The sequence below is a fragment of the Mirounga angustirostris genome, unplaced genomic scaffold (assembly GCF_029215605.1).
Source record: "Mirounga angustirostris isolate CCGP_5_RB_7025 unplaced genomic scaffold, mMirAng1.0.hap1 SCAF_4, whole genome shotgun sequence".
NCBI lineage: Eukaryota > Metazoa > Chordata > Mammalia > Carnivora > Phocidae > Mirounga > Mirounga angustirostris.
This window is the reverse complement of record NW_026991712.1, coordinates 160,326,679-160,470,149: the sequence shown is the minus strand read 5'-3', so window position 1 is coordinate 160,470,149 and position 143,471 is coordinate 160,326,679. Positions and strand designations below refer to the sequence as shown.

At 44.2% G+C, this 143,471-nt stretch overlaps 4 protein-coding genes and 1 long non-coding RNA gene across 18 annotated transcripts; 1 reads left to right on the top strand and 4 right to left on the bottom strand.

The window, feature by feature from the left end:
• Positions 1–60,524: 60,524 nt before the first annotated feature.
• RRAGC (Ras related GTP binding C) lies at positions 60,525–76,450 on the bottom strand. The gene is made up of 7 exons (XM_045898035.3): positions 76,116–76,450; positions 73,794–73,997; positions 72,624–72,823; positions 69,978–70,092; positions 68,835–68,977; positions 66,547–66,695; positions 60,525–62,054 (listed from the first exon to the last, which is right to left on the bottom strand). The coding sequence occupies exons 1-7, from the start codon at positions 76,350–76,352 to the stop codon at positions 61,903–61,905; spliced, it is 1,200 nt and encodes a 399-aa protein (XP_045753991.1). The 5' UTR covers positions 76,353–76,450; the 3' UTR covers positions 60,525–61,902.
• A 136-nt stretch (positions 76,451–76,586) lies between these two features.
• Positions 76,587–135,546, top strand: LOC123859766 (uncharacterized). Of its 12 annotated transcripts, XR_010411000.1 has the most exons (8): positions 86,318–86,722; positions 103,584–103,742; positions 115,657–115,841; positions 126,860–126,944; positions 129,521–129,764; positions 130,340–130,652; positions 131,459–131,699; positions 132,877–135,546. It is a non-coding gene; the product is annotated as an uncharacterized LOC123859766 (long non-coding RNA). The 12 variants fall into 12 exon arrangements; XR_010411001.1 differs by lacking the exon at positions 131,459–131,699 and having other exon boundaries at positions 86,321–86,722; XR_010410998.1 differs by lacking the exons at positions 86,318–86,722; positions 126,860–126,944; positions 129,521–129,764; ... (1 more) ...; positions 131,459–131,699; positions 132,877–135,546 and adding exons at positions 76,587–76,933; positions 96,872–96,989 and having other exon boundaries at positions 115,657–118,114.
• Positions 79,603–86,331, bottom strand: MYCBP (MYC binding protein). Its single transcript, XM_045898032.3, has 5 exons — positions 86,234–86,331; positions 85,966–86,038; positions 82,597–82,645; positions 82,223–82,352; positions 79,603–80,831 (listed from the first exon to the last, which is right to left on the bottom strand). Exons 1-5 carry the CDS (start codon positions 86,315–86,317, stop codon positions 80,787–80,789), a joined length of 381 nt encoding a protein of 126 aa, XP_045753988.2. The 5' UTR covers positions 86,318–86,331; the 3' UTR covers positions 79,603–80,786.
• On the bottom strand, positions 87,022–89,156 carry GJA9 (gap junction protein alpha 9). The gene is given in 1 exon segment (XM_045898031.2): positions 87,022–89,156. A coding segment is annotated over 1 exon segment (1,542 nt). The 5' UTR covers positions 89,093–89,156; the 3' UTR covers positions 87,022–87,550.
• RHBDL2 (rhomboid like 2) lies at positions 91,813–143,073 on the bottom strand. Of its 3 annotated transcripts, none has more exons than XM_064589435.1 (8): positions 142,725–143,070; positions 120,320–120,586; positions 117,173–117,321; positions 113,506–113,618; positions 102,324–102,424; positions 99,640–99,700; positions 95,863–95,924; positions 91,817–94,887 (listed from the first exon to the last, which is right to left on the bottom strand). In XM_064589435.1, exons 2-8 carry the CDS (start codon positions 120,563–120,565, stop codon positions 94,864–94,866), a joined length of 756 nt encoding a protein of 251 aa, XP_064445505.1. In that variant the 5' UTR covers positions 120,566–120,586; positions 142,725–143,070; the 3' UTR covers positions 91,817–94,863. The 3 variants fall into 3 exon arrangements, with proteins under 3 accessions (XP_064445506.1, XP_064445505.1, XP_064445504.1); XM_064589434.1 differs by having other exon boundaries at positions 91,822–95,059; positions 142,725–143,071; XM_064589436.1 differs by lacking the exons at positions 99,640–99,700; positions 102,324–102,424 and having other exon boundaries at positions 91,813–95,059; positions 142,725–143,073.
• Between the last annotated feature and the right edge of the window lie 398 nt (positions 143,074–143,471).

Below are 143,471 nucleotides of genomic sequence, written 5' to 3'. Positions count from 1 at the left end.
TGCTTGATTCTCTGTGCTTGTTTCTATGTATTCGGTGAAACAGCTATCTTTCCCAGTCTTGAAGGAGTGATCACAGGAAGACTGGGAATGTGTTTCAGTCTGCCATCTGTTCAGTGCCCTGGGGTGCTAGCTTGCCAAAAACTGTCTCTCTAATTGTTTCAGTCCCATGGGGCCCTGAAATGCAAGCCCCCCCTGGCCACCAGAGCCAAACATTCAAGGGGCATCCCCTGTGTGGACTGCATGCACCTGCCAGCATTGGTGGGACCACAAGACAGTGTCAGGCTGGGGCACGCCTGCCCACCAGGTTGGTGGAACAACGTCATGGGGGTGTACTGGGCCAGGGTGAGCTAGCCCAGCAGGTTTGGCAGGGTGGAGCCACAGGAGAGAATGGGGCCAAGGCAAGTGGCACTAGCAAGATAAAGGTAGAGTGCAAGAATGGCAAGTGCCCACCAGTGCCAGCGCTAGCAAGGGAGGAGAGTGCAAAAATGACACCCACAAGTGTCTCCTTCCCTGGAGAGTTCTAACAGACCCCTGGCCCCCTGGCAGACACTTTAAGCTTAGCCAACAAATCTCCTTCACATATGGTCTAGGTGCTTTTCAATCTACTACTTTTGTGGGTCCCGGGATAAATGGGTCTGTGCATGAGCCCTTTAAGAGCAGAGTCTCAGTTTCCTACAGCCTTCTGGGTCTCCTGGAAGTAAGCGTCATTGGTTTTCAAAGCCAGTTGTTTGGGGGGCTTGTCTCTCTAGGGTAGGTCCAAAGGGTTGGGGTGTCTAACGTGGGACATGGTCATTCACTCCTCAGGGATATGCTCCATATTTGTGAGATCCCTCATGCTTATGGGTCCCTGCACCAGGCGTGGGGTTTTTAGCAGGACTACATCTCTGCCTGTTCTACCCATCTCAATGTGGCCTTTTTATCCTTTGCTGTGGAGGAGCTGCTCAGCTAGTTTTCAGGTCTTTTTCAGAGAGAACTGTTCTATATGTGGCTGTAGACTTGGTGTGTCCATGGCAGGAGGTGAGTTCAGGGTCTTCCTATGCCTGCATCCTCAGGATGTGTTGATTTTCAATGGACAAAAGTAGAGGAAGAACACTCAAACCAAACAGGTCCCCAAAGAAACTAGGTCCTTCTTCAACAGGCTGGAAGGGAAGGAGCACTTTTGGATTAGATGCTTCTTATGCCTTTTGGGATATTTTGTCTCCTCCAGATGTTCCCTAGGCAGCCAGAAAGAGCCGCTCCCAGCTGCACCATATTCCCTGTGCATTTTGATTTTTGATGGATGCTGCTAAGTGGCTCTCCAAAGAGGTTCAACCAACTCATATTATCCCCTACAGTGCATGAGAGCACTCATTTCTCAACCCTTCCCAACACTAGATATTTTACCTATTTTTATAAATTTCTATCTATCTTAAGGGGGTAAGAGAAAGTTCATTTTACTGAGCCCTTTTTCATGAGGTTGAGCATCTTTTCATATGTTTATGGCCATTTGTATTTCTCTTCTGTGATCTGACTGTTTACAGCTTTTTTTTTTATTAAAATATTTTATTTATTTATTTGACAGAGAGAGAGACAGCGAGAGGGAACACAAGCAGAGGGAGTGGGAGAGGGAGAAGCAGGCTTCCCGCTGAGCAGAGAGCCCGATGTGGGGCTCGATCCCAGGACCCTGGGATCATGACCCGAGCTGAAGGCAGACGCTTAACGACTGAGCCACCCAGGCGCCCATACAGCTTTAATCTGATTTCCTGTTGGGTTATTTGTCTTTTTCTTATTGATTTTTAGGGCTTGATGATTGATTAGACATGGGGAATGGGGAATTAAAAGTCACACCTGGTCTTCAGCTTTGGACAAACGTGGAGACCACAGGGCCATTCTCTGGCATGGAAGCACTGAGGGAAGAGTGCCCAGGTGGGGCTATTGGTACATGGTTGGACAGAGGCTGGGGCTCCACCCTCTGGGATGCTGCCATATCCCCCTCCCCTCATACACATGGGGCTTGGAGGGCTCCAGACCAATAGTGTTAGCAACCATCACTCACAAATAATCAATAGCTACTGAGTGTCCATCATGTGCCAGGTACTGTCTTAAGCAGTGGGAACATAGCAGTGAGCAGACAGATAAGAACCCTGGTCTTCGTGAGTTTATATTTTAATTAGAGGCAGACAATCAAAGTAAACCATAAATAAACAAGATGATTTCAGATATTGATAAGTGCTGTAAGGCAACAAAACAGTAATATGATAGAGTATGGATGGGGAGCACCTGTGGTTGGGTGGTCAGAGGAAGACTTTCTGAGTTAACCTTTGAGTCTAGACCTGCATGATGAAAAGGAGCCCTGCCAAGATTTGGAAGAAGGGCATTCCAAAAGAGACAGCAGCAGGAGTCGAGGATGGAGCCAGGCAGAGGCCGGATGTTACAGAAATGGAAAGAAGACCAGCACAGATAGGGAGCAACAAATGTAAGGGTGGCTGGGGAGAGGTAGTATGAGAAGAAGTTGTGGAAATGGAGAACGGCCAGATCAGGCAAAGGCCCTTGAAGCCATGGAAAAGAGTTCGGACTTTATTCCCTACAAAAAGGAAAACTCTTCAAAGGCCCTAAGTTTCTAATGAGGGACAGTCCTGATATGATCCATGCCTTAGAAAGCCACTTGGTAGAGAATGGATTATAGAGGAGCAAGAAGAGACCAAGAAGTCCAAGGCAAATAGTCTATAGGATGTATTTTGGGTAGAGCCTATAGAACCTGCAGATGGAACAAGAGAAAGAAAGGAGTCAGAGTTGACTCCTCATTTTCTGGCCTGAGAAATTAAGTAAATGGTGGAATTAGATGGGAAAGATGGTGGGAGTGGATACGGCTGATTTGGGCAGGAGTAAGAGAATCAAATGTTTTATTTCGGATATGCTAAGTTCAAGGTGGTTATCAAACATCCTGGAAGCACTGGGGCTTGGGGAAGAGTCAGACCTAAAAGTATAAATCTGGAACTTTCTGCAAACATATGGTATGCCGCATATTTATCGCTTTGTGGCTTGAAATCCAACTCTCCACCTTCTTCCCCAAAGTACCCAGATCTCCCTTTTAATAGAATTCTCTTATCATCTTGGCAGGAGGCTAATTCCCAGTCCACTTCAGCTCTGACAGGACAGCTGAGCTGGGGAAGGAAGGGTCAGGTCATTGAAAACCTTCTCATTTTCTCCACCCACTTCCTGAAGCAGGCATGTGATTTAAGTTGGGCCTATCAGACCCTCATTCCTGATGCTTTGAAGCTCAAGCAAGTGCCTCAAAGACGGAAGACACATTCAAAGATCAGAGTCATGGTGGTGGCCAGTGTGTGTGAGGATGGGGAGAGTCTCATCCTCAGACTGCAGGAACTGACCTTCACTGCAGTTCCTGCTCCAAAGTCCCACCTCCTTTTCCCGGCCTGGTCTCCCAGCTCCCATGTAGTCTGGGAGGGCCCCAATAGCCTTTCGGTAGATTTAATCTTTGCTCACAGCAGCCAGAGTTCCTTTCTGGTGCTCGCAATCAGGAACCCTGACTGATATATAATATTTAAAGTCCTGTGGTTAGATGAGGCCACCCAGGATAACATTACAGAGAAAGAAGGACGGAGGAGAGGATGAGTTCTCTTATAGACGAGCCATATTTGGAACAAAGACTTGGAGACTACGACAGACTGAATTGTATTCCCACAAAATTCATGTTGAAACCATACCCTCCCACCCAATATCATAGTATTTGGAGATGAGGCCTTTGGGAAGTAATTGGGTTTGGATGAAATCATGAGGGTGGGGCCCTCATGATGAGATTAGTGCCCATATAAGAAGAGACACACCAAGGAGCCTGCTCCCTCTCTCTCTCTCTCTCTCCATGTACACATAGTGAAGAAAGGCCATGTGAAGATACAGCAAGAAGGTGGCCATCTACAACCCAGGGAGAGAGCCTCCACCAGACATCAACCCTGCTGTCCCCTTGATCTTGGGCTTCCCAGCCTCCCAAACAGTGAGAAACAACTTCCTGTTGTTTAAGCCACCCAGTCTCTGGTATTTTGTTGTGAGAGCCCCAGCTGACTAAAACAGAGACCAAAACCTCCGGGGCACCAATACCTGCCAGTGGGGAAGGTATTACCGATCTCTTTAGTAGTTAACCCAGCCTGGAGCTGGAATGGCTCTCTGGGGTAAGGAGCAAGATAAGGCCTCCTAAGCGGAGATCCTGGTATGGTAGGAGATGGGATATGTCCTGTAAGAGCAGAACCGGGGTGGGGGATGAGAACGGTCAGAAGGATTTGTTGTCACCAATATTGCCACCAGTGACTTAGCCCCGGGAGGTGATCTGTCACAGTGCAGAGAACAAAGGCAATGTTGCAGTGATGAAGAGGTTTATTTTTAGATTTTATTTACTTATTTGAGAGAGAGAGACAGAGATAATGAGAGAGAGCACAAGTGGGGAGGAGAGGGAGAAGCAGGCTCCCCACAGAGCGAGGAGCCTGACGCAGGGCTCGATCCCAGGACCCCCGGGATCATGACCTGAGCTGAAGGCAGACGCTTAACCGACTGAGCCACCCAGGCACAGGGGGATGGAGAGGTTTAAAGGAAAAAAAAGGAAGGGGAAAGGATACAGTCAGAAGGGAGGAGGAGCTCCTGAGATCCCAACCAGAGAAAATGTCCCTATGGCCATTCCTATAGCAGGAGCCATCCAGGAGGAGTCAGATACCCATAAAGTGGAACCACTCCCAGCACCCTGGGGCCAGCACTAGTGACATTAATCCCTGAGCATGCACATCACCAACCACCTCCATCATCCCCAAGTCCTTGCTCCTGCACCTGAGCCTCATTCCTCACCACCCCAGGAGCAAGGACATTGGCTACAGCACGGGGGTGAGAGCCAAAAAGGGAGCAGAGATCCAGGGGGTAAAAGGGAGCAGAGATCCAGGAGGTGGGGCCAGAGTCTGTGTAGCCTGGGCTAGGGCCTGCCCCCAATCCTAGGGGGAGCACTCAGGGGCTGAGGACTGGACAGATGGGCCACACCGAAGGGATATGGATAAGGAAGAGGTGTTCCCACCCTGAGAGCATCAGTAGGTCAGATGTGTAAAATCTGAAGGTTCCCAGGCCTCTTATTTTCTCACTTTACTGTGTATCCAAATCACCCAAGAAGCAGATTCCCTGGAATGTGTAGTTGTCAGAAGCCCCACCTTCCACTGCCAGGTAATTGAGAAATCCCAACCTCTGCCAAAACCTTCCAAAGGGGCATGCTCATCCTCTGTTCTGCCTTCAGCAGGATCTGCCAAGTTGGAAAGCATCATTTCCCCCTGGTCCTTATGTTAAGAAGGAGGAGGAGGACGAGGAAGAGGAGGAGGGGGGGAAAAGAAAAGAAAGAAAGAGAAAGAAATGAAAATTAAAAACTTCAAAAATTTTTTTCAAGTCTCACTGCAGCTCCAGTGACTCTAACCTTTAACCCCCCAAAAAGCATCCCTGCAGCTTTCAAGTGTCAATCCAAGTGCTGGGCCTGAATTAGCTAACCTTCAGCTTGAAAGAGCCAGAGCAAAAAGGTCAGAAGGAAAACCACAGTACGTGGCAGGAAGTTTTTCTGCTTTAGATACTTGAAAGGTAGAAGACTTTCAGAGAAGGACACAGCCAAGAGAAGTCACCCATGTAAAATAAAAGATCTCAGCTGAGCAAGCCAATCCTTTGAAACAGCTTACTTATGACTTAATTTATTCCCTTATTGTTCAAATAATTAGAAGGAATCTTTGGAAAACACAAAATTGACCCCTCACTCCCATGCTTCAAACCTTTGGACAGCTCCCCAACGCCTGGTACCTCGTCCCCCAAAGTGTGACCTGCAGTAATGGATGTTGGGCGAACGAAGGGCTCCTTGTTGCTGAATAAGTTTGTAAAACACTGGGTTAAACCATGTTAGACAGGTTTTTCTACAGGACTTGTCAGAGCCCTTATTATGCTAATGTGCATCAGCCATTGCCAGGATGGCAAAGCATGCAGCATTTCCATACCTGATGTGACCACCATGAATCCTTGTTTCAGGGAGCATCCCTCAGGACTATGGTTCCATGGATCACTTCGGGACTTACACCCAACCCCTTAGTCTGGCACTCCAAGGGTCTTCCACACCCAGCCTCAAACCCCGCTTCCGGCCTCCTTGCCTTCCGGCAGCTACACCTGAAGTTCTAATCACACCAGTGACTTGCCCTTTACAAAGCATTTGAAACACTTTCGTCCTTTGCTCAGGCTGCACTCCCTGCCAGGGATGCCTTTCCTCCTCCTCTTTACCATCAAACTTCTACTCATGTTTCAGGCCCTTGCTCAAACACACGGCCTCAGTGGACCTTCACCTGCTCCCTCCTGCAAAAGTTAACTGCTCCCTGTTCTGGGCTCTATCACAGAGCCGATCAACCTGCACTGTGATTAGCCCGAGTCTCTCTGTTATTAATTGAGAGCTTCAAAAAGGCTGGGAGTGTGAGCCGACTACGGAAATATGTGTTGGCAATATTAATAGCTTCCATCTGTTGGCACTTCCTAAGGCCAGGCATTATTGTAAGCTCGTGACATGCATTAACACATGTAATCCTCACAGCCTCACTCGCTGGGTAAGTACAACTATTATCAATTATGATTATCCTGGTTTTATAGATGAGGAAGCTGAGACTCAGAAGAGGTACCTTGCCCAAAGTCACACGACCAGTGAGTGGCAGAGCAGGGACGCCGCCCTCTGCTCTCGAAAGCTGTATTATGTCCCTGGAGGGCAGCAGAGGTGAGCCAGAGCCCAGGGCCGGCTGATTCAGAAACCGCATGATGGCATCAAGGACGCGGGTTCTTGATATCTCTCTACGGTGCACCCTCGGAGAATCAGCTCTGCCCTCGGGCTGGCTGCCCTCATGGTGCCAAGCCAGCAGCAACAATTCCAGGCATCACACCCAGACACAACAATGTCCAGAGGAAGAAAGGGAACATGGAGTGGAGACTAAAAGCATTGTCTCCGGAACCAAACGGTTTTACTTCCCAGGAGTCCGACCACCGGCAAGTGAAGAGTATGCAAAGATATAGCAAAAGTGGGGGGCGCCTGGGTGCCTCAGTCAGTTAAGCGTGTGCCTTTGGCTCAGGTCATGGTCCTGGGGTCCTGGGATGGAGTCCCACATTGGGCTCCCTGCTCAGCAGGGAGCCTGCTTCTCCCTCTCCCTCTGCTCCTCCCCCTGCTTCTTCTCTCTCTGTCTCTCTCTCAAACAAATAAAATCTTTAAAAAAAGAAAAAGATATTACAAAGATGGAATGGGCTGTCTTAAAAGGAGCTCCCCATCTTCTATCACCCCAGGTTTCCGCCTATAACATTCTTCCAGCCCTTCTTGGCCTAACACACATATTCTTTTTTTAGGAATCAGCTTCAACCTCGCCTCTTCCAGGAAGCCTTCCCTGATGGCACCACCCCCACCAGCTGGGTTTAATTTCCTTGCTGTGTGCCTCTGGGTAGTCTGCCCTTGCCTCATGGTTGTACTCACCCCACAAGACTGTAATTACTTGTTTCGTTTTCTGCCTTCCACCCCAGACTAGGAGCTGAGCAAAGGTAGGAAGCATGAATCTTGTTACCATCCCCAGTAACTGCTACAGTCCCCACCCTATGCAAGGGGCTTAAGAAACAGCCGCTGGACGTTCAAGCAGAAGACAGAAGGTCACTAAACTGAGGTTTTGGCGCATGGGCTTGGCAGTGCACTTCAATCACGTTCAGGCATTGAGGTGGACAATTCTCAGGCACATCAGCTTGTCCTTGCTCAGGGGCACGGAGGAGCCTCGGCCTCATGTCCAAAGAACAAGGTGAGCCTTGTGCAAGAAAAATGTCTCCTTAGGTTTTCCCCCACAATCTGGGATAAGCTTCCAAAAAGTATAGTCAAGAGTCAAGGGGCAAAGCACAGACTCTTGAGTCACACAAACCCTAGAGGTTCAAGATCTAACTCTGCCACTTCCTGGCCATGTTTAGGGGCAAGTGTCATCTTCTCTCGGGGCCTTATTTTCTTCATCTGTAAAATGGGGTTAAAAGCGATACTTCCTCCAAAGGGCAGTTACAAAGATTAAATCAGAAGTGTTCTACAGAGCCCGGCACATAGTCCCCAATAACCACTGGCTGCTCTCCAGGGTGCCTGGGCGGCTCAGTCGGTTAAGCAGCTGACTCTTGGTTTCAGCTCAGGTCATGATCTCAGGGTCCTGGGATCGAGCCCTGCCTCAAGCCCCACATCGGGGTCCACGCTCAGTGGGGAGCCTGCTTCCCCTCTCTGTTTGCCCCTCCCCCCACTTGCACACTCTCTCTCTCTCAAATAAGTCTTTAAAAAAAAAACAAACGCTGGCTGACAAAGCAGTGTGGAAGGAGTGGCCTGTTTTATTTTTTTAAAGATTCATTTATTTATTTGAGAGACAGTGCGCGTGAGCAGGGGGAGGGGCAGAGAGAGAAAATCCTCAAGCCGACACAGGGCTTGATCCCATGACCCTGAGATCATGACCTGAGCCGAAACCAAGAGTCAGACGCTCAACCAACTGAGCCACCCAGGCGCCCCAGTGGCGGCCTGTTTTATAACCAGATCTCTGGGCTTAGTCTCTGGAGCCCCAAAGAGATTTGCTGCTGGGAACAGCACGACGGACAAAGGGTGGAAGTTTCGCTGGCCAAGCACACCACTGCCCCTCAACAAAGATGAATTCATGATGATGGAGCCGAGGTCACCGACGAGCTGAAAAATGCAGGACAGTGGGCAGGGTCAAAGCCAAGCTCTCTGAGTAATACTGGCTAATTGCGTATTGAGCTGGGGAAGTGTTTTAGGAATAGAACTCTCATCAATTTTTCCTCTAGGTCAGTTTTAGGAATCCCTGCCACATAAATTGTTGAGAAGCTCCACAGTATGTTGAAAAGGTATAGACAAGGAGTCAGGACACTTCGATTCTCACCCCAGTTCTGCCCACCACTCGCTTCCTGACCTTGAACAGGCCCCTGCCCCGCTCTGGCTTCAGTGAGCCCCAGCAACCTCACCAGTGTGCTCGGGTTCTGGGGCAGGTCTCACAGCATGGCGGCAAAGACAGCAGCCTTGCCTGGGTTCAAATCCCAGCTGCACCACTTAGAAACTGTCACCCTTAGCAAGTCATCCAATGTCCCTGAGCAAGTTTTGAGCTTGTTTTATGTCAATTGGGGATTATAGTTGTACCTACTTCACAGGATCTACCTACCTCTGTTCTCCTACCAGCTCTTATGAGGATTAAAGGAGGTAATTACATAAAGCTCTTAGCCAGTCCCAGCACAGGAACACTCAATAAGTGGTAGCCGTTATGATTATTTTGAGTAGGTAATTCTCTCGGCACTTTTGATAACAGGGAAGCCTGGGAAAACCTTTGCACAGACTGTGCATTTGACAGAGATGCATAAATCCCCTCCAAATAGGGACAAAACAGCCCAGAGGGGTAGTGAGGGGCTCTATCCCAGGCTTTGTAGCTTTCGGCTTCATGCAGCCTCAAAGTGCCTTTGAACCAGTCAAACACCTTATCAAGGTCTTTGGCTCTGAGCCTCAGTCACGTTAGGCGTTAGGTGCACTTTGCTACTTAAACTGATGGCTTCTATTCCCAACAGGGACTAACTCCACCTTAAAAAGAAAAAAAAAAAAATTGCTTGTAGGGTTTGGGCAAGTGGCACACTGTACTTTGTATCCATTATTAGTTTTTAATGTTCTTCTTTAAAAGGAAGAAGAAAAACTTTCGCTCTGCCAGTGGTTAAAAACCTAAAACCTGGGTGGGAGAACCAGACAGGCTGGGACTTAAATCCGGGCTCTCTACCACTCACCACCCATGACCAAGAGCAAGTTACCTCATTCCTGTAAGGCTCAGCTGGATCATTTGTAAAAGAGGATTAGAAATAGTACCTATCTCTTGGGGTTGCAGGTGGGATTAAATGTGATGATGCAGGTAAAGCTCTTAGCATAATATCGAGCATACAGTAAGGACTCAGTAAGAGGGGGACATTATTGGGGTGCCTGGGTGGCTCAGTCAGTTGAGCGTGCGACTCTTGGTTTCAGCTCAGGTCATGATCTCAGGATCCTGGGATCGGGCCCTGTGTTGGGCTCCACGTTCAGCGGAGAGTCTGCTTGAGATTCTCTCTCCCTCTCCCTCGGCCCCTCCCCCCACTCACATGCGCTCTTGCTCTCTCTCAATTAAACAAATAAATAAAATCTTATAAAAAAAAAGAGGGGGACATTATTATTATCACCAAGAAAACCTAGTGGGGAGATGAATGCACACACGATAAGGTGGTTGAGAGACTGAGAATTCTCATTATGTAACCCACCCGTGGCGGTGTTCAGCCAGTCGGTAAACACTACCAAGCATGGACTACCCACGTGGCTACTGACAGGCTCAGACACACTACAGAGAGGTTCAACCCAGTCAGTCACTTACCCGGTTCCAGATGGACAGAATGCTGGTGACCAGCAAGTTCCTTCCTATCCCTAGATGTCAGCTTCCTTGCCTATCCGAGGGGAGGGCCAGAATGGAGGGTCTTTCAATTTCTAAATCTCTGTGATTTAAGGATTATGCTGACTCGCTAAGCAGTTGTGGTCAGCACATTCACCTGGTTGCCTGATCATGGCCCTATTACGTCTTTCATAATTATTTAAATGTGTCAACTTGAAGCCTTACAGTGGATTTGGCTCCATGCTGAGTGTGGAGCCTGCTTAAGATTCTCTCTCTCCCTCTCTAAAAAAAAAAAGAAAAAGAAAAACTGAGACTTAACTTTTTCTCCAAAGCAGTTACCACCCAATATGTTATACAGTTAACCCGTATATCATGTTGATTGTTTACCGTATGGTTCTCCTGACTAGAAGGTAAGCTCTGTGGGGGTGGCATCTTTGTCTCTTGTTTGCTGATACATCACTAGCCCCCAGCACGTGCCTGGCACATAGTAGGTGCTCAACAAATATCTGCCAAGTGAATGAGTGCAAGTGCTTTGAAATCTGAAGAAAGTTGCAAATGTCTATAATAATAACTTACAGATAGTTGCTCGTAAGTTTTTTTTTTTCATTTGCTGACTGAGTTTGCCATTTAGCTGATAACCTGAGACAGAGCCAGACACTCCTCAGACCTAAGACAGCGGCTAACCTGCGGTGCTTCATCTCGAAGGCAAAACATAGCAATAGGTAGCAGGGTCTTTGCATTTGGAGGTTCTTCCCCCTTCGAACCTGTCCCTTCGAAAATGCTGTGTACCTCAGGGTCCTATCCTTGATTCTCTTCTCAGGCTCCTGGTTCTCCCTCATGAGCCAGGGTGTTGAACACCTCTCTCTGTGCTGGAGCCTCCCAGACCTCTTTCTGCCACCCTGCCTTCTAGAGCCAGAGAGCAATCTGCTTCCTTGACTTCTCTGCCTGGATGAGCTGTACACAGGGCCTGTGTAAAATGGAAACATGGGGCCCCTTGCTCAAACTTGATTAGGAATTTCAAGACAGTGACAGCAGAGCCTTGAACCAAGGGCAGACCCCTTCTGAGCGCAGGGCGACTGCCCAGGTCTCAAACTCACGAAGCCACAGCCTTGACTGCAGACATTTCAAACCCAACGAGTCCAAGATGTCACTCAGCCCGACACGCTCCTTCTCATAAGTTCCTCATCCAAAGAACAGCCCTGTCATCCACCCAGTCCCCCAAGTTACAGCCTGCAGCACTTCTCCTCACCCCCATCACCCAAGCCTACCGAGCCCACTTTCCAGAGGCCTCTGCAGTCTGTCAACACTTCTTCCTCTCCCCTGGGCCAATAGCCTCCTAACCACACCCTTCCTCCCTTCTCACACCCCTTCCAAGCCGTGCTGCCGACCACCGCAGAGAGATCTTCCAGAACGGCAAACCCTTAGCATGAAGTCCACACTCTTCAACATGACCGAGAAGGCCCGAGGGAAGTAACTTCCACTTCCTGCTCCAGCGGAAGTGGCAACCCCCCCCCCCCGGGGTTTGGTCTAGAGCCTTCCCACATGCCAGTCTTGTTGCTTGAAACCCCCTGGCTCTTACCCCTTGCCCCTTCAATAGGTTTCTTCCTGGAGAGCCTCCCTGACCACCACAGACCCAGAGGACCACCTCCCCGTCAGCGCCTGTTCTTCCCCATCGCAGCACTATTCCCATTGGCTGGTCCACTCCCTCAATAGGTGGTAAGCTACTGAGGGTGTCTCTGTGCCCCCACCCCCAGCATTTCTAGACCTGGCACCGAGCCTGGCTATGGAAGGCCATTGTAGCTCTAACTGGGGCAGATTCTAAGAAAGAAAATGCAGCGTGCTGACCTTCCGACTGATGGGCCAAAAATAAACAGATAAACAGTCAAGCTCCAACAACACACCTTCTTCAAAGTCTCTCTTTTAGGAAAGGTATGAGAGGGGCACCTGGCTGGCTCCGTCGGTGATACAGGCGACTCTTGATCTCGGGGTTGTGAGCTGGAGCCCCACGTTGGGTGTCGAGATCACTTAAAAATAAAATCTAAAAAAAAAAAAAAAATAGAAGAGATGGGAGAGACACCAACCACACAAACTTGCACGTGTATTTTATGTGCTCCTGTTCATTACAGGACAAGCAGGTACACATTTAACTCAGGGATGGGGAGAGGGGAGTTGGAGGGACAACCATCCTTAGATATTTCCTCTCTGATATTCAGCCCCTACCCATCCCACTCCCACTTGAAGTCTTTGGGGCGGGGCGGGGTGCAGCTAGGACCATCTGGAGCAAGACAAGCATCCGAAGACCAGCTCAGTCACCCCTGGGGTTAGGCTAAGGTGCTGCTACCACCTCGGTACAGGAACAAGGAGGAAAACAGATCCCGGGATGAGAGGCAAACATCTGTGCTCCCTATGACTTCATTTTCTGGTATCCCGATCATTTAAAAACTTGAAAAAGAACAGGATGTCTTTTCTTTACCCGCATACCTAATTATCAAGAATACTGAAACTGTTTATATCATTTTAGAGGAATAAGATAAGAAAACATCTTAAGAGGAAACATGACCCATACTTTAAAAGATGGACATCATATGCGGGAAAACATTCCAAATGAGATCAATATAAACAGGGTTCATTGTATTTTAAATAGCAGGACTTAAGTAGGCTTTTATTCATAACGGCAATGGACAACCCTTTAAATTATGCTGAAGCATCAGGGGGACAAAAGGAGCGAGAGAACTAAGTGATGGTCCAGAAAGCCTATCTGCCCAATCCTAAATGAAGCAAAATTAAAATGCATTTTTCCAGAAAGCTAAACAAATTGTAAGTAGGAACAATTAGGTAATGACAATTCCTCTAGTAAAAATGTTTATATGGTTCTGTGTTCCTATTTATAATAGGGCTAGAAGGTGTCAGAGTCCTCTAGTTACACGTTGGCTGGTTTGAGGCTGAGCTTTAATTTAGGATAAAAATACTCAAGGAAAAAATGGGAGCAGGAACCTCGGTCTAGATAGAACTGTAACCCACAGTTAAGACTCTACCCAGCTAGTTGGTCCCAGCTTTTGACCATGAAAGCATCCGGCAATAAACAGTTCACCCTCAAAAAGCTGGGGTTCTGAACCCCGCTGGAATCGGCCTCATAGTCTAAGAATGCAAATAACGTTTTAGGAGCAACCCTTACAAGTTATGTCATCCACCAGCACCTCAGAGGCATGTTTATTTCTTAAGGAAAAAAAGCCAAACCAAACCAAAACAAAACCCGGCAACTTCCGTGCTTTCGTTTGGACTTTTGAGACCGAGTTTACCAAAGTAATGCTCAGCACCATTTTACAGGGTGCTGGTTAAAGATGCCATTTTGATTTTAATGGGCAGCCCCGCGAAGCCTACCAGCCAGGCGCGCTCCCACCTCGGCTCCCCCGTCTACCCGGAGAACAAAGTGAAGACGGACCCGCGTCCCGGGGAGCAGTCGGCGACATCCCGGGGTATTTCTAATTTCCTGATAGAAAACTCTCCAGTTAAAAAACAGGCTAGCTCGTAATCTATTTAAAACCACGGCTGACATGATAAATGAAACAGAATAAATGTATACAGAGCGTGAGCCTCTTCGGGAACGTGCGGCTGCTGACAGCGACTTTCCCGTCAGGGGCCTGTCTCTCTTGGAGGCAGCTGTCAATCACGGGCCAGCCCGCGCTCCCGGGGGAGTTCACTGTGCCCGCAGACAGTTGTGGAATAACTGCTCCTGGGCGTCGGAGCAGCAGATGGAGTGTACCTGTCAATCATTGTCACTAATTATTAACTTCTGTCACTCAGAGCAAGGCAACATCTCGGCGCCTGATCCGCTGTGATTTGATCTGCCACGCCACCTCGGAGACAGACGGAGCAACCCTTCATTCCGGTCACACTCCCAGCACTTTGCTGGGTCAGCCGGCGTGACTCAGTGTTCTCGCCCCCACCCCCCGCCCCGCCCCGCTCCCCGCCTGCCTGGTGCACGTGGGGCTGCACGTGGGTGTGCACGGGGCACGCACGCTTCCGGAGGGCAGCCGCCGCGAGGGGCCTCCTCCAGGGCCCCAGGCCTGGGGGGGCGGGGGGGGTCGCTCCCGCTCATTAATTATTGAAAGGAGGACGGTTTTATCTTGCCCGCTGGCAGAACCAGGGCCAAAGTGTAAAAGAAGACCAATTTGGAGGGTTTTCTTCCCTTCACACCACCCTGGGACCAGCGATTATCAGCCAAGTTCACATTGATTATATTCCTCTGATCTTTTCTCAACCCTCTGATTTTGGAGCTGGAGATGTCAGCCTGAATAATTAATTAAGGCATCTGTAGCAGGCTTTGCAAACAGGAGTTGCAACCAAAGGGGATATTTGCTACCCTGGGTTCAGAGAGCCTCTCTTCTGTGACAAGACTGGGAAGGGGGCTTGGAGATGTTCAAAGGCCAGCCTCCGCCAGAGGGGGACACGACTTGCCCAAGGTCACACAGCTCACTGAACCCGCACCCCCAAGGAAACCTCTCACCGCTCAGGGAGCTCAGGAGCTCCTGGGTACTGTGCCGGCTGCCCTCCACCAGACCTTCTGGGAAGATGGACAAAAACCCCTTGGAGAGGCTGAACCACCTCCGGTGGTCTCCCATTCATGCTCTGGAGCCAGACTGCTGTGTGACGCTGGATAAGTCACCTAACCTCTCTGAGCCATGATTTCCTCATCAGCAAAACAAGGATAATTCTAGAACCTTCTTCAAAGGCGTGCTGCAAGAGTTAAGTGAGAATATTCCAAGTTAAAGTACCCACCACAGTGCCTGCCCTGCACATTTGAAGCTCTCAATAAATAATAGCAACGATTGTTCACACCAGATCAGTGCAGGGGCTGGTCTAATCTCAAAAAGTAAAAATTGGATTTTAAGATCCATTGGGAAATGCTCATCAATTATTATTTTTTTAAGTGCAAGTGACTATATTGATGTTGGCCAAACTCGAAGTCTAACAAACCTAGTTGTAGCTCCCATAACTAGGTCCTTAGGGGTCTGTTTTGGTGGATTGACAAGGATTTGTGGTAAGCATATCATCGTTTATGTGTAAACAATAATGCATTCTTGGATGGGTCTCTTCAAAATCAGTTGTCCTCTTAGGTAACTAAAGCACTCCCCCTCACTCGGTTGCCATTCCTATTTGCTTTTCTTGATGGAAGGGGCTCTGGGGAGTTCTAGCCCAGCCCTGACTAGAAAATAAACCAAATTCCAAATCCTAAAATCACAAAATCTGATGGCATTTGCAAAAAGCACCCTACTGTTTCCAGCACCTGCCGAGGATGCTCTAGGCCACCCGAAATGAAAAGCTGGTACTTTTCCCAGCCTCCAAGGATCCCACCAGAGCCCCTGCTCTAGTTATGATGCTGGTGTAACAAATTATCCCAAAACTAGGTGACATAAAACATTCATTTATTAGGCTCTTGGGTTCTGCGGGTCAGGAATTCAGACGGGGCACGGCAGGGTGGCTTGTCTCTGCTGCACGATCTTGGGCCCTCGAGACATGCTGCACCAGTGCGGCTCCCCAGGCATCTTCCTCTTTCTCCAGGTAGCCCCTTCACATGCTCTCTCCAGCACGTCAGCTCCAAGGTAGTCAGGCTGCTTACAAGGCAGCCCCAGTTCCAAGCATGGAGAGGAGAGGGAGGGGAGGAGAGGGGAAGAGGAGGCAGGGGAAGGGAGGAAGAAGAGACACCACCTATCACCTTCTTTTTTTTTTTAAGATTTTCTCTATTTATGTGAGAGAGAGAGAGAGAGTGAGAGAGAGAGCATGAGCCAAGGAGGTTGGTGGGGAGAGGCAGAGGGAGAAGCAGACTCCCACTGAGTAGGGAGCCCAACGCAGGGCTCGATCCCAAGACCCCGGGATCATGACCTGGGATGAAGACAGACACTTAACCAGCTGAGCCACCCAGGCGCCCCTCACCTATCATCTTCTATGAGCTAACCTCCAAAGTCATGCAGCCTCACTTCCTCTACACTCTCTCTTGGTCAAGGCAATTACAAAGCTCTGGCCAATTTCAAGAAGAAAATCAACCTCACGCTGTAAGAAGAGCATGAGTCAGGTGCATATTGGTGTGGCCATCTTTGGAAATTACAGTCTGCCACACCTTCTATGAGCACTGTCCCAGAGGGCTGGAAGCCAGACACACCATCATCAGGGAAGGTTCATGGCTCCAGCTCTGGAAAAGGGTGAAAAGGCTGGGGTCCCCGTTGAAGGTCCCACATAGGACAGACACTCTGAAACCCTGAGGGGGAAGAGGTCTTGAGGGCACTTCCTTGACATCATGCTCAGCCTCTGCACATGGTGGGCTTCCATCACAGCCAATGCCTTTGCCTAGCCTTTGCCCTGCCAATTCCTTGAGATGAGTGGTACCCTCTAATTCCTGCAATATGCCAGGGCCTCCTGCCTCAGGGCCTCGATATGTCCCATTCCCCCTTCTAGGAATCCTCAGGGCCAACTGGCTGGAACAAATCACAGAATCGTATCGTGGTCACCCGGCAGAGCCCCAGTTTGCCCCAGCCTGTGGCTGCCAGCAGCCTTGCTCAAGGAGAGCTCAGGTTTATCTGTTCTTTTCTCTACAGGCTCTATATGGGCTCCTTCCTGCTCTCAGCCAATAAACGGTAAGCCTTGCTGTCTGAACAACATCAAATTCTGTGGATGTCCCAGTTTTATGCCCCGAGTATGTTCAAGCCCTCCTGCTCAGGTAACCAGACCCGGGGCTTCATGCAGACACTGTCCAATAGAACTTTCTGTGATGATGGAAGTGTTCTGTATCCAGTTCAGTAGCCATTAACCACACACGGCTACTGAGCGCTTAAAATGTGGCGAGTGCAACGGAGGTACTACATTTTCATTGTAGCTGAATTTGATTAAATGGAACTTAAATAGCCACGTGTCGCTAGTTGCTACTGTATCGGTCAGCACAGATCGCCATTCTCGGGCCTTAGAGCAAGTCTAAATCCTAAGGCAGAAAGGAGATTCAAGGCTCAAGGACAACCCTACCAAAGACAGGCTCATCTCTGTGCCTCCAGCCCCCGTGGGTCCTGACTAGCTCGGACATCATTTAAAGAAGGGGGAAAGAAATGACAAAAGAAGCCTTCTCTACTGATTGCTCCATTCAATCCAGTCTTCTCTGAAAATTATACTCAGACCGCTTCTCTCACTAAATATTAGAAGGTCAAGGAGCTGGAATTCAGCATCAGAAAACCAACAGGCTTCTGCCCTGAGCATCTTCTCCATCATCCCAGCACCTGCATGGAAAGCAGAAAACATCCCAGGCCAATTTTCTGCCCTTTAATTCTGAGAGACCAGACTGCCAGAGCCGCCCCCCAGGTGGTGAAAGAGGGCGCAGAGCATGCTACCAAAGGAATCTGAGAACACCAGGATGGGCATTCGGCTTCATCTGGGACTGACAGGGGCTTTGAGCACAACTAATGCTCAGTGATGGATCTCATTAACGAGGTGGGATTTTTACCCTTTTCCTTACTGTGATTGTGGGGTGGTTCTTTTCCCCCTCTGCTATTGAGTGGAAGGAATTTTGTAACAATGTTAGCTTATTTGCCATTTCCGAGAGGGGGAAAAATCAATTAAAAAAAAGTCAGGGAGAGGTTAAAAAATGAATTTCTTTATCTTTTGTGCTGATCACTTAGGACAGGATTTTCCCCTATGGGGATACCACAAAGAGTAACAGTACTTCTGGGGCATGTGATAAAGAAAAAGTTCTCTCTCCATGCTGATTAACATTGCCATCTCCCACTCTTTCCTGCAGAAGGGGCTTGGAATTCTTCGGTTCAGTCTCCAGCTTGATGTAGCCCTCCTGGACTTCCCGACCCACTCACCTTCGGGGTGCTCAGCAGAGGAGGTCCTATAAGGAAGAACCAGCCGTGGCGGGCTCCCTGTGGACAAGTGCACACCCTTTACAAAACACAAATGCATTTTGTCCCTCCGGCAGACCTTTCTGGGGAAAACCTGGCTGTCATTCCTTCTGATGAATCTCTTCCTAGAAAACGGAATGAACTCCCCGACACTGAGCCTCCTCACCCCTCCCCCCATACTTAGCCAGAAGCTTCTAGCACTGCAAGCAAGTCTCTGTGTGCTCTCATAACCTCTGACAACTCCGATCACTAACCATATTTCCGTTGGAGAAACTTTTATAAAATATTACAATCAATTCAATTGCATTAGCACATTTGAACCTCTAAGTTCAACACAGTGGAAAACACAATACTTCTCTATTACATCAAGTGTCTGGTCAGATATATATCACACAAAACTGAAACCAGAGGCACTGGGGGACCCTGTTTATCCCAACTTAGCAAGAGGAATTATCTGACAGTTGGAAATGAAAAACTACTAATAAACATTACGGTTTATTGAAAAGTTTAAACAATAAGATTAAGGGAACTTCTGCAATATTAAGAAATGTATATTATCCTACTTTACCTTGCTTGGGGAATTCCTCAAGGATTTATTATTCTGTTACACCACCAAAAAGCCTGTGTTATGTTAAGGGATTCTGCCTTCCTGCCTGCATTCCACATGAATCTAAAATTAAGAGGCAATCTTTCTTTAGCACATTGTACTTCCCTAAATTAGGTTTGGTTTCCAGAGCAGAATTTGGAAATCAGTGGGTTTTTTTTTTTTCCTCCAGGTACCATTGGCCCCTAATAATAAATGCTCTAGGGAAAACAGTCCCCTTTTCTCTAGTGCTTTTGTTGTTGGCACTGAAAGGCCGCTGAGGATGCTGGGATGGGAAGCTAACCTCCAGGGCCCAGGGCCCAAGGTACAAAGGATGGAGAGGAGGCTCAGGCTGCTGCAGGGAGGTGTCAGGCCTTTGGCCAGCCGGGAACAAAGAGGTCCTTGGGCGTTTCGGGCTTCCAGAAAGCAGCCTCCAAAATCCTCACAGGTCATGGGCCGAGTGGCCTTGACCCATAACAAAGTCCTGCTTCCTGGACTGCCTTGTTCCCTGCCTTCACAGCTCATCTCTCAGTGGGTCTCCACTTGGCCCCCAACAGTGGACCAATTCTCTGTCCAGGGACTTCAGGAGAGCAGGCTCCAGCTGCGAAAAGATGGCCAGGCATCTAACAGCCTCTTGAGACTCGGATTCCTCCACTGTAAATAGGGGGCGTTGGGCGCCTGGGTGGCTCAGTCGTTAAGCGTCTGCCTTCAGCTCAGGTCATGATCCCAGGGTCCTGGGATCAAGTCCCACATCAGGCTCCCTGCTCGGCGGGAAGCCTGCTTCTCCCTCTCCCACTCCCCCTGCTTGTGTTCCTGCTCTCACTATCTCTCTCTCTGTCAAATAAATAAATAAAATCTTTAAAAAAAAAAAAAATAGGGGGCGTTGATATAGTAACATAGATGCAGTCCCAGCCTGGGGCTTACATATGTATATATGTGCATAGGGACTTTTCAAGTCTTCCCAGGATGTGACTTGAGTCCCCAGACTCAGATACCTATGGTCCGGATTCTGCTCCCCTGGATGTCTCTGTTCTGCCCCACATCTCCCCAGGTGTGAAACTCAGCCCCTTGACCAGCGTCCCCTGGAAATCTAGGCACCCTGATCCCTTGATGAGTTCCAGTAGAATTTATGAAGATTTGGGAGTGGCACAGGGAGTAGGGAGAGGGCGGAGAGAGGGGCCGCATCAGACAACACAAAGAATGCTACCACTCTGTCCCTCAGGCCCAGCTTACCGCTAATAAGCATCCCAGCTGATACATCTCACAGCTGATAAGCAGCAGTGAGCATGCCACCACCCCAGCGACACCTCCAATACCAGGCACCCGCGTCTTTGAACTGTTTCTGCACCCTGAGTCATCCACACTCTCAGCCTCCTGGGGGAACAACTTCAGGGATTGGGGCTGATGATACAGCCAGATCTCCCTCACATGCAGCTCATGGGATACAGCCCGTGGCTAGGATTTGAAGGTTTCTCTCCTCCACATTGCTAATTAGCACCTGCAGAAGGTGATTCTCTAATCCTGGTGGTGTTTGTGCCAGCCCAGCCTAAACAATAGGGCGGTTAGATCCAGAGGGAGAGGATCCCCTGTGCAAGACCGGGACAAGGAGATGTGCACTATTGTCTGGAGCACAACTGACTCCTTGGCCAGCCTCTAGAAATCTTTGTGTTTCCAAGTTCGGTTTACCCCACTGCAGAATGGGCAACATTCTCTGTCCATATTGGCTCTGGTTAGATCTTCACAGGTGCTGGCATCTTTTATAATCTGAAACGCCAAACCAAAACTACTTTTGTCACTGCATTGCTTTATCTCACTAACCTGTCACTGTGGCTCTTTGATCCTCACCCCTCCCTTACGATCTAATTAACGACAGGCAGGTAGGTCTCTTAAACACCCCCCTCAGGTGGAGGTGTGAGGGCAGAGCTTGGCTTGGGCAGGTTAGCTCATTTAGGACGAGCTTTCATCCACCATGTTCATGTATGTTGGAAATATCCCCAAATGCATTTTAATCTCCATCTGCCATTATAGGGAAATTTTCCCAAATTTTTTTATTATTACATCTTGTAGTTCTAGAATATAATGTTTAACCATCAAACCACAAGACAGGCTTGTACGTCAAGCTCCAAATCTTTCCTCTCTTGGAAATTTCTGCATCATAAATCGTTAGCTGAACACCCAAACATGTAATGGTTTGCACTGGTCTTCAACTGTATTCTCTTTCTTCCCAGCGCAATGGAATTAACACCCGAACCTGACCTTCCTCGGGCCCCCAGGGAAGCCACCAGGCAGCTGCATTTCTAGTCCAAGGAAGGTTGTTTTGCCAAAGTGGACATTCCAATGATATACACATACCTGACTTACAAAATTTGGGAAAAGTAGCCAATGAAGCCAACTATAACAGAAACCTCCCCCGTGCGCAGCAGAACCCACTCATAGTGACATCTGCCCCCGCCCCTGTAGCCAGAGACCCCAGATCATCTCTAAGGTGGAAACCTCTAAACCCAACCACACCCTGTGCTTTGTGGGAAAGATGGGGGGTGAGCTGCAAGGAGGAGTAGATGCTAAAAACAACAATGTCCTTCCAGCTGAATGTTAGGAAAATCATCCCTGCTTCACAGAATCTCTGGCCACTTTAGCCCATTATCCCATTTGTTCTTCACATCCTCCTGTGAAGTAGGTATTATTGTACCCATTTCATAGATGGGAAAACTGAAGCACAGAAAAGCAGTTATTTGCCAGAGATCACACTGTTGGGAAGTTGGAGAAGTGGGAATGTGTACTCGGGTCTGTCCACCTTTGAAGATCTTCCTACTAGTTACTCATAGTCCCCCACCTCACTCCCTGTGCCACCCCCATCCTCCAGTGTCCGAATCCCTCCTGCAGCATCCACGTATAGGGGCCATCCTGCCTCTGCTCAAACACCTGCTGGGATAGAGGGCTTGTGCCCTTCCGAAGCACCCTCTGTCCCCCAGCAGCACCCCCATGCTTTCTTGAATCTCCAGTGGGGAGAGCCAGGAAGCCATCCACCCCACACTGAGGTAGGATGATAAGAGGAAAGTCTTAAAACCTAGTTTCTAGAAAACTTAACAAGAACCATTCAAAACAGGAGAAGAAAAGAAAAGAACAGAAAATACAGCAACACCCAGGAACCTAGCCTGCTCCAAAGCGCTCATCAACTTTGTTCCTTGAAGGGAAACAGGAGCAGGGCAAGGAAATGGGTGATAGAGAAGACCTCACGCCTGGTACCCAGACTCTGTGGGTCTGAGTGAATCTGGCTGGGCCCATCTGGAAGATGGTTCCTAGCACCAACCCAGCTAAACTTCTAGGGAAACTTGGGTTGGCTTTCTCATATCCTCATCCTGCGTCTAGGGGTAAAAAAGAAAAAGCTGCTCCCAAGGAAAGGACACACAGGGTACCAGGCTCTCCACTGCGATCCTCACCAGGCGCTTCATCTCCCAACTCCCCTGGGAGGTAGCTACTATTGTCCCCATTTATAGATGAGGATTTGAACGCCGTCTTTGTCTCTTTGCTCTGACCCAGGCATTTGCCTCTTGGAGCCTGGTTGTCCCACGCTGCTAGAAAGGGGCAGAGCCAGGATTTGACCCCACAAGCCTGTGCACTTAACCACTAGCTACGCTGCCTCAGTGTATTATGATGCTCCCACAACAACAGGTAGTGTGTCTGCCAGTAACTTTTACTTATTTTATTTATTTTTTAATGCCCAAATCAACCAACCCACAAACACAAAATCATACAGAAACCACAAGCCCAAAATCACTGGGTCAAAGAACAGGTTGCTAAAAAGCTTCTGAATTCACTTTCAAAGCCAGTATAACATTAAAGCCTTACACAGGAAAATCACAACTGAAGACATTTTGTCTTAGTTATGAGTAGTGAATAACAATCTAAATAGATTATTAGTGACCAGAATGCTGCCACATATTGGACTGACATAACTTGGCTAAATGGAGTTCATCCCAGGAATGCAAGGCTGGTTCAGTTTTGGCAAGTCTGTTACAAGAATTCACCATAATAACAAATCAAAAAAATAAGCATCATCTTATAGAGGCTGGAAAAGAATTTATAAATTTCAACTTTCATTCCAGATTTTTTTTTAAAGATTTTATTTAGGGGCGCCTGGGTGGCTCAGTCAGTTGGGTGTCTGCCTTTGGCTCAGGTCATGATCCCAGGGTCCTGGGATCGAGTCCTGCATTGGGCTCTCTGCTCAGCAGGAAGCCGGCTTCTCCCTCTCACTCTGCTGCTCCCCCTGCTTGTGCTCTGCCTCTGTGTGTGTGTGTCAGATAAATAAATAAAAATCTAAAAAAAAGTAATAATAATAATAAATGAAGATTTTATTTATTTGAGAGAGAGAGAGCATGCACGCATGAGTGGGGGACGGGGAGAGGGAGAAGCAGGCTCCCCACTGAGCAGGGAGCCCAATGCGAGGCTCAATCCCAAGACCCTGGGATCATGACCTGAGCTGAAGGCAGACGCTTAACCAACGGAACCACCCAGGCACCCCCCATATTTTAAAAACAGAAAAAGAACCTCTTAATTAAATAGGAATAGATGGTATTTCATTAACATAACTTATACGCCTTAGGCATCAAAACAAAATCCAGACAACACTGAGTGTTGACAAGGATGCAGAGCAACCAGAACTCTCATGCATTGTTCGTAGACATGCAAATACTTTGAGAAAAGGTCTGGGACTTTCTTATAAAACTAAATATATACCGACCCTGCAACCCAGCAATTCTACTCCTACGTATTTTCCCAAGAGAAATGAAAGCAAACGTCTCCAGAAAGACCTATACATACATGTTCATAACACCATTATTCATACTAACCCCAAACTGGAAAGGATCCAACAACAAGATAATGGTTAAACAAATGGTGTATTCATATAACATGTGTCTGAGTCTGCTCAGGCTGCCATAACAAAATCCCATAGACTGGGCAGCTTAAAGAACTGAAATTTATTTTTTCACAGTTCTGGAGGCTGAAAGTCCAAGATGAAGGTGCCAGCATGGTCGTTGGATTGCAGATGGCCGTCTTCTGGCTACATCTTCCCATGGAGGAGAGAGACAGCAAGCTCTCTGTTGTCTCTTCTCATAAGGTCCCCATCAGACCAGGGCTCCACCCTGATGACCTCACATAATCCTAATTGCCTCCCAAAGGCCTTATTTTCAAATACCATCAACATATGAATTTGGTGGGAAACACAAACATTCAGTCCATACCAATGAAACAATACTCAGCCATAAGAAGGAACTGCAGATACCTGTAGCAACATGGATGAATCTCAGAAACGTTATGCTTTGTGAAAGAAACCTTACATAAGAGTGCAATTCCTTTTATATGAAGTTCTAGAATTGGTCAAACTCATTTACAGTAGAAAAAACTCCGAACTGTGGTTGCCTGAGGTGGGGCGATAGGGACTGAACTGGAAAAGAGAAAAGAACTTTCTGGAATGATAGCAATATTCTATATCCTGATAGGAGTTTGGGTTACACAAGTGTATGAATTTGTCAAGGGGCGCCTGGGTGGCTCAGTCGTTGAGCGTCTGCCTTCGGCTCAGGTCATGATCCCAGGATCCTGGGATCGAGCCCCGCATCGGGCTCCCTGCTCAGCGGGGAGCCTGCTTCTCCCTCTCCCACTCCCCCTGCTTGTGTTCCCTCTCTTGCTGTCTCTTTCTGTCAAATAAATAAATAAAATCTTTAAAAAAAAAAAAAAGAATTTGTCAAAACTCAAAGAATGGCATACTTAAGATTTGTGCATTAAATTCTATGTGAATTTTACCTAAAAAAAGAAGAAGACGAAGAAGAAGAAGAAGCAGCAGCAGCAAACATTGAATAATGACATACATGCTGAAATTTTTGGAAGTAAAGTGTTCTGTTGTCTTCAATTTACTTTGAAATGCATCAAAAAAATAAGATGGATGATGGATGGTTGAAGGGAAGGGTAGATGGATAGATATGCAATAAAGCAAGTATAGTAAAATGTTAATTGTAACCACCTGGCACTGAGAATATGAGTGTTCCCTGTACAATTCTTTCAACTTTTCTGTGTTTGAATGTTTTCATAATAAAATGTTAGAAGAAAGAGCCAGCTTCATACTTAACAGTAAAATAGAAGCCCTGCCATTAAAATCAAAAGTAAGTCAAGGATACTTTCTATCACCAATATTATTTAATTTTTTTCTGAAAGTGCCAGCAAGGTGGCAAACTCAAATGCCTTCAGGGGTCATGCAGGTAATTTTTAAAAGTGAAGGTAATTAGTTTTTAAACAATAGGGACTGGTTAAGCTCTAGAATCATGACCTATCTGGGGGCAGAGGTTCATGTGCCCCACTGTATTTTCTGCAGCAGGAATACCAGCCCAGCATTGTCTTACCACCTAAAATTGCAAGTGAAGCTGCAATTCCATCTTTAATATATGGGCAAAAACTCTTTATTTTTTTCAAAGATGGTTCAATTGTTCTGCAAATACAAAAAATACACCTTGTCCTCAAACAGTTAGTTTGCAAGCTCCATACTAGCAAATAGATAAGAAAAGAAAGAAAAAAGGCAAGGTAAACCCAAAAGAATCAACTGAAAATCTATTCAAAAATCTAAGAGCTTCAGGGGCGCCTGGGTGGCTCAGTTGGTTAAGCAACTGCCTTCGGCTCAGGTCATGATCCTGGAGTTCCAGGATCGAGTCCCGCATCGGGCTCCCTGCTCAGCAGGGAGTCTGCTTCTCCCTCTCCCGCTCCCCCCTCTTGTGCTCTGTCTCTAAAATAAATAAATAAAATCTTAAAAAAAAAAAATCTAACAGCTTCAGTAATGTGACTGATTACAGATGTAATACATAAAAATTGATAGCTTTCCTATATATAAATCACAAGCCATTAGAAAATACATGGGAAGAGGAAAAATCCCATTTATAATAGCAAAAAAAGGAAATAAACGTAATAAGAAATGTGCAGGACCTATGAGTAAAACTTTAAAACTCCAGGAGCCTGGGTGGCTCCATCCATTAAGCGTCAGACTCTTGATTTCAGTTCAGGTTTGATCTCAGGGGGGAATCTCTTTGAGACTCCCTCTCTTCCTCTCCCTCTGCCCCTCCCCCCCACTCACATGTGCTCACTCTCTCTCTCTCTCTATCTCTCAAATAAGTAAATAAGTACTTTTAAAATAAAACTTTATAACTCTATCGAGGGTATATCAGAAAGTATAGGCTAGGGGCGCCTGGCTGGCTCAGTCAGTGGAGCGTGCAACTCTTGATCTCAGGGTTGTGAGTTTGAGTCCCACGTTGGGCACAGAGATTGAAAGGGAGGGAGGGAGAGAGAGAGAGAAAGAAAGAAAGACAGAGAGAGAGGAAGGAAGGAAGGAAGGAAGGAAGGAAGGAAGGAAGGAAGGAAGGAAGGAAGGAAGGAAGGAGAAAGAAAAGGCTAAATCCTGTTGCAGAAACAACCAGCACCAAAATTTCGGGGGCTTAACACAACACAAGCTCACCTTTCTCACCTGAAGTCAGTTGTGTATCTGGGTAAATGTTCAAGACAGCTGCCCTCTGTGTGTGGCTCATCAAGAGGCTCGCTTTCATCGCCATCACCCTTTCATACCTCATGCTTCCATGATCACCAAGCAAGGGAAGAGAACACAGAAAACTGCGCTTGGGTTTGTCATGGCCTTGGCCCCAAAGTGTCACATGTCACTTTTGCTCCCATTTCACCAGCCAGAACAAGTCTGTAGCCTTGCCATGTGCAAGAAGCTGCAAGGTGTAGGGGAATGAATCAAATACTTGGTGAGAATTTACTGCGTCTGCCCCAGAGTAAATGAACATCATAAAGTGATCTTGATTTAAAAAACTCACAAAAGATACCAGTTCTCCCTACGTTATGCTATAAATGTAATATAATCCCAATTAAAGTACCAACAGGAGGGGTGCCTGGCTGACTCAGTTGGTGGAGCGTGCAACACTTGATCTCAGGGTTGTGAGTTCGAGTATGGAAGTGACTTGAAAGAAAGAAAGAAAGAAAGAAAGAAAGAAAGAAAGAAAGAAAGAAAGAAAGAACCAACAGGATATTTCTTGGAACAAGACAAGTATATCTTAAGTTTATGTGTAAAAAGAAACATGTAAGTATAGCCAGAAAAATTCTGGCAAAAAAAAAAAAGTAATGGGTATGGGGACTAGCCCTTCCACACATGAAAACATAATACAAAGCATCAGTAATTAAAACAATTTGGTACTGAACCACAGACAAACCAATCAATGGAAAGAAAAGAGGGTCTAGAAATAGATATAAACACATTATCGGAATTCAGTGTATAATAAAGCTGGTGTTTCAAAACAATAAGGAAATTTTTTATTATTTTATAAATTATGTTGGGACAACTGGCTAGGCATTTTGAGGGCAAAAGTGAAATCCTGACCTTACTTCTTATACTAAAGCATATTCCAGATAGATAAAAGATCTAAATATTAAATAAAACTATAAAACTACAAAAGAAAACATGAAAAAATTTGAAATTTTGGGAAGTATTTTAAGATCTAAGTAAGATACATATCCCATGAAATATTTTAAAGCTAACAAATAAAACTATACAAAAATTTGACAGTGTCTGGCAGACAAAACAAAAACAAAACCAAAAGTAAATGGCAGCCTGAGAGAAGGTTAATTCCCACATTATGTAAGAACTTTCAGAAATCAAGAAGAAAAAGTCCAGCCCAATAGAAAAATGGTGGCAGACAAAAAAAAAAAAAAAGAATACAAGTCACTTTTAAACATTTAAAAAGATGTTCTGCTTCAGTCATCATTAAATAATACAACAGATTATTATTTTTCATCTATCAGATTGACAAAAAATTTTTTTTAATGTAATAAAACCTAGTGTGGGTGAAGACAGGGAGATGCCAGCGTGCTCAGGTACTGTCAACAGGACTATAAATTCGTGCAAGTTCTTTGAAGGATAAATGGGCGATAAGTTTCAAATTTTCAACCTACATGTCCTCTGACCCAGGGATTTTACCTCTAAAAATGTTTCCTACAGATAACCTCACACACATGTGCAGAAAGCACACCCAAGAATGTTTGTTGTGGCTTTATGCGATCGCCAAAAAAAGAAAAAAAAAAAAAAAAAAAACCCTAAACATTCACCAATAAGCTAGTTAAATACAGAAGTATAGTGAATATTGTAGAAAGAGACAGTAAAAAATGCAGATGCACAAGGTGGAAGAGGAACACCCACAGGGGAGATGGGGATTGGAATCGACTTCTCAATGTATTCTACTTTCTACTATTTTGATTTTTGAATTCTTTGAATTTATTATCGATTCCAAAAACAAAACTGAATTTTAAAACAACAAGAAAAAAGAATGAGATCGATCTGTATATGCCAATACAGAATGATCTGCAAATATAATGTTAATTGGGAAAAGCAAGGCACAGAAGCCTAATCTTGTATGCTACCACTTGTGTGGCAAAGCATATGCATTGAAAAGGTCTAGGAAGGGGGTGCCTGGGTGGCTCAGTTGGTTAAGCAGTTAAGCGTCTGCCTTTGGCTCAAGTCATGATCCCAGAGTCCTGGGATCGAGTCCTGCGCCTGGGTGGCTCAGTTGGTTAAGCAGTTAAGCATCTGACTTTGGCTCAGGTCATGATCCCAGTGTCCTGGGATGGAGTCTTGCATCCGGCTCCCTGCTCAGCGGGGAGCCAGCTTCTCCCTCTGCCTGCTGCTCCCCCTGCTTGTTCTCTCTCTCCCTCTGACAAATGAATAAATAAAACCTTTAAAAAAAAGAAAAAAGAAAAGGTCTAGGAAGATACATAAAAAACTGCTAAGCAGGGCTTCCTCTGAAAGGAAACTGGAAATCTGAATGGGAGAACCACTTTTCACTTGTTTTTAACCAAGTAAATACAATTTCGATTTTTAAATCCCTAGCTCAAACAATTGGGCTAGAATCACCAGGAAGAAATCAGCAGAGGGGCGCCTGGGTGGCTCAGTCAGTTAAGCGGCTGCCTTCCGCTCAGGTCATGATCCTGGGGTCCTGGGATCGAGCCCCACATCCGGTTCCCTGCTCAGCGGGGAGCCTGCTTCTCCCTCTCCATCTGCCTGCCACTCTGCTTACTTGTGTTCTCTCTCTCTGTCAAATAAATAAATAAAATATTTAAAAAAAGAAAGAAAGAAATCAGAATCCCACAGAAACACTGATGCAGATTTTGTGAGAAAAGGAAGTGCCAGAGCGGGGAAAGGGCTCCCTATCAATACTCAGTGACCTGAAGGATCCATTTGGCTGGGCACTGAGCTTTGGAACAAGGGCAAGACGTCCAAGCCCACGTGAGCTTAAACCCTGCCTTTGCTACTTCGCTAGCTGTGTGGCCTCAGGCAAGTTCCTTCACCTCTCTATGCCTGTTTCTTCATTAATTCAGAGGGAAGTATTACACTTGCCCATGTTGCGATGGAGAAATGAATGACACAATCCTAGAAAGGAAATTTAATTGGTAGCAACCGAAGCAAGGCTAACTTGACCATTGCTCCCTGCCACTCTGGAATATTCTCTGGCTTTTGGAAAGAATTAGATCGAGCTAGGCCTGATAACGTCGTAAGCTCTCTAGTCACATCCTTACATCAAAAAAGCAGGTGAGAGACCAGAATGTTTATCAGGATTGCATTTAGGGGCGAGGGAAATAAACTATTATCCCCTTTTGATGTTTTTTTCATCAAAATGTTATGAGTATTAAGAAGTCGGCCAGGCTCCCCACCAATCAGCAAAGGCCGGCTCTCTCTCGAGAGGTCTGCGAACCCTTTTCACTTTCGGCACCGCGGTGTTGTTTGAGCTCTTCTCCACTAGCATCCAGCGCCCTTTTGCTTTTCAAAGAAGCCAGTACTTCTGCTTTAGAGAACCAATGGGCATCGGGAGCCCGGCAGCCGGGCCGCGGGGCCCCGGAGCGCGCAGCCCCGGCGCCCTCGGCGGCCCCGGCGGCCCCGGCAGCCCCGGCAGCCCCGGCAGCCCGGGCGCCCGCTGCGCCCGCGGGCCGCGCCTCCGCGCCATCAGCGCCGCCATCAGCCGCGCCGCGTGCGGCCCCGCGCCCCGCTGCTCCCGGCCGCGGGCCCCCGGCGGCAATAATGAGCCACGACGCCGTGACCGCGGCCCCGGGCTGCGCCGCCGCCAGCCGCGCGGGCGCCGCATTAGCATGTGAGAGGCCTTCCTGCTTGTTCTTTTGTGTCACTTTCCAGCCCGCACGCTCGGCGCATCCCAGGCCGCGGACTGAGCACTGGGGCCACCGACGCGGAACGCAGCGGCGCGGCTGCCTCCGGGGGACCCCTGCCTCCCGCTCTGCCCGGCCAGACCCCACGCCCCCCGCCCTCCCCCGGGGATGACGTGCCAGGCAAGAAGGGGCTGGAACCCGGGGCAGGGGCAGGCCTCGCCCCACGGCCCGCCCTGCCAGGGGTCTTCTCCTGCCCACCGTCCCTGCAGCTGAGGTCGGGCGCACAGCCTCTGGAGCCAGGTGCGCTGGAGTGGAATGATACCGGGCCCTGGTCTACAGCCTCGGCTATGTGTGCCTCAGTTTCCCCACCTTTATAAATGAAGCTGAGTACATACCTCATAGGAGTAAAGGCTTGTAAAAGCACTTATCTTAGTGCTTGACACATTATCTAATTTATTCTTCAACAATCCTGAGAGGTGGGTATTAATACTGTCACAGTAAATGGGGCTCAGAGGGGTGAAGTGGCAGAGGTCTTGACAGCTAGGAAGCTACTGCACTGCTGGGGGAAGCAGCCCAGAGCAGAAGTCTTTGTCTCTAAGGTAGACGGAGGTGGGCACTTTGTACGCCACTAAAGTTCTCTGACCCAGGAAGGCTCTCAGGAACAAATGAATTCAGAAGAGGAGGCTGGAGAAGAAGCCTGTGCTTGGGGTGACACCTTTTAAGAAGGAGCTAAAAAGCCCCCCAGGTTCAGGTGTATGTGTGCATATGCTCCTGATGGCTCCACAACAAAGGGAGTGGCTGCCTCTTTCTCCCATTCATGCACCAAGTATGTGCTGAGCACCTGCAATTGCCTGGCGGGGCGGGGGGGGGGGGGGGGGGGGAGTAGCGGGAGAGAGGGAAGGAGGCAAAATCTACAAGAAGCTACAGTAATCAAGACGGTGTGACACTGGCGTAAAGATAGACATATAGGTCAAAGGAATAGAATTGAAAGTCCAGAATTAAATGTTGACATTTATGGCCAATTGATTTTTGACAAAGGTGTCAAGATAATTCAATGCGGAAAGACTAGTTGTTTCAACAAAGGTGCTGGGACAACTGGACAGTCACAGGATCATATATAAAAGTTAACTGAAAAAGGACCATAGGCCTAAATATAAGAGCTAAAACTATTGAACTCAGAGGAAAACATAGGAGTAAATCTTTGTGGCCCTGGGTTAGGCAATGGTTTCTTAGATATGATACCAAAAGCACATATGCACAAAAAAGATAAGTTGAGTTACACCGAAACTAAAAACTTCCATGCTGGAAAAAGAAAGGAAGGAAGAGAAGAGAGAGAAGAGAAGAGAAGAGAAGAGAAGAGAAGAGAAGAGAAGAGAAGAGAAGAGAAGAGAAGAGAAGAGAAGAGAAGAGACAATCCCCCAAATAGGGGGAAATATTTGCAAATCATATATCTAGTAAGGAACTTGTATCTAGAATATATAAAGAACTCTTACAACTCAATAATAAAAAGACAAATAGCTGAATTTTAAAAATGGGAAAGAATATGAACAGACACTTCTCCAAAAGGGATCTACAAATGGCCAATAAGCACATGAAAAGAAGCTCAACATCATTAGCCATCAGGAAAATGCAAATCAAAACCACAGTGAGATACCACTTCACACCCACTAGGGTGGCAATAACCAAACAGACCAACAGGACAGCGTATGCAGAAATTACAGCCCTCAACACTGCCAGCAGGAACACAAAATGGTGCAGTCATTGGCAAAGAGTTAAACAGAGTTACCACTGACCCAACATCTCCTAGGTATCTACCCAAGAGAACTGAAGACATACGTCCACACACAAACTTGTATATGAATGCTCATGGCAGCATTATTCATAATAGCCAAAATGAAAAAAAAAAAAAGTTCATCAACTGATGAATGGATAAAGGAAATATGGAACATCTGTACAATGGACTATTATTCGGCCACAATAAGGAATGAAGTACTGATGCGTGCTACAACATGGAAGAATTTTGAAAACATAAAGCTAAGTAGAAGAAGCCACTCAGAAAAGACCACATATTGTATGATTCCATTGATATGAAAAGTTCAGAATAGACAAATCCATAAAGACAGAAAGATTAGTGGTTACCAGGTGTTGGCGAGGGGGGGGTTATACTCAGATGGAGACAAGAACAGATAACAGGAAGTAACTGCTAATAGGTACAATGTTTCTTGGGGGAGGGGCGGTGATGAAAACGTTCTGGAATTAGAGGTGACAGCTCCACAACTCTGTAAATATATAAAAACCGCACTTTAAAGGAGTGAGTTTTATGGTACATGAATTATATCTAAATAAAACTGTTTTTAAGAAGAGAAGGGGTTTGAGTCTTACTTGTGTACAGTACAAGTCATTTTCAAAGTTAGGCAGGTTGGGGTCAAGGAGGACCTGAGTTCCAGGCACAGGCAACAGCACGTGTGAACCTAAGACCTGACAGCAAGAGAAGAGCCACGACGGGGGGCTTGGAGGCAGTCACAAGGGCTAGAGAAGAGCATGTGAGGGGGAGAGAAGCACGCACGTGCGCAGACCTGGCTCACTCTCTCCCATACCTTATCCCATCTATAGCTGCCCATCACCTAGTCTCCCTCAGATCCCTCAACACACTACCCTCTCTTACATCTGCACATGCTTTTCCTTCTGCCTGAACCTCCCATCATCCTTTCGTCCACCCGGCTACTACCTTCCTATCCTTCAAGATGCAGCTCAGATGCCACAGCCTCTGGAAACCAGCCCTCCAACCTCCCCCTGCTCCGCCCCCCGCCCCCCTCCGCCTGCTCCCACCCTGCTCCAGCCTAGGACATCTCCACCTCTGTTCTCCCAGAGCTCCGCAGCACGCCTCTGTCCCGGGGGTTCTCTGGCTGGACGGTGAACTGTGAGCACGGTCATGTTCAGTGCTGAGAACCCAGCAGGTTCTGTACGAAGTGCTCTGTGTCTGTGTTGGACAAGGGACTGAAGGAAAGGTAGAAGAATGACCGCTGCTGAAAGCCGACTTCTCAAGGCACGTTTCAACCATGGCTTTGACCTTCATCCTGACCTGTCGGCCCTCCCCAGCTGTGCCATCATCCACATTCCCTTGGGTCCCTGGAATCCATCTCTGGGCATAGCAAACCCCTACACTGACAGCACGGTCACCGCCGAAAGAAGCCTGGCTCCGCCTCCGGGCTGTGTGAGCATGCGCAGCCCTCTCTGCGTGTGCTTACTAACCTGTCAAGGGGTCATCGATGCCTGCCTGGCTTCCCTCCCAGGGCCGTGTGGCTAAAATGGAGTGTGGCAGATATTCAGTGCAATCTTCCAACTCAAGTGTCCAAGGAATATTTTTTTTATTTTCTTTCAATAAGTCCAAGCCCGGATCTGAAGACCCAGCCCTCTAAACCATGGGCAATTTTATCACTCATTATTGGGGTTCTTCCTTGCTCCAGGGTTGCCCCAGGATCCTGGCATCTTGGGCAGCATCAAGCCTCAGAGAGGCACCCTGGTCACCCTCAGTCACCTGCCCTACTTGTTCCCAAGGACATGCCCAGGAGGCCTAACCCCACAACCCCACCAGCCAGGCAGCTCCCCATGCTACACAGCCAGCCTTCTGAGGTCATGTTAGGTCTCCTAGAAATGGGTCCCTGCCATTCTCTTAGAGGGACCCACTGCCCTCTCCCTTTTCAGTTCCCTGATGGCTCAGTCTTCTCTTTTTCGATGCTTTCCAAGGCACTGCCCACTCTCTAAGACACAGTTTATTCAAGGAGCCTTGGCTTTCACAGAACAACTTCTGCTTTGTCCTGTGCAAGAATCCATGAGGCAGAGAAATCCGAAGGGCCAGGCTATTGGCTTGGAGCATAGGGGTTGGGGAATAGAAAAACATAAGCAAAATGCATTCATAGGTCAAAATTAGATCCTGCCACAAGCGTGCACCCAAAAGCTTTAATAGATTGTGAAGGGCTGCGTCTCGGGTAGAAGTCACACGATGCCGAGCCCAGCCTGTGTGGTGCTTCAGTTACCTCCATGTGCAGACATCATTTGGGAAATGCCTGCCGTAGCAGGCCATCAACCAATAGTAATTTGTGGAATGGATGAAAGAACAGGAAGGTCTGATTTCTTCAGTCCCAAGGAGCAAGCTTTCCTGACTTAAGCAGGGCTGTCAAAATCCAAAATTAGATGCTTAACATCTGACCTCAGTCTTTGACCCTCTTTGGTTTCTCTGTTGTTCTAGATCAAGGGCAGGATCTGAAGCCTGAAGGCCCGTGGGGACCGCCCCACCATGGGGCTTGCTACTGAAAAGAAAACATCTTGCTGAGCCATCTTGGGAACACCCACAGTACCTTATATGAGGTACCTAGAACCCACAGAGCTTCCTAATGCCGAGTACCCTCCTTGCTTCCATATGGATTTGCACTTGATCTGCACCTGAGTCCTACCGCATTCTTCTTTTTACACTGAGAAAACTATAGCACAGAGAGGTGGGTTCCAACCTACACCTGTCTGACTCCAGAGCCTGTGTTCCTAACCACTCTTGCTCCTACTGCCTCCAGTTGTTAAAAAAAAAAAAAAAAAGGTCTGGAAATTTACCCAGGATGGAAGAAGCACATTCAGTACCTTTGCAGGGAGACAATCACTGGCTTAGAGTAGTTTTGGGGAAGGGGCTGCCATGCCCACTCAGCACAGGGCCACAGCCCAAACCAGTGTGTGTGTTACTGCCCCTTGACACCATGCTCAGGTCTAAAATGCCCTATGGTTCTGGGGCTCAGAATACAAGGTCAAAAGGCCCAGACAGTCCCAACCATGTTATCCCTCCACCAAAATACCTTCAATGCTTTCCCATCACCCCCACAACCAGACCCTCCACCTTTCCCAACTGCTGTGGCTGAAGCATGGGTCTCAAGTCTGAAAACCCGGCTTTGTGTTCCTTCTGGGCCCCTGGCTTCCTGTCTGTGAAATGAGAGTCACATCTCTCAGCGCTTGCCACTCCGATGGCTTGACTCCGTCAGTATCTCTACAGCCTCATCTCCCAGTGAGTGCCTTCATACTCCACCCAAAACCCTTGCCTTGCCCTGGATCCCTCCTGCCTTCTCTGCCCTGACCCTTTGTGCATGTTGTCTCTTCCCATAAAACCTCTCCCCTCCTATCTCTGCCCACCCAAATCCTCCTCGTCCTCCCAGCTCCAGCCCAAACATCCCTTCCTTCAAGAAGCCTCCTCTGATCCCAAAAGGAGCCATCTCATCCCCTCTGAACCCTCCCAGCACAATGCCTGCTGCTCTCTCAAGAATCACATCTCCCTCACCTCCTTTCTATGGGGTTTTATGCCCGTGAAGAGGCACAATATTGTTTGGGTTAAGGGCAAGATTTTGAGTCAAACAAGGCTAGATTCAAATCCCAGGCTCTTTGACTATGATGATCTTGGGCAAGTGACTTAATGGTCCTGAACTTCATTTTCCTTATGTGTAAAATAGGAATAAAACAGCACCTCCTCAGAGGGTCATAGAGAAGATTATATAAAACGATGCACATACGAACTCAGTAAATAGTGGGTATTACTATTGTCTTTCCTTTTTATGCAAAAGCTCCTTGTGGGCAGACATATTATCTTTCTCATCTCCTTACAGAAGCTCAGCACAGGGTCCTTCCTGAACATGGCTAAACATTTTTAGAATAAATGAAACAATCAGAAGTGGTTTTAGGCGTACACCTACATCCCTAGCAGAATTACTCACAACAGCCAAAAGGTAGAAGCAACCCAACTGTCCATCAATTGATAAATGGATAAACAAAATGTGGTATGATCATAAAACAGAATATTATTGAGCCTTTAAAAGGAAGGAAATTCTGACATATGGATAGATGAACACTGAGGACATTATGCTAAGTGAAATAAGCCAATCACATACACACATACACACACACATATTATATGATTCCACTTATATGAGGTACCTAGAGTAGCCAATTCATAGATGCCAAAGGTGGAAGAGTGGTTTCCAGGGACTGGGGGAAGGCGGAATGGGGAATTGTTTAATGAGTACAAGGTTTCAGTTTTGCAAGATGAAAAGCATTCTGGCAATTGGCTGCACATTGTAAATGTACTTAACATTACTGATATGTACACTTAAAAATGAGGAAGATGGCAAATTTTATGTTATGTATATCTTACCACAATTAAAACTAAACAAAACTAAACTAAAATAAATTCAGTAACTTGTTTGGACCTTAAAAAAATAAAAGCAGATTTACACTGAATCCCTCAAAGGTCCCAGTAGGAAAAGAGCAGCTGAAAAGAGGTATTTAAAGCTTAAAATGTTTGAGTATAAATATTTTTTTAATGTCTGTGAACCACCCATATATAAATACACTCAAAACGAGCTCATTTTTCTTCTCCTTTCTGCTCTGAAGGGTGACATAGAGATCATCAGCACAGGAGGGACCTGAACGACCTGCTGATTACAGGATAATATTCATACAATGAGGTTAAAAGCACTGGCTGAAAAGTTCTTTCATAAAACCTGCTACATGAGAAGAGAAAATAATTTATGAGAACATGAACAATTAGCACTTTGTAAAAAAGAAATAATGCACTTAACTTGATCCCTATATTTAACATCAATTAAAGATTATCCTCATGAATGAAACTCGACCTGGAAATTAACAAGGGATTTAAATTGCATTATGCAAGCGACAGAGAGAAGCGCATGCACCAGTTCAGGGCTTCCAATATTCGGCTAAAATGGCATCTGCACACACTTCCTCATATTTCTGCGAGCTGGAAGATATTGTTGCAACATATAGGAACATTTGTTTCAGCTCCAAAATCCCGTGATAAAAATCCCTAGGTAGCTGCAAGCAAAAGGTTGGCATCCTTCATTTTTTTAAAATAACTTCTGGGTCATTTTTTTTTACCGATAAAACTAACCAAGAGATTCCCTTAAAAAGCGTGTCTGCACTGCCCCTAGATTTGAATCTGGATCATTTCCATAGAACTATCCAAGTGAATGAGCTATCCAAGTGAATCTATAGGGCAAGGCTAGATCAGAAATTATATTCTGGGTCACCTGGTTCCAAGTCGCAGAACATTTTATTCCCTAAAATGAGCAGCTCAAAGGGTGTGAAATGGGTCTTAGAAAACAAGCATGGACTATATTTACGTGTGGTTTTTTAAAACAGTTACCATGTATTGAGCCAGACTCTATGCTAAGCAACCCAAAACCCACGAGGCTGGTACTACTCTCTCCATTTTACAATGAGAAGACCGTGAGGCTCAGAGAGTGCGAATGGGCAGATGTGGAACTGGGACCCAGGTTCCTCTGTTTCCAGAGCTCACCGGTAGTCACTACCCTTTAGGGTGGAGGGCAGATATGTTGGCAGAAGCACAGAACCCCTCAGAGGACAAGCACAAGACCCCTTCCCTGAATGCTCCAGAGTCTGTATCAAGACTAGAGACTGACCTCTCTCAGTTTGTCTCCTGGTACAAAGCATCCTGCTGCTTCCCAGGGGATATGTCAGGACCACAGCTCTGATACTGATTGCTAAGAACTGCCCTGCTGGGAGGAAGCAGAGAGCTTTTTGCCATCTTCCAGACCCCCTGGAAGAAAGGGTCTTGTTCACAGCCCAGAACGTGCCCCTGAGAGATCTGGCTTTGTTTTTTGGCTATCACCGTCACTCTTGCCACATCCAAATGTTCTGGTTATCGTTCCGGCGTTGGATCTAGGGACAATTTACCTCTTTGCTAAGAGAGAAGGAGAGAGAGAAACTCAGCTCTCACAATCCTGGCTTGGTGTGTGTACGTGCAGAGCACAGGTTTCTCCCATTGTTATCTGGGGAAGAGAAAGCAGATGTTAACCACCACCCTTGAGAATTCACCTTGCTATGCTGTAAAATTCTGCATTATTAACATTCCGAAATCCTTCCACTCTTGTATGCATCTTAGATGGGAGTGAATTTTTGAGAATTCAAAAGTGTGGAGAGGATGGAGGTGGCAGAAGTTTATTAAATTGGCCCAGGGCAGTTTTGAAATTTGAAAGTTTCTCACTCTCCATGGCTCTGGGCCAACTCTGCTGAGCAGTCTGTGCAGAGCTTTCTCATCGGGTAGCCCTCTACATCCTCACAGAAGGTGAAAGGCAAGTACCATGGACTCTGGGGCATGCCAGGAAGAGGGTACAGTGGCAAAAGGAAGACGCTCCCAATGACTTCACAGTAAATGCACTAAATATTAGTTACGTTAATGGATCGTCTTTTAAGACAAAGAACTCTAAGGCAACTTCTCTTTTATGTAAGCCAGCAATGAAACTCACCAGTTTCTTCTTCCTCTGATCTGGCTGACCTATTGGAAAGTGACAGTTACGGTGTTTTTGTTTTTGTTTTTCAGTCTGTTTTGAAAAAAGAGAGCGAGAACCAGCAGAGCCAAATATCCACTCATTACAAAACTGTAAAAGAATTTCAAAGGGTATTTCCCAGCCTACGAATGTGCTTTGCAGCAAGATAGCTGCAAGTTTCTGTAATAATAGAGAAGAGTAATTAAGTCCAAGACTTTGAAATTAGAACTTAGGATGAGTTCTGCCTCTGTCCCTTTCTAACTGTGTCACCTTAGGCAAGTCAATTAACCTCTCTGAGCTTCAATGTCCTCCCCTGCCAAATGGGAATAATAACAGCACCTACTTTATAGGGTCTGCTCTGAAGATTAAGTAAGATAATGGAGATTAAATCCACAGTACCTGACACATACTAGGTGCCCATGAAATGTTAGCTGCCCCACATTATTATTTTCATCGTCCTTATTGTTCATATTGTTGGTGAGGTCATTTTTTAAAGCACCTTGGCCCTCAAGGGCAGTAGCATCCACACATCCTGCCCTAAAGCTACAGCTGGGGTTTGGTTTTGCATCGTGAATCAGGATCCCCTGAATGAGGCAATTGGCAAAATAAAGGCCCCTTCCAACAGGAGAGGCTTCTCCCCAATCTACCCCTCCCCAATCCTCACTCCCACCCCCGGGTTTTGATTTCAGAATTCCCAACTACGGAAGATACAGAAGAACATTTTGGGGGAAGGAGAGAAAAAAGACAAAATAGAATCTAATTCATATAATTGATTAACTCTAGCCTTCCATTAATGGAATTTTTAATGTCCTGTCTTTTAATGAAGAGATGGACAAATAGCCAGCCTCTGTGATCTGTCTTCCCGGAAGTAAGCTGTTCCCTAACCCAGGCACAAAATGCCACCCAAAGAAAACGCGGGTGAGTCCTGGCACCTCCTCTGCCCCAGAGATGTGAGTTAGGAAGAGCCCCACGGGGCGGGTCTGATGTAAAATGTTGGGCCAGTCGAGCCGGGACGGGATGGACGTTTGTGCAAGATTGCCACAGATCGGGATGACACCAGAGACGGTGGTCTCATTAACGAAACAACTGGCCAGGTTAAGGGACCCAGAGCCCACACTCCGCGAGCATTTGGGGCAGGGAGTCTGCCGCAGCCGCAGCGCCGGGGGTGGGAGGCTGAGCGCGGCTCCCTGCAGAGGGAGCTGTGTAGGCGCTCCCCCGCCTGAGTAGACAGCCATCCATCACTCCAGGAGAGGCAGCGGTGGGGACGTGAACTCGGTCACCTCCTCCCCTTCCCCTGCAGGCGCGGAGGAGCCGAGGCGGTGGCGGCAGCGCGGGGAACAGAACGCGCTGCAAACTGCTTGGTTACCGCTTTGCAAGACTCACGCCGCCACCGACAACAAGTTTTGCCATTTCCTCCAACAGCCTCTCTCGCTGCCAGTTAGGACAGCCGCTCGGGGGGCTTGCACGCGGTCAGAGGGGGCCCTGCCCAGGGGGCTCGGACAGGCCCTCTCCGCCCCAGCGCGCCCCGGGGCCTCGGGGACACTCACCTTCCCCCTCCGTGGCTGGCGGGCTCGCCGCGACCCCGCGCATCGCACGGCCGCGCGGAATAATTACCGAGTAATTCGATGGCCGGCCTGCCAGGTGCCAGATCCGAGTCCCCTTCGAAATCGAAATCCGCCGCCTTCTGCGTCCTTGGTGCGCAAGGCACGGTTAACGCCTGGGATCCCACACTCAGAGGGCTCTCGGCGGGCGAGCTCTGAGCCACTGCGGCCTGAGCCGACTTGACAGGCTCCATTAGAGAGCGTCTCTTTCATGGAAATTGTAATCTTAACAGAGGGGTATGTGGGGGATACTCGCACCTCCCTCCACCGCCAGTCAGGCCGCCTTCCCAAGGTGACGGGATCGGTGGACGTTCACGCCACCATTCCCTAACTCCGTGGCCGCCCTCATCAGACCTGACCTGCAGGGCCCGGACTGGGGAAGGCATGGCCTGGAGATCCACAGGAGGGAGAATAACGCCCCCTTCAACGCCTAACCCCACTCCTAGGACCTAATGGTCCATGTGCTGGGGAACAAAGCCTCAGATGCTTCTCAAAATCAATGCAAACTGCAGAACTTGGCAAGGACTAAATAAAAAGTCTTCTGAGCAAGCCTTGTAACAGCAAGAATCCTGAAGTAGAAGACCTGGATACCCTGGAGTGACCTTGACAAAGGTCTTCCCCCTCTGAGCCTCACTGTCCCCATCTCCAAGTGCCAAGGCAAGGCCCAGTTTCTCAGAACCCGAAGCAGTTCAAGTCTGTAACACTGACCAATGTATAAAAACAGCCACTAGGCCAAGAGAGATTCAGACTGAGCCCGCTTCCTCCTAAAAAGCACGGAAGCCACCTCCAGAGAAGGAACTTTACTGGAGCAGGGAGGTGAGAGGAGTTTGTAGCGCTCCCGGCAGAGTAATGTAGGACCCTTGAAGGCAGAGACCCTAAAAACTGGAGCCTAAAAGAAAGGGGGCAATAAAATCAATCCATACTTCATATCACACTCTCCAGAGACCTATAATAGGACTGACCCCAGCCCCAGGGTCCCACTTTCTCTCTACTCTGGGGAATGCAGTGTTTGCCCCGCCTCCCGCCCCCCCCCCCCCCCCCCCGCCAAGGCCACTTCCTCTACACAAACAGCCATCTCTCTCCAATAGCTGAACCGTGGGGAGGGGCGGGGGTGACCCCACCTGCCATGGTGGGTCTTGAGTGGGAGGACCGTCGCCGTGACTACGAGGCCCGCGGAAACTGACCCCAGATCACTGCGCTGCTAGTACGAGGCTCATCACAACCAAGTCTGGGGGAGACGGGGGCGGGGGGGGGGGGGGAGGCTTAACCATAGGCCACGTCTAAAGCGACCGGAGCTGGTTAGGCCAGGTGGCCTCCCATAGCGGATTTCACCCCGCTTGGCCTCGCCGGCCCGCCCAATCCACCCCGGACGCGCGTCCCGCATTGCACAGGGGGTTGTCCTGTGCCGGAAATGCCCGCCACCCCCCAGCGCTCCCCGAGCCCTCGGACCCTGCGCCAGGAGAGCCTGGACCAAGCCCTCGCTCCAGTTCAGGAGCCTCCAGTTCCAGCAACTCTCTTCCTTTGGTCGCATGGACCCTGCAGCCTCGGGCTTGGGTGCCAACGGCAGAGCCTCCCGTGGAGCAGCCCGCGAGGCCTCCAGCCAACCCGTCCCGAGCGTGGCGGCGGCGCCCGCAGAGCCCCCGGCAGCGCGCGCTGCGCGGCGGAGACCAAGGCTGCCATCTAGCGGGCGCGGCGGGCAGGCGCGAGGGGGGAACTGGAGCCGGGCCCGGGCGGAGAGGGCTCCCGGGGTCTGCGGCAGCAAAGCTTGGAGGTCAGGGACTCGGGTGCAAACGCAGTACGAGCTGTGTGACCTTGGACAAGTCTCTGGCTTCTTGGAGTCAAACCTCCCTTCCCGGTGAAAAGCAGAGGATAGGGCTTCTCCGCTCAGGGTCGTCGGGAAACGCGAGACCCCGGGAGCGGTGCACCCTCGTTCCTCGAGGCCACCCCCTCTGTGCGTCGGCTCCCCACCCTGCTCTTGTCCAAACGAGTCTTGAGCTAACCCCTTCCCCCGGAGACCGGAGACGAAGGAGGCGCTGCGGAAAGGCAGCAAAGCAGGAACCCGCACTGAACAGCAGGATCCTTTTCTAGGAATTGTAAACCCAGAATTGTAAATAAAATGCTAATGATTTATTCGTGCTCAAACTCCGGGGGCTGCGTCGCAGCTTTTGAAGACAATTCCAAGCAAGGCTTTCCAGGAAGGCGGGCCTCCCCGCGGCGCCTTCCAGGGCTCTCCAGGGGCTCACGGGCGGTGGTTCTCGGCTGAGAGCTCCGAACCGTCGTTCACTGAGGCCTGAATGGGGTCAGAGAAGGACCGATCCTTTTTCTTCAACCCACAACTGAGCCAGACCCCTCAGCATTCACCCATCATTCATTCAACAAATATTTACCCATCACCAAGTACCTATTAAGTCCTTAGCTGAATGCTGGTGATCAAAACAGACCTGGGATTCACATCTGGTGGGGAAGGTTGATTTAGCGAACAATCCCACAAATAAATACATGCAAATTACAGTGAATGCCTTAAAAAAAAAAAAAAAACAGATTTTTTTTTTTTTTTTTTTTTTTTACTGCCAGTATGGAGACCATGAAAGTTCTAAGAGCTTCCATCGGCCCTAAGGATGGCAGGGGAATGATCCTGCAATCAGCCTTTAGTGTCCTAAATATTTTACGACATGTATGTAAATAATGAGCTTTTAAAGACTTAATAATTCAAGCGATATGCATCTGCAGCTGTCCATAGTAGCTGTCCTGATGTCTGATCTGGCTGGGGAAGGGGAAGGTCACTGAGTCCCAGCAGGTGGAGGTGCAGATAGCAGAGACCCTCCATCCAGCCCAACCCACTGAAGCAGCAGAGATGGCCTCACTTTCAGCTTCCTCCCCGGACTAAGCAGGAAGTGCAAAAGAACCTCCTAGAGCCTCAGAGGCACCTAGAGAAGCTTCACAGTGACCTACAAATCTTACACCTCCCAGCAGGAAACCTGGAGTAGCCCCACCCAGCCCTCTAGCAGCTACCTGCAAATGCTCCTTGCATACTTTGTTTTTAATGAGTGTCCATCCCACACTTCCTTTTACATGATTTCCTGAGAAATGGTGACTCTCTGGTCAACGCTGACCTTTCTCAGGTCCTTTTGAATGTAAATCACAAATGTACTAAGGATGATCAAGGTTCCTGCCTCCACCATTAAGCTGGCTTTTTTGCATTTGGGGGAATCTCCATAAGACTCTCATGAAATGGTTCCTTCATCACTGGTCACTGAAGTCCATATTGAGGAAATCCAGACTTCCTGCAGAGGGCTGTTCTGAATGACCTTCATTCTTTCGTTCACTGGACAAATGTTTATTGATCTCCTGCTAGGGACTGACTCTTTACTGGGCCTTGGGGAAATAAGACCCATAAAATAGCTCCTACCCCCAGGGGGCTCACAGTCTAGGTTAAGCACCTCCTTTGCAAAGCAAGTAATTCTGGGGTTCCCTCCCCTGCCCAGCAGTGTGGAAATCTGGACCCCCAGCACAACCCTGGGTCCCTTACAGTAGTTGATGTTTTGAGGGAATTCATGAAACAAGTCCCTAAAGCTATAAAAAGAGATTGGTATTTGGTCAGGGCAACCAGAACCAAAATTAAAAAATAAAATAAAGAACAACCTCTTTGGGGCACCCTTGTCCCAAAACCCACCCCCTGGACTGAACTATATCAAAAATCACCCTTTATTTCACAGGGTGGAGCTCCAGTGGTTTCTTTAAAATAATTGTCATGGGAAAAAAATTACTAGTCATAAAAATGAATAAAATTCAGCTACAGGCAACAACACAGTGAATCTCTAATGTCGAATCAAAGAAACAAGACACAAAGAGCATATGCATAAAGGATGATTCCATTGGTACAAAGTTTAAAAGGAGGCAGCAAGAAGCTATTTCGGTAGAAAATTTATGAAGGAAAGCTAGTAAGTGGTCATCCCAATAGTCGGGATAGGGAGGACTTCTAGGAGGGAGGGGCACACAGTGGGCTTTTGGGGGGCTGGCAATACTCTATTTCTTGACCCCCGTGGTGTTTGCAAAGATATTTCCTTTATAAATTATTTGTCAGATTGTATTTGTGTTTCATGAACTTTTCTATATATGTGTGATAGCTTCCACTAAAAATATGTTCAAGAAAAAGGAAGAAAAGTATTATCCAGCCTATTTTTTAAATATAATTTTTTCAAACTGAGTTCTTCAGTTTGGGGATCTACATCCTGCCTGAATTCTCTAGAACCACGTGTATCAACCCCTCGAGTCTTTCATGCAGCTGCAACTGAGTCATTCCTGACTCAGTGTTACAGAAACAGGGAAGGCAAAGAGCTTGGCCCAGGAGACTTGAATTCTGGTTCTACAGCATTTCCAATTCACTGTGCGACCTTGGGCCAGTCTTTTCCCTCCCTGGGCCCATTTCTTCTACTGCACATTGAGGGGCTTAGAGAGATTCCCCAGGCCTGTCGTTATGTGGGAGGTGTGTGGTATGTTGGGTGAGGTTTTCTCTGTGCGAGAAACCCCTTCCCATCTCTTGCAGAACCCACCCCTGGAGTCCAGCAAATCCTGCAGTGAGGTCAAACTGCAGAGCAAACAAACATCCCCAAAGCAAGGCCAACAAACACCCAAGGTTGTCTAAAACTACAGCAAAGGTTGTTCCTGGGCGGTGAGCACCCCACCTCTCACCACCTCCCAGAACCCGCACACAGAATCAGCTCCATCCGTTCTCAGATTCCTCCCCTCTGCAGAGGCAAGAGCTGTCTTTGGGCCTGATGTCCCTTGGGGACGTGAGCACTGCTAAAATCCCATTGATTAATCAGGTCCCACCCTTGGATCAATGGCTGGCATTAGGCGAGCTTAGCGCAGTTTTATTAGTCTGGCTGCCCTCTTGCAGATGTTATAGATGAAGAAATAAAACGAGGAGGAGAGGGAAAAAGGACAAAATCATTAGTCTGAAAGGAGCAAAAGAGCATCTTCTCTATTTTGTATTCAGATTCAGAGCTGCGCTGAGAGCACACACAACAATCCATTTTTATGCTGTTTCCAGAAGTTCAGCCCAGCCTCCTGATTTCCCATTTTGCCTGATATCTTAGATCCCAGGAGCATTTGGTCACAAGCATCCGCCAGCCAGGCCTCTGAAGCCATTTTCCAGGACCCCGAAAACACCTGAGGTCCCACTCGTTCGTTCATCCATTTCTCACCAGAGCAGGAGGCTTCTGCCTGATGCAGGGAAACAGGCCGGACTATCTCCCAGATAATCCATCTTGCAAGTGTCATATTTGTTCTAAGGAGACTGGCCCTTCACAGGGCCTGCAGAGCAACCTGCCCCGCGGTCCCCACCTTGCCAAAGCTTTGGTTCCAACCGAGGAAACCCACAGCCTCTTCTCCCTGAAGCCCTCCAGAGAGGAGCTTTGAATTAAGACCAGAAATGCTTTTAAAAGACTTCAGTCCCTGGCCTTCTAATGATGACCTCTTCCTTAATTTTGTGATGGCTTCATCTGCCTCCTTCGATCATCGAGGTAGCTATAAAAAGCTAAACACCTCCTACTAACCCCATTAGGATGAAAGCGGAGGATTTTATTATTCATTTTTAATAGGAAGAAGCTCAAACTCCCCCAGGAAGTGTAAAAGGTAGGGTTTTGATGTATCTGGTATGGAGAGGTGGCAACAAAGCAGACCCCCCGAGAATGGCAAAGCCAAATGGGAAAAACTTAGGGTGACGGGCCTCTGCAGAAAGGAAATGATCTCAGGCAGCCCTGACCCGCTCCTCCAAGGTGCCTGAGCTCTGCAGCGCACACTGATTTCAGGCCCTTCCCCGGGAATCCAGGAATAACCCAAATCCCCTGGAACACCGTCTCCTGATAATTGTCTGTTAAACATTTGCAACTCACACACAAAGGTAACTAAACGGAATGGTTCCCTCCAGGACTGCACCGTTCATAACAGTGATAAAGCCCCTGCCACAGACAGCGTCATTATCCAAACGCCATTAACATCAATATTCGTATCAAATGCCATCTGGCAAACCAAAGCCCCTCCTACTCCGGGACTTCGCAGCCTGGTGGGGAGGGGATGGCTGTGGCCCACTCAGCTCCTGCTTGGGGCATGCGGGGCCGGGCCTGCCCGGGAGCGCAGGGCCAGGCCCGTGGGCTGATCCCCAGAGCGCACCAAGGTATACCCGGAAGGGAAGGACAGGGAGGGCGACAACCCTCCAAGTCTAATTTATTCCCTGTCATTGACTTCTTTTCTCCAAGTCTTAATTATGAAGACGCAACCACCCACTCCTTCACGTTGTCATAATAAGAAACGGATGGAGTATTTATATACATCCTCGGAGGGATCATTGTTTTGAAGAGAAACAGAACTTAACCTCCCGCCAGTCCTCAGGGCCGCCTTGCAGACAGCATCACACGCACAACCCTATACTTAAGTTGAAAGAGATTTCTGCGGGGAGTAATTACCTGACCCCAGAACACTGGTTCTTCCTTGCAGAGAGAGGCTGGGTGTGCATGGCACAGCCCCGCTCCTCCTCTGGGCTGGATCCTGCGGCCCCAGCCACTGCCTCCATGCCACGCAGGCAGCCCCTGAGGACCAGAGGCCACCCAGGCACGGGGCCCCATGTCCCTGCGTCTGGGCACGTGAAAGGAAGAAAGAAGACAGGAGCCTTATGGGGTTGGGGTTTGGCAAAGTGATGCTGGGCCCAGGCAGAGAAATACAGGAGACAGGAGCAGGCTCCCGGGAGATTCTAACAAACCGTGTCCAACCTCGGCTTCCCCTCTGTCAGTTTCAGCTGTTATGATTATGAATATCCATAAATAAATACCTGCCACATGGGCTTATGGTGAGGTTCAAATGAAGTCACAGTAATGATAGTAATAATAATAACGGCCACCATTTACTGAGTTCGGTGTGTGCCAGGTATGAACCTGAGGGTTTCACATTTTATCTCATGCCGTACTCACAAGGACCATGTGAAGTTAAAAAGCATTTATCCCCATTTCATACAAGATGAAACAGAGGTTCAGAGAAGTTAGGTAACCTACCCGGGCCAAATAAACTCATATGTGGGCGCTGGAGTTTGAACCCAAATCTACCCCACCCCCGGCTGCCCAAGCTCTTGGCCATCTTGGAAGCTCTGATAGGCTGAGTGTGGGGTCTGGAGGCAGAAGGCCAGGGTTCTGGTCCTGGCTCCACCGCCTCCCAGCTGTGTGGCCATGGGTTAGTCACTTTGCCTCTCTGGGGCTCAGTTTATCTGGCTGCCTCACCAAGAGGCAGTGGTGCTCTTAAGAGAAGGCTGAGCCTGACTGCCCTTCCTAGTGGGCTAGTGGGTAAAGCCCTGCTCGGCTGCAACGAGCTTCCCTCTGAGGAGCAGGTGACTCAGCCATAAACGGCAGGAGGCGGCCGCAGCAAAGAAGAGTGGCTTTGGAGAAACCCCAGGGCAGGAGGTTCTGTGTGAGCTCAGGGCCCAGGGCAGCCGGAGAGCAGAGGGACCATTTCCAGAGAGTAACCAAGGACCAGAGAAGGTGCTGCTTGGGCCACAGGCTAAGGACAGGTCCCTGGCCCCACACAAGCCTACCTCGGGGACAATCACACCGACAGAACCAGGGACCTGGGCAGCAGTAAGAGGATCATCATTACCCTTCACAGCAGCTGCAGCATCCTGCATCCTGAGACGTGACTGTGACCGGCTGCCGTGGGCGGTGCTCAGAACGGCTCCGACGTGCGCTGTCCTGGTGAACGTGAGGGTGGGATGAGGCAGGAAGCTCTTCTCCCCCCCCCCCCCCCGCCCCCACCACTGTAAATCCTTTCGGGAAAGAGACAGGACTCAGTACATTAAAATAATTTTTTTCAAAGTGAGCTGCCCAACATCGGAAGCATCCACACATAGCTGGTCAAGGATGTCCCAGGAGGAATTCCCACACAGAGAGAGAGGCCTTTCAGTGCTAGAACTTTGGATGTATGGCAGCCCTTTGTACTCACCCAGCACAAAGCCTCCTCACAGGAGACGGTGACGTGCTTGGAGAGGGGACAACACTATTCTCTGGGAGAACGGAAGCCTTTGACTCCAGGGCAGCACCATCCACACTCTCTGTGTCCCCTGTGATAAGTCAAATGGCTCCCGCCCTGCCTCTCACTCCCTGCATACCCCCAGGAGCTGATGTGGTGGACCTTCACCACGGGGCTAGAACAGGGAAGGGTCAGAAGCCAAGACAGAGCTGGGGTTCCCTGGTGTGGGAAAGCAGAAGGGGGCAAAGTCAGAATGTAGCTCAAAGAGTCCAGAGCGAAGAGATGAGGTCCAGCATGGCCGGCCAGGATCTAATGGGAAATCTACATAATTGCATTAAATGGCAGCCAGCATTTTGAGCTCGCCTCTAAGGCCAGTGAGGACGTGACTCAAGGCTTGGTCCGCCCTGTTCAAAAATGGCCTGGGGAGGGTGGGTGCTTGGAGTGACTAGGAAGAGCTCCAGCCACCCAGTACCCTAGACTGCCCACAGAACCCTCTGAAAACCTCTGGCACATCTCTGACTCCGGTCTACTAATATCACAACCCTGACAGAGGGAACTTTTCCCTTTTCTACTTTTCCCTAATGCATTCAGGCAGAAGGGCCATTAATACTTAACAAAGAATGAAAAATCAAAGGAGGAAGACAATTTCTTACTGTATTTTTTAAACATTTGGGTAAGAAAAGTCAGATGTCAAAAAAAAAAAAATCCCCATTTACATCTTTTAAAATGTGAGCAATTAATATTTTCCGTGGAGGTTCACGCTCCCTCTCTTCATTCTGTTTGCAGGGTATTGTTAAGCCATGCTTTGTAATTTGTTGCATGTTTAAATATTCAGTCTGTATTTCATTTGGGCTACACATTTAATTCAGCCAACATGTTCATTTTAAGATCAATACTGTCATAACTATGTTGAAAAATTAAATTATTGTAACTTTATTTACATTTCTTAAAAGTACTGTGAAAATTATTCTTAACCAGGACCTAATCAATGTTAGAGTCTAAAAATATGCCACTCTGCATGAAGCTATAAAAAGATTAATGTACATTTTTTTACAAGAAATTAGTAGCTTAATGAAGTGGATAAAAACGCTGTCACAATTTTTATTGGATCTAAATTGCATAGTAGTAGAGGTACAGTAAGTGCCTTCCACATAATGACATAATGAGTCATGACTGGTGCTGGAAGGCTAATTTGCCCTTAACTGACACAAAACCAGGGAATTAACATCCCAGTCGCTCTACGCCAATAGCAGATGCATTATTTCATTGCACAGCAGGGTTTTTAACTAAACTCTTAACTGTAGAAATATTGATCTATTCTTCTGTGAAATGATGAAATTGAAATTTTTTTAAAAGGACGTCTTAAATTATGGCTGCTGCAGTGACATTTGCTTTCCCAGTACCATGCCTGTCGACAGAGCAGATGCTACGGGAGGAATTTGGGGAGGCTCATACCTGGCTTTTAGAGTCCTTCATCAGAGCAGCGAGGAAGGGGGAATTTTGTAGGAGAGCAAATGCTGGTGTTTGAGAAACTGATAGACCGTCTACAGGTGCCCAGGTTCTGAAGTGAATGCTCTGGAACATTGTCCTAGCCCCTAAGTTGGTTCGCTTTGAAGATAATCTAGGGCTCGCAAATTGTTTTGAGCAACACACTCACCAGAACAATGATATTCAGCTTAAGTTCCAAAGACAAATTTAGTGGTGAAAAGTAGGATAGGGGAGGAGCTAGAAACCCTTCGAAGGGACAAGTATGAAGAGACACTGTACTGCCCTGGCTTCAGTTTTGTCACTCATTCATTCAGCCATTCATTCATTCATTCATTCATTCATTCATCTTAAATTTATTGGGCACCTACCAAGTGCCAGAGATGGATAAATACAATAACCACCCTTTGGTGGCTAATGGTTGCTTCTGTCAATAATGCAATGCAACATACTTCTTTGTTTAACCAAATGAATCAAAATTCATCTTGCTTTGAAATTTTCACAATATACCTGGAACTAGAGGCGCCTGGGTGGCTCAGTCAGTTAAGCATCTGCCTTCAGCTCAGGTCATGATCCCAGGGTCCTGGGACCGAGCCCCGCATCAGGCTCCCTGCTCCGCAGGGAGTCTGCTTCTCCCTCTACCTCTGCCGCTCCCCCTGCTTGCGATCTCTCTCTCTGCCAAATAAATAAATAAAATCTTTAAAAAAAAAAAACCCACATACACAATAATTTATTGAAAAAAAAAAAAAACCTGGAACTAACTGCGGGTGTTTTGAGCTATTACAACCCAGGAATTTAGATTTAAAAAGAACGGTGTGCTGGGGCACCTGGGTGGCTCAGTTGGTTAAGCGACTGCCTTCGGCTCAGGTCATGATCCTGGAGTCCCGGGATTGAGTCCTGCATGGGGCTCCCTGATCGGCAGGGAGTCTGCTTCTCCCTCTGCCCCTCCCCCCCTCATGTGCTCTCTTTCTCTCTCTCTCTCAAGTAAATAAATAAAATCTTAAAAAAAAACAACAACAACAGTGTGCTGACTCACATAGAGATCTGACACCTCTTATGTGTCTCTATTTGACACCTTGGTTACTATCCAAAAAAAAACACAGAAGCAGCAAAATCAGAATTCTTTATGCTGGAAGGCCTGGGAAACCAAACTTATTTAACTCAATTCAACAAGCCTATATTCTATCACATGACCTAGACCCAGGCACACAAAATAACTAGATGTACGCCTATAGGCGCCTGGTTCTCAACAACACTAACATTAAGTCACAGACAGCCTTAGTTAAGTGGTTTGGGATTGACCTGGTATCACTATTTTTCAAATCACTCCAAGTGGTTCTGGAGTGCAGCTGGGGTTGCAAATCACCTCTGTAAAGGCACTCAACACAGCAACCCTAGAAACTGCACAGACCACGCTCAGGGAATTGCAGGACTTGGTGACCAGCCTCTGCCCAGGAGCTGCAAGGCAGGGAGCCACAGACGGGCCACATGAGGACACACAAAAGAAGGGCAATCGGATACATTGGAAACTGCAGGCGATGAATTTGCTCCCCTTCTCTGAGGCTAGGACCATGCTCTGCTGCATGTAAAAAACCAATAAAATCTCCTCCTCATCTTCTCTTCAATATTTATAGAATTTTTTTAAATGCATATATGTATACTGTTAATTATAGAAAAGGATACATATTCATTGTGGAAAAAAATTGGAAAACACTGTTAGAAAGGTAGAAAAAAAAAGAGGCTTTTCAAATCCCTGTTATTTTAAAGAGGTAGAAGAATCCATCAGTTTGGAAACATCCTCAAATTGATTGCTAAAGCAGGAATGAAAGATCCTGTTCTTGTATCCCCATCAACACTGAGTATCATCCCTTAAAGAAATGCCCATTTGATAAAGAGAAAGGGAAGCCCACTGCTATTTTAACATGCATTTCTTCTCTTCCTTGCGAGGTTTTATCGTTTTTCATGTTTCTGGCTTCTTTGTGTGTGCGTGTCACATACTAATATCTTCTCCTCACTTTCTTTTGGACTGTGTTTCTTACTGATTTATAAAACCGTATTAAGAATGTTAACTTTGGGGGCACCTGGCTGGCTCAGGACTCTTGATCTCAGGGTCGTGAGTTCGAGCCCCACGTTGGATGTAGAGATTATTTAAATAAATGCATAAATAAATAAACTGGGGAAAAAAAGAATGTTAACTTTGTGTATTACATGTTAACAAACATTTTTTCCTACTTTCTCCTGTTCTGTGTATAGTAGTATGTTTTGACATAAAGAAGTTTCTCATTCCTATGTAAAAAAGAAAAAGAACAATAAACAGAACTCTTTTGTAAATTGCCTCTGATATCTTTCATTTCTCTCTTCCCTTACCCCCTGCTATGTTGACAAGCCCCTGGGACTTGGAGTCGGAAGATCAACACTCTCCCCCCAGCTGTGTGATTTAGGGCACGCCCTTCACTTCTCTGAGCCTCTACTTTCCTCCCCCGTCTGCATCCTAACTTTTGTCAGGATGAAATTCAATCAGCCCTCTCATGCGGAGAACTTTGCCATCTTATTCACTGATACATCCCCAGAACCTAGGACGGAGCCTCGTACCCCACAGGCACTCAATAAATATTTGTCGACTGAATAAGTATCTGGCTTGGACCCTCGCCCAGAGCAGGCAATCAGTAAATGTCGGCCCCCAACAACAATCCCAGGCTGCACTGTTCCTAAGAGGTCTTTAAGGGTCAGAAGTTGTATCTCCCAGTCCTGCTGTTTGTGTTTTTCCTCTTACGCCCCACCACAGTAAAGTACGGATGGAGTGTGTCGTGTGAGGCCAGGCCTCTCCTGAGCACCCCTGGTGGATACAAAAGAGGCCTAATGCACAGACCGGGCCCTTCAGCCTGGTGATGGCCCTTGCGGGAGTTCATTGTACATATAGAATAATTAAACGAGATGATGAGATGGGCCAGGAGATCAAGAAGGGAAAAGCAGGATCAGGGAAGGTGTGTTAGAGAAGGAGGGGCCCACAATGGATTTGAAGGGCAAAGACACTTCCGACACACAGCAGCCCCCCTTTTATCCTCGGTTTTTCTTTCCGAGGGTTCAGCTGCCCAGGGTCAGCATGGTCGGTAGGGAAGCAGATGATCCTCCTTTTGCTGTATCCTCAGGTCAATAGTAGCCTAACGCTATGTCACAGTGCCTGTCATTCCCCTCACTTCATCTCATCATGTAGGCATTTTATCATCATCATCACAAGAAGAGTGAGTGCAGAACAGTAAGATACATCTTTTTTAAAGATTTACTTATTTATTTGAGAGAGAGAGAGAGCATGTGAGCGGGGGGAGGGGCAGAGGGAGAGGGAGAGAAGCAGACTCCTCACTGAGCTCGGAACCCACTGCAGGGCTTGAGCTCAGGACCCCAAGATCATGACCTGAGCCGAAATCAAGAGTCAGAGGCTTAACCCACTGAACCACCCAGGAGCCCCAGGACAGTAACATATTTTGAGATAGAGACCACATTCATATTATGTTTGTTACATTGTATTGTTACAGTTGTTCTATTTTATTATTAATCTCCCGCTGTGCCTAACTGTAAATTAAACTTTATCATAGGTATGTATGTATAGGAAAAAACACAGTCTGTGTAGGGTTGGGTATTATCTGCTGTTTCAGGCATCCACTGGGAGTCTTAGAGTGTGTCTCCTGTGGGTAAGGGGGACTACTGGTATAGAGGAGAGGAAGCTGGTAGGCCAGATGGTAAACCATGATCTAGGCTCATTTTTAGCCCTATGACTATTGGCCTAATGTGCTTTTTGGCCGCAGGACAATTATGTGTTATATTTATGATTTCCCTCACCCGGACTAGTTCACTTGCTCATTGACACTTGTAACCATATGCTAATGTATTGGGTTTAAGAAAAGCTCTCCTTTTATAGTTTTACATATACAAGTGGGGGGGAATGGAAATCCCAAGAAAAAAATGTGAAATCCAGAACATTCAGCCAAGTCGGGTTTTTCATTTCTGTTCTAAATAAGCCTCCTATGTGATTTGTGTTGAGCTTCACAACTGGGGTTCTTCACTTTTTTGAGTGCAGACCCCTTGGGGAGTGTGGGGAAAGGCCAGGTTCCCTTTGTCCAGTTGGTCTGTGCGATTTTGCGCACAAATTCAGGAGTCTCCAAACCTTTCCACTGACTCCTAGTGTCACAGAGTGAGCTTCTTGCATTAGAAGTTTGCGTCAGAAGAAGAATATCCAGCAAATCCCAGACTTGAAATTCTGTAATCATTATCATTTCCTTGGCCTGAAAATCATTATTTCTTGGCATTTGGCAACTGGCCACAAAACCCAGATCTTTCTCGTTCACTTCTTTCCAGAGATTATTTGCCTTCTCACTCACTACCTGACTGAGCTCTGAGCCAAGAATCATGACCTACATAGTGTGTGGGTGTATTAAGTTAGGACAACACCAACTGCTGTAACAAATAAAGCTCAGAATCTCAAAGACGTCACAGCAGAGATGTTTACTCACTGTTATGGAGGGGTCCAATGCAAGTGCTTTCGTTCATCAGATGATCCTTCCCACAAGGTGATCCAGCATCCGGGTTCCTTCCATGTCAAGGCTCTGTATTTCTGACAGTGTTGATGTGTTCATTGGAAGCTACCTTGTGGAAGGGGAAAGGACCAAGCCTAGAGGATCACACATGAGATTTTATGGGCTAGGCCCGGAAGTGGCAATGCACTGCTTCCAACTTGCATTCTATTAGCCAGAACTCAATCACATAACCATCCCTAACTGAATGCAAGGGATGCTGGAAATACTAACCCTGGGGCCAGGAAGAGAAAGCTCGTTTGTCGAACACACCCTGCCTCTGCCACCGTGGGTGTCTACAGCTACTCTCCAAGAGCTCTGGGGCAAGCTGCTTAGAATCCCCACATAGCCATTTTCCTTCCTCCTTTTGTAGACTCAGTCTCTAAGGCACTGTCTTACTACCAAGAAGGCGGACCTGGGCTCTGGCATCAGACAGATGGGACTTCAAGTCCAAGCTCTGCCAATAACTAGCAATAGGTTCCTGCAAGTTCCTTTGCCTGTCTGTGCCTCAGTTTACTCATCTGCAAAATGGACCACAACAACAGCTCTAACCTCATGACATTAGGTAGATTATAGGAGAAGACATAAGTAAAGCTCTCAGTACAATGTCTGGGGAGTTGTAAGCACTCAAATATTATAGTACCAATGCTTCTGCTAATAATTACAACAAAGACATACTACTGGGGCACCTGGGTGGCTCAGTTGGTTAAGCAACGGACTTCGGCTCATGTCATGATCCCAGGGTCCTGGGATCGGGCCCCACATCAGGTTCCCTGCTCCGTGGGGAGGCCTGTTTCTCCCTCTGCCACTCCCGCTGCTTCTGCTCTCTCTCTCTCTCTGTCAAATAAATAAAATCTAAAAAACAAACGAACAAAATAGTACTACTATTGTTATAGGCTAGTCCATACTCTGAAAATGAAGAAAAAAGTCCAAGAGACAAACTGAGATTCCTGTAAGAACTGAGATAGAATGTGGCAAGGGTCTGGCCTGGAGTAAAATTAAAAAGAATACCAGTTGGGGGCACCTGGGTGGCTCAGTCGTTAAGTGTCTGCCTTCAGCTCAGGTCATGATCCCAGGGTCCTGGGATCAAGCCCCGCATCAGGCTCCCTGCTCGGCGGAGAGCCTGCTTCTCCCTCTCCCACTTCCCCTGCTTGTGTTCCCTCTCTCACTGTGTCTCTCTCTGTCAAATAAATAAAATCTTTAAAAAAAAAAAAAAAAGAACACCAGTTGAACAAGCATTTTTATAACCACTCTCTTGAATCTGAAAGAAATCAAGAATAAATAAGTTAAGGATCTAATAAATATATTGGGAGAGGAAAGTCGAGGACCTATAGAAGCATAAAGTGGCCCAGATCTCCAGTTTGGAGGTTTTTCAAAGTCACCAATCCCCCTCAGCAAAATGAAGGTCTCTTCTTCGTTCTCATCCTTCTGTCTCTGGGCTGCATTTCGCACCACGCAGTCTACCTGGTGTTCTTCTTGCTGCGAGATCGTTCTGACTTCTTCCCCAGCCATCCTCCTCCTGCTGATTGACCGTGGCCTTCTCCAAGTTCTCCCCCGGCCCTCTCACTCGGCGTGCCGGCTCGGTCTTCATTCAGCTCAGCTTTCTTCCCCTCCATCCTGCTCCAGAGAACACTTCCCCTGACACCTAAATGAGCTCTTTTTTGCCAAATAGACTGCCTTTCTCAATTATCCCATTTCCATCAGGAGACAGCCACTGGGGGTCACAGAGTGAGGAAACAGAGCCCTTCCGTCTTAGACATCTAACCAGGAGGAGCTACAGTGCAACACAAAAGCATCCTTCAAGCATGGAAATGGCAAACAGTTTCATTTCCCAAGTCAAGACAGGTGTTAGGGAAATGGCCATGTAGTGCTATAAGCTTCCTTCTTGGCTCATCTTCCAAAACTGCAATGCCGATGCCTTTTCTGGGACTAAGCCTCCATCCAGAGAGTTCCAGCACTGCTTTTTCAGAATAAGATAGGCCTAGTTTGCTCAAATAAATGACCACTCCCTTCTCAGATGCCTCATTATCTGGAACACAAAGTTCACGTACCTATTCAGATAGACCTGTGGGACGGAGGACATGGAACTAAAGGAGGAATATTTATCATTTACCAAAATGTTACCCAGCACCTCTCTTAGAAAGAAAGAAAGAAAGAAAGAAAGAAAGAAAGAAAGAAAGAAAGAAAGAAAGAAAGAGAGAGAGAGAGAAAGAAAGAGAGAGAAAGAAAGAAAGAGAGAGAAAGAAAGAGAAAGAAAGAAAGAAAGAAAGAAAGAAAGAAAGAAAGAAAGAAAGAAAGAAAGAAAGAAAAAGAAAGTTGTCTAAGATTAATATTCCATTTTTGTGGCCCAGACTTTTCGTTCTGCAGCTTATGTTGTATTACACCAAATTAATCGTCCTCCACGTGCCTTCTGAGGTTTGATCACTTTAGCTCAAAAGATGCTTTTTACAGTGTAAGGGTCTTAATGTGGAAGTTGTAACACTTTCACAACACATTGGGAGTAACAGGCGCTTTGAAGCAGGGGCTGGGGGGCACCAACTAGTTTCCTTCCACTCAGTTCCTCATTATAACTGTCCTTGTGCAATGTTCTCAATTATATTTTAAACAGCTCTGAAGATGCATTGATGTAGCTAGTTCTTTTTACATTAAAATCTGTCTTTGCAGAAGAGAGTCACAGCTGGGGATTGTGGAGAGTTGCTATGGCCCCAGAAGAAAGAAAAGCAAGTGCCCATGGAAGGATAATGTATCCCAGCCTTTTCCTTGAAAGCTTTAGCTCTCAAGGGTGAAATAATTACAACAGACCTCATTTGAAGCAGAGGAAACTGATGAAAGCAGATATTTTAATTCAAAGATGTGGCTTTTCCTTCCATGGGAGTCTTTAAGAGCACACACATCCACAACAGATGGCTCAGGGAGCAAGTAGTCCTGCCTGTTATAGGATTATGGATAGAGCCGTCTTCTTAAGGCCCCTTTGTAACCCATAATCCATGAGGCAAAGGATGTTATGACCTTTGTCCTATCCCACCCCTTGTTAAAAAGCTGATAAGATATAAAAACTGAAAATCACAAACTGCTTCCCTTCTAAAATGTCTCTGATCACTCTTGAATATTATTTCAGGGGAAATAACTTCAGCAATTCTTTGGATCTCTAAGTTGGGTGTACACTTGGGTGATTAACAGACAATTTAAACTTTCAGAGCAGAGCAAACACGCAGGAGCCAGAAAGCGAAACGCTGTGTTTAAACAGTACAACACTGCCACCTAGAGGTCAAACACCAAGGCATCGGACACGACAGTCAAACCAGGTGAAAAAGCTAGGCAAGTTGCTGCCCAGACCAGAAGGGCATCCCCTCTCTCCCATCAAAGCTGCAATGAAAGGCAATTTAAATGAGCACGCGTTTTCCTCAACGTGTGGGATATTGAGGAAGTAGCTACTGCGGAGTAGCAGACTATCCCTCCCCCATCACTCCCAGCAAGGACAGGTGGTGAGCAAGTCACCAAGAAAGAAGCAGGGAATGGACCCTGCAGGACCCACCTCTGCAGGGGGAGAGTAGATGAAGGAAAAGGGAGTGGGTGGAGGGCTATTAGGGAGGATATGGCATTTAAGCTGAGCTTAGCAGGATGAATAGAATTTCTACAGGGCAGGGGAAGCTGATTCCATGTTGAAAGAACAGCAGGAGCTAACTAGGCTCAATTGTGAAAATACACAGGCTTTACTCTATTACACAACCAGGTCACTGAGGGTTGAATTAAGACACTTGGAAAATGGGGGTGCCTGGGTGGCTCAGTTGGTTAAACCGCTGGTGCTGGATTTCAGCTCAGGTCATGATCTCAGGGTCCTGGGATTGAGCCCTGGGTCTTGGGATTGAGCCCTGAGTCAAGCCCTGCGTGGGCTCCGTGCTCAGCGGGAAGTCTGCTTGAGGATTCTCTCTTCCTCTCCTTCTTCCCCTCCCCCTGCTCATGCACTCTCTAATAAATAAATCTTTAAAATAATTTTTAAAAAGACACTTGGAAGATGGAATCCTACTTCCAATCCCACAGAAAACGTTTCAGTGAAGTGTCCTTCAGTGTATTCATTATACATGGCTTGAATAGGCATTTCTTAGTGTTGCACTGACTTAAGAACATGGGGTAAAAACCAAGGCAAAAAGGCTTCTCTATTGTAGTCTTCTCAGAACCTTTAATATTTGACTGAAAGCAGTAAATCTCCAAGAGACTACAGAATGTGACTTCCAAAATTTGACTATAGAATTCTTTTTCTACAAAACATCCCACAAGCAAACCTTCTTCCTTCCTACTTAGGGAAGCAAGGTCAAGTGGTGGTTTAAGGATGCAAGTGCTAGAATCAAGCTGCATGGATTCCAGTTCTAACTCCACCACTCACAATTGAGTCTCTATGCCTCGGTTTTCCCATCCTCAAAATAGGAATATAGTCCCTACCTCACAAGGTACTGCGAAGATTATGTGAGGTAATACATATAAACCACCTAAAATAATTGCAAGTAGCTGCTGCCGCTTCATGTCTCTCCTGGCTGCTCTTTAGATTCACAGGCTCCCAACTCTGTGGGAGCAGTTCAGGAAAAATGCTGTTAATGGAAACACTCCAGCCATGCCGAACTGCTGCCCACATTCCCTTTAGAGAAGGGTCTCTGGGGGAAACAGGACACTGTTTTAAGTTACTTTACTAGCTTAGATGGAAAATAGTAACGATATTCACTAATAATCTCTTTTGGATATAACTAGAAAAGCTTTCAACATTTGTAAACCAAAACAGGACAAATCCACAAATCACACACGTTGCTTTGCCCAACTACGAAGCTTGTAACTATCTTATCTTTAAAATCATTTCTCTGTAAAAGCACAGAACTCAAAATGTAGAAGGTAAATTAACTCACAAACACCTTCAGCATTCTATATTGGGACTTCATTGTATATATATGTGTGTGTGTGTGCGTGTGTGTCTAGAGACTGTGTGAGTGAATGAGAGAGGAAGTGGTATGTGCAACAGCTAAACTCCTTGCTGCAGAAGACTGTAAAGGTTTTATTTAGCCATCTGTAGCAGTGCTCTCCGAGGTAGCCTGGAACTGATAACACAGGCAAACCCCTTAATAGTTTTGTAAGATTCTTCCATTTCCTTTATTTTTTTTTTTTTTTAAGATTTTATTTATTTATTTGACAGAGAGAGACACAGCGAGAGAGGAAACACAAGCAGGGGGAGTGGGAGAGGGAGAAGCAGGCTTCCCACCGAGCAGGGAGCCTGATGCGGGGCTCAATCCCAGGACCCTGGGATCATGACCTGAGGCGAAGGCAGACGCTTAAAGCCACCCAGGTGCCCCTTCCATTTCCTTTAATCCTGAGTCGTCTCCCTCATTCACTCTCTATTTCACCACTTCTCAAGTTTTCTCCTAAATCACCCCCTAAATTTATAATTTTCCATATGTAGTAAGGGGAAAAAAGTAATTCTTGGGCACTTATGTGCCACGGTATACTCATCTTGGGATTTTATCTCCATTGAACCAATGGGAGTGTGAGGCTGAAGATACAGGCAGGCCGCACTGGGCTGCCACATCCAGCGAGCAGGCCCCACCGTGCACGAACTATACCCAGGACTAGGCTGGCCAACCTCGGTTTACCAGGACAGCACCAGGGCACACCTGTCGCTCTAGCATCATTATGAATGGCATCCCTTCCACTCTCAACAGTATCCTGGCTTGGAGTTTAATTTATATGGTTATCCTATCTGTAACTCTAGACAAGCTCTCTACTCCTCTGGACTTCAGTTTCCCTAATTTGGAAACGGATACAGGATTAGATTGTATTTTAAGAGGTTTTATTTTTTTTAATGTTTCTGTGATTTCCATTTCAAAGTTTTAAAATCGAATTCTAAAGTAATCCGATCATGAAAATTAAAAGATCTTTCAACCTCTATCTACCTTTCTCCCTTCTATAAACTACTGTATACCTTACCCCAACCAATTCAGATCCCACCTAACTGACATTTAAGGGTCAATAATGAGTATCCCAGGAACTGGAAGAAACGAACAAGCTGGAATTGGTACACATTTTTTATATGGTGTCCTACCTAATTTATCTCCTTACCCCTTCCTGGCTTGGCTATAATGCATCAGTTATGCCAGGCCCTGCATATTCCTCACCATGAGAGAGATTTGTTGGTATGCCAACACCACAACCAAAAAACCCTTTCACCTGGGCCTGGACTGCCTACCCTAAGCAGAAATGGGCCAGGAGGGATGTCTGGACCCAAGGCATGAAATTCCTGCATCAGGACAGAGCTTGATGTCCTAAGACATACAGCCTGTTAACCATATGAAGCCATGAAAGGAATGGACAATAGAATGATCAAGTGAGACAACCCAATGTCCCATCACCCCACCCTCCTCCTATCGGAGGCAAATAAAAAACTGATTTTGGAGTAAATACATTTATTGATACCCATTTTATATAGTTCAGTGAAATAATCTATAAATATAAAAGCATTTTCTTTTGGATATCACCATGGTCCATGTAAATACTCAACAGTCAGAATCATCTGCAGGAAGCACTCCAAGTCACACTGTTAGGTTAACAGACCTGAATATACATATTTCATTAAACAGTGGCACTTATGTACTCAAGTGGTCCAGTGGCTTTGGAATATAGGACTACTGGGCATGTCGAGTAAAAATAATGTCACTTTAAATCAATGGACAGGGTATCAACCATCAACAAAAAGAAACAATTATGAATTAATATCCTAGGTGAAGAAAGTACCACAGTTGACACTCGGTGTCAGAATACTGGAGACACAGTCTGTTTAATGACACGTTGTGGCGCCATGTGCTCTCTCCAACTCCCAGTGGACAGCCCACCAGTGCCTTAGGGTCATTCATGGCCAACAAAACAGCAGTTCGTAAAGAATACAGATAGCTTAGAATAAAAGGTATGTAGCGGCTGGGACCAAGTCTACAGAAAAGTGAGCTAAATATTTCAATGACATAATGAATTTCTCCCCTAGGAGGAGGAGATTGTGGGGAAAACAAACTTCTCAAATTCCCATCGTTACACTGATCATGATCACTTATCTAATGGAGGAGAAAGAACCCAGATAGCTGGTACCCAAAACACAGGTGCAAACTTTTTCTTCTGTTTCAGTTTCTTCAACACTTCCAAGAGAATTAATGCAGCAGCCACTGTTGAGCCTTGCTCTCGACCTGATGCAGCATAAAACGTTCTCGTTTCTTCAGTAACAAACACAGGAATGTCCTTTGCTGCGGTCAGACCATGTGTCTTCTGAGTTAGCAAGCAAATGCATTTAAAACGACTTAGGTGTGCAATGTCCAAAACTGCAATCTGAGAGGCAGTGTTAGAACTTAAGCAAGGCAGGATTTTTAGAGACTACTCAAATGAAAACCTAAGTGAAGCATATAAAAATTCAGTTCTTTCTATTATTTCCAACTGGCAATTGACAGCAACATTCTCTGGTAAGGATGGGTAAGTGGTGTTATCTCCAGGTCCAAAATATCCCAACTACTTAAAATAGGACCCCAAAGAGGAGAAAGACACACTGTGTTCTGTGGTCTCTAGAATTCTTTTTTGCCTTTTAAAAAAAAAAAGAAATAGTAGCTTCAGTTGCACACCACTGGTTGAAGGGGTTTTCATCCAAACGAGAAACTCTACCCCTTGTCTCTAGTGGGACCGGCACCAGGATTCCCACAAGCGGCAGCTCCCCTGTCCTGTAGCACGTGGCATCTGACCCTGGAGTGAAGAGTGAGCTGGCACAGAGCCCCGACAGCTGGACTTCAGGCTAGATGGCATTTCGCGGCGTGCCATTGTGTGTCAGCGCTTTCAGGCTGGGGGCACTGGGCTGGTGACCACAGCTCCTGTGAGAAGTCACACCCACCTCAAAAACCTCATGAATAGCTTTCCGGAAACAGTGGAAGTTGTAGTCTATTAAACCTGCAAGAGAGAAAAAGAAGATGAGGCCCCCTGAATGTCAATTGTGAAATTATCTATTAGGAAATATTTGGTGACAGAAGGAAATAATTGGTTATGTATTAAAAAACACACACCCAACTGAGGAGTTTTCTATGTTAGAAACGTGATAAAGCAGATACCCGAAACGTGATAAAGCAGATACCCAAACCGTTAACACTGGTTACCTCTGGGGCCTGGGAATGAGCTGAGTCAATAAATAAAACAATCAGGAAGGTAAATTTGCCAAGAAAACCTACAATAAAATCTAAAGTGAAAATAAAATACTTTTCAAATTATCAAGCTTTTCCTTTCACAAGTGTTTCAGGCAGCCAGTGAAGAGCAGGAGGGAACAGCTGGAGCAGCAGTTTGGCACACTGCCCAGTAGAGCCCTGGGGTCTGGGAGGTACCGGAGAGCCCACCAGCCAGAGCCTCAGTAGCCTACACCTGCTCTCCAGGCAATGCAGCTCCTTCTTCATCTGTTTCATGAACTGGCTTCCAAATAAGATTTTGGTCAAACAGTTCTGTTTTGTTATAGAAATGGCTAGTTGCCTACCAAAAATCCACTCTTCCCCCTTCTTCCTTAGTAACGGAAACCCAATTTCAGATGAGCACAATGATGCTCAGCTAAAACATTACACTTCCCAGCCTTCCTTGCAGTTATGTGTGGCCACATGACCAATTCCGGCCACTGAGATAGGTGGAAGTATGTGGGACCTCTGTGAAATCTCCTTAAAAGGAAAAGGAAGTATTCTTTCCCCAGTCTTGTTCCTCCTTATTGTCTGGAATACGGAGCTCCAGGAGCCATTCTGAACCATGAGGTGACCTTAAGAATAGAAGCCAGTGAGAAGAATGGCAGATCAGAGAAGCATCAATGCCCTTGAGGATACTGGGACATGAAGACGACCACACAAGAAACAAATCAAAACAATACGGCGTTAAAATGACTACAAATGTCAAAGAAGTCTGCAGGAGGGAGAGCCCAGTGCGGGGCAAAAGCAGCCAATGAAAACCTCAGGGATGAGGCAGAACTTTGGGGATACAGGCAAGGTTTAGTTAGGCAGGAAAGAGGAACGATATTACAAAAAAACAGCAGGGAGCTGGCAATGAGAACACAGCACAGGTCAAAGACAGGAAAGAAACTGGTGTGGCTGGGGATAGGGGCAGAGAATTCTCACTGGGAAGTACTGGGAATCAAGTCTGACTAAGGAGATTAGAGCCAAATCCAGGAGGTCCTTCAGACTCAGGAAGGAAAAAAAAAAAAACTATAAAAGTTTGGTAAGTTCAACTACATTAAAAATTACTTCTGTGAAAATGGTAAAATAAAATTGACAATCAGGGAAACTTGAACACTAGCCAGAGATCTGATGAAATCACTGTTCTTTTTTTATGTTTATTAATGGCACCATTATGTTTTAAAAAGAATGCTATCTCTTAGAGATACCTGCTGAAATCTGTAGAGACAAAATTACTTGATCAAGTCAGAGATTTGTTTTAGAATAATCCAGTAAGGGGGCGCCTGGGTGGCCCAGATGGTTAAGCGTCTGCCTTCGGCTCAGGTCATGATCCCAGGGTCCTGGGATCGAGCCCCACATCAGGCTCCTGGCTCAGCAGGAAGCCTGCTTCTCCCTCTTCCTGCTCATGCTCTCTCTCTCTCTATCTCTGTGTCTCAAATGAATAAATAAAATCTTAAAAAAAAAAAAAAAAAAGAATAATCCAGTAGGGAAAGAGGTATAGAAAAAGATTGGCTATGATTTTGATAATTATCCAATCTGGGTGATAGATAAAAGGGGTTCATTCTGTTCTCTACTTTTTCATGTCTGACAGTTTCCACAACAAAAGGGTAAAAAATAATAATTTAGCTGGTACGATAAACAGAAAACAAGACTGACCATACACTGGTGACTCTTAAAGCAGGAGGATGGGTATGTGGACACTCCTTGTGTTGCTCTACTTTTGTATATATTTGAAAATTTCTGTAACCAAAAACGGTTTTGTTTTTAACTTTTATTTTTTTTTTAAAGATTTTTATTTATTTACCTGAGAGTGAGTGAGAGAGAGAGAGCACAGAAGGAACGCGAGGAGCAGACTCCCCGCTGAGCAGAGAGCCCAACATGGGGCTTGATCCCAGGAACCTGAGATCATGACCTGAGCCGAAGGCAGACGCTTAACTGACTGAGCCACCCAGGCACCCCTGTTTTTAACTTTTAAGATTAGAATGGAGGAAAATAAAGAACTCCTAAGAAGTACAAAAAGGATAAAGGTATACGAACAGGTAAATTGCCAAAGAACAACCTTGAACTGGCATAAAAGGTACCTGCCATAAGGAAAATGCCTGCCCTAACTAGTAATTAAGTAAAAATTAGAACCAAATGAGATACCATTTTACACCTACCAGATTGACAAGCATTATCAAGGACACGAAGTGACAAGAACTCCTACACAGTGCTGCCAGAGGCGAAAATGGGAAAGCCACTTTGGAAAGCAATGTTTAATAAGGCTGAAGATATATGAATACATCTCTATAAATTCCACTACTAAATATATTCTAAGAGAAACTCTCCACATGTGCAATGGCAAACGTGTTCTTCTGCTGCATCTGAGTATTTGTTGCAAAGCTATTTGTGATTTTAAAAGTAACCTAAATGTCCAGCAGAAAGAAAATAAATTGTGGGGGCGCCTGGGTGGCTCAGTCATTAAGCGTCTGCCTTCGGCTCAGGTCAGGATCCCAGGGTCCTGGGATCAAGCCCCGCATCGGGCTCCCTGCTCGGTGGGAAGCCTGCTTCTCCCTCTCCCACTCCCCCTGCTTGTGTTCCTGCTCTCGCTATGTCTCTCTCTGTCAAATAAATAAGTAAAATCTTTAAAAAGAAAAAAAAAAGAAAAGAAATTGTGGTATATTCAGTCAATATGGTGTGGAGTGAAAATGACTGAATGAACTAAAGCTACATGTTATCAACACAAATCTCAAAAAAGATCTTAAGTGAAGAGGGTGAGCAAGTTGCAGAAGACTACATTTTTACATCATTTACACAGAGATACACAATACAAAACTCTATATTGGTTAAGGAAGATACAAAGTAAAATAATACATCATGGGAAAATTAACTACTACATTCAACATAGCACCAAAAAGACTTCCAAGGAGACATACATCAAAGTCAACTATGTCTCTGCCATGTTTTAAGTTCTGAAGCTCAAACGTGAATACACACATTTTTGTTTATCCAAAAATGTTGTGTATCTGATATAGTTCATTAATATTAACCTTAGTGAAATAGTATTAATTCGTTCAATATTAAATATTAAAAACACAGACCATAGAGCAGGCACCTGTTGCAGTGAACAAGAGAGAGCGATGATAGATCCTTGAGGACTTAAATAACATGATGAAAGTAACTTTCTGAAAGCTAGTCTGTCTTTGGAATAAAAGACAATACATACTAGCCCCTCAAAACACATGCGGAGCACATCACCTCTAGTAGGACATGACTGCACCACCACGGGCCCGCAGGGAGGAGGACCTGGACTGACAGTGGGAGTGGAAAGGAAACCCAAGAAACAAATGAGATTTGGTGAAAATTCAATGTAAACAATACAGGAAAAGAAGGGAAAAAGGAGAACACAGAATGCCCTTGTGAAATGACCTGCAAGGGCCCCTTCGCAGTGCCTCCACACAATCACCTGACTGCAAGACATCTGAGCTTGGACACCAGGCAATGTCATAACTGGTAACAACACTACGGTAGCCAAGAAGGTCAGGAAACTGAGGGGAAATAGTCATCAGTTTTGACAACATGTACAAGATGATAATCAAATATTTAAGTGAAAATGTCTTACTAAGAGCTCCAAACATGGGACTGGAATATGGGCCCAAATCAGAGCTAGAGAGGTGAATTTTTCAACCACATAGAGAAGATTAACTGACCATGGCTTGGATGAGCTGACCAGGAGAATAAGGGAAGAAGCAAGCAAAAAGACGTGGCTCTGAAAAACGCTCAGAACTGAGAAAAACAAAAGCAACAGAAGAGGAGATCAGAGAAATACATAAAACAACTTGGAGAGCTCAGCTTTAGGGAAGCAAAGAGAGAGGGAAACAACAAGCAAGGAGGGCCTGGCAGGGTCACATGCTTGAGAAGGTTGAAGAGGCAAGAGAATGAGGAAAGGCCACTGCATGTAGCAAGAAGGTAAGCTGATAACCTGCCCAAGAATCATCTCCAGAAACAGGTTTGGGTGGAAGCCCAAGTGCAAGCATTTAGACATGTATTAAAAGGACCCAAAATAAGAAAGGCTGGAATTAAATACCTGATTTAACATAAAAGACCAAAAGAAGTCTGGACTATATATGGAAAGGAAGGGACAAAAGTAGTTTGAGCTGATACTCATCTAACACTGCAGTATTATTTTCTCTGATTTTCAAGAACCTAATAAATTTTTACAAAGAACTTAACATAAAAACAGCCTTTTAAAATGCCATTACCTTTTCGTTCAAAACTTTCTTCCCTAAGAATGCAGACCAGTGCCAAAAATTTAGTCACTTCCTTTAAATAAAGGACAGTCGTATTATTCAGCTTGATAATTGCCATAGATTCTTTGTCATAAGCACTTCCACTTCCATCTTCCTTTAACCTGTTTTAAAAGAAAGTATTCATTACAGGTTTCCCAGCGAGGTATTCTGTCACATTTAATTTGCACAATGACAAGTCCTTCCACCCAGTTTCCCAAGGGTCTTTTAAGAAAAAATACTGGCTTAAATATACAGCAACAGAAGTTCCCATTTAAGAAATAGGGCTCCCAGGGGCGCCTGGGTGGCTCAGTTGGCTCTTGATCTCAGCTCAGGTCTTGATCTCAGAGTCATGAGTTCAAGCCCCGCGTTGGGCTCCACACAGGGCACAGAGCCTACTTAAAAAAAAAAAAAAGAAGAAGAAAAAAGAAAAGAAAAAAAAGAAATAGGGTTCCCAGACAAGGATGCAGTATTCCATGCATGCACACCTTCATCATGTTTACCCAGGATACAGGGAATATAGGTTTTAAATCTTCCCTCATCCTAATCTGTACTGGCACAGTATACAAAAAAGGACCTAACGTAAGAAAACCGCCACTAGTGAAAAAGGAGTAAGTATAAAAACTAAAATGAATACAGTCTATCAAGATACTGTGGTATCCTGATGCTTACAAAGTGAGCCTTCAGGGTCTGAAAGCTATTGTCTTTACTAGAATTGTCAGAATTATACCTAGTCCTCCTTCAAAAGATGTAAATCAAGAGTTAAGTAAGAAATAAATATAATAGGGCGCCTGGGTGGCTCAGTTGGTTAAGCGACTGCCTTCGGCTCAGGTCATGATCCTGGAGTCCCTGGATCGAGTCCCGCATCGGGCTCCCTGCTCGGCAGGGAGTCCGCTTCTCCCTCTCCCACTCCCCGTTTGTGTTCCCTCTCTCGCTGTGTCTTTCTCTGTCAAATAAATAAATAAAATCTTAAAAAAAAAAAAAATAATTAAAAAAATAAATAAATATAATAAAGTACAACAAACTGCATGCATGGATTGTGTTAAGAATGAGATAATGGATATTTTTCTTCTCTTTTATAATGTGCCATATAATGTATAATGTATTTTACAATGTACCTTATGCTGAAAAAAACTTTGCAACTAAATTTGGTTTTTAAATTATGAAAAAAGCAGTTATGAAATTTTGATTTCTTTTAAAGAAAAAAACAAGTGTTCTATTCATCCATTTTTAAAATTAGGAATGGGAACATGAAGCTTTACCGAATAATATAACAAACAGAAACATCACATTTTCATTATGGAAAAAGTTAGAGTAAAGGAGAGCATGTAACCACAAAAGTGAAAAACAAATAGAAGACAGGAACAGACAGGTAAAGAACATGTGAGAGAAATGCATTCTCCTACTCAGTCAGCTGGAGAAAGACACCAACAAATTAGGCTGAGAGACCAAGGCGAAGGGCAGGGACAGCGAGATGAAAGAAGAGTTCAGACCAGGTGGAAAAGGGAACAGATAAAGGACACAGAAAGCAAAGGTTATGTTAGAGCATCAGAAAAGTGCCTTGGGAGTGCTGATGTTAATGTATGGGGGGAGTGGGGGATCAGGGCTATTAGAAGCAACAGAGGTTGTTGGCTTTTGAAATACCAGTAATTCTCCAAAGTTTTCACTCGTCCTCTGGACTATTCCACAAAATCACACCTTTGCTGGCATTTATAAATCTCTGTATGGAGTTTGGTGAATTTACATAAAGAAAGTTTACATTTTAGAAATTTATTTTGGAAACTCAGATGTATGGGTCAAATTTTTCTATGTGTAAGTCCTTCTGACACCCAAAATTCTGATTTCCTTGTTTCTTAGCTCTCTGAAAGATTAGGATCTCTCATTTCCATAAAGCCTGAAGATAAATTAGGAACCAGTATTTACTGTTATTCAAAATAAATTAACCTACTTTTTTGATCTAGCAGAGTCCCTAAGGAAGAAGACACAGTGCAAGCCCCCCAAATCATGGCAGGAGAAACTTTCATTGACAATTAAATCTGGCACTAGCACATTTTTTCAACTGTTCTTACCCATCCTCTGAAGCAGTAAGACCTAGCAGTCCCTCTACAGGGAAATCAAGCTCCAAGCGGAAGCACTATAGTCAGAACAAGTCCACTCCAAACAGTACCTGCCAGAGGCCTCAAAAATTAACCCCTCTGACAAACCAAACTGGTAGTCTTCCACCTGTCTGAGATCTTGTAAATATATATATATATATAACTTACCCATATATACAAGACACATCAATTACAACATCAATCATGTCACAGCAAAGTTCATAAGATTGCATATCCACAGGAGAACTGTCTGTTGCAATGTAGATTTTGCTGACAACATCGAAGAGAAAAGCTTTTTCAATACCTGAATTCTTGGAAAAACAAAATTGGGGAAGTATTCAGTTTTAAGAATCAAAATTTGTAATTTACCTAAGATCTTGAAATTATGGATTAACACACAAGGACATTTTTAATTGTATAGCCCAATACCAAAGAAGCAAATAGTATTTGGTTGAGAGACACTTCTGTTATCCAAAGAATAAAAGTGGAATCATTTCTCTGCTCTGATTTACTGACTTAACTGCAGTAAATTTGTTTTTCTTCCTCCTCTACTTAAATGATTTATTTGCTAAGACCCACCAAAAAAATTAACAAAAAAAATCCTCCAAAAATCAAGCCATGTTACATTTTCAATAATCCTTTCTTGTTACAATAATCAACCTCTGATTTGAATGACCTTGCTACCAGAAAGGCTTTCTGTGGCAATCAGCAAAACATAAAAGAATTAGTTTGATGTCAACATCTAACATAACCCAAAAGCCCAAAAGAACTGGGGATCACTACACCCTGAGTGCTTCAAAGTAATGTCTAGAAAATATAAAAGTTGAATGTTATATTTATTGAAGGAACATCCTTTTTCATTAAGCTGAATCTTCAAAATAAGGAAGGTGAAATCTGATACTAAGATTATGTTAGCAAGGAAAAGAAAACATCAATTTTTCAATGTGACCTCCTACAAAGCAGAGATTAAGCAGGAGTCAAATTCCCAAAACCCAGCCTTTTCCAGTTACTACTCTTCGTTCAGCAAACAGATGTCATGAAGATTTTTTTTTTATCATGAAGGTTTTTATTAAGAAAGCATGAAGAAATTTTTCACTTCATTTTAAGATCAAAAGGGTGAGCACTAAGAAAAGAACTCAGAAAATAACTCAAGCCATTTTTTTTAATGTTATGATTTATTTTACATGTTAAGTGTGTCATTAGTCTTTCAGCCTGATTCAGACTAATACAAGCCACTTTTTTGGAGAATTTGATAACACAAATATATTCAAGAAAATGGAATCAGAAACTGTAGTGAATTAGCTCACTTACTGATATAAAGATATTTAATAGGTTTTCCAAGGTCGGCAGTTGTGGGATGAGTTTCTGCACCACCTTACTAAATGCTTCAAATATTGAATGGTCATAGATACTAGTCAAATAAAAGCTGAAAAACACAACACAGTTTGATTAATTTGAAAAATATCTTAAGTTCAGTGACAATTATAAAATATAAAATTTTAAGTTTCTTAACATTTGATTTCACTAAGTTCAAATAAAGCCTTTTTATCTTGCCTGTCATTCCCTACTGTTCAAGAAGACAAACGTAGTTTCCCCACCTGGCTTGTAACCATCCATCTCTTCACAGCATTTACAAAAGAGGGCAATTTCCTAGTACCCAGGAAAGCATTTTCAGATGCAGAAACCTGAATATTCACCTAAGTCTTTGCAACCTGATCCAAAAAACCTGGTTTCTTAAGCCCATAACTGACAAAGACCAAGATAAAAACCAAGAGGGAGCACAGACAGGGGTGACATTTATTCAATAAGAATATAATTCAGGTTTCTTCAAAAATGTCATTTCCTCAGAAAGCTCTTTCCTGACCCTACCTAAAACAGCAGCCCTTTCCCCTAATTTTTTTCATAGTACTGATAAGTATCTAAAATTACACTATACATTTATTTGTAAGGGCTTCTGAGCTGTCTCATTCATCAGAATGTAAGCTCCGTGAGGACAGAGACGTGACGGTCTTGCTCATAGCTACAACCCCACTGCCTTGAACAGTGCTCATAAATATTTGTTCAATAAACAAATGAACAAAACTGATGCTCAGAATTTATGTAAATGACATAATTAGAAGGACAGGAGCTGGGGCCCTATAAAAAATAGGAATGGAACAGGAATCTGCCTAAAAGGACATACAGTGGAGAAGTAACATCCACAGATTTAACAAAACACATCTGAAAAAGAGAGGCCTTTCACATTTTAAACAATACAATTTTACCTGTTATTTTTAGCTCAGGGAGTATACTCCTCATTATGTAGTTGTTCTATTTATTTATTTATAAGTATACATTACAAAGTCGGAAACACAGAACTGTGGCTATCACACTTTACAGGCAATTTAAAAATACTTTCAAGAAGCTGATCTAGGAACCTAACCCAATACAAGATGGGGCTCGACTCTAGATGTTTGAGCAACGAAACAAGTGAGGCCAAGATGACCCCCTCCTAAAGGCACTAGGGACAAAGGAATATTTTATTGTTTCCTTTAGGCAAAAAGGTTAGCAATATGGGAAGGTCCTTCAGGGACTCTGAGGCTTGGAAGTAGATGGGGACATGGAGAACCTGCAACGTACGGGGCATTTTAGTAAGCTGGGTTTCTGGAAACCGGAAATTGAATACAGCCTAACCCACAGCCGTGCTAGTTATTAATAAAAGCTTGATGCAAAGATTCTACAGAGGTTAACAAGGCCTAGGGCCCTATAAGGAACTAGAGAAAGGGATGGCATGTACCACTGGGGGTGGGACGCCCCAAAAAGGGACAAGGAAGTGGTCTAAAGAGATTAGGAGAATTCCCATGTGCACTAGGGAACACAGGACAATCATGGCCTAAAATCCATTGTTAAGAGTAGAGTCCTAAAAGTAAGACTGAGGAAATTCATAGGGAGGCACTTTCACTTTCGCTTACAAATAATTTTTTTAAAGCATGAATTACTGATAAATATTTTAAAATTTCAATCCAGTCAAACTACAGATCAATAAGACTTTTTCTACATGACTTCCTAGAAGAATAACTGAAAGACCTTGGAGCCTGAGGCCCTAGGGAATATTTGGGGCAGGGATGGGGGGTGGATTGAGCCTATAAGGAAGTCACTCTAACAGACCAGGGACAGGGAAATAGCTGTACCATGGATCTCTCCCCTGCTTCCCCTTTAAGCTGTTTACATCATCAAGAGAACATTTTCTTGGGTACTTTTTATTACTCATATCTACCTATACCACCAAAAAAATACAAAATACAGAAAATATTCCTCATACACTTTCAGAACACAAGCACATAAATCATCAATCCTATCTAGTAGTTGTTCTTTAATCATTTCTTAACAGTATTTAATTATGAATCAGCAGTTCTTTAAACCTAACAGGAACCCTAAACAGATTTATAGAATAAACTCACCTAACCCAAACTTTAGAGATTCATAAAAGCATAAACTGTTTTTAAAACATACATAAGATACATTAGAGACCAGACTTGAAAATGTACCTCTTCCTACTGAAAAAAATACTGTGAAGACTCAAGCTACATAGTTCTACAACAGATATGACAGAGTCCTTGAACTGAGGCAAAATGAAAATAAATAAATAAATAAATGATGAAATCAAGAGAAGGGAGTCCCAAAGCAGATTTATGCCATGAGGAAACAGGCTGTTTCCAGTCTCTTGAGATGAATTTCTAAAAGCACCAATGAAAACACTTCACATGACTTCAATCGCCAGGAAAATGCAAAAAAATTGGGAAAGTAACTTCTCAAATACCATCAGGTTCCCAAAATTGAATTCAACAAAGAGATCAAGAACATTACAGATTTGGGAAGGGTATACCAGTAACAGAAAGCTACGTGTTTGTAATGACAGAGATGGGAATACATTTACACATTTTTCAGGGCTCTCATATCAAACACACATGTTGTTACCTAAGGTGGAGTTTTTCTAGCCCAGCATCTGCAAGGTCATCATTGGCCCTTTGATGAATGTCCCTCTGTGTTTCTATTTTGTGATCATCAGACAGACCATCAACTTTGTGAATAAAAACCTCAAAATTCATGTCTGGGTTAACTTTGTAGGCTTTAGAAACAGTAATGTGAAGTCTTGTTAAAGCCTCCATGTAGTCATCCTGTAAGTCAGAACAAAATATTTTTTAAAAAGAAATCTTGTAAAAGTCAGTAACGAGTTAAGAAAGCCTCAAACCACCTCTTTCCCCAACCACAGAAAATATATTATCCTAATTATTCACAAATACTCCAAACATTCAAATACATTAACTTAATCTCTCTAAATCTTTCATCTCTCCAGATAAAAAATTCAATTACCAAGTTAATGTAATTTTTAATATTGGTAAGAAAAGGGAAAAGGAAATGGACATTTCTTCCCAATAGAATTTTTTTAAAAGTAATCCCAGCTCTGCCATTTATTAGATGTGTGACTTTAAGCAGGTTCCTTAAACTTGTGATCTCAGTTTACTCATCCATAAAATTGGAATTATTATACCTACACCTCACAGTATTATAAAGAAAAAATTAAACTGGATCATGTATGTGAAAGCATCCATTACAGAGCCTCTCACTCAGAAAGCATGCCTAACTAACGTTTAAGCTTCTTAAGGTCAGGGACATGCCCCATTCATCTCAGGGCTTGTCACATGCTAGGCCCTCAATAAATGCTTGTTGAGCCAAACTCAATTTGGACAACGAAGAAAACTATTCACTTTAATATTTACTGACTCAGTTCTCCTATTCCTCATTAGATTATGGGCACCGAGAAGATCTTTCCAGTGAGTGACATCACTATTGTAATAGTGAAATACGGCAATATCCACTATTAACAAATAAAAGTGGAAAACTGCTCATTAACTGGAACTCAAAGATAATAAGCCACTATCTCCTAATCATCTCATATTCTGTACTCGCACAATGGCATGCCTGCTCCCAACACACCTCTGCAGTTCCATCTCCCATACTGCTAGGAAATCTATCGGCAAAGAAATCATCTGCAAGAAGCACATGATAAAGAAGATAAACACCTTTCCTTTGTGTCTACATCTTTTGACATGAGAAAAAAGAAATAAACATCATTATTCCTACTACCTGTGCATCGATGACATATATCAATGCTCCTGTTCCCCTGAAGATCATCTCGTAGTCAAAAGTTGGGTCAAAAAAGTCCATTTGCCCAGGAAAATCCCATATCTGGAAATTCACAAAGGAGCTATTGGAAATGTCATCTTTGTAAATCTTGTTGGTACTTTCCAAAAAGAGAGTCTCGTTGGGTGACATTTTATGAAACACCACCTGTTAAAAGAAAGAAGATAATTTTATAACTATTCAACTTTGTATTTAAAGTTCAAAACTCCACCCTGAATTAACATATAAAAAATTTGATCCTATAGCAAAAATTTTTAAAAAGATAAAAAGTGAATGGTGTATCAGCAATACTCACTATCCTTTTACTTCTGAGAGATGAGAAGGCACCAAATTACTTTCTATCAAGCCTACTTTGAAGCTGAAACTTTTCTATTTTCTCTGCACATAGTCAATCTTAGTAGTAGCAATGTCTCTCATGTCAACTGATTTTGTTTTCTGTTAAACTGTATTAATTCTGCCAAAATCTGCTTTAAGATTATAAAAGCTTATAGCTAAAATTTAAGATTTTTTGTTCATTGTAAACTTACTGGGAAGCCTATATCAGGCTCTGAGAATTAGAAAGGTAACTGACTAGCCTCTGCCTTCTCTGAGTTTGCAGTCTTGTGGAAGAAATAAAACAGACAGTAATTATACCAAGTAAAAAATGATATGGGGGGGGACAGGAGAGGAGTTGACAGGGAAATGACTGCTCCCATGAGAAAAGAAATGGTAAAAGTAACTTAAGAGGTACAGATCTGTGATTCAACAGTCTTGCACAATTCACAGCGCTCACCATAGCATCACAGATCTGTACCTCTGAAACAAATAATACATTATATGTTAAAAAAAAAAAAAAAGATAGCAGGAGGGGAAGAATGAAGGGGGGGAATCGGAGGGGGAGATGAACCATGAGAGACAATGGACTCTGAAAAACAAACTGAGGGTTCTAGAGGGGCGGGGGGTGGGAGGATGGGTTAGCCTGGTGATGGGTATTAAAGAGGGCACGTTCTGCATGGAGCACTGGGTGTTATATGCAAACAATGAATCATGGAACATTACATCAAAAACTAATGATGTATGGTGGTTAACATAACATAATAATAAATAAATAAAATAAAAATTTAAAAAAAAGTAACTTAAGAATCAGGATAATTACAATCCACACAATTCTAACATAAAGCTAATTTGTCTCTCACTATTACTTTCTAGAAAAGGAAAATGGGTAGTTACTACCAAAGTTTAGTCAATGAGTAACAAGCGAGAAGAATTAAATTCAGTTTGCTAAAACCCTACCATGAATTTACTCCAAATTTGCTGTAGAGGTGAGAAGACAAAACCCAGCAATCCAGTAAATTCGGAAGTAAATAAAACACAGTAATCCAGTAATTTCAGAAGAAGGCTACTTGTTAAAACCATCATGTTTACAAAATATCACAGACTTATTTTGGACAGACCTTTGCAACGGAGTGGAAAGGGCAACAGACCAGGTATCTGGCGTTTTATTACCACTTGCGTGTGAGGGGGATGGCTACTGAAGGAGGCCAACCCTGCCTCAGTTTCCCCCTTACTAAAAAGGGTCTAGCCCTCCATTTGTTCCTGACAGACCCGAAGTGAAAGCAAATGGGCTGACAAAGGTCTGCAAATATTCTCGAGGTCTCAGAAGATTTTTGTATCGCACATATACCAGGAGAGACTATCACCAGCAATTATACTCGTCTGGCCCCAAGTACCAAAACTGGTGGAATAACAGCTCCCCAGTCCCCAGTGATGTTAAATTCTCCTTCGTAGTAGTAAATATTAAAACGGCCAGTGACTTAGTCACAGCTCTTCCTGACGCAGGTCCCTGGGGCTCACCTGGGAAGTCCTGCAAACTCAAGTCACCTGAAGTGAGAGGAATACACAAAAACCGGGCAGGGGAAGGAGTCGGACAAGTTCTCCAAGTTGGAACTGCAGAGTACGTCTCAGTTTCGGAAAGGACTCTGGGGATGGGTCCCAGGGGGCGGAGGTCCCGGGCGGTGCCACGGGCACCTGCCTACCTCTAGCCAGTCTCGCCTTCGGGGACCCACTCGGCCTCGGCTGACTTGGGCGTGGACTCCGAGTCCGGGTCCTCCGCGGGCCGCACCTCTGGCCCCGCTCCCCAGAAGACTAGAAAAAGCGCGGTGGGACAACCCGGCCGGCCAGCCCCGGCCGCGCCCTCCTCCGCAACCCCCCCCAACGCGCCCGGCGGCCACCCGAGCCCCCGGGAGGGGGAGGGGGAGGCAGGGGACCCGGCGCGGCCCCACTCACCTTCTGGATGGAGGACTTGCCGCTGCGCCGGAGCCCCATGAGCAGAATCCTCGGCTTGGAGCTGTCAGCGCCCCCCGGGCCACAGCCTCCGCCGGCCCCCGCCCCAACCCCGCCGCCCGCGGCTGCCGCCTCCTCTTCCTCCTCCTCCACGCCGTAGCCGAAGTCCTTCGGAAACGAATCCGCCGCGCCGTAACTGCCGGCCAGGGGCGTCTCCTCCGCCCCGTACTGCAGGGACATGGTGCTGGAGCTGCCGCCGCCCGCGCCCTGACAGGCCAGGCCAGGCCAAGCCAGGCCGCCGCCTCCCCAGTCCGCCGCCGCCGCCGCCGCCCCCGGCAGCCTCCACCGCCGCGGGGCCCGCCCCCTAGAGCCCGGCCCTCATAGGCTCCGCGCCGAGGCCCAGCCCCTCATTGGCCGCCCGAGCTGCCACTCGGGAGCAGCAGGGTAGGTGGTGCCCGTCACGTGCCCGGAATCACCTGACTTGGAGCCGTGGAGGGGGGAGGAGGAGTCACGAGGAGGGTGGCCGGGCCGGCCGAGCCCTCTGCCCTCCGCCCTAGCGAGCACCTCGGTCCTGCCCAGCCACGCGCCTTGCTCCTCGCCGCTCCCCTGCCTTCTTGGGAGCTCTGGAGGCCATCGCAACGGGAGATGCTCTCTGGTCATTTGGGGGAAGAACTGATTGTGCTCCTACAATGGTACTCGCCCAACCAGTATTTACTGATGCCCGCGATGCCCTGGGGGGACAAGGGACGCAAAACTGGACCGGACTCGGACCCTGCCCGCCCTCAAGTTGCTGGGAGATTTAATAGAGATCGGATCTCTGCGTAAGTAGCTTCGGTACGAGACATGAAGTGGAAAGGTCAAAGGTACAGATAAAAATGCTCGGGAGTTGGGAGGGTGAGAAAGTCTGTAAGGAGGTGGCGTCTGAGCAGGTCTAAATGGATGGATGTGGTTGGGATATGCAGGGGTAGGGAGGAGGAGCCAGCCTGAGTGAGGGTAAAGCCTCAACCCAAGGCAGAGTCATGGGTGTGATACGGGTCGATCTAGCAAGTAACAGGAGAGCAAATGCAGCCAAACTAGAACAGCTTATCCTCCCCTCTTCAGCAAATCAGACGGTGGTTACTACTACCACTTCAAACTCAAAAGAACTCAATTTCCCCTCCTTTCCACCCAGTCTACTTTTCATGTAACTTGTCCCCTCCCCGTAGAACATTACATCTTCTGTGACCTTCAGATCACGATCACAGACCAAAGGAATGAATAATGAAAGCAAACTAAAACGCTTTCACCAAATACATTTGAGAAAGCTAGAGGAATTTTTCACTCTTGACAGTCAGGCTTTAGAATTGGAAATTTGATGAAACAAGATCCTCTTAAAATGGAGGTGATGGCGGTGGCACTGATTTTCGAAAGGAACTAGCTTCTAGATTATGAAAGGAAAGCCTGTTCTTGCAGGTCTGGGACTTAGTTATGTCTGAATATGTAAGTTAAAGGTAGGACACATCCTTAGAGGTCATCTAGTCCAATCTCTCTCCTAAACAGAGTCCACTCTATAGCACCTCTAGCTGATCGATAATGCAGCATACACTTCAGTGTTCCAAGGGAAGAGAGCTCACTATCTCAAAAGGCAGCTACGTCCACTGAGGTAAAACTGTTGGAAAGTCTTCTATTTCGACCAAAAATCACACTCACTGGAGCTTAAAATGGAACAACACAGGAGTAGTCTTCATCTTTTTCATGACAGCCCTTCAAATACTAGGTTGCAGTCTTCATTACCCCCTGAGTCTTTTCTGTTCACATTAAACATACTCTGTTCCTTTGACCATCCCTTCTATGCTGATGCCCAACAGAACTTTCTGTGATAGAAATATTCTACAACCATACTGTTCAATATAGTAGCCAGTGTGGATGGAGCATTTGAAATGTTGCTACTGTGACTGAGGAACTGAATTTTTTTAACTGTAGTTGCCAGATGTGGCTACTGGCTACCATATTGGACAGCACAACCTTTTATTATCAAGTATTATCAATATTCTCCCTGTTGATCATTCACTTTTTTACACGCATTTGGGCTTATCAACATCCACCAAATGTCTGGCACCTACAATGCAATACTGACCAATACAGCCTTCGGGGTGACTGTTTAGCACCTGGACAATATTTATATTAATGCTTTCCAGAATGGAATTTTTTTTTTTTTAATATCCAGAGCATATGTGGTTCACACTGATAATCACTAGAACTAGTATTTTGTTGGCAGTCCTAGTGCCTAAACTTGTACCACTGCATTTTTTAACCTAAATATAAGACTTGACATTTCAGCTTTATGGTTTAGGCCCAGAAGTTGAGGTACTCCAAGTTAATCATTTTCAAGCTTGCTTCAATATGGTTTACCAGCCAGCCAACTTTGTGGCATTTACAGATTTGGCATTTCACCACGTAACCCATATGTAGTCCTTTACAATTTACAAGGCACTTTTCATCCATTATATTTAATTTGATCCTTACAACAACCCTGTGAGGTAGGCAAGATATGAAATCTACATTTTATAGATAAGGCAGCTGAAGCGCAGTAGGAACTGAATGGATGACATCCTTTTTCTACTCCATTGAGCATCTTCTTGTACATTCTCTTCATCCATATCCTTGATAGAAATGATGAAGAGGACCTCCAGAGGCCAGGCTGACTCTGAATTCTTGAATAGTACTGACTGCTACAGCAGTTTAAACAGGTCAGTTCCCTCTTAAAAGTGTGATTATCCAACCCACTGGTTGCCATTCTGTCCAAAAGGATGGTACGAGAGACAGTAACCTGACTTACATAAACGCTAATAATAGTCCCATAGTAGAAAAGCAAATGAGGGTTGGCTGCCAGAAAAAAATTCTACTTGTCTGTATTCCACAAAGGGACTGTCATACCAACTGCTTAAAGAAGCCAAGTCTCCCTCTCTTTCAAAATCCCCATGGGGCCAAGTTTTATTGTTCTTATGGTTCTTAGCACTTATTACCCACATTGTAATTGCTTATGTACATGTCTTATAACTAACTTCAAGTCATTCATCTCTGTAACACCCAGCACTCAGCCTACTGCTGAGCATGTAGGAGGCACTCAAATTGGTAAAAGATAAACTGATTCAAGTGAGTGTTCTTCCAGCAGGATCTGGCCCCCCTCCAAAAACAAACTTGTGACTAGAAGAGACACAGACCATTGCCACATTCTTGCCAACATGACTGATTAAAATGCCCTTACAGTTAGCTTGGTCACAGTTTCCAGCAAGTGCTAAGGCTTTTGCTAGTTAAATCAGCTTTCACTGGAGCATTCTGTTTTCTACGTGTGTTTTGACAGAAGAGTAAAGACAGATTCTCTAACAATAGGGTTAGAATATACAAAATAGGATGACTCTTAATAATGTCAAATCAGTCAGTAAGGAAAATAAGTGACCAACAAAATGGAACATCTGACTGTAGGTCTTCCAAAAGAAAGGAAAAGGACTAACAAACACGAATATAGTGCTTTACCATTTACAGTTCTTTCACATACATTCCATTTGACCCTCACAACAACCCTGTGAGGTAGGCAGCACTGATCTTATTCTTCTCATTTAACAGATGAGGAAAGTGAATCTCAGAGCAGTTAACTGAAGTGCCCAAGGTTCTACAGTTAGTAAATAATTTGTATTAATATCAGTCTTTGGCCTAAAAATTCAGCACCCGACCTCGGCTCATACTTGCCCTACCTACTTCACAGGGATAATGAAGATAAAATGAATTCAAAGCTAGAAAAATACTTTGAGGGAAAAAAGCACTATATAATTATACCCGCAGACTATAATTTTCCACGATATATGGCTCATTCCCCGTCTTATCCCAGCTTGTGCGTGAACCCAGAATTTTATATTGCCTCAGTTCTCTGCTCAACTAAGCAACTAAGTAAGGCAGGGGAACAGTGTGATCCTGTTTGAAGTTATATAAATTACAATCAGGGTAACTACTAGTATAGCAAATTGAAAAACAACACAGGCCAAGTGCAGCTAGGACCCACTGAAGCACAGAGCAAAGCAAGGCAACATCATCAGATAGGGCATGATTGCATAGAAGGAAACGTGGTGTCAGAGTTCAGACTGGCACGCACATGGTTATCTAAGGCAAAGTGGTGGCAAAAAAGAGTTATTTGTTCCACATTATATAAACAAGAGCAGAAGATTCATGGGAACCCGTGCAAAAGCATCTTCTGTCACACAGCTGCCTACAGAGGATATAAACAACAGTGTCATCTTCATTTTAAAGAATGACTATACCTGTGTTCATATCCTGCACTAAACCAAAGAACAGCTCCATGCTGAACTTCCTTGGCTAAAATACAACCAGTACCATCATTCCTAGTCAGATTAATAAACAGAATGTCTTTTAAGGTAATGAATTAGATGGCTGTGTTTAGATTTTTTTTTTTTTTCAGGATTCACTTTGGATTCTCCTGCTTTTAAGACCCAAAGAAAGTTATATTGAGTTTTTATTGGTGATTCTAAGTATATGTGTTTATAACAGTTAAAGTGTGATAGGTGAATTCAACATATTAAAAGAGTTCTAGAGCATCTGTTCAGAAAAGATTATATACTATACAAACTATTCAAGTCATACAAAACCATTTTTTCAGTGTCTTTTCAACTGAGAAGAATCCTATTCAGCACGCTTCTCCTCCTGAGGTGGTTCATACTGAGCAAGCTACAGGGCAAAGACAGAGGAGTTTAGGTGAATTTTATTCTAAATTGGGTAAAAAAAACTTAATAGTAACAAAACGAGTAGTTAACTATTATATTCAAATTACTGAATCAGTAACTCTATATGAATATCCTATTCCTTTTTAAACCATTTAAGATTAATACAATTTAAGATTTAATACAATCAAATGTAATGAAAACTCTTTCATATAAACCTTTAAAATTACTGGGAAACCAAAGCTGAATTTCAATTCATAACTGCACTGCTCAAATACCTGATACGCAATAATCTATCTGTATCTTCCCAAAGATGTTGTGGCTTCTGGTAAGGGACTTTCTCTTTCTCTTTACCACAAGTTTACTGAACTTTCTCTTAAAAAGCAGAAAAAAATAATAATGTACCATATATTAATCTAGCCAGTTAATGAAGAGAAGTTCATGTCTTTGACTTAATGGATGCCAAAGAGTTAACTGGTATTTGTGTTGTGGAATCTTGGACAATTTAAGATGCTGCATTTTCTATTATGCTAAGCTGTGGTTCCCTGCCAGAACACTAGGCTAGGATTTAGGTTGTTCCAATTAGCTGTCAGATTTGAGAAGATAATTAGACTTCACTGTGCTTTAGTTTCCTACCTATAAAATGGTCTGTGTACTTGTTTCGCTTATCTCGCAAGGTTGTTGAGCAGATAAATCACATTATGAGAAATGCGTAGAGTAATGTAAAATGCATTATGTGATTCAGAGTGTGGAAAAACCTCAAAGACTTAGAGTTCACTAATTTGAAGTTTATGAAAATTCTCACAGGAGTTTCAACAAAGAAAAAACTTGAGCAATAGACAAAATTAAGTGCAAACAAATTTATAGAGATAAACAGATTCCAGGGCCAGCACATACAACTGTGCAGATTATGCACTGCACAACTCTAAGAGGTGCCATTCACAAAGCATTGACCCTACAATGACCTACTTAAATCAACTGCTTATAACTCCCAGAAATCTCCATTTACTCATAAGCAGCATTAACCAATGTTCTCATCTTTTTTTTTTTTTTTAAGTAGGCGCCATGCTCTGCGTGGAACCCAATGCAGGACTTGAACTCATGACCTGAGATCATGACCTGAGCTGGGATCAAGAGTCGGCCACTTAACCGACTGAGCCACCCAGGTGCCCCGCTCATCTTTTTCTTGATGCAGGTTCCCAAGAACCTCTTCTTGACCACACATTGCTTGTCCTATTTACAATTTGTGGTTTTCTAGATAGGGCATCAGTTCAGCCTTGCAGTTAATCGAGATTATTTATCCTCCTCCCTCCCCTAATATCCATTTTAGTGAGGTTTTGTTCTTATAATCATTAAGGGTGAAATTATTTTTAACATGAATTCTTTTAAAACATTTACCTTTGTTTTCAGTTTTTTATTTTCTTCTACAATAGCTTCATATTTCTCTTTCATTTCTGCCAATTCTAGGCGAAGCAGCTCTATTTCTGGATTTTCTGGGGTAGCAGCTCCTAAGTGATGCTTTAAAAAACTAATATCAAAGTTAAGAATTTACTTGAGCTGAATGAAACTAACGAAATAGCTCAGAGTAGTATCAATATCTCTGATCATGGTCACCCCACCTTACCACCAACATTTACCCAGAGATCATCATTGCAAAACATAAAGGAAAGTAACTTTTTCAATCGTCAAAAATATTTTAAATATTATCTATGTGAAAAAATAAGAGTTCCAAAGATAAGTCCTTTTTCTGACTTGAAAGATGAAAAGGATACTCCAAAGCACTATTAGGTTTCTCTGGTTCTTCATATAAGGCTACCAATACTGCAAATCAAAAAGCAGAAAAAAGCAACAATTAAAGTCTTAAATTTGAATGACTGAAATTATATAGCCCAGTAAATATTAAATGCCTATTATACAGCAAGCACATTGCTAGGACTGCCATACCATGGTAAACAAGGCAGATAAGGTCCCTGCTCTCAACAAATTTACAGTCTAGTGCAAAAGCAAAGAACTAGACCAAAAAAAAAAAAAAGAGCATCAAGCAGCAATATAGGATGATGGATTATGAGAGTACATTGGAAGAACACCTAACTCAGCCTAGAACACCAGGGAAGGCTCCCTAACGAAAGGAAATAAGACCTGAGACTTGGCTATGAGGGTTTTAGATGAAATGGGAAGGTGAGGGGGGTGGGGAGGGCAAGAGAACAACACATTGAGGAACTGAAAATTCAAGTATGGCTAGATGGAGCTGTGAACAATGTGGCAGGGAAGGAAGCTGGCAAGGTGGTCAGGACGCAGACCAGGGAGGATCCTGCAAGTTTGGTTGGACTTTGATCCTCAGAACAGGCATATAATTAAACAGTTTTTAAGCAGGAGAGTGACAGGATCACTCTTGACTGCTGTGTGGAAGATCCGGAGTGGGACAAGGATGAAGGAAGGAAGAACAGTTAAGAGGCAGGTGTAGCAATCCAGCTGAAAAAGATAGTAACCTGCACTGGAGTGATGGGGGGTGAAAACAAAGTAGATAAATTTGAGAAAAATTTTGTAACCACCAACCAAAAACTTTACCAGTAATCAACATGCTCAAATCAATATTAAAATAGATGTTTTAGTTTATATCCAAAAGCTTATGTCAGCACTACCTTGCTCATCTTCTATTGAACAAATTCCTCCTGGGATTTACTACTCAGATAAAAATCTCTCTGAACCAGTGGTTAAATTTTTCGTGCATGGAACCCTTTGAAAGTGACAAAAGCCAAAAAATGTAACTATACACAAAAAACGTGCATCTCTAGACCCCAAGTTAAGATCTGTTGCAAAACTTACACACTTCCTTTTTTATTTTTTAGTTTTAATTCATCAAAATAATATAGACAGTATGAAAAAATCAAATGGCAATGATTTTTTAACAACCCGCACTGAGTTCTGATAGTTATTCTTCTAAGTATACTTACAACCCTGTTTTTTGAGAAATTGGTATATTTACATCACCACCACCCTCTCCTTTCAGTGTTTTTCTTTAAATAACATACTCAAACCTGTTTCTTCTTCCATTAATATCCACTGATCTTTGCCAACTAACTTTATAAGACATGAATACTCTTATTACCCTTTTCTACCTCTTCTTCCCCACCCCATTTCTTTCAGCTTCTAAATTTCTGTCAGTGGTACTATGAGGTTGATAATTACAGAACATAATGTAAATATCAAGTTTCCTGTGCTTTTCTATAGATTAAATATACTTCCTTTTTATCAGACAAGAACTCGATAGCCGGTGTTTCCCTTTTTGCCTTAGCAGGCGGGATTTTTAGAGGTTGATACGGTACTCAAAATATCTCAAATGCTTCTTTTTCCAAATGACTTATCTTTATCTTTAGCCATCCTTATAGCGTTTTAATGTTAGAAGCAGTTTCAGATCCTCTTGGAAATATGCTGTATTAAAATTATAAATTAAATATGTGTAAAGTACCCATGTTTGAAGCTGAAAATCAAATTTTAAATAGCTCACATCAGTAGAGACATTATGTTAAGTTCTCTGATATTATTTAGGAGACTGGAAATCTGCAGAGATTGAGGAGTTAGATGCCAGTATATGTGAGCAAAGGAAAAGAAGCCTACAGGGATTTCCAGTCTCATGAAGGAGGAACCATGTATGGCCACAAGGCTGTTACCTCCCACCAAGGTCACTTCTCTGCCTTTTAACATTCTGTCTTTTACTCCGTCCAGCCACTCTGGGCTCCTTGCACTTCCTGGAACTCTTGACATCACATTTCATTCAGATCTGTGTTCAAATGTTACTTTTAAGAGAGACCTTCCCCCACCACCCCTTATAAATGGCACACCTGTTGCTCTTTATCCCCTTTGCCGTATTTTTATTCGTAACACTTCCCCTTGGCTGGCACTATGTATTTATTATCTGTCTCCTCCAACTAGAATATAAGCTCATTTAGAGCAGGGGCTTTTTTTTCTCCCCCATTGCTGTATCCCCAGTGCCTAGAACAGAGACCTGAATAAAATGGTGAAAGAAATGAAAGAAATGAACTCATGGAGTTTTTTAAAGGGGGGGAACCCTTCAAGAGAGGGCAGAGCACAGCACTTTCATAGAGTACTCCTGTCATGTTTGCTGAAATTTAATTGCAAAGAGATAAGGAAACTATTATCTGAACCTAAGGTAGATAGCAATTCAAAATTACCAGCCCACGCATGGGAATTAAAAGTCCTGCTTTCTGCTAAGACCCAGAGTTATTCTCCCAGAATTTTCTCCTAACCTTTGCTTTTGGCCAAAGAGCAGTTACCAAATAATTTCCCAGACACTTCTCATATGGACCCAGTCATCATCCCTGACAGCTCTTCTGTTCTATATCCTTGAAAGTTCTAGCCAATGAGTTGAATGATACATAGCAGACATTCACGTTATTGCTAAGCTAGTGAAATAAACAGTACCCCAACTATCTCTTGGAACTCTCCAGTTTCAAGCTCCTTACTCATCTTAGGTCTTGAACCCCCTTGGAGAAAGAGATACAGTGTAACAGCTTCCATCTTAAAAGGTGTAAACAATATAACCATTTTCATGTGCCCTCAAGCTCTTTAAACTGTAATTCTACTTATGAAATATGCACAAAGCAGGAATTGGTATAGCCTACGGAACGAGGGTTGAAAAACCACAACCAAATTGACTATGAATCGCCTACTTTGGGGATTGAGTTCACTTAGTTATTTTATAGGCAACTTTGAAATCTGGTAATTTTCCCACTTGCCCTTTGTTCGAGGGAAAATGCTTCTTTACATAATTTTGACTCCGCAAAAAGTAAGGAGGGAGGAGTTGGGATCTCAAGGTCTTTAGCAAATATGCTCGCTGCGACCGCTCGAGGCAAAGCAACGGAAGTTGGAGGGACTTTACAACAGCTGCAAGAGTTTCACTCCCCGCCCGGAGAGTGGTAGCATGAGCGAGGCTACCCCAACTCGGGCGGCGTCCGACAGCCAGACGTGCGCCAGTCCCTGCTGAACCCCGAGGCCCACCTTACCGGACCCCAGACAGTTCCCACCTGTTCCCCCTCCTTCCCCACACCTTGGCCCGTCAGGGGCGCAGCGCCGAGGAGCACGGCGTGGACACGAGGAACCCTCTCCTAGCCCATGCTCACCCTTGGTCAGCGTGTCCAGCACCCCCGACTTCTCCAAGTACCTCCGGAACTGCTCGCGCTTCGAGTCGGCGGCCTGAGGAGACACGGCGGGTCAGTGGCCGAAGCCCAGGGACCGGAGCAGGAAGAAGGCGCTGGGAGTCCGGCAACCCCGCCTCCGCCTCGCTACCTCAGGCCCCCAAAACCTGCGCGCGCGCCCCCGCTCCCACCCCGAGCCGACCAGCGGCTGGCTACCGCCCGCACGCCCCCAGCCACGCCGCGCCCCCCTCACTTTGTAATGGGCCATAGTGACAGCGGCAGCGGCGTAGCTGGCGCCCGAGACCGTGGCTGGCGGGCTCTGAGCAGCACTGCTCATGCGCGGAAGGGCGCGCGCGCATGCGCACTTGCGAACCACGGGCCGAGATCGCAGGGGTGTGGCCTGTTTTCATGACAACCAGGACGCTCTGAGTGCCCCATAGTGGGCTAAGTCGAAGGAGGCTGCGTACACCCGCCTCTCTGCTCCCGGAGCAGCACCTCTCCTTCCTCTTCCGGTCCTTGCAGCGATTCGGTTGCTGAGCGAGAGGCGAGGTTTTGGTAACTCCGGACTAGTGTCCAGGTGGGGCCAGAGATGGGCGTGGCGCCCGGGGGCAGGGCCTGCGGAGGCCGATAGCACTAGGACTGTAGCAGGGTGTGATCTTCGGACATCGGTCTGGAGCCGACCGGGACCTCATTAGGTGCGGCAACCTATATGTGCTGGCTTCTTGGCTCTCATCCTGAAAAGGTGCGCACGACCGACGCATGGCGACCCTTGGGTATGCAGTGTCTTGAGAGGAGTGCTTAGAATCGTTATGTTTCAGCTCTAGCTTTTACTTTTGGAGTTTATTTTGTGGCGGGCTTGATAGGGGCCTCTGGAGGGGGTGAGCAGTAACGTGCTAAGCTTTTGAGCGCTTACCGTGTGCCAGGCACTGTACTAAACACGTTTCTTATTTTAATTCTCATGCTCTCTCTGTAAGGTAGGCACTGTTAGTAAAGTGGCGAAGTTAGAGGACCAGGGAGGATAGAGCTGCAATTCCAATCTGGGCACTGAAATCACGATGCTATAAAGCCATCAATCTTTTTAAGATTTTATTTACTAGCAACAACATCATCATACTCAAGAGACATCAGGTTGCGGTCAATAAGGAAACTAAATTAAGTCCCAGGGACAAACAATTTAAACATTGCGCAGAAATAAGAGATTAGGAACTAAGAGGGAGAATTATGTAGAACAAGGAGAATCTCCTAAAGCTGTACTCCCTTCAAGGAAAAACCTGTTTCCAATCCATTAGGCCTCGATTCTAAACATGCGACTTTCCCAGAATCAGTTTTCATGAATTCTGAAGGGAGCCTGTGAAAAAATAATCCTGATACTTGGTAACTATGTCTTTGAATTTGAAACTGCCCCTTCACCACTCAGAATTAATCTGTTTTTCCTTTTTGAAATGGGTTTGCAATTTTCTGCCTGTAACACCTGGTCTTTAGAGCTGCCCTTGTCATGCCTGTGCTCCATCACCACTAGGCTACTTCTATGATAACATAATATGCAGAATGTCTAGAAGCCAAAAGCAGTTCAGATCTGAAGGTCTGTGGGAGCCCGCCTACCAGTGAGGTTATTTGTCAGCAACACCAAATGACTTGGAGGACAAGCAGTAGGATTATTGCAGCTTCTGGCCAAATCAGATTCAAAGGACAACTGTCCCAAAGAATCAGGAGTGTCTGGAATGTCAGGCGGTTGGCAGTCTCCCAGTGAAGGAGGCAGGATGCTAAATGTGCCCTCTCTGAACTGACCCTTGAGGTTTCCTTTAGGAGGTGACACCTGATTTTCATCTTCCATAGAGGGACCACATGTAGACCTAAGCCACGACTGTTCCCAGGCACAGTTACCAGGCGGAGGGAAAGCTGTTTGGGATGACTGCCCCATGTGGTTGTCCAGATCTATAGCAACACCTGGAATAGAACAGTGACATCTAGAGCAGTGGTTCCTTTTGCTGTCTTTGCCATCAATTTCTCTTTTTTCCCTTAATGGGTTACCCACTTCTTTTCTAAATATTTTATGAGTATCTTCGTTATTACATGAGCTGATGTGTTGAAGATGACTACAGGTAGCGCTAAGTGTGCACATCTCATCGGAAAGTACAGTTTCTTGTTCAGCCAAAATGCATTTCTCATCATTTCCACTGTGATTGTCAGGAGCTGCCTGAGATGCAGGTGAATTTAAAATAGGGCACACTGCTGTGTGTTTTTGCTTTTCCATTAACAGATAATAATCAGGTGCAGAAGAGAGTCTCTTCAGTGAATTTGCAGAGGTGCTCTGATATTTGGCATGATTTTGTTTTGACTTGTTCGCAAAGAATTCATTATGCTCATCCTTCCATTTATATTGTCCCCAAAGCCCTTTTTTAATCTTTTTAAAACCTAGGTGGAAAATTTCTAGAACATTTAAGAAAAGAGAAACAGTGGCTATAGATTGCATAAATAATAGGAATATTGTCTTTTCTGTTGGTCTTGAGACAAAATCAATTATATTTGGACATGGGTGGCCATAGCATTTAACTAAAGGCTCTAAATGAAATCCATATAAAAGATACTGTCCAATCATGAACCCAACCTCAACCACGGAGCGAGTGAAAATGTGTACCACGTAAGTGCAAAGCAGGGTTCCTCTGAGTGGAGCTTTATTTAGTTTCCTTTGTTCCAGCTGACAAAGTTCTTGCTCCAGTCTTCTCCAGTCCCCAGGCATATCAAACTCCACGCCCTCCAGGGCCCCGCTCAGTTGAGCTTTCCTCCTCTGCCTCTCTTTCTCCAGAACCCTCAGTCAGTACAAAGCATGGCCCATATAGACCAGGGATGGTGAAGACACAAATATCACCTGCAAAACCCAGTATCTAACGAGGGAGATGGGAAAGGCCTGGTCATAGCACACATTTCTGCAGCCGGGTTGTTCTGTATTACAGATGAAACCGGACTGCTCATCATTCCAGACATCCTCAGCTGCTACACCCAGAACAAGCATTCGAAATATGAACAGGATAGTGAGCCAGATCTTTCCAATGATGGTGGAGTGGATGTGAACTTCCTCCAGGATGCCTCCAAGGAAATTCCAGTTCCCCATGTTTATTTAGTCAGCCAGCTTCACTCTGAACCCCATCAAATAGGAGACAGATAAATTCTTCCATTCTCAAGGGCATGCTATTTCGTAAAGCAAACCTATGGCCAAAACATGAACAAAGCATCACTCTCTTCATGTGCTGTTGCTCTACTTTTTCCCTAGAGAACTGTGATAATCTCACCAAGGATATATTTAAGATATCAGGAATTTAGGGGCGCCTGGGTGGCTCAGTTGGTTAAATGTCTGCCTTCGGCTCAGGTCATGGTCCCGGGGTCCTGAGATGGAGCCCCACATGGGCAGGGAGTCTGCTTCTCCCTCTCCCTCTGCCCCGGTTTGTGTGTGCACTCTCTCTCTCTCAAATAAAATCTTAAAAAAAAAAAAAGATATCAGGAATTTACAATCACTTATGTTTAGACCTCATAATGTAATGAAGAAAAAAAAAGAGGGGCGCCTGGGTGGCTCAGTCAGTTAAGTGTCTGCCTTCAGCTCAGGTCATGATCCCAGGGTCCCGGAATCAAGCCCCGTGGCAGGCTCCCTGCTCAGCAGGGAGACTGCTTCTCTCTCTCCCCTGCCCCAGCTCATGCTCTCTCTGTCTGCTCTCAAATCAATAAATAAAATATTTAAAAAGAAAAAAAGATACCTGGAGGAGGGGCTGTATATATTCTCTATGAAGAATAGAACTGTAGATGGGGTGGCTTGGCTGGCTCAGTCAGAAGAGCATGTGACTCTTGAACTCGGAGTTGTGAGTTCAAGCCCCATGTTGGGTGTAGAGATTACTTAAAATAAGTAAATAAAAATCAAAAAAAAAAAAACAACAACTGTAGGATCCCCTATAAGAAAGGAGTCTTTTTTTTTTTTTAAGATTGTATTTATTTATTTGACAGAGAGAGACATAGCGAGAGAGGGAACACAAGCAGGGGGAGTGGGAGAGGGAGAAGCAGGCTTCCCGCTGAGCAGGGAGCCCGATGCGGGGCTCGACCCCAGGATCCTGAGATCATGACCTGAGCTGAAGGCAGACGCTAAACGACTGAGCCACCCAGGCACCCTGAGAAAGGAGTCTTGTTATTGTTAGCTGAAGTTTATTACTGTTTTACTTTGTTTAACTGAGAACTTTTGGAGAGGTTCCTAAAACTACTGACATGATCTTACAAACCTCTTTATTAAGATTATATAAAAACTATAACCAAAGTCAGTGAGTGTCTCATTTGAGAATTCAGTAAGATACAGCATTTAATGAAATCAGAGGAAACAGATCTGGCTCTTGCTATAGGAATTTAGATTTGTTTTTTAATCCACATTTAAATGTCTAAATTCTGTTGGCTTTCTGGCAGTTGTTGAGCATTTCTAGAAATCCGAAATTTCTGTAATATTTATGAATATTCATAAAATTCTTAATTATCTATGAAAAATTGTGTACATTTTCATCATCTTAAAATGAACTCCAGTTAACTAAGTAAATCTTAAATTAAAAAAATAGAACTTCAAGATTTAAAAAAAAAAAACTCCAAAAATTCTCAACTATTTTTGTACTAGCAGAATGTTTTTATATAGTTCTTGACATAAACAGATGGCTGTTGTGGTGGTGGTATTATAGATATTTTCATTGTAACAATATTTGACCTATTTAAGACACATAGCTTGCTTTTTTAGAAGGAGCAGTCAGGCTAGTTATAATTTAGATGCTTGGATTATCAAGAAGTACATTCCACATTAAGGTAGATATCCTAATGTATCTAAGAGGAAATATATCCCACAGGAAAGATAAAAAGAGGAATGTTTTCATAACTTTCCTTCAAAATATCAATATGTGTTCTATATCCCTTATATAAAGGGAAATGTTACACAATTAAGTACAATACTGGGATACTATAGCTAAATGATATGTTCATCACAAAAGCCTTATGAGGTAGGTATGTTGTTTCCCCAGTTTACAGATGAGGAAACTGAGGCACACCTAAATTATCCAAGGTTGAGGCAGCTGGGTGGCTCAGTTGGCTAAACATCCAACTCTTGATTTTGGCTCAGGTCATGATCTCAGGGTTGTGGGTTCAAGCCTCAGGTCCGCCTCTGCACTGAGCGCAGAGTCTGCTTGGGACTCTCTCTCTCTCCCTCTTCCTCTGCCCTTCCCCCACCAAATAAATAAATAAAATCTTTAATTACCAAAGGTCACACAGTTGGAACTGACATTGAAAATCAGTGTGGCTCTAAAGTCAGGTCCTATTCTACTAAACTGTTATTTTTTTCCTCTTTGGGTGCACTTAAGATTTGCATGAAAGAAACATTAGGAAATCATCTGTTTTCTCTTAAATGTTTATTTAAATTAGGTATGTCAAATAGTGATAGTTTGGGCTTTTTAAATAACTGATTCTAAAGTCTTTAGTTCCTTTTCTAAAGCTTCATTCACTTGAAAAGATTTACAAAAGCATCAACCTTCTAAAATTTAGTTGTATTTCTGAGAGAAAATTTCTATTTAACTTTATTATGTTAATAATAATATATTCTTTGATCCAACAATCCAAAACACTTTAAAGTGTAAGCAATGGTATCATTCATGTTGTTTATAATAATCACAAATTGAAACTGTCCAAAATAATTATCAATACAAGAAAGACAGTATTGTACTTAATAAATAATAGTGCATCTATAGTATGGAACTATGCAACCAGTAAAAATGATAAATAAATACTAATATAAAAAGACATTTAACATATTGTTTCAGTTTATAAAATAGAACAGTATGACCCCATAATTATATATTTGTTTATATGTAGAGATGCATATAAAAAGCCTAGAAGGAAATTCATCAAGATATTAACTATGATCATCTCTGGGTGGTGTGATTACAATTGACTTATTTTTTTATAATTATATGTATTTTAATTTGTTTTTACCATGAGCACTTCTATAATCACAAAAAAATAATAATTTTTTTCCCTTAAGGTGCAAAAGCATAGTATTTCCTGAAAGAAGGGGCAGTAAATTATTTAGCTACAAATCTTAGGTTCTGAAGCTTTCATAAATGACATGAATACTAGTCTACCTAGACTCAATCCCATAGAATTCGAAAGCAAAAAATAAAAACATTTCAAACAACTCTTTCTTAATTTGCTAAAACAGAGATTAACACAAACCTGTTTAGATAAATCTGAGAAGCAAATCATGCTTGTTCTCTGAAGTGTCCCTTTGCAGGTGCAGAGCAGTTCAATTCAGTGCAGTGAGTCAGCCATCGGCTAAAATCCATTTGCGCTCATGTTTGTGCTTCTAAAACCACTCTGTCCAATAGAACTTTTGCAACAGTGTTGAAAGACTCTCTCTGCACTGTCCAATAAGGTAGCCACTAGCTACATAGAGCCATTGGGCACTTGCATCATGACTTGTGTAACACAGGAACTGAGGTTTTTTTTAATCTTATTTAATTTTAATTAAAATTTAAGAGCTACATGTGCCTTGTGGCTACTTTATTGGACGGGACAAATAAAGAATATTTCTAATAACACAGCAGTTTAGAAGACTAAAGTTATGAGCCCCAAATTAAGCTGAATAGATGGTTCCTCTATAATTCAGAGACATCACATTTAAAACACCAGATGTTTGTATGCTTTTTTTTTTTACAGTAATTTTGCCCCCTGGGGAACCCAATTATAATGTGAACCATGTTTCTAGTACCAAAAACTCTTTCTGACTAAAAACAGTTTCTTATTTATTTATTTATTTATGAATGAGAGAGAGAGAGAGAATGAGAGGCGGGAGGGTCAGAAGGAGAAGCAAACTCACTGCTGAGCAGGGAGCCTGATGTGGCACTCGATCCTGGGACTCCAGGATCATGACCTGAGCTGAAGGCAGTCGCTCAACCAACTGAGCCACCCAGGCGCCCCTAAAAACAGTTTCATAATTCGATGAATTCTGTTTCTCTATCTAGTTTTCTGTTATGAACAATTACATTTCCGTTTAGGTCATTAAAGGTCTCTCTTCAGAGCTAGTGACCTGATGGGTTGGACATGACAGATGACTATTTCTTCTCTGGGCTTTTTTTTTTTTTTCTTTAAGATTTTTTATTTTTAAGTAATCTCTACTCCCCAACATGAGGCTTGAACTTACAACCCTGAGATCAAGAGTGGCATGCTCTACAGACTGAGCCAGCCAGACACCCCTTCTCTGGGCTCTTTGCCAATTAATAGATACTTTTCAGATTCAATGCAACTATTTCACAGGGAAAAAGTTATACATATATATTCATATTTGTATATTATATAAATTACATATGTGTAATATATAAATTATTAATAAACTTGAAAAACACTAAGCCTCAGTAGTTAGACAAATAAAATTTAAATGAAGTATTATTTTTTAACTATCAAAATGCAGATTTTTCAAAGATTTACAATACCTGCTTTTGGCAAAAGTATAAGGAAACTTACTAACATCTGTCAGTAAGAATATAAATGGATGCACTACTTAAAAGGCAGTTTAAATCTATCAAAATTAACAGCATTTCTGCTTGTGGATGCTTAAAATATTCATTCAGCAAACATACTCAAAGGCATCCTACACGTACTAGGAAGTTCACATAGCACTGTCGATAATAGTACAAAATCAACAGTGTCCAGTAGAGCCGTGGTTAAATAACCACAATACATCTTTATCATCTGGCAACTCAGAGAATGAAGGTCTCCAGCATCACATTGTAAAGCAAGGTACAGAGCAACACGTGTAGTATAATCTCATTTATCCTGTTAAAACCCATAGTCCCGAGACCCTGGATCATGACCTGAGCCAAAATCAAGAGTGAGCCACCCAGGTTCCCAGACATGGAGCCTACTTAAAAAAAAAAAAAGAAAAAGCCAATAACCTAGGTTCTATAATAAGAAAGGAGACAGGCTTCTCAGCTTTCAGATTTGACATTTTACCCTATGTAAATAAATCCTACCCACTCCCAGGAGAGCCACTAGCCACGTAAAGGATGAGAATCCAGAGTCCAGGTACCCAGTATGCACCAGAAAGCTAGTTCTAGGTTCCTTGGGATCCTAGACACACTTCTAGAATCTTAAACTGGCAGTCCAGAAAATTTTCAGTCTTCTTTTATAAGATACTTCTACCATTTATGGCGTACTCACAGAAATGTTTGCTCCTATACTCCCACGATACTCTCAGCTTTCAGTATTTGGGACACATAGCCTCATTAGACCGGTAGGGGAGGAGAATATGGACTTTCGAGTCATTACCAACCTTTAAATCCTGTGCCCTCTTAGACAAGTTACTTGATTTTTTTAATGAGTTTTCATGTTGTCCTCTCTAGATAGAGAGTAATAGCTACATTTCTGGGTTGTTGAAAAGATTAACAATAATGTATATAAAGCACCCCAAAGAGTGATCTATCCACCCCAACAGTGATAGAAAGTGATTATCAATAGTCTGGCACAGGTATGAAAAGTTTTTATTATCAGAACAGTACAGGTATTTGTAGATTCTATCAAGCAGTCTCTACTATATATCCTCCAAGGAGAGCAAGTCTCTTAGAGTATCCCTACAATGCACACCACATGTCTGGAAAGAGCCAATCCTGCTTTTTCCATCCCTCCCCTTTTCTCTCTTCCTTTTCCCTCCCTCTGCGTTCAGAAGCCCCTTACCTAAACCCTAACCCCTTTTGTAAACAGTCTTTGCAACTGAGGACTTCAGTCGTGTTCTGACCTCTTTAAAAAATTGTTAGCATTTGCAAGGACTTGTCTCTTCATAGACTTCAGTTTTTTCCCAGATGGCTCTTTGTATTACTTGGTTTATATTAGAGGCAGGTCAGTTTGCTGGGGAGAGGAAAATGTTGAAAAACACAGCAAATAAGACACAAGCAAAATAAGCTGCAATTGCTATCCAAAATCTCGGATCCTTCAGCAATGCCTGATCAAAGCAGCTAAACACAGTGTAACCTATGGACATTCCAGCGAATCCACCTGCAATGTGGGCTGCAAAAGACACCTTGGGAGGAAAAGGGGAGAAATGAAAATAAGTGAAGAAAATGCTAATTGTATATTTCAGTTGCATCCCTCTTCCTAAAACACAAATGCCATCAGAGTCAAACAAGAGCCTTAAAAGCCTGAAGGACAAGGAGGTGAAGCAAAAGAGACACAAAACTCCCATATGCAGAGAGATGTTCTGAAAACATGCAGAGCTAAAAAATGTCATTTCATCAACTCTCCGAGTGCACAGGACCGAGCCATTGTTTCTCATTCTCTGTCACCATCACATTCTGGATGGTTCTATATGTCAAGAGAATGTGTTGCATTACCACAAGGGATCTCTGTAGGAGCCGCGTCTGACCCCACATAAATGGAATGTCAGGATGAAAATACAGCTGACGTATACACACAAATATACAAACAAACTACCCAATTCAAAGACTAATAACAACAAAACTGGAAATCTCAGTCAGTTTTTTTTTTTTAATCCTGCAAATTCATCTGGACCCAAATTTTCATTGCTGTTCTCCAATCTGCTTTTTATTCTCTGTGGACAGTGAAATCCCTTCTCTCCTGTTTTGCTCCAGGAGCCACCAGGAGGGCAAGTGCAAAGAAATAGAGCTGACGACAGTCAGGTCTCTGAGAGAGTTAAGTGAAAAGGACAATCCAAAAGTCTGATTTCCTCAGGAATTTGTTTATCTTCCAAATGGAAATCTGGCTGCCCTAAATCACAGACTTATTGCCCCTATTCAGTGACCCTTTTTAGCTATTGGTATGATAGGTAAACAAGTTCTTGTTGAAAAAATAATAAACTGAACTCACCGGTGACCCGTTTGCAGGGACAAAGAACCTTCTATAGAGAGCAAATCCCATATCCGACAAAACTAGAAAGAAAAACAAGCTGATGAAGCCCCAGGATTGCCACAACAATGCACCAGATGTTTTGGGTTCTCTTCTAGTCACGGTAGCAACTAACATTTATGGGGACTCACTCTGTACCAGGTGCTACTGTAAGAGCTTTATGAGTATCAATTCACTAATCCTCACGAGGACCCTATGAAATATCATCCCGCTTGACAGATTTATTCATCCCACATGTACTGAGTGGTTATCTTTTGTGCGCCAGGCACCGTTCCAGGTGGTAGAGATACTGCAGTGAACAGATGAGACAGCCCTGCCTCATGGAGCTGACGGTCTGTTGGGGGAAGCTCTCAAACAAATTAGTAAAACATAAAACAAAGAGTACAGCAAATGGACAAAATGCAGAGAGAGGAAGGAGGATTAGGAATGCTGGGAGTAGGGTGTGATTTTTAATAGAGTCAGGGACAATCTCACTGAGAATATGACATTTGGCAGAGATAAGAGAGCAAGCAATGCTGACATCTGAAGTAAGAGTCTTCCAGGCAGAGGGAAGAGCAAGTGCAAAGTTCCTGAGGCAGGAATGTGCCCAATGTGCTGGAGGAAGACCAGAGCAGCTGTGCTAGCTGGATGGGTGGTTTTCAAAGTGTGACTCCCTGCCCCTCCAAGAGCAACAGTAACATTCACCTGGGAACTTACTAGAAATTAAACTTCTCAGGCCCACCCCAGACTTGTACCAGAAACTCTGAAGATAAGGTCAGAAGTCTGTGTTTTAACAAGAACTCCAGGTGATTCTGGACTACAATTAGGGATAAAATGATAGGCAAGGAGCAGGGGACAAATCACGTAGGGGCTTTATGGACCACTGTAAGGACTTTGACTCCAAGTGGTAGGAAACCTTTGAAAGCTTTTGAGCAAAGGAGTGACATGATTCCACTTATGCTTTTAAAAGATCATTCTGGCTGCTATACAGGAAGGAATGTAAGGGAGCAAGGACAGGAGCAGAAGACCAGCTAGATCAACTATATGGCACCAATCCAAGTGAGGAATGATGGTGGCATCTTATCCATAAGGAAACCAAAACACAGAGGGTAAGTACTTGTCCAAGGCCACACAGCTCAGATGCAGGGGCAGGATTTGAACCTTAAGAAGTCTGGCTATGTGGGCACCCCTCTCACCTACCACACTAACTGCCTCTAAGTACCACCAGAGTACTGATGATGGGCCAAGTAAGGAGATGAGTCCACATTCTCCAATGGAACAGTGAGAGCCAGAACTCAGACCTTCTTCCAATAAGTCAGATCCATGATGCAAAAGGAGCTTCCAGGGTTTCGTGGCCTAGAAGAATTCCGCCTCCATGTGCCCTGCACTTGGAAACATCTCGTGTAGCTGTCACATTCCACAGCCATCCCCCAACTCCCTGTGCTCCACTTAGTAAGCCACTGTGTCCCCGGAGATGGGAAGACCTAGTCCTTGCCTTTGGGAAAATAGCATCAGGACCCTGTGTTGTGGCTAGTTTCCCTTTCAATACTGTATTGATTGATGTTCAAGTGACTAGACGGGAATTGAGGTCAAGGAAGTACTCAATATTAATTTAACTGTGAATGACTATTACACAACATGCTGGACAAATGTGGTTGTGTTGTATTTTCAGTCATCATTTGTATTTCCTAATCCAGTGTAAATAAATAACACAGAGACAGAACTAGGAAAGTTCTTATTACTCTGGCCTAGTCATCCAGAGGAGGAGGCCTCCTCTCAAAAAGTTCTTGTAACCCTTAGCACGTCCGTTCCTCCAACCACTTTCTCTCTGATCATGCCCTTTCTGCATCTCTCTGCCCGGCTCCTTCTGCTTCCTAGGGGAGTTTGCTTCTACGTCTGCTGCATTAGCTACACTGAGACATGTCTTCCCTCCCAATAAACCAAGTTACTGTCCTTGCTAAAAATTTGACACTGATTTTAAGAGAGTTGCCTTTATACGGATTTTTTTTGAAGGGTGAACATGTGAGATGTTCTCTTTCAAAAAGGAAGCTCAGTTGCCTTGTTAGTAGACACATCCAACAAGAAGGCTTCATGAAGGAAGGTCCTTCAGGCCAATTGTCCTTCATAATTAAGAATAATAATTTACCTTTTTTTACCTATACACTTCCCCAAGGAAGTGTATTTAAACTAAAAATATACTTGTATTTTGTTAATCTGGCGTGTGTTGTAACTTGCCTCATCTTCAACAGTAGGTAAACCAGGCCAAAGAACGTTTAGAAGTGGCCCATGCCAGGGAGTGGGGAAGGTTAATGTTAACGGGTCTTAGCTACTCTGTAAAATAAAGTGACTTTATTACTTACCTCAGGAATGACATAATGTTACATAAACTATTTTTGGAGACTCCCTGTGCATAAGGAAAGGGTTTTTACTCCAACATTGAAGAGTATTAAAACCATTTCCCCATCAAGGGTTTGGGGTCATTTTACAAAGTCATTCATAATTGTCCTAAAGGAAACAGATCGAAAACCAGGTAACCTGTGTGTAGCAACATGTTTTGGTCACGGGACTTGTCCCTTGGTCCCGGTTGTGATGCTTAACAGCCCAGGTGGCAGCTCTGCGCCCCAGTGACTTTCCTCATTAACTCCAGACACTTGCTTTCCTTTCTGTGCTCACAACTTACTCTCACATTTTCAATTTCTTATGGACAAAACTATTACAGAAGAGTATGTGTAACCTATAAATAAGTCACTTATCTTTCTCAGGATGAAATATTGTTTTTACTGCTAAACTGTCCATAAACTGGAAAGAGACTGATTTAATCTCTTTCTTCAGAGGTAGTTGGCCCTATTCCCAGCAATGCAGATAATTGAACTCTTGATACCAATTAGCAGGACCATTTCTTCTTACCATGTGGACAGCCGAAGTCTTGGGTTTTATCAAGTATCGCCTCCATCTTGGCCTTCAGATGCGACCCTACCGTCTGACCCCAGGGTCTGCCTTCTCCCCACCCTCCTCCGTGCGACTACAGCTTCCGCCGGAGCAGGTCCAGAAACACGAGTTACTAGTCCGGCCTTAGCTCCTTTTTCTTCTACCCAGTGTTGCCTGCCACCACCCAAAATCTCCCATGACGTTCAGACTCAGCTAAAGTTCCGCCTCCTCTCCAGATTGAGCACTCTTCCTAAATTCCTTCAGCATGTAATTCTATGCTAATTCTTGGAGATTTCAAAAGCCACATTCACCATCCTGCTAGTTCCTTGACCTCTCCGTTCCTTCACCCTCTGCTCCTGTCTTCAACCCTCAGCCATCACTCCATGCTTAGATCCTAGTTCAGTTTTTTTTTTAATCCGAAAATGTAAAAATTTTGGAAGAAAATAGATTATGTCCGTGGTTTTCAAGCTTTCCCCGTTTCAGACAAAATCATATACAGAGTCCATTGTATGAATGAGAACAACCCAAAATCCAATGTATGAATGAGGAAACATAAGTGAAGCTATTGTGGTTAAAGTAGACAGAGTACCTAAAGCTCTACTCTCTTGACTTCCCCCACTGCAGAAAGAAACAAAAAGCAAAAACTCATTCCTGAGGCACCTCTAAAAACCACCCACGGGGGTCTGTGAAAACCTTGCCATTTACCTTTCTGCTTAGGGCTGTGGAGCCACAATTCTTTGTCACTCCATGCTAGTGTTTAGGGAAAGTGAGCCCCTCTGGAGGTCAAACCGATAAAATGATAGGTGCAAAGGGTTCACAAAACAAACTTACTTATAAGGATGATGATCAGTAGTCTGACAATTCCCAAGGCAGGAATCATTTCTCGAAAATTCTTGCAAAGAGATAAATAAAAATAATATAAGCTATCTATTGGCAAATGAACCCTCAACTGTACTCTCTTCATCTGAAGATGAAAGTTTGAGTGTCAGATATTTACAAAATAAAGCAATACTGTTGCAGCCCAGTTTTCAAATGTATTTGGGAAGTACAACGCTGTTGCACTTTAGGGAACAAAATCAATATTTAATTTCATGATGTGAACTAGACATAATTGTATTAGGAAAAAATCTAAGTATCAGTAATATGAAATCAATACTTAACATGTCATAGAGATAGATAGATAGATAGATAGATAGATAGATAGATAGATAGATGCTGTCAAACTAAGTCTGATGAAATATTTCTAAGGTTTTTTTGGTTAATATTCATTCAATACTTTATCCTCTTTCCAAACAGGAGTTAGTTAAAATCTGGGTATTAATTCTTTTAGATAATTTCAAAAAAATTTAAAATATTGGTTAAAAAAATAAAGTTTCATTTTAGCTTTGAAAAATCTCAGTCCGGGGCACCTGACTGTCTCAGTCAGTTGGGTGTCCAACTCTTGATTTCAGCTCAGGCCATACATGATCTTGGGATCGTGAGATCAAGCTCTGTGTGGGGCTCTGTGCTCAGCAGGGGAGTCTGCTTGAGATTCTCTCTCCCTCTGCCCCTCCCCCTGTTCTTTCTCTCTTTCTCTCTCCAAAATAAATAAATAAATCTTTTAAAAAGAAAATCTCAGTCCAGCTTACAGTACCCTCCTGTGTTACTAAAGAACTACTAAGTCAGGGGCACCTGGGTGGCTCAGTCGTGTCTGCCTTCAGCTCAGGTTGTGATCTTGGGGTCCTGGGATCAAGCCGCCCATTAGGCTCCCTGCTCAGTGGGGAGTCTGCTTCTCCCTCTCCCTCTGCCCCTCCCCCCCAGCTCATGTCCTCTCTCTCTCTATCTCTTTCTCTCTCTCAAATAAATAAATAGGGGGGCACCTGGGTGGCTCAATCGTTAAGCGTCTGCCTACGGCTCATATCATGATCCCGGGGTCCTGGGGTCGAGCCCCGCATCAGGCTCCCTGCTCGGCGGGAAGCCTGCTTCTCCCTCTCCCACTCCCCCTGCTTGTGTTCCCTCTCTCACTGTGTCTCTTTTTGTCAAATAAATAAATAAAATCTTTTAAAAAAATCAAATAAAATCTTCAAAAAAAAAAAAAACTGAATCAGAAAGACATCTCCACTTTACTGAGTTAGTTCTCTCTTCCCTTTCAATATATTAACTCTCTTCCCAAAGAGGAAAGACACTGAAATACCCATGTTTATTCTAAATCAATTATTTTTAAACTGTTGTGGTCACAACCTACACTAAGAAACAATTTACATAAAAATCCAGTACACACATAAGTCAAACAGTATTACATGTGATACAGACTGAAACTTTTTAAATTTTTTTCTTTTTAACTTTTTAAAAATTTTTTATTACTTTAAGTAGGCTCCATGCCCAATATGGGGCTTGAACTCAAGACCCCAAGACCTCTGCCTACTGAGCCCACCAGGTGCCCCTCTTTTTGTTTAATTTTTGGACACAATTCCTTAAACTGTGTTCACAACCACTAATGGGTTGCAATCCAAAGTTTGAAAAACATTTTTCTAAATAGCTTCTATTCTTGGAATAGTTTTGTAATTGCTTCATATTTTCCTCCTAGAATATTTTTAAATTATACCTATATGGTTAAAGGGTTTAAGAACTAGTCAGAATTTAACACTGTTTTGAAAAGTGGTTGACATTCTTACATACTATATCATGGGCGTATAAAATGGTATGCCAACTTTGGAGGGCAATTTGGCATTTATCTATGAAAATTTAAAGCCTTCACCCAGTAAATCCACTTCTAGGAATTTATCCTACCAACACACACACACAAATGCAAAAAGATAAATGTAAGAGAACATCCTTACAGCATTATCCACAAGTGTGAATAGATGAAGTCAGCCCAATTTTTTTTTCATTGAAGGATTAAATCAGGGTACAGCTATATAATGTGCTGTGGGGCACTTGAAGAGACTGAAATGGATTTCTGTGTAGTGATATGGGTAGGTGGGGTCAAGATAACTCTATGTTAAGATGTAGAACAGTATAGGGACACCTGGGTGGCTCAGTCGGTTAAGCGGCTGCCTTCAGCCTGGGTCATGATCCCAGGGTCCTGGGATCAAGTCCCACATCGGGCGCCTTGCTCAGCAGGGAGCCTGCTTTTCCCTCTCTCTCCCTCTGCTTGTGCTCTCTCTGTTAAATAAATAAAATCTTAAAAAAAAAAAAAGATGTAGAACAGTATCTTCAATAGCGGATCCATTTTTGTAGCCTTAATTTTGGCAGGATTTTGAATACATCTAGAAAAAGGTCTGAAAGGATGTATATCAAACTGTTAACAGATACTATATTTGAGATTTTGACTGTTTTTCAAGTTAAAAAAAAATTTTTTGGTATTCATCACTTTTGAAATCAGGAAAAAAAATAAAGATAAAATATGAAAGGAAAATTCTGGTGCCCAGAAGGAAGATGAGTGCTCAGTAAACATGATGAAGATTCCCTGATCCAAATACCAGTTATTCTTTAAAAGAAAAAAAATCCATAGATTCCATTCCCAAAGTTCTTACCACCAGAACATTCATAAAATAGCCTCCCATCAGAGCATAGACTCCTCCTGAAGCACCCACAAGATATCTGAGTGGGTCAAAAATGGAGCTGGCAAGGGACCCTAAAGAAAGAAAACACAAAGGATCACACGTAACTGTAAGAATTGTGAAAGATAAATCTTTCTAATCTAAGGCAGAAGTTGGAAAGTTTGGACCGTTATCATATTAACAAGCAACAAGTTTATTTTGTTTGTCCCTTCCATACTTTAAAAGTATAGCTATGTGAGCTAACTACCTCAATTTTTCTGAAACATTAAATGCTCAATATGAGGACAGTATAACAGGGACCAAGAGCACAAACTCTAGAGCCGAAATTACCAGCTGTGTGACTTGAACAAGTTTCTTAACCTGTCTGTGCCCTAGTTTCCCTACATAAAGAGGATATTAATAGAACTTACCTCAATGCATTGTCAGGGGAAGTAAATGATTTGAGATGTGCATCATGCATAGAACACTGCCTGACATGTGTTATGTACTTGTTAGCTATTGTTTCAAAATACTGCACACATTTAGCCAAAACTAACACAATACCTGAGACATTCCAACATCTTATTATCTAATGGCTGGCTTTCTCAGGGAGTAAATATGTGGCCTCAGAACCCTTCTCAACAAAGTATTCTATCAGATTCACCAAACAAGAGGAAACCTATTTTTCAACCCAATCTTAGATTGCCTGAACCAAAACAAGACTTTAAAACCACCTTATGCAAACTCTAAGATGTTCTCTCTCTACTGCTTTGTTGTACTACTTAGTTATTTGCTTTTAAGGCTCTATTTCATTCCTTAGGATACAATGTAATGCTTGCTTTGTGCAAGAAAGACAAAGTGGCCTTAAGAATCTTACAAACAGATGAGTAAACAATTATAAGATGCAGAACAGAACTACTATGATTTCTTAATGTAATGAATTTGCTATGGAAGCACTTAGGAAAAAATGATTTTTTTCAGCAGAGGTGGAAGCCTTGCTACTCTGAGAAGGAAGATATAGCATTTTGATTAAACTCTAAAATACCTTTAAGATTTGGAAGGAAAACAAAGGAGGAGAAAGTATTCAGGACTTAGGGAACTGGAAAAGCAAAGACATAGAAACAAAGGTATATGGATGACTAAAAATCAGTGAGTAGTCCAATAGGTTTAGGGGATGGTCCTCAAATGTCAGCTTTCAGACTAGGGCTGGAGTGGTTGCCTTAATCATATGAGTAATTTATTTTTAAAACACAGATACAAATGTCCACTTCTGGCCATGATGAAATAACAAGGACAAGATTTTCTCCTGCTTGAAACAGCTAAAAGCACTGGACAAAATATATGAAACATTGATCTCCAAGATACTGGACATCAGATAACAAAGGACAGTGAACCCTAAGAGACAAGAAATAGGTGAGTTGTCTGATTGCCCAGCTTACTGCCTTGACAGAGATTACAGGTTACAATGCATGAAGGGGGAAACCAGGTAGATCTCCGTAAACTTTAAGTTGATGAGATAGCATTTAAAGTCCAGATAGTCCTAGGCAGCTGTAGTTTGCAAGACAGTGCACCAGAGAGGAAGGAGCAGCACAGAAAGAACTCCAGAGAGGAGCACATGAGGAAATTACCTAAGCCAAGGAAAGAACCACCAGAAAGGAGTAGAGGGAAGAGCAAGTAGCTTTGCTCACCCAGCACCAGAGAGGCTAAGTAACTTTCCAAACCAAAAAACTTCATAATTCATGGGGCATTGCATAAAGTACACAGAAGGGTCCTACACCAGTAGTGGGTATTAATTAGCACTAAACATGACTCAAAAACACAGTTTTGCCTAGCAAATTTTACCACGAAGTTTCAAACTACTTCCAAATAACTGTGTTCCAGAACAAATTTAGGGATATTTATAGGAATACTATATCCACCATCCAAAGGTTAAATGCCTAGCATCCAAACAAAAATGGTCAGACATGAAAAGAAACAGGAAAATATGACCCATAATAAAAAGAAAAATCAATTAAAACCTCCCAAACTGACACAAGTGTAAGTTTTAGCCAATAATGGCAATAAATACAACTATATACTATCTGTCCAAAAATTAAGTAGAGACCCACAAGATAGAAAACACTCAAATTTCTAAAGAAAACTACAATGTCTAAGATGAAAAATACACTGGTTGAGTTTAATGGCACATTAGTGCAGAAGAAAAGATTAGTGAACATGAAGACATGGCAGTAAAAGTATCGAACATGAAACACATAAAGAAGAATATTTTTTAAAATCAATACAGCAGGGGCGCCTGGGTGGCTCAGTCGGTTAAGCGGTTGCCTTCGGCTCAGGTCATGATCCCAGGGTGCTGGGATCGAGCCCCACATCGGGCTCCCTGCTCAGCGGGAAGCCTGCTTCTCCCTCTCCCATTCCCCCTACTTGTGTTCCCTCTCTCGCTCTCTCGCTCTCTCTCTCTCTAATGAATAAATAAATCTTTAAAAATAAATAAATAAATAAATAAATACAGCAGGAGCACCTGGGTGGCTCAGTCGGTTAAGCCTCTGCCTTTGACTCAGGTCATGATCCCAAGGTCCTGGAATCGAGTCCTGCATTGGGCTCCTTGCTCAGTGGGGAGCCTGCTTCTCCCTCTCCCTCTGCTGCTCCCCCTGCTTGTGCTCTCTGACAAATAAATAAATTTTATAAATAAATAAAGACAGTGGGGCGCCTGGGTGGCTCAGTCGGTTAAGCATCTGCCTTGGGCTCAGGTCATGATCCCAGGGTCCTGGGATTGAGCCCCACACCGGACTCCATGCTCAACGGGGAGGCTGCTTCAAGATTCTCTCTCTCCCTCTACCCCTCCCTCGCTTGCTTATGCTCTCTCTGTCTCTAAAATAAATAAATAAAATCTTTAATTAAAAAATGTTAAAGGAAATTCTCAGGCAGAAGGAAAAAATATCAGATGAAAATATGGAATTATACAAAGTAATGGAGGACACTGGAAGTGGTGATAACATGGGCAAGCCCACAAGATTTTGCCTTATTAAATTCCAACAGAAGATAGGAATAAGCAGATAACTGTTTAACTACTAAAAATAATAAGTTAATTAAGTTGGAGGATAGACAGTCAATGTACAAAAAAATCAACTTTATTTCCATGTCACAGCAATGAAGAATTGGAAATAGAAAATTTTTAAATAGTACCATTTACAGCACATCAAAAATATGAAATATGGAGATAAATCTGACCCCCCATACAAATGTGCAAGAGCTGACACTGAAAGCACAGTTCCTAAAATTTACAAGTATAAATTATACTTTATCAAAACTTTAAATCTCCTCTTCTTCAAAAGATACTATTAAGAGCATGAAAAGACAAGCAACAGACTAGGAGAAAATATTTGCAAGTCATATATCTGATAAAGGACTTATAATCAGAATATACATTATTATATTATAACAAAGAATATAATCCAATTTTTAAATGGGCAAGATTTAAGCAGATACTTTACCAAAGAAGATATGTGGATAGCAAACAAGCATATGAAAAGATATTCACCAGCATTAATTGTCAGGAAATGCAAATTAAAACCCAGTGAGAGGGGCACCTGGCTGACTCAGTCAGTGGAGCATGCAACTTTGGATCTCCAGGTTGTGAGTTTGAGCCCTGTGTTGGGTGTAGAGATTACTTAAAAATAAAATACTTATTTTTATTTTTTAATTTTTTATATAGTCTCCACACCCAGCATGGAGCCCAACACGGGACTTGAACTCATGACCCTGAGATCAAGACCTAAGCTGAGATCAAGAGTCATTCACTTAACCAACTGAGCCACCCAGGTGCCCCCAAAATTTATTTTTTAAATATAAATTAAATAAATAAATAAGTCCCAGTGAGATAACATCATACACCCAATAGACTAGCTAAAATTAAAGACTGATGACAGCAAGTGTTGTTGAGAATGTGAAGGAGCTGGAACTCCTCATGAAGGTGTAAAATGGAACTACAGGGGTGCCTGGGTGGCTCAGATGGTTGAGTGTCTGCCTTCGGCTCGGGTCATGGTACCAGAGTCCTGGGATCAAGCCCCGCTTTGGGCTCCCTGCTCACTAGGGAGCCTACTTCTCCCTCTCCCTCTGCTCCCCTGCTCCTGCTCTCTCACTCTCCCTCTATCTCAAATAAATAAATAAAATCTTAAAAAAATAATAAAATAATAAAAATAAAATGGAACTACAGTTGACCTTTGAACAACACGGGTTTGAATTGCTCAGGTCCACCCTTATGTAAATTTTTTTTCACTAATACAGTACAGTACCAAAAATGTATTTTATCTTCCCTATGATTTTCTTTAAGTTTTATTTTTTTTTTTTAGTAATCTCCATACCAAAGTGGGGCTCAAACTCATGACCCCAAGATCAAGAGTCACATGCTCTTCTGACGGAGCCAGCCAGATGCCCCCTTTATGGTTTTCTTAACAATTTTTTTCTCTAGCTTACTTTATTGTAAGAACCCAGTACGTAATAATGTATACAAAATATGCATTAATCAACTATGCTATTGGTAAGGCTTTGGGTCAACAGTAGGCTATTAGTAGTTAAGTTTTGGGAGAGTCAAACATTACATGTGGATTTTCAACTGTGTGAGCGGGATCAGTGCCCCTAACACCCACGATGTTCAAGGGTGAACTGTACTTTGTACCATATAACCTAACAATTCCACTTACAGATATATATCCAAGAGATCAACAAAAAAAATTCTACACAAATATTCATATCAGTGTTATTCATAATAGTCGAAAACTGAAAATAACCCAAACGTCCATTTATTGGTGAATGTATAGAGAAAACATACAGCCACACAATGGAATATTGTCTAATAAAAAGGAATGATGCACTGATATATGCTACATCACTGAACAATGAAAACATTACACTAAGTGAAAATACCAATCAGGAAAGACCTTATATTATATGATTCCACTTGTATGAAATGTCCAGAATGGGCAAATCTAAAGAGACAGAAGATTAGTGGTTGCCTAAGGCTGGGGAAGGGAGAATGGGGTGAAGAGTAAGGAGGGGTGCAGGGTTTCTTTAGGGGACAAAAATGTTGTAAAATTCAATTGTGATGATGGGAATATAATCCTGTGAATTAAGTTTTAAAAAAACATTGAATTAAATACTTAAATGAGTGAATTGTACGCTATATGACTTCTATCTCAGTAAAGCTATTTTAAAATGTTGGCAGTTTTCTTAAAAGTTAAACATACCCTCAGATAGGGTCCGGCCATTTCATTCCTAGGTATTTACCCAAGAAAGCTGAAAACATTTGATTACACAAATACTTACACACAAATGTTCATAGAAGCTTCATTTGCAATAGCCCCAAACTGGAAACCATCAACAAGGAGAATGGACAATTTGTGGTATATCCCCACAATGAAATACCACTTGGCAATAAAAAGGAGTCAACTATTGATACACATAATAACATGGATAAATCTCAAAATAATTATGCTGACTGACAGAAACCAGACAAAAATAGAGTACATACTCTATGATTGCACTTATATAAAATTCTAGAAAATACAAATTAATCTCTAATGGTCAGTAGTTGCCAGGGAAAGGACAGGGAGGGGCAGTAGAGAGCAGTTCTCAAGGATCACAAAGAAACTTTTTGGGGAGCGATGGATACGTTTATTATCTTGATTGTGGTGATAGTCTCATGAGTGTATACACGTATCAAAATTACCATATTATACACCTTAAATATGTGCAGCTTATTATATGTCAATTATCCCTCACCAAACAGAAAACAGAACAAAACAAAAACAGATGCCAGGCCATATCCTCCGAGATTCTGAGTCAGTAGATCTGGGTGGGATCTGGATGGCTTTAGCTATGACAAGCTCTCCGGGAGATTGTGATGATCAGTCTGACTGGGGAACACTGGGTGGGATTGCAGACCATCACTTCTGTCTTTAATGTGCATACAAATCACTTCTGGATTTGTTCAAATGCAGATTCTGATTAGTGGGTCTGGTGTGGGGCCCAATATTCTGCATTTTAATGAGCTCCCAGGTGATACCAATGCAGCTAATCCATGGACCACACTTTGCCAGGAGTAAAGGGGGGGAAACTAAAGTTATTTGACATATTAAGCAATCTAGAAAAAAAGCAAAGCAAGAAAGCGGGCAAGAGGAAACTTTTAGAATTGATGGACATGTTTATGACATAGATTGTAGTGAAGATTTCACAGGTGTATACTTATCTACAAACTCATCAAGTCGTATACATTAATTATGTACAGATTTTGGTATGTCAATCATACATCAAAAAAGTTAATAAAAAAACATTTTACATCAAGCTCCCCTTAACCTCTTTATGTATAATTTCTTTTTTGAAAGGCAATGGGGCCACATAGTGGAGGGTAATGAGCAATCTTAGATGTTTTGACTTTCTTCTGGGCGCTGTCGGTGTTTTAGGAAGGATATAAGATGATCTAATCTGTGCTTGAGGAAGGTGACCCAGGCAGCAGTGTGAAGACCAGAATAGCAAAGAGAGACACACCTGCCAGGAAGCTATTGCAAAAATGGGCAGAGGATGTGAACAGGTTAATCACGTTCTCTCCTCTCTCTCCTCTGAAACTGGGGCAGGGCTGATTCCACAGGTCGAAATCAAGCTGCGGGGGCTTCCAAGGGCAGGAAAAACAGGTGTGTGCAGGACTGGAAGTAGAAGGTGGAAAAACAGGTTCCACAAAAGTAGAGGGAAGCCGACTGGGGAGCTATGTCACTGAGCATTGCCAAGTCCATCTCCTAAAGGCTTCCTACTCTCTGGCCCCACTGCTCGAGGAGGCTAGTAACATCATCAGTTAAAAAATTTTGAGCCCTGCAAAAGGTCGGATTGTGTCCCCCAAAAAGATGTGATGTTCCAACCCCCAGTACCTCAAAATGTGATATCATGTGGGAATAGGATTGTTGCAGCTGTGATTAATTAAGATGAGGTCATATTGGAGTATAGTGGGCCCCTCAACCAATATGACCATGTCCTTATTAGAGGAGACGGGGAATGTGAAAGGAGAACTCCACATGACGATGGACGTAGAGCTTGAAGGGCTGCACCTGCAAGCCAAGGAATGACTAGGACGGACGGCCACCACCAGAAGCTAGGGAGAAGGGAGGAAGGATTCTCCCCCACAGGATCAGAGGCAGCATGGCCCTATTTTTTTTTTAAGATTTTATTTATTTATAAGATATATAAGATCATGACCTGAGCGGAAATCAAGAGTCAGCAGCTTAACTGACAGAGCCACTCAGGTGCCCCTGGTACAAAAAATGTTTAGCAAACCATGAAAAGACAAGGGAGAAATTTAAATGCATGTTACTAAGTGAAAGAAGCCAATCTGAAAAGGCTACATGCTATATGATTCCAACCATATGACATTCTGGAAAAGCTAAAACTATGGAGGCAGTGAAAGGATCAGGGGGTGGGGGTCAGAGTGGGGGTAAGGATGAATAGGTAGAATACAGAGGATTTTGCGGACAGTGAAAATACTCCATATGATACTCTGATGATGGATACATGTCATTACACATTTGCCCCAAACCATAGAATGTACAATGCCAAGAGTGAACTTCTTTATGGACTTTGGGTGATTATGATGTGCCAGTGGAGGATTCATCAGTTGTAACAAATACCCATCTGCAGGGGGATGTCGATAAATGGGTGGGAGCAGGGGGACTGTGCATGTGGGGGGGCAGGGGTTATGGGGAATCTCTGTGTCTTCCTCTCCATTTTTCTGTGAACCTAAAACTGCTCTAAAAAAATAAAGTCTTTAACTTAAAAAATCTTTCAATGAGCAGATTTATAAAATAAGCATTATTTTTTGAAAATCCTCATTAAATATAACCCCAAAGTACAAATATATACTTCTAAATTCAGTTATTTTCTATAGAAATTTCCTCTTACTCACTGTCATAGCCAAAATGTAAAATTTATTTTTTTTTTTTAAAGATTTTATTTATTTGACAGAGACACAGTGAGAGAGGGAACACAGCAGGGGGAGTGGGAGAGGGAGAAGCAGGCTTCCCGCTGAGCAGGGAGCCCGATGCGGGGCTCGATCCCAGGACCCTGGGATCATGACCTGAGGGGAAGGCAGACGCTTAATGACTGAGCCACCCAGGCGCCCCCCAAAATGTAAAATTTAAAAATGACATGTAGTTTCAAATGGGAGGATTACATTATTGACTCTGCGTACTCCAATTATGAAAAAAAATTGTGTTGTAATTTACCTGTTAATTCCCACCTTTCCTAGCATCAGTCATTTGTTTTTGCAAACTAATCAGAAAGTGTTATAAACTATGTTTAAAACCCACTACAACTCTTAACTGAGAACTCTTCAAACTGATGAGGAAATTGTTTCCCGCATTTTAAGTGTGAATTTCTAAGACTTGTTGCATCATTCCCAGCAGCAAAATCACACAATGAGAGAACGATGTCCAATCATTAGTTTTTAAAATGCCCTTTCAGAGCATAAGTATCTTTGGAAAAGCAGTTATGTTTTTTCTCCTTGTATGAAAAATGCTATTATGTCGTCAAAGGAACATATTTTGCGTTTGCTTTTTCAACAACATCTGTTCAGTAGCATCCTACTGAAAGCCATTTGTTACCACAGGGGGAAAAAAGTCAGCAAATTAGACACTCATCTCTTTGTAAAAGAAAAATGCATAGTCTTTAAAATGCGCAAAAGATGAGAGGAATCTCACTGATTTCAAGACTTATAGTATAGCTACAGTGGTATTGAGGACATGGTATTGGTGGAGGGTAACACATCGGTCAGTGGAACAAACAGGAGAACCCAGAAATAATGCCTTACAAGTACAGCTGACTGATTTTTGACAAAGGTGCAAAAAAAAATTCAATGAAGGAAACAGAATTTTTAATAGATTGTTGTGAAGTCACTGGGTTTCCAAAAAAACCCCAAAAGAACCTCAGTCTAAACCTCATACCTTACGCAACAGTGAGCCAACTCAAAACAGATCACATATTCCAATGTAAAGCATAAAACTATAAAAGACAACGTAAGAGAAAATCTTCAGGACCTAGGGCTCAGTGAAGAGTTCTTAGACATCACCAAGAGCACGATTCATAAAGGAAAAAATGATAAATCAGACTTCATCAAAATTAAAAACTTTTGCTCCCCGTTAAAGACTCTATTAAAACAGTGTAGCAAAGACAGCTACACATGGAGAAAAATATACCTGTCAACTACACATTGAGTAAAGGACTGGGATCTAGAATATGTAAAGAACTCTCAGAATTCAATGGTTTTAAAAAATCTAATTAGGAAAAAAAAGGAAAGAAATCTAATTAGGAAGTGGGCAAAGGCATGAGCAGGTATTTCACTAACGAGGTTATACACATCAAAAGGTGTTCACCATCATTAGCCATTTGAGTAAAGCAAATGAAGGCCATGATGAGAGATCACCGCACACTTCTGAGCACAGCTGAAATAAGAAATGGCAACAACACGAATGCTGGTGAGGATGTGGAAAACGGAATCACTTCTACACTACTGGGTGGAATGTAAAAAGGAACAGCCATTCTGGAAAACATTTTGGGTGGTTCTTAAAAAACTCAATAGGCACTACCATACAACCTAAGAACTGTGCGCTTGGGCATTTATCCCAGAGAAATGAAAACTTCTGTTCACAAAACTCCATACTTCTTTTCACAAAAACCTGTACACAAAGGTTTATAACAGCTTTATTTGTAATAGCCCCAAATGGGAGTGAAGGGTTAAACAAACGGTGGTCCATCCATACCATGGAATACTACGCAGCGATTAAAATGAATGAAGTATTGATACATGCAACAACCTACATGGGTCTTCCAGGGAATGATGCTATGTGAAGACAGCCAATCCCAAAGGCAATATACTATTTGATTCCATTTATACAACATGCTTGAATTGAGAAAATTACAGAAATAGAGAACAGATTAGTGGTTGTCAGGGGCGAAGGAAGGTATGGGGGGGTGGGAAAGAAGAGGGTATGGCTATAAAAATACAACGTGAGGAATCCTCGTTTCGCACCTTGACAGTACCAAGGTGGATATCCTGGTTAGGATACTGCACTAGAATTTTGCAAGCCGTTACCATTGGGGGTAACTGGTTAAAGGATACATGGGACCCCCTAGGCATTGACTTCATACAACTGCAATGTAAAAAAGTTTCATTTAAAAAAAAAAAGGGGGGTGCCTGGGTGGCTCAGTCGTTAAGCGTCTGCCTTCGGCTCAGGTCATGATCCCAGGGTCCTGGGATCGAGCCCCGCATCGGGCTCCCCGCTCTGCGGGAAGCCTGCTTCTCCCTCTCCCACTCCCCCTGCTTGTGTTCCCTCTCTCGCTATGCCTCTCTCTGTCAAATAAATAAAATCTTTAAAAATAAAAAATGTTTCCAATAAATAAATAAATGGATGGATGGGAATTCTAATATTTTCTCCTCAGGCCATCACTGCATATGTTGCTAGTCTCTACTGAGCCTTTGGGCCCTTATAGCTCTTCTCTTCGTTCTCTTCAAGCTTTTTTTTTTTTTTTAAGATTTTTTTTTTTTTTTTTTTTTTTTTTTTTATTTGACAGAGAGAGACACAGCGAGAGCGGGAACACAAGCAGGGGGAGTGGGAGAGGGAGAAGCAGGTTCCCCGCCGAGCAGGGAGCCCGATGCGGGGCTCAATCCCAGGACCTCGAGAGCATGACCTGAGCCGAAGACAGACGCTCAATGACTGAGCCACCCAGGCGCCCCTCAAGCTGTCTTTCTTAAAAGCAAATCTGCTCATGTGACTTCCCAAGATCACTAGCCTGACACACTGGGCCTTCATAATCTGGCTGTTAAGTCACTACCCAATATATATGCTATCTGCTTATCTTATCTCAAATATTTTAACTCTAATTACTTTTTAAAGTTTTTTGGGTTTTTTTTTTTGAAGCTTTATTTATTTAAGTAATTTCTACACCCAATGTAGGACTTGAACTCATGACCCCGATCAAGAGTCGACGGAGCCAGCTAGCTGCCCCTAATTAACTTATTTCTAATGCTTATCAGGTTCCCTGCAGTAAATCTTGACTTAAATGTTTATTACTTTTGCTTTGTGCATTGCCTCCTTAGAGTGCAGAGGCACTGATTCTGTGTTACCCTCAGGATACCAACCTGCAGTTACTCCTGCCAGGTACACCAGCCCTACTCGGAGGCCTTTGTGGACCATTTCCAAGGGAATACCCAAAACGAGCTGCATGATGAGATTCCCCACGAGGTGCTGAACTCTGCGGAGACAAACACAGTAGTCAAATATTATGACTAACCCACACAGTTATTTCATTGGGACATGAACAGGCATTGGTGTATTGTTTCTAGTTCAAATTCCATTTTCTAATTTTTTTAGGTGACTTTTTTTAAGTAAAATCTCAACATGGAGCCTCAATATGTAAAACAGATAAAAGGACATTTTGGAAGTATACATTTATTTTATAAGTTCTGTTTTATAACAGTGACTAACAACATCAAACAGAGAGTGATGAGGATGGCTTAAGGAACAAAACTTGAAATTGGGCTTAGATGACAATTGGCATTTTATGTCAGCCCCCTGCATCTGATTTTGTTTCGGTTGCACGGTATTGAGAAAATCCTAATTCACGCACGGTAGGCTCCACACCCAACGTGGGGCTGGAAGTCTTAACCCCGAGATCAAGAGTCGCCCCAGCTACAGACTGAGCCAGCCAGGCACCCCAAATTTCAATAGGTTTTTAAACAACGGGTCTTGCGGGCGCCTGGGTGGGCTCAGTTGGTTAAGCAACTTGCCTTCGGCTCAGGTCATGATCCTGGAGTCCCGGGATCGAGTCCCACATCAGGCTCCCTGCTCAACTGGGGGTCTGCTTCTCCCTCTGACCCTCTTCCCTCTCGTGCTCTCTGTCTCTCATTCTCTCTCAAATAAATAAATAAAATCTTTAAAAAAAATAAACAAAAATAAACAACAGGTCTTGCAATCTTAGGATATTCTTTAATAAAACAGAGATGGCAAGAGAAACCCCATCCCCGGTTCTACATTAAAAAGTTGAGGGGCGCCTGGGTGGCTCAGTTAATCATCTGCCTTTGGCTCAGGTCATGATCCCAGGGTTCTGGGATCAAGCCCTGAGTCAGGCTCCTTGCTCAGCAGGGAGCCTGCTTCTCCCTCTCCCTCTGCCTGCCACTCCCCCTGCTTGTGCTCTCTCTGTCAAATAAATAATTAAAATATTTTTTTAAAAAAGTTGAAAAGACAATTTACCAGAATAAAAAAGAAAGTTTACCCAGTAACACTAGCTAAAGTTGATATCTCCCATGTCCTACAGTTTGGCATGTAACATATTTAAGTGCTGGTAGTTTTTATTCTAGTTTTTAAAGAGGTAAAAATATTTTTTTTTTTTTTTTTTTTTAAAGATTTTATTGATTTGACAGAGAGAGATACAGCGAGAGAGGGAACACAAGCAGGGGGAGTGGGAGAGGGAGAAGCAGGCTTCCCGCGGAGCAGGGAGCCCGATGTGGGGCTCGATCCCAGGACCCTGGGATCATGACCTGAGCCGAAGGCAGACGCTTAACGACTGAGCCACCCAGGCGCCCCGAGGTAAAAATATTTTTAAATAAAAGTCATATTATTTTGCCTGTCAAACCCCACAGGCATCTCTGGAGAATCTTTGAATGTATTTTGGTACATGCCCACATTATAGTCATCCTTAATTTAGTTGCTACACTGCACAAGATTTTTTTTTTTTGAGAGATTTCAGATTAAACCAAAAAGTTAAAAAATGAAATAGGTGTTGGATCTTTCACAACATGTAGCAGCTTTCCTATTAGCTTTCAGGATTGTGTTTTGCGTTATAATTTACTTAACAAATACCCAGCAGAGGCTCTCTGGGCATAGCCTACAGAACAGATTACTTACCTTCATCACCACGTGCACACCCAGCCACAACCATCACTGCCCAAGTCATCTTCAGAGACACACAAGAAGTTAACATGTAATTCAGCGCAAATAGTCTAGCAGGGACAGTTGTGCTAGTCTTACAGGGACATCAGACATAAAGAGTATTTGGAAATATGTGCCCTTTGTGAATTTGAACAAAGCCAAAGGAAGCCATCCCATCCTATCCTTTGGGAACAGCTGGAGGACGAAGTGACCAGTAGGACAAAAAAAACCCAAAGAATCGCCCTCAGCGTTCTTTCTGCTGTGCAATAGCAAGAGCAGAAATGGCATAAGGATGAGATCCTGTCATATACCTGGAATAGAAATACTAACTTTTGTCATCCAAATTTTATCTGCCCTTCCAGGTCCAGCTTGGATCCAGGTCATGTGGGAAACCATCCCCATTCTGATCTTTCCGTCTTTATGTTACAGTAACTAATCCCACATCCATTTCCTTATCGCTTGTCTGCATCCTCTAGTGAGGCTGGAAGAGCTCATGTTGACTTTGCGAGGGGTAGCCATGTCCGTGGCTCTGGCCGATGGGAGACTGGTAAGAGAGCTGCTTTCCTGACGGAAGGGATGGGTGTCAACAGCACGTGGGCCTACCCTTCCCCTTCCTGCTTTTAACGCCCAGCTACAGCCACCAACTTGCAACCACAAGACAAAGGTCAAGGGAAGAGCAGAGATGCCAGCACAGAACCAAGAGGCTTGGCTTCCTTAAGCTGATGAACTAACCACATACCTTGGGGCTCCTTATTTGGTAAAGAATTAACCTCCATTTGTTCAGGCCCCCATTAGATTTTTTGGCTACTTTCAGCCCGAAGCATTCTGAACTTCTACAACCCCATATGTGGCCTGTCCTACACAGCCTTGAGGATTCTTTGTGAGGGCCTACTATGTGTCCCGGTACTGCAAAAATTACATTATAACCCCTGTCTCATTTAATCACAGCAACCTTATGAGGTAGGTACTATTACCCCATTTTACAGATGTGGAAACCGAGGCACAAAGAAGTTAAGTAACTACTGTATGGCCTTGCCTTACTATTTGACTGTTCACCCTTATAATTTTAAAGTCCTTGAGTGCAGGAACCACATTTGTTCAGAGCATGTTAAATGAAAAACCAAACTGAAAGTATCCATAGAAACTGGGCAATGAACAATTTTGTCCTTATTTGTCAAGCCTCTGAGCCCTGTGTCCTGCCATCGATGGCTAGTTAGCCCCTGGCCAGAGTCATCCTTCAAGGTCCAGGGTTGGGTAGATCACACCGATGAAGTTGGCCTCATCTGAACGGGGCCACCAGCAAGCTGCTCACTGTCTGCAGTGGGCATAGTGAATCCTGGGTTCTGAGCAAGATCATTAAGGACTATTAGCATGTAAGAAGCTATAACTAAAAGGCAGGCACTGCATTGCCTGTTGCTCGTATTATTCCAGATGGACAACAGTATTATACACTCAACAAAGCGTTCATGAATTAATTCTTTTTAACTGTGTGGCAGGGGTACGGAGGGAGGGACTGATTCATACCCTAAAGGGAACATTTTAACAAAATCAAACAACTAGGGGAACATACGTGTGGTTTAGTAATGATGGGGTCTCTTCTCATTTAATATCCCTGTATAAATACCAGTATCAGGCAGTTATAATGCAATATAAAGTACACTGGACTTGGAGTTAGCACGAATGGGTTGAGGTTCTAGTTCTGCAACTTAGCCAAGTGATATGGAGCGAGTAACCACATCCCTGAAACCTCAGACACAAAACAGCAGGAGTATTATTGACATGTAAGTGCCTTATCAATAATAAAGCACCGACCAAATGTTGGGGGTTAGGAGTACTTGCAGTCACCTCCGACCTCAGCAACTTAGTATCATTCCTTACCCAGCATGGACCAGCATATAGGAGATAAACCTCCAGGCTTGCTCCCGCTTCTCAGGACTGTAGATAAAGGGACTCTCCAGGATGCCTGTGTCCAGGGTGATCCACTGTTTCTGAGGCTTCCACACAGCATAGTAAATAAACACCGCCAACTGCCAGGGAGGGGCAGACATGAATGTTAACCACCTTCTGCAGAGAGTGGCCCTATTAAAGCCCACGGGCACTACTACCTTGCTTTCAAATGATTAGCTCTCAAGTGGGCCCCTCCACAGTGTGTGCTCAGAAGATGACAGGAGTTAAACGTCTTTGCCGTTAAATGTCTGATCATATAACTGTGGTCATATCCCACTTCCTCCAGTGATGAGGAGCAGCCCTAGACCAAATATAAAGAAGACTCTTTCTGAACCTCTCTACCCCCTTAAATACCCTCCACCCTCCTCTTCCCATTCCCACCATTTCATCTTTTACTTACAAGTTAATATGAAATTAAGTCACTGCTGGCTTCCAAGAAATAGAATAGGGAAAGGGAACAATAATAGTTCTACAGCACAGAAGCCCGGCAAACACGACCTTAACCAAGTGATGGAGGCTCATGTCGCCAGGGATATCATGTGGATGTCCCGTACTCCCCGATGTGACATGAGGAGAAAGGCACTTCGCCTCTGTGTGTTCCTCCCCAAAACCCATAACTCTGATCTAATCATGAGGAAAACATCGACAAGCCCAGGTTGGGGAATCGTCTACAGAAACCTGGCCCATACGCCTCAAGACTACCAAAGTCATGAAGAACAAAGACAGACTGAGAAACTGTCACAGATGAGAGGACACTGGGGAGCCACAGAAACTAAATGGAATGCGATACTTGGGGTTGGAGGGGCAGAAGGGAAAGAAAGAGGACATTAATGGGAAAGCTGGTAGAAATACATATTAAAAACTCCAAATGAGGATGCCTGGGTGGCTCAGTTGTTAAGCGTCTGCCTTCGGTTCAAGTCATGATCCCAGGGTCCTGGGATCGAGCCCCGCATCGGGCTCCCTGCTCAGCGGGAAGCCTGCTTCTCCCTCTCCCACTCCCCCTGCTCGTGTTTCCTCTCTCGCTGTCTCTCTCTGTGTCAAATAAATAAATAAAATCTTTAAAAAAATTTAAAAAAAAAACCCCTCCAAATGAAGCCCGCAGTTTAGTTAATAGTAGTATACCAGTGTCAGTTTCTTCGTTTTGACAAATGTACTATGGAAATATAAGGTATTAGTAATGGGAGAAATTAAGTGAGACGTATACAGGAACTCTCTGTACTATCTTTGCAACTTTTCTATAAAGCTAAAATTAATCCAAAATAAAAAGTTTATTCCAAAAGTTTATTTGAAAAACGGATCTTTCTGTGAGAGAATAGGTATCTCAGCACCCGCTCCACGACCCTTCTATAGAAAACTGCCTTCTCCACAGTATAGGCTACAGCAGTCATATTTGGTATCTTATACCTTATCCTTATTCCCCAATTCCCACACTCGCCAAGCACTCACACACCTGATTGGACCATGGGTAGGCCCGCCAATCCATAGGCTGGAAGGATAACATGATAGAGTGTGCCAGAAACGTTGATACATTAGCCTTTTCTTTATCTGAGCCGTAAGAGGCTAGGTCCCTATGCTGGTTAATGTGATGTGTCAACCTGGCTATATGAATTTGCCAAGAATTTGATCAAACATCATTCTGGATGTTTCTGTGAAGATATTTTTTAGATAAGATCAAAGTTTAAATCAATAGACTTTGAATAAGGCAGATTACCCTCCATAACATGGGGTCACATCATATCAGCTGAAAGCCTTAATAGAAAAGACTGACCTCATCTGAGGGAAAGGGAATTCTGCCGGTATGACTGCCTCTGGACTCCCAACTGTAACACTTACACCTAGGTCTCCAGTCTGCTGGCCTACCCCAGATTTTGAACTTGCCTATTTTCCATAATGGTATGAGCCAGTTCCTTAAAATCAACCTCTCTCTCAATATACATGTGTAGGTAGGTGGCTGGATGGATGGATGGCATGTGTAGGTAGGCGGATGGATGGATAGATATAGATAGCTGATAGGTAGATAGATGATAGAAAGATAGTAGATAGATAATATGTGTTTGTATATGTACACACCCCATTGGTTCTATTTTTCTAAAGAACCCTAATACAGTCCTTGTTAAGAAAACTGAGACATTGGGCGTCTGGGTGGCTCAGTTGGTTAAGCGACTGCTTTCGGCTCAGGTCATGATCCTGGAGTCCCTGGATCGAGTCCCGCATCGGGCTCCCTGCTCGGCAGGGAGCCTGCTTCTCCCTCTGACCCTCCCCCCTCTCATGTGCTCTCTCTCTCTCTCATTCTGTCTCAAATAAATAAAATCTTTAAAAAAAAAAAAAGAAAAAAGAAAACTGAGACATCCGTGGGAATTAAAGAGGATTACATTAGAGACTTCCTAATGTCCCTGAAGTCACACCCCACACATACCCATCCCCTGCCAATTCTTTTATGAGACATCATGGCAGGTGCGATGAGGCTTAGGAGAAGCCCAGTCCTGGCCCAGTCACTAAATGTGACCTTGGGCAAGTCATTCCACCTCTCTGGGCCTTGTACTCTTTTTCTGAAAAATAAAAGGGCTGATGAGATCAGAGTCTAAAAACACACTACATGCTGCCCACAGTAGACATCAATAGGGGATCCCATTTTTTTCCCTACTGAAATCTGGAGGGAGCCTATAGCTCTTCTGGTTAGCTTCTGTGTTGGCTCCACAAAAAGACCTTACCAATCAATCAAAGTCGGTTCATGAGATCAAACCAATTTGTGACCCCAAGATTATTTGGTTTCTACAGCCCCAGCAACTAAAATTAAATGAAGCCACTGAAAATTGTAGTCACTGCTGGGCAGGGGACTTGCTTGAAAAAACTCAACCCTTGGCTGAAAGTGACTGTGACCATATGAAAGACCTAAGGGGGCTCCAGAGAGGGTGAGGTTGAGTTCTGTGTGTGCTGAACTTGCCACCACCAAGCTCTCTTCCTACATGTTATCCAGTCTCTTCTCTAGATGTGATCGAAGCCCCCTCTCCTTCCCCCCAGTCTTTCTGCAGTTCCCCAGTGGTACTTGCTCTAGTGCCCACCACCCAACATACTCACCTCGGCAAGGCTGACGGAGATGATGAACACAGGGGGTGGGAGGCAGTTAGCTCTCTCCAGGTATGCTCTTCGAACCTTTTCAGGAAGCATCCATTTTGAGACAATCCTGTGGACCTTTTTATTCTTGAGGGGATCTTTACCTCCCCTGTCCTCTCTCATTTCCTTCTCTTCTTCCAGCTCTCCTTTCATGTCTCTGTCCATGTTCAGATTCATATCCTCCATCTCCAAATCACGATCAGCAGCCATTGTCCTGGGTCCTCCCTCCACCTGAAAGGGCCATGAATGTCAAGGAAAAATAGATAACCCTATAGTCCTTGGGTCATGGCTCTTTCCTGGGCTCTCTGTATAACCATTGGTTTCCAAGGCCTTTCCTGTATATTAATAGAAGGCAATTGAAGATCTGGTACCCAAATACTCATAATATCCATACTCTCATCATCTGTGTACAATTGTGACAAAATGCTAGGGTCTCCCCAAATGAAGGAGAAGACCCCCAGGGATCACTTCTGGTTTCATCTATTGCCACCACCTAAAGGATGGACTAGAGCCTTGGAATAAGAAACTGCCTTGTATACCCTTTCCTTCCCCTCTGCCACTAACTGTCAAGTCAACCATCAGTGTAAGAGATGGCTTTGTCGTGAGGTGATGCATCTCAGAGCTTAAACCATGCACACTGCACAACTGAATCCAGTCTTGTCCAGCTGGAGTAAACGGTCTCTCCCTTCTCAGTTTCATCTTGCTTCTACTCAAAGGCCAAACATAGGTCTCTGATTTCTGATTCAGAATCAAAAATAATTTACTGGGCATCTGCTGTGTATCAGGAACAAAGCTGGGGGTTTTCACATCTATTGACTCATTGGACTTCCATAATAACCCCAGAAGGTAGGGATTTGTAGTCCCATTTATAGATAAAAAACTGAGCTACACACCCTGCCCCCCTCAAAAGATTCAAACCTACACCTTCTCTAAATTGCCAGTGTCCTTTCTAAAATACCAGCATTGCCCATTCTGTAGCACACTTGAGTTAGGAAGGCCATTCCTTACTGGTTCTCCAGGCACAAGGTCAATACCCTTCCTGAAACACATCTTCCCAGCAACTCTTGGACATCTGAAGCTCTTGGCAGAGTTCCTACTAATTTCCACATCAAGTATTTCCTTGAACTCAATCCTCAACATTCAATTATTCAAGCATTTATTCAGTAAATATCTACGAAACACCTATGTATCAGGCTACCATCCACCCCAAAGTGTTTACAACGTAATGGAAGAGACAGAGGTCAATTAAAATCATACAGATAATTACATCATTACACTGTGATAGAGGACACCAAGCAGGTGCATAAGACACCAAGGCAGCATGTCTGTAACAGTGAGGACTGATCCACATACTCTCTCCTTTCCCCGTGCCATGCCCTCTGCCATGTTCTAGCCTTCTCCTGTTGGTCTGGTTCTGTTATTTTTTACTCCTGGTTAAACTACTTAAATCATTCACATGTTTCTGTGGTCAAAGTTGGGGGAGAGGGGGCTCAAAAATGAAGGGAAAAAAATAATGTTGCAAAATAGTACATAGAGTAAAATCCAATCTTTGCAAAAAGTAATGTACTGATACACATACAGGAAGAAATGTGGAGAATTATCATTATCTGCATGGTGGGATTCACTAGATTTTTGCCCTCTATTGTGGAGCTGAAGTGTAAACAATTTGGGGGGTTTTCTTTGGGAAAAATAATATAAAATTAATATTACAAAATATAAAAATTGCAAAAGTGGATACACAGCCTTTGAAGGAGCCCATGCAAGTGACAGATCTGAAGTTTAAGCTTTATTAGCTTCAGAGAAAATCCACCTCTGTTTATATTTGGTTTTTTTGTTTGTTTTTAAGTAATCTCTACATCTGATGAGGATCTTGAACTTACAACCCCAAGATCAAGAGTGACACACTCTGGGGCACCTGGGTGGCTCAGATGGTTAAGCAACGGACTTCAGCTCGGGTTGTGATCTCCAGGTCCTGGGATCAAGCCCCACGTCGGGCTCCCGGCTCAGCAGGGAGTCTGCTTCGCCCTCTGCCTCTGTCTCTCCCCCTACTCATGCTCTCTCTCTGTATCTCTCTGTCTCAAATGAATAAATAAAAAAAATATCTTTTAAGATTTTTATTTTATTTTATTTATTTATTTGAGAGAGAGAGAATGAGAGAGAACACATGAGAGGGGGTAGGGTCATAGGGCAAAGCAGACTCCCTGCCGAGCAGGGAGCCCGATGCGGGACTCGATCCCGGGATTCCAGGATCATGACCTGAGCCGAGGGCAGTCGCTTAACCAACTGAGCCACCCAGGCGCCCAAAAATATCTTTTAAAAAAAAAAAAGTGACACACTCTACCGACTGAGCCAGCCAGGCACCCTTATTTGATTTTTTTAAAGTATGTATTACTATTTTAATTTTTTAAAAAACTAATAAAGCCATATCTATGACACCTTTACCTGATCCTAACATCTCAACTACTGTACTATTTCTGCCCTCCACTTTGTGGCCCAATGTCTTGAAGGAGGAATCGATACCCTAACCAGCTAGTCATCTGCATGCCCCATTGAAACTGATCTCCTGAGTTATGCCGTTCAAACAAATCCACTTCCGGAGTGATGTGAGAGCACCACGTATGCACAGCACATATGCAGAGCACCCTTGGCATGTCAAAGCATATCTCCACTGCAAAATCTCACGAACTCCTCAGAATTATCTGAAGTAAAAAGAAGGCAATGATTATATTCCCAATTCTCATCTTCAACATTCCCAACAGACTTCCCTGTTGAAATCTCTTCCTCCATCTTTCATCTCAACCATAATTCATTCACTGACTTCCTTCTCCTGCTCCCCACGCACAGGCATCCCTTCGGCCTGCTTCAACAGAACTCTTGTCTTGCAGCTGGACTTCTCTGACTCAGTGAAGAAGAGCTAGTGGCAAGGTCACTAGAGGACAAAAACACAGACCGGGGGCATGGCCTTGTCTTATTTTTCTCTGCAACCCCAGGAATGGCTCTGGGCCTGGTATCATAAACAGAATAGTGGTTGCCAGGGAGTGGGGGGAGTGGGGGAAAATGGGGAGTTGTGTATTTAATGAGTGCAAAGATTCAGTTTGGGAAGACAAAAAAGTTCTGGAGATGGATGGTAGTGAGAGTTTCACAACAACGTAATGTAGTTAATACCACTGAGCTGTACACTTAAAAATGGTTAAAATGCGGGGCGCCTGGGTGGCTCAGATGGTTAAGCGTCTGCCTTCGGCTCAGGTCATGATCTCAGGGTCCTGGGATCGAGCCCCGCGTCGGGCTCCCTGCTCAGCGGGGAGTCTGCTTCTCCTTCTCCCTCTGCCTCTCTCCCTGCTCATGCTCTCTCTCTCTCTGTATCTCTGTGTCTCAGATGAATAAATAAAATCTTAAAAAATTTTTTAAAAATGGTTAAAATGGTAAATTTTAAGTTCTGTATATTTCACACACACACACAAACTAAATGATGCGAAACTTTCAAAGTCATTGTGAAGATTAGATCTAGTGTTTGTGTCACCAATATGTGCTTCACCAATGAGATCTTAGAATACTGATATTTTCAGCTTAGGTTAATGTATCTAAATTTCCTAAATGACCCCAAATAAAGTTTTTCACTGTAATTTTTTTAAAAAACATGATCCATGGCGCCAGATGACTGGGATTAGAACACAGCTCCACTACATGTCAGCTGTTAACGTAGGTAAGTCACTTAAATTCTCTGAGCCTCAAATTACATTTTTTTAAAATATGGTAAAATACACATAACATAAAATTTACCACCTAAACCATTTTAAAGTGTACAATTCAGTGGCATTAAGTACATGTACAATGTTAGGCAACCATCACCACTATTCGTTCAGGAACTTTTTCATTGCCTCAGACAAAAACCCCATGCCCATTAAGCAATCTCTCTGTGGCCACCTCCCTCCAGCCCATGGCCACCACTAATCTGCTTTCTGTCTCTATGGATTTACTTATTCTGGATATTTCATGAAAATGGAATCATACAATATGAGGCCTTTTGAGTCTGGCTTCTCTCAGTAATAGTAAGTCTTCAAGGTTCATCTGGGTTGTGGCCCTATATCGGTACTTCGTTCCTTTTTTTTTAAGTACGTGCCACACCCAAATATGGGGTTTGAACTCACTACCCTGAGATCAAGCATCCTGGGGGGGAGGTGGCAATGGGTGAAATAGGTGATGGGGATTAAGGACGGCACTTGTTGTGATGAGCACCAAGTGTTGTATGTAAGTGATGAATCACTAAACTCTACACCTGAAACTAACATTACACTGTATGTTAACTAACTGGAATTGCATAAAAACTTGAAAAAGAAAAAAAAGAGTCACCTGCTCCACTGACTGAGCCAGCCAGGCACCCCAGTATTTCATTCCTTTTTATGGCTAAATAATATTGCATTGTATAGATATATAAACCCATTTTTTAAAACGTTTTATTTATTCACTTCAGAGATACATGGAGAGAAAGAGCAAGAGAGTGAGAGAGAGAGTACGAGCAGGGGGAGGACCAGAGGGCCAGGGACAAGCAGATTCCATGCTGAGCACAGAGCCCCACATGGGGCTAGATCCCAGGACCCTGAGATCATGACCTGAGCCAAAACCAAGAGTCAGATGCTCACCGACTGTGCCATCCAGGTGCCCCTATAAACACATTTTGTTTATCCATTCGTCTGTTGAAGGACATTTAGATTGTTTCCATCTTTGACTACTATGAATGGAGGTGCTATGAACACCCCTGTGCATTGTTTGAATTCCTGTTTTCAGTTATTTGGGGTATGTTCCTAGGAGTGGAATTGCTGAGCTATACAGTAATTCTATAATTTATTGGGAAACTCTCAGATTCCATTTTAAAACGGGGATAATTCAAAAAAATAAAAATAAAGTGGGGATAATAATAGAACTTACCTTATAGCATTGTTGGAAAGATTGTTCAAGGCAATGCATGTAAAGCACTTAGAATAGTATCTGGCACATAGTAAACACTCCATAATTGTTAGTTATTATTTGCTATAGATGGATGAGTGGGTGTGTGGATGGTTGGCTGGAAGGATGGAAAGACAAAAGGGATGGGGCTAAGTGTAGGGCCTATTTTCACACTGCAAGTTACTGGGAATCAACTCCTATTGAATTTGTTTTTAAAAATAGTTCATTAGGCAATTTCCACATTACAATAGATCATATTCAGTAAATTTAGGGAAGAAGAGAAATCCCCTTTTATATTACTTTTCCCCAGCAACTTTTCTGAGAAGAAAGTTCCCTCCCCTACATCTCCCACCCTCCCACTTACCCAACCTCCCTGGGTCAGACACTGAGTCTGTAGACCTTCATTAATTTTCCTTGAATGATGTTATTTCTAGATTCACAACTTCTCATAATTGGCAAAACAATGTGGATTTAAGATCTGTAGCTTTTAACAGCAAATACTCAAGCATTTTAAAAGTAAGTTCAGGGGCACCTGGGTGGCTCAGTGGGTTGAGCGTGCAACTCTTGGTTTAGGCTCAGGTCATGATCTCACTGTTGAGAGATCGAGCCCCATGTCAGGCTCTGCACTCAGGGAAGAATCTGCTTTTCCTTCTCCTCTGCTCCTCCATCCCCCACCCCCGCTCGCACTTTCTCTCTCTCTAAAATAAATAAATGAATAAAATCTTTAAAAATTAATAATAGTTCAAGGGCCCCTGGTTAGCTCAGTCAGTACAGCATGCAACTATTAATGTCAAGGTTGTCAGTTTGAGCCCCATGTTGGGTGTAGAGATTACTTTTAAAAAAGTAAAATAGGGCGCCTGGGTGGCTCAGTTGGTTGGGCGACTGCCTTCGGCTCAGGTCATGATCCTGGAGTCCCGGGATCGAGTCCCGCATCGGGCTTCCTGCTCAGCGGGGAGTCTGCTTCTCCCTCTGACCCTCCTCCCTCTCATGCTCTCTGTCTCTCATTCTCTCTGTCTCAAATAAATAAATAAAATCTTAAAAAAAAAAAAGAGCCATTAAAAAAAAAAGAGCCATTTAAAAAAAATAATAAATAAATAAATAAATAAATAAGTAAAATAAAATGTTCAAATAAATAAATAAAAAGTTCAGTTAGGGATGATTAACATTGTATTAATGAGTCCTACTGTAAATTCAAATACCATACACGATCACTTTATGAGGAAATGAAATTCTACCTTGTTAATACAACTTTATAGCTAAAAAAGGAGCTAAAAAAAACCTAAGGATGACATTTCCTCAAAATTTTTTCTCTAGATTTCAAATTTCCTAGAAATTTTAGAGAGTCAAGCCCAGCATTTTAGGTAGTTTAGAGAAATGGATTTCCTGTGCTGCAAAGATATCTGACCCATTGGGCTTCGCCAAAACTCACTGCGGGTCTGCTTTCTTCCTTGGCACACACAGCAGAGAGATCTGACCTGTAGTTCCAGCTACTTCAGACGCTAGCAACAGACGAAAATGTTGGTAGTAACTGCAGCATGTTGGTTTTACCTCTCTTCTCAGTGATGGTCACACTCTGACTTCGAGCCCTGTCTGTGTGCCTCCTTGATTAAGTATCTCTCCGACATCTGCTGCTCAATGCTCACAGGTATGCTTCCAGACTCCGGCATTCCCTGGCCCTCCCACTCCTGTTTATCTTCTGCTCCCACACCTGAATTCCTGAGCACAGTTCACCATTTTGGAAACATTCCTGATCAAACAATGAAAAAGATTATCCAAAAAAAAAGAGAAAGAAAGAAAAGGGTTATCCATACTCATGAGGCTGTGGGAAATAGGTGCAGTCTTTTGGGAAGGCAATTGGGCAGTACCCAGAAAATATGAAAAGCATATACCTTTCAATGGAATCACCCTACTCCTAGGAATCTATCCTGCAAATGTATTTGAGAAGTACACAAAGCTGTATTTCAAAGATGTTCAGTGCAGAACTACTTACAGTAGTGAAAAATTACAAAGAACCAGAATATACTTCAATAGGGTTGTTGTATTTTCTGAAAGTTCTAATTCTTTTTTTTTTTTTTTAAGATTTTATTTATTTATTTGACAGAGAGAGACACAGCGAGAGAGGAAACACAAGCAGGGGGAGTGGGAGAGGGGGAAGCAGGCTTCCTGCCGAGCAGGGAGCCCGATGCGGGGGCCCGATCCCAGGACCCCGGGATCATGACCTGAGCCGAAGGCAGACGCTTAACGACTGAGCCACCCAGGCTCCCCCTGACAGTTCTAATTCTTAGGTAGTTCTTCCTTATACTGTGCTGAAATCAGCTCACCAGCACCACTGCTCCTGGGTCCAAGGTTTTCCTCTCCAGGCTAATCTAAGGTTATAACCATTAATTCTGTCCTTGCATGGGTGTGGTCCAGATACTCCATAGGCTCTACAGGTCAGAGTGGGGATAGAGTCTCTGGAAGCATACATCAGATTACCAGAATTTTTGAAGTCCCAATTAAATGAAGCAGGAATCTCAAAACAACTCAGCAATGATTACAACACATCATATAGTCTAACAGATATAAAAGCATCTCAGCTATCAAATTATTCACTTGGTCACTCTCATCACTGTGTTATCTATGGAGTGGAATTATTTACTGCACTGACTGTGCTTTCTTACCCACTAAGCAAAGATCATCCGAGTTTCTTGGGCTTTCCTTAATGTTGGCTTGATGTTATGCCTCACCTCCTACCTTTTATCTTTAGCGGACGGAGGTCAACAATTTGTTGAAATCCATCCCTCTTTCTCTGTCTCTGTCTCTCTCACACACACATGCACACACACATACAGATCAAAACTGGGTGGCACTGCTGTGGAAAGTTCTCATCCTACTAGTATGGAACAATGAGGGTAGATTGTTAAAAAGGATGTTGGGGCGCCTAGGTGGCTCAGTTGTTAAGCGTCTGCCTTCTGCTCAGGTCATGATCCCAGAGTCCTGGGATCAAGCCCCGCATCGGGCTCCCTGCTCAGCGGGAAGCCTGCTTCTCTCCCTCTCCCACTCCCCCTGCTTGTGCTCCCTCTCTCGCTGTCTCTCTCTCTGTCAAATAAATAAATAAAATCTTTTTTTAAAAAATGATATTCCCCCTGTGAACCAAAAGCCAAAGACCTTCCCTTCATGGTTGGCAAGTTTCCTTTTTTATTTTTTTTTTCAAGTAGGCTCCACACCCAACATGGTGCTCAAATTCACGACCCTGAGATCAAGAGTCACATGCTCTACCAACTGAGCCAGCCAGACGCCCCGGGAAGTATTCTTAAGAGGAAAAGTGGAAAGAACTTCCCTACATCCTGACTTTATCTGGGATAAGCATTGCTCAGGTTATGAATCATGAAGCCATTGTGTTGGCCAAGGATTGGAAAGGGTGGAGCTGTGCTCATTTACCCAGAACACTCTTCTGCTTTTAAAGAAAAAAAAATGTAGAAAAAAAGATTTCCATAAGGAGATTTACACGGGAGATCCTTGACAATGGCAAGGGATTTTTTCCAAAGACGTTTCAGGAGCCTTAATATACCACATAGTGTCTCCCAAAATTGTGTTATAAATTATAACCGTAAAGTTTTTAAGTGATTGCATTTCAGACCCTAAATAATTCTATAAATGCAGATGTAAACTTATTTATAAAGTCTGTTGTGTGAGGAGTATTAATTAACTATGTTCAACACTTTGCACCCAAAGTCCCAAAGAAAAGAAAATAGAACCTCGGTTAGTTAATTGTGCCTCTTCATCTTTAAGTAAAGTTTAACCTCTCTCTCGAAGAGCAGTTTCTGCACTGGCTGAAGCACTCATTAACAACTTCCTGGGGCGCGTGGGTGGCTCAGTCATTAAGCGTCTGCCTTCGGCTCAGGTCATGATCCCAGGGTCCTGGGATTGAGCCCTGCATCGGGCTCCCTGCTCCGCGGGAAGCCTGCTTCTCCCTCTCCCACTACCCCTGCTTGTGTTCCCTCTCTCGCTGTCTCTCTCTGTCAAATAAATAAATAAAATCTTAAAAAAAAAAAAACTTCCCAAAGCACTTTTCCTTTTATCTATGTGACACACATGGTAGCTCGCTTGGTATCAGAGATCCTAGGCACCGCTGAACTTGGCATTCCATGCCAAGTTTATCCGAAACCTCTATTTGTGGCCACAAAAAAAAAAAAGTCAGTTTCTCAACCTTCTTCACTTTCTTCTCATTTCTATTTCTAGCACTATCAAGTGATTTATTTTTAGGAGGCTTTTCTACTCCTCCAACAAGAAACAAAGATTTTAGTCACTGCACGCAGGTTACCTACAGGCTGGAACTCGTAGAGAAGAGTGAAATCCCGTGAGATGTCCAAGTGGCATGGCAGGCCTGGCTCACTCACTAGGAAATGACTGGCTCCAGCAAAGTCATTCAATTCACGTCCATTTACAAAGGGCCTTTGGGCGTAGCTAATGAAATGCAAAAACCGTAAGTGTTGAAGCTGCAAATGTCAAGGGCTCCCAGTGTCTTCTTTTGATAACACTTACATAATGGCCGTTTGTCAGGGTTCTTGGGGAATTCTACATCTCATGAATCCTGGCGGGCAGCAAGGACCACTTCCCGCTACAGAAGGTAAAAATCCCCAGTCCTCTCGGTTCCAGGTCCCTAGGCAGCTAAGGCTCAGGTCGTGACTTTGGCTTCATCAATCAGCCGCACTGGCTTAGGATTCTTGAGGCTGGAGCTTGAAGACTGGCTAAGTTCTTTACAGCGGTGCACTATAAAGCAGCATATCCAGCGTGCACGCGGTTGGGGACAGGGTGGCATCGGGCACCCAAGGCCAGCTGTATCTTCCAAGCAGGCTGCCGCACTGAGCACACAGCGGCCATGGGGCCTGCTTCACCTGCCTGGCCCTGCAACGTGGTTTTGGTGTAGATCTAGGTACCTGGTCTCCTTTCGTCTCAGCGTGTTTCCCAAACCTTGTTTCTGCAGCCTTCCAATGATTCTGTAACCTACCTGTGATACTGTGATATACTAAGATATATCTATTTGGTCTTCACCCCCAGTTCCTGGCACAGAGCTCCTAAAACCCTCGGAATTTCCTGAGGGACAGGGGTGGGAGGAGCATCTTCTGTTATTCGTATAAGCCCCTTTGAACCAGACCTGAGCTGGCACTCCAAGGAAGCGACTCCCACAGGATGGGGGCTGGTTGCCTGAGGAAATAACCATGTGATTAGAGGGTTGGAACTTTCAGCCCCACCTCCGGCAAGGGAAGAAGGGCAAGAAATTGATTTTAATCAGCAATGGTCAATAGCCAATCACACCTATGTAATGGAACCTCGATGAAGACTCTAAACAGAAGATGCAGAGAGCTTCCAGGTTGGTAAACACAGTGAGGCGCTGGGAGAATGAAACACCTAGAGAGCGCGTGGAAGCTCTGCATCCTTTCCCATCCACCCTGCCCCATGCATCTCTTCCATTTGGCCGTTCTTGAGTTGTATCCTTTACATAAAAAAACAATAATAATAAGTAAAGCCCTCTCCTAAGTTCCGTGAGCTGTTCTAGCAAATTATTAAGCCCAAGGAGGGGGTCATAGGAACCCCAATTAATAGCCAGTTGATCAGAAGCCCAGACTCGCACCTGGCGTCTTAAGTAGGGAGCAGTCAGAGGGCACTGAGCCCTTAACCAGGGGGGTAGTTGGTGTCAGAATTGCTTGGCGTGAAAAACCCACATATCTGGCATCAGAAGTGTGAGCAGGAGTCGAGAAATCATTTTTCTTTCCCTACCCAATGTGTTTGCAATAAAACTCATTTACAGGAGTCATCAGCCAGAATCCGTTTCTGTCCCTTGCAGCCAAGAACCTAACTAGTAACGCCTGAATACCCAAGAAACTCTTCTAAACTCTACCTGGGGTGTTCCTGTTGCAAGTTAAACTCATTTCTTGTTCTGCATTAGGGAATCACAGTGTAAGGAGAGCATAGAACCAGGAGACCTGCTTTCTGGTCTAGACTCTGCCACTTCCTGGCTGTGTGAGCTGGGGCCAGTGGCTTCCACGCTCTGAGCCATGGTGCTCTCTCACCTGCACAGGGAAATGGACACGCTGCACCAGACCACGAATTCCCCAAACAAGTTCTGCCTTAGAATCCCCTCGAACGTTTGTTTTTTCAACATTTGTTTTTATACAGCTTCCTGGGCCCCACTCCTGAAAACACTAACTTAATAGATTTAGCAGATCTCTGACAAGTGACATGGAGGCAGCAATACCTTCGAGAACCACAAACTAAGGACTCCAGGGTCCACTCCTCTCACAAACTCTGGGATCTTCCAGTGGAGAGCAGAGATAGTTCTATTGCTGTATTCCTTCTGCCCAGAAAGTTCCTGGCACACAGGAGGTGTTTTCAGAAAATACTAGCATCTGCGTAAAGGGTAAACAAATTCTCTGCAACTTTTCTGTAAATCTAAAATTATTCCAAAATAAAGAAGTTTATTTAAAAGAATACTGGAAGGAAGGAGAGGGGAATACTATCCAGACCACATCAACCAAGAGTCTTATATCACTTTATGTTGAAAAGTGCTTTCCACCACCCTTTTCCTCTACACCCTACCCCCTCACCCCATTATCATTCTGCCATCACTGAGCCATCAGAGGAGACAGGCAAAGCCACCATTCTGTAATGGCTACGAAAGGGCTTGTCACCTGACTTTGTGTTTGGCACTGTGAAGAACCAAGTTCTGCTCCCAGTATACCCCTTAATTTCACTGTGCCTCAGTTTCCTCGGCTGTAAAATAGACCCCCTTTCTCCCCTCAGTATCTTACAGAATTATTGTAAGAAGCAAATGAAATAATAAGAGTTGCCATAATTGTGAGCACTTACTAGGGGCACCTAGGTGGCTCAGTCAGTTAAGCGGCTGCCTTCGGCTCAGGTCATGATCCCAGGGTCCCGCATCGGGCTTCCTGCTCTTCGGGGAGTCTGCTTCTCCCTCTGCCCCTCCTCCTGCTCCTTCTCTCTTTCTCTCGCTCACTCTCTCTCTCTCTCAAATAAATAAATAAATAAATCTTTAAAAAAAATAGGGGTGCCTGGGTGGCTCAGTCGGTTAAGTGTCTGCCTTCGGCTCAGGTCATGATCCCAGGGTCCTGGGATTGAGCCCTGCATCGGGCTCCCTGCTCAGCGGGAAGCCTGCTTCTCCCTTTCCCACTCCCCCTGCTTGTGTTCCCTCTCTCACTGTGTCTCTCTCTGTCAAATAAATTTAAAAAAATTAAAATTAAAATTAAAAAATTAAAAAAAATAGTGAGCACTTACTACATGCCAGATTCTATGCTAAGCACTTGATGAGCATTCTCTTCATTAATGTTCACAACCACCTTATAAAACAGGATAATAACAAAAAATGAAAATAAAAAAATAAAATAATAACATCCCTATTGTATAGATAAGGAAACTCAGGCTTCCAAAGGATCTTGATCAAGATAATGTAGCCAGTGAGGGGAGGGCTGGGAGAGGAGCCCGGGGTGTCTCACTCCACAGACCTTGAGTGTTCCTCTGCCTTGTGATTTCTATGCACCATCCTTCCCTCTTCCCTAATCTCCTGCTTCTTCCTCCAGCTGCCCAAACAGACCCGGACTAGAGCCCAGGAGTCTCCGAATGGGGGCTGTCGAAGCAGCAGGTCATCGGCCCAGAGTCTGGGGCTGGGAATCCCCAGCATTCCCACTGCTGCCACAGAGAGTCAAGATGGACACAGGCACCCAGGAAAGGAAAAGGACTTGCCTCTCTGAGAACCCAAACGTCTAAGTCAGGCTCACCTTCCCTCCTTCACCTCACCCAGGAGAGCACAGGCAAGGCCACCCACCTTAGGACAACTCCTCTTTGGCAGAAGAGACTTTGGATCATTAGTTTGTGCAGCTTTCCTAGCTGCATTCACATGAGTAGGTTTTAAATATCTGAATTGTTTCTTTAAACAGCTGGCCCCACCCATTCGTTGGTACCAGGCGGGCCCCTGCCAAGGCTGAGTCTAGCTTTCATGTGGCCTGGGAGCAGGAGGCTGGGCGGCAGGCTGTGCTGGGTGTACCCAATTTTTGCCCAGCTGGGCCTGGTGGGGAGGCTTTTGGTGGTGTTGCTAGGCAACCTGGGTAATTGGAGAGGCCATGGATTGGGCTTCTGGGCCACAGAGATTAACAGCCTCCTTCATCACACTGCAAACCATCATTATGCCCCGTTCCAGAGGCCTGCAGCAATCTCTGTGGTTATAGACTGAAAGAGTACTTTTAGCTACAGAAATTAAGAACCAGCTTTTCAATATTATGGGTTTGTGGCTGAGGTGGTTTTCTTTTTGCTACATCTCTGAGAATACACTTGGAATAAATAAGCGAACGATTTAAAAACAAAAAAATGCCTTCACAAACCCCCTTTTCCAAAAGTTTTTCTTATTCCTAAAACAAAGCAAACTTGCACTCTCTGTGAGGGCAACTAAGGTAGAGACACTGCTTCCTGAGGTCTGTGCATGCCCACGACATGTTAAAAGCTTCTTCCTTGGAATCCCACACAACTGGGGCTGTGGTTCAGGGTGGGGGGGCCAGGGCCTTGGTCCTGAGCAAGGCCTCTCAGCAGAATAATTTCTTTGCATCTCCCCCACTCAACAACAATCACACTACCCCCTTCCCAGGCTCCAGCCACTTTCACTTATACTATTTCAATGGATCCTCCCTATGAGGATGACGTCATTACTAGGCCCATTCTATAGATGAACAACTAAAGCAAAAGAGGCACCCATGACCGTATACCTACCTAGTCACACCAAAGCTGAGACCCAAACCCATTTTTCTGAGGCTAGATGGGCTCTCCACTATCCACACTGCTTCCCCCAGCACTACCTAAGAGAGGACATATAACTTTGTACCTTATTACAATATAATAGTAATAACAATACACACAGGCATAGAGACACAAGAACTTCATCTTGTGTCTCCTACTATCCTCCACACATCATCCTTGCTGACTGTGGTCAGGCTTCCAAAGCTGCCTCATGTACACTAAGGAATATAGTCTGGAAGATTTCCCAGAGATGGACACCCTATTTAAGTAGGTTAACCAAGTCTACCAGAGTACAGAGCTGAAGGAAAACACTGACCCTGAGCCATCTCCGCCTTCATTCGAGGAGTTGACTCTGTTTGACAGCATTTCGATAGTACGCTGTCAGTCCCCTAAGTAAGGAGGCAGAAGCATTGCTCTCATTAGATATTTGTAGTTATTCTTCAAAAGGGCTTTCACCGCCTCTTCTACAATGTTTCTTGAATAGTGGTCCATCGAGAGTGACCAACTGTGAGAGTTTGCACAGGACTAGGGATTTCTTGAGATGTGGGACTTGGGATGCTAAAATCAGGACAGTCCCAGGCAAACTGAGGACAGTCACCTCTCATAGACCACCTACATCAAATGATCTGAGAAGACTGTAAAAAAATATTGACGTCTGGGCTCATGAGCCCAGCTCATCCACCAATGGCATCAGAGCCTCTGGAGCTAGGGCCTGAATACTGGTATATTTTAATGTGTAGCCCAGACTAAAAACCCCTACCCTAGAGATCTGGATTCAGAGGGTCTGGGCTGAGGTCTTGCCCAGGAATCTGCATGCCTTTTTGACAGCTCTTCAGCGGATTCGTATGTATACTGTGGTTTGATAAGCAATGAATTCTTATATTATGTATGCATTCACTGGACAAGCATTCCCTGAACGTCTTCTATATGTTGGGCTCTGGAAACGTAAGAAAAAAACAAACAAAAAAAAACACCTCCTATTCCTAGGTCCTCCCTATCCGGTGAGGAATAAAGATCTATAAATTGTCCCAGCACAGTATACTATAGTTTAGATTTATAAGTGACTCAGCACCATCAGGGTGATCATGGTTAATCAGTTCCCAGAAGCTTCGTGTGACAGATTAAAGATGGAGTATATTATTTGCCATTCCTCCCACTAAGAGGTGGGGTTCGTTTCTCCTGCCCTTGAATCTGGGCTAGCCCTGTGACAGGTTTTGACCAGTAATATGTGGCAGAAGTAGTACATCCCAAGGCCAGGCCCTAAGAGATCTGCAGCCCCACTCTTGTTCTTCTTGGAAGCCTAAGACCATAAGAAGGTTGACTACTGGGGTGCCTGGCTGGCTCAGTCAGTGGAGCATGCAACTCTTCATCTTGGGGTCATGAGTTCAAGCCCCACATTGGGTGTAGAGCTTACTTTAAAAATATATAAATAAATAATAATTAAAAAAGAAGGTTGGAGGGCATGTGATGTAATGAGCACTGGGTATTATATAAGACCAATGATTACTGACCTCTACCTCTGAAACTAATAATACATGATATGTTAATTAATTGAATTTAAATTAAAAAAATAAAATTCTTGTGAAAGTCAAAAAAAAGAAAGTTGTGAAGTTGTGGAAAGAAAAAAATTAAAAAATTAAAAAAGGTTGATTACCCTGAAGCCACCATGTTATGATGAAGCCCAATCTAATCGTATGGAGAGAGAGGTCATGCGCAAGACCATAGGGGTGCCAGACCTATGCATAAGTAAGGCCTTTTTTTTCTTCTAAGATTTATTTATTTGAGAGAGAGAAACAATGTGTGCATGTGGGAGTAGGGGGAGGGGCAGAGGGAGAGGAGAGAATCTCCAAGTAGACACAGAGCTCACTCTAAAGACCCTCACTGAGATCATGACCTGAGCTGAAACCAAGAGTCCGACGCTCAACCAACTGAGCCACCCAGGCACCCCTAAGTGAAGCCTTCTTAGACCTTACAGCCCGGCTCATCCACCAACTGAAGACCGCCAAGTCGGTGACCCCCAGCCAACCAACACCACACAGAGCAGAACTGCTCAGCTGGACTCTGCCCAGATTCCAGAGCAACAGAATGGCATCCTGTACCATTCTGCCTCCCATTGACATTGTTCATCTTGGTATCCCTCCATAGAGTAGACCGCTGGTGTCCTACCTGAAATATTCTCCATCTCGGTTTCTACTCCTGCCCCACTCCAAAGCAAACAAACACAACCATAAATCAGAGTAGAGCAACTCTCTACTCAAAACCTCTCAATGGTTTCTCACTGTCTTCGAGATAAATACAGGATCCTTACCAGGGCTGGTAAGGTCCTGCATGACCTAGCTCCTGTCTTCTTTGTGGAATTTTACCACTCTCCCCGCAACATCTCTGTTCTTTCTTTTATATACAAATATATGTATCTTTTTATTGAAGTATAGTTGACATAAAATATTATGTCTCAGGTGTATAATATACGACTTGACAATTATATACATTACAAAATGCTCACCACAATAGGTGTAGTTACCATCTATCACCATACGACATCATTATAGTGCTATTGACTATATTCCCTACGCTGTACTTTTCATCCCCGTGACTTATTTATTTTATAAGTGGAAGTTTAACCCCTCAATCCCCTTCACTTATTTCGCCTATCCCCTCATGCCCCCTCTCCTCTGGCAACCATCAGTTTCTTCTCTGTATTTATGAGTCTGTTTCTGTTTTTGTTTATCTGTTTATCCATTTGCTTTGTTTTTTAGATTCCACATATAAGTGAAATCATATGGTAGTTCTCTTTCTGTCTGATTTATTTCACTTAGCATAATACCCTCTAGGTCCATCCGTGTTGTTACAAATGGCAAGATTTCATTCTATTTTATGGCAGAGTAGTATTCCATTATATATATATCACATCTTCTTTACCCATTCATCTACTGATGGACACTTAGGTTGCTTCCATATCATGGCTATTGTAAATAATGCTACAATAAACATAGGGGTGCATACATCTATTTGAATTAGCGTTTTTTGTTTTCTTCAAGTAAATACCCAGAATTAGAATTACTGGATCATATGCTATTTTCATTTTTAATTTTTTAAGGAACCTCCATATTGTTTTCCACAGTTCTTCCTATCCCAAGAATACCCCAAGCTCTCTCCTGCCTCAGGGTCTTTGCACTTGCTGTTCCGTTGACCTAAACCTCTCTCCTCCACCCCTCCCACACACTCTAACATATATACACAAGGCTACATCCTTCATAACAAAGAGCACCTCCCTAGGAAGTCTCCCCTGGCCCACTCCTCTGCCCACCGCATATATTCTAGCACATTCCCTTGCTTATTTGCTCCCAGCACTTGTCACTATCTAAAAATATCGGATGTGTTTATTCACTGTCTTTTCTACTAGAATATAAATTCCAGAAAAAGTAGAAAATGTGTAGTTTTTACTCCATTTGTAGGTGCTCAGTAAATGTTTGCTGAATAAAGCATCAAGAAATGAAGAAGGTAGGGTGCCTGGGTGGCTCAGTTGGTTAAGCGACTGCCTTCGGCTCAGGTCATGATCCTGGAGTCCCGGGATCGAGTCCCACATCGGGCTCCCTGCTCAGCAGGGAGTCTGCTTCTCCCTCTGACCCTCCCCCCTCTCATGTGCTCTCTCGCTCTCATTCTCTCTCTCTCTCAAATAAATAAATAAAATCTTTAAAAAAAAAAAAAGAAAGAAATGAAGAAGGTAGGAAGTATGGAGTAATAGAAATCATAGCATCAGAAATGCCTGATCTTGCTTCACTTCTGCCCCGTGGACAAGCCACTTCAGCTCACCTGATCAGGAGCCTCATCCCCAGCATGACACACATGGCCAGTGATGTGTATGAGCCATATGCCAGAAGTCTTCACATTGTTTTGCTCACGAATCCCCATTAGATTTTGAAAAAGCTATGACCCTCGCACACATTGTATGATAATGAATAAAATCTTTTTCACAAGTTAAAATAGGTTCCAAGACAGAATTTTCTGGCATAGTCTTATTAGAAACATGCTTTAGTGGGGCGCCTGGGTGGCTCAGTCGTTAAGCGTCTGCCTTCGGCTCAGGTCATGATCCCAGGGTCCTGGGATCGAGCCCCGCATCGGGCTCCCTGCTCAGCGGGAAGCCTGCTTCTCCCTCTTCCACTCCCCCTGCTTGTATTCCCTCTCTCGCTGTGTCTCTCTCTGTCAAATAAATAAATAAAATCTTTAAAAAAAAAAAAAAAGAAACATGCTTTAGATATGTTTTCATCTAAGCCTTGGAATTACAGATTTAGTTTGTTCAGTTTTTGGAAAATGTCTGCCATGTAATCCAATTGTCAAAGCCAGTGCTCACTGCCCAACCAATTAGCCAAAGCAGAATAATTTTCTGCCTGTAAGAAAAATCCACCTTTATTTTTTTAAATTTCTATAAATGAGTTTATCTATATCCCCGTGACAACCAGTTCAGGTCCCAATTAATTCTACAATACACAGATAAAGAGCTAAGGCACTTAAATTAAAGTAGAGTAGGATAGTGGATAAGAGCACAAATTCTAGAGGGGAGGTTCTGGAGTTCAAGTCCTGATTCTGCCACTTAATAGTTCTGTGACCTTGGGCAGCCTATTAAACCTCTAGTTGCTGGGGTGCCTGGCTGGCCGAATTGGTAGAGTATGTGCTCTCAAATCTCAGGGTCATGAGTCTAAAACCCACACTGGGTGTACAGCTTACTTAAAAAATAATAATAAAATAAAATGAAAAGTAAATTCTAAGAGTCCGCAGTAAGGTACCACCCCTTCAGTTTATCTTATCTGATCTCTCAGGAACAAAGCATTCTCCAGGTGTCCTTCTGGTTTTTATAGCCCCGAGCAATGCACCATAGAAAGATTCAGGACAAATCTAGCAGAGCTAGAGAAGGGAAATAATGAAAGCAGAGTTAGGGACTCCTGGCTGGCTCAGCAGTGGAGCATGCAACTCTTAACCGCAGGGTCTTGAGTTCAAGCTGCACGTTGGGAATGAAGCCCACAAAGAAAGAAAGAGAACAAGCGAGGACGGAAGGAAGGAAGGAAGGAAGGAAGGAAGGAAGGAAGGAAGGAGTTCACAAGGAGAACTTAAAAGAATCCAGTCGGGGGCGCCTGGGTGGCTCAGTTGGTTTTAAGTGTCCAACTCTTGATTTCAGCTCAGGTCTTTTTTTTTCTTTAAGATTTTATTTATTTATTTGACAGAGAGAGAGAGAGACAAAACGAGAGAGGGAACATAAGCATGGGGAGTGGGAGAGGGAGAAGCAGGCTTCCTGCTGAGCAGGGAGCCCGATGCGGGGCTCCATCCCAGGACCCTGAGATCACGACCCAAGCGGAAGGCAGACGCCCAATGACTGCGCCACCCAGGCACCCCTCAGCTCAGGTCTTGATCTCAGCGTCATGAGTTCAAGTCCCACACTGAGCTCCATGCTGGCTGTGGAGCCTACTTAAAAATAATAATAATAAACAAAATCTAAAAAAAAAAAAAAAATCCAGTCAGATTGCTTTCAGGAAGGAATACCTGTGGAATCTGAGGGCCTGGAAACTGATTCTCTGAAAGCTATCCACGTCCATATACCCCCAGTTCTATATTCAACACAAACTCCCGGGGCACATTCTGAGCCCAACATAATTCCTGGTGCCCCCCTGCCCCGCAACTCCATCTCTCTCCTTTATATAATAGAGCACAAATCAGCAAGCAGGATACCCCAGAATTTGCTCCAGATTATACAAATGTAAATCACTTGAAAAAAAAGAGAAGAATAGATTAGCAGTCACCCAGCATATAGCTGAGGACAAAGCACAGTAGATCAGGACACAAGGCAAGTTAGGAGGCCCTTCATGAACCATTATGAAGTCCTAAAAAGGAAGTCCTAACCCAGGTCCTAAAGAGGAAGGTTCATTTCCTCAGACAGAGAGGAACCCTGTCAGACCTAGAGATCTTGGTGCCATTTCCCTGACCCCCATGCATCAGCCACACTTCTGAAATACAAGTCAGATGGTGTCCTCGTTTTGCTAAATCCCTTCAATGGTTATCCAATACACTTGGTGTAAAATCTAGTTTCCTTAACAAGGCTCACGGCCTGAGGCCTGCCTATTTATCCTTCCTTCTTCCATAGACACTCTACACTTCAGCCGTACTGAGCCCCTAGCAATTCCAGCTCCAGCCCTCCACTAGGCCTTTTCATGAGCATCTCTCTCCACTAGAATAGCTTCCTTCTCCAATTTGTTCTCCTAGCAAACTTCTTTTCTTTTTTTTGGTAAGATTGTATTTATTTATTTGAGAGAGAGAGCAAATAGGGGAGGGGCAAGAGGAGAGGGAGAGAGAGAGAGAATCTCCAGAGACTCCATGCTAAGCATGGAGCCCAACGGAGGGCTCAATCCCACAACCCTCAGATCATGACCTGAGCAGAAACCAAGAGTTGAACACGGAATCTGACTGAGCCACCCAGGCGCCCCTCTCCTGGTAAACTTCTAACACCCGCTTCAAGACTGTCGTAAACATCTCCTCTGCAAAGCCTTACAAGCATCTTCCATGAGTCTGCCATTGGCTAGGCCCTGGATCCAGTAGAGAACAAGGCAGATATCGTGGAATTAAAATGCCCCTCATAGTTCCCTCTGCAGCCTCTGCTCCCGTCTAGGGTACCATCTCTTCTTTGTATTATCGCCATCTCCTCCACAAGGCTGTGTGGGTCTTGAGGATAGGACTTCTGTTTCATTCATCTACGAATCCCTATGAGGGAGCCCACAGAATGCATCAAAAAATGTTTGTTGGACCCACTTACTCACAAAGGATTCATCGAACATTCCTGTATTAGGGTCATACAAGGTGCTGGTTACACAACTGTGAACACACAGACAATGGTCCCTGCCCTCTTGACCAACAGAGCACTTGATTGAATGAATGATGGGTGAATAAGTGAATGAATTAATGAATCGGGAAGGAGTGTGCTCCTCCCCACAGGAATGAAGCAGCCCAGAGCAGGAGATATATAGAAGTGAGAAGCTGGTGTCTAGGAAGTTTTGTTCTTTCTGATACACAGGAACTGGAAAGACAGCAAGGAGTTGAACAAAGAGCATGGAGTCTAGGGTCTGACTCACATTTGAACTCTGGATCCATTGCTTACTAGCCATGTGACCTTAGGCAATCCCTTAGCCTTAGCCTGTTAGTATCTCCATTTCCTCATCTGTGAAATGGGGATAATAATATAACAGGGTTATGATTCAGTGATATAATGCATTTAAAAGCCCTTAGCCTGAGCCCAGGCAGAGTTGGTTTTAGGAATTGGTACTTCCCATCACTTGCTCAGTGTGAGTGCAAATTCAGAAACACCACAGGAGAGCCTCCTGGGAACTTCATCTCCCTCCCCTGGAGTCCCAGCCCTGGTCGGGTGTTCTTACCTCAGACCCACGGAAGGTCTCTTCCTCTATCCAGCCCCACCCCCACCCCTTCCGAGCCTCCCTCTCCCTTCTCCACCTCTCCCTTCCCTACCCATTCTGGGTTTACACTTTTGCCTAAGTGCTTTCAAGACCAGGGGCGGTCTTACAGATCGGGGGAGGTGGCGGGAGGAGGGGCGCGGCAGGACGGGCCGAAGAAGAAGGGAAAGAGTAAGAGCAGTGGTGTTTATTGAGGATGACACGCATCTCTCACATCATCTTCACAGCAACTCCACTTTACAGATGAGGAAACCGGGGCTCAGGAAGTAAACAGGACAGGTGGGATAGGAATCCAAGTGTCCGGACAACTCCAAGATAATCTTACCCTAGGCCACACGGCCCACCAGCTTATAATTATTAAATGTGTGTGAAATAAAGGTCAGTTTCCCTATTCCCAGGAAGAGCAGAGATTGTGTGCCCCCTCCCCCAGAACGCAGGTTTACGCTCCAACAGTGAGGAATAAACAAGTGAATAATAAACGAATGAGTGAAATCCCTCAGATACCCGTACCAGGAAGGAGGAAACAACCCTGAGGGAGGCGCCTAGCAGGAAGAAGCCGAGAGAATGTCTTCCCTGGCTGTGGTCTCCAGTGAGGGGCAGGGGAGAGGTCGGCCAACCCAGGCGGGCTAGGAACTGGCTCAGCTGCAGGGGGGAGTGGGGGGCGGGGAAAGTTGGGGGACAAAGGTGGGGAGGGGTTTTGGTTATCGTGGAAAATGGGATGAAGGGCGAGAAGGCCAGTGATTGAGCAGGGCTGGGAAGGAGAACGGCATTACCTGGTCCCCCCACCATGTCCCTGGGGGAGAAGCCAGAGACAGCCCCCCACTCCTGACTCAGCTTGCTACTTTTTTTTTTTAACGCTTATTTATTTATTTATTTATTTATTTATTTATTTACGTAATCTCTACACCCAACCTAGGGCTCGAACTCACGACCCCCCAGATCAAGAGTCCCATGCTCCTTCGACTGAGCCAGCCAGACGCCCCTCAACATGCTACTTTTAAAATGTTGCAGGATCCCAAGCGGCCATCCTGAAGACTAGTCCGGAAGGGAGGATGCCAGGAGCGACCCAGGGCCGGCTGCTTCCCGCTCGAACCCCGGGACTCCGGCTTTTCTACCCGGGGCGCTTCCTGCCCCGCCCCCGCCTCCCCAGGGAGGCCCGCCGTCGGCCGGACCCAGCTCCCGCCGCTTACCTCGCGAGGCCCTCGTCGTCCCAGCGGGGACAGGCTGCCCGCCGCGCTCCGGGCTGCCCGGGCCAAGGGGCTGCTTCTGTCGCCCTGAAGTTCCCGCCCTGCCAGGAACTCCTCCGTCCCTCCCCAAACTAAAATCGTCCCAACAGGTTCCCAGGCGCCCGGCCCAGGGGGAGGGAGCCTGATGAAATCCCCTCCCCGCTTTGACACGCGGCCTGGGCCGGGCGAGGCAGCTCTGCGGTCTCACTCCGGGGCTGGCCTAGGATGAATGAGTCCTCCCCTCCGCCTGCCTGGGTCTGAGCCAGGGAGCCTGGGACAGTCTCTGATCTTTCTTTCTCTGTGGCCCCGGCACTGAACTCCATTCCTCCTCCAAGTCCTACCTTCCTGCCTACGTCTGAGTCTTCTTCCTTCCCCGCTCAGCGCCCTGGGGAAAGATCTCGGCAGGGTGGTCTCTGTCACTCTGCCTTTGGTGGTGCTGGGGTGGGAAGCCAGATGTGGCGCTGGACAGCAGATTGGAGTGACTTGGTGACCCTCAGCAAAGATTTAGTCACAAGCCCCCTGGGTTCTGTCTACCAAACTGATTGTACCTTCGCCCCTCGTGAAATAGGTTTACCAGTTTCTGATTATTAATTCAATGCATTTTGAGAATAATTCCCATTGCAGTAGGCCCTGGGGAGGGTTGATATGCCCTTAAGTACTTTTTGTAAATTAATTAATTCTCATTTAGGATTTGTACATCAGTTGCTTATG

Bases quoted from the DNA above. Each gene is read 5' to 3' on its own strand.
- RRAGC (XM_045898035.3), bottom strand. From the start codon at position 76,352: ATGTCCCTGCAGTACGGGGCGGAGGAGACGCCCCTGGCCGGCAGTTAC. The intron at 72,824-73,793 runs GTAGTAGGAATA...TCTGACTTACAG, and splicing joins TATATGTCATCGATGCACAG to GATGACTACATGGAGGCTTT. The intron at 68,978-69,977 runs GTAAGTGAGCTA...TGTTTTTCCAAG, and splicing joins TATTAAATATCTTTATATCA to AATTCAGGTATTGAAAAAGC.
- MYCBP (XM_045898032.3), bottom strand. From the start codon at position 86,317: ATGAGCAGTGCTGCTCAGAGCCCGCCAGCCACGGTCTCGGGCGCCAGC. The intron at 86,039-86,233 runs GTGAGGGGGGCG...GTGTCTCCTCAG, and splicing joins TCACTATGGCCCATTACAAA to GCCGCCGACTCGAAGCGCGA. The intron at 82,646-85,965 runs GTGAGCATGGGC...TTTGATTTGCAG, and splicing joins GCTGGACACGCTGACCAAGG to TATTGGTAGCCTTATATGAA.
- RHBDL2 (XM_064589434.1), bottom strand. From the start codon at position 120,565: ATGGCTGCTGATCGTGATTTGGAGATGGAGGATATGAATCTGAACATG. The intron at 102,425-113,505 runs GTTGGTATCCTG...TTCTTTCTTTAG, and splicing joins CCTGGCAGGAGTAACTGCAG to GGTCCCTTGCCAGCTCCATT. The intron at 95,060-95,862 runs GTGAGTTCAGTT...TTTCCTCCCAAG, and splicing joins TCCCTGCAAACGGGTCACCG to GTGTCTTTTGCAGCCCACAT.